This window comes from Anabrus simplex, chromosome X (genome assembly GCF_040414725.1).
Source record: "Anabrus simplex isolate iqAnaSimp1 chromosome X, ASM4041472v1, whole genome shotgun sequence".
Classification (NCBI taxonomy): Eukaryota; Metazoa; Arthropoda; class Insecta; order Orthoptera; family Tettigoniidae; genus Anabrus; species Anabrus simplex.
The window spans coordinates 111,471,336-111,615,514 of record NC_090279.1 but is presented as its reverse complement, the minus strand read 5'-3'; the positions used below and the strand labels follow the sequence as shown (position 1 = coordinate 111,615,514).

The following is a 144,179-nucleotide window of genomic DNA, read 5'->3' as shown; positions in this document are numbered from 1 at the left end:
TGTTACTACTCATTGGTAACGCATACCCGCGGTGTTCCTCACATAGTGTTACTACTCATAGGTAACGCAAACCCGCGGTGTTCCTCTCGTAGTGTTACAACTCATAGGTAACGCAAACCCGCGGTGTTCCTCTCGTAGTGTTACTACTCATAGGTAACGCAGACCCGCGGTGTTCCTCTCGTAGTGTTACTACTCATAGGTAACGCATACCCGTGGTGTTCCTCTCGTAGTGTTACTACTCATAGGTAACGCAAACCCGCGGTGTTCCTCTCGTAGTGTTACTACTCATAGGTAACGCAGACCCGTGGTGTTCCTCACATAGTGTTACTACTCATAGGTAACGCAAACCCGCGGTGTTCCTCTCGTAGTGTTACTACTCATTGGTAACGCATACCCGTGGTGTTCCTCTCGTAGTGTTACAACTCATAGGTAACGCAAACCCGCGGTGTTCCTCTCGTAGTGTTACAACTCATAGGTAACGCAAACCCGCGGTGTTCCTCTCGTAGTGTTACAACTCATAGGTAACGCAAACCCGCGGTGTTCCTCACATAGTGTTACTACTCATAGGTAACGCATACCCGTGGTGTTCCTCACATAGTGTTACTACTCATAGGTAACGCATACCCGTGGTGTTCCTCTCTTAGTGTTACTACTCATAGGTAACGCATACCCGCGGTGTTCCTCACATAGTGTTACTACTCATAGGTAACGCATACCCGTGGTGTTCCTCACATAGTGTTACTACTCATTGGTAACGCAAACCCGTGGTGTTCCTCACATAGTGTTACTACTCATAGGTAACGCAAACCCGTGGTGTTCCTCACATAGTGTTACTACTCATAGGTAACGCAAACCCGCGGTGTTCCTCTCTTAGTGTTACTACTCATTGGTAACGCAAACCCGCGGTGTTCCTCACATAGTGTTACTACTCATAGGTAACGCAAACCCGCGGTGTTCCTCACATAGTGTTACTACTCATAGGTAACGCAAACCCGCGGTGTTCCTCACATAGTGTTACTACTCATTGGTAACGCAAACCCGCGGTGTTCCTCACATAGTGTTACTACTCATAGGTAACGCAAACCCGCGGTGTTCCTCACATAGTGTTACTACTCATAGGTAACGCAAACCCGCGGTGTTCCTCACATAGTGTTACTACTCATTGGTAACGCAAACCCGCGGTGTTCCTCACATAGTGTTACTACTCATAGGTAACGCAAACCCGCGGTGTTCCTCACATAGTGTTACTACTCATAGGTAACGCAAACCCGCGGTGTTCCTCACATAGTGTTACTACTCATTGGTAACGCAAACCCGCGGTGTTCCTCACATAGTGTTACTACTCATTGGTAACGCAGACCCGTGATGTTCCTCACATTGTGGCACTAATAGGTGTGCCGCACCAAGCTTGCCTTGGTTGCATACTTCTTGGAAAATACCGTACTCTTTGACTGCTATCGACATCTATGTCGATCTAATTCCTGGACATGACGTTTGACTTGTTTTCTCCTTGGCTGAGAGCACTTCCGGCCATCAGGCGAAGTGTCTGTTGTCATTCTTGTGCTTGCCTTCTTTGAAGTAAGATCGTTTGACTGTGAAGCCAACAGGGCGCGTCGTGAAACTATGAGCCTATTGAGATGCGAAATATTTTACTTGTGTCGTTTGCTGTTCCTGCCGTGGATGTATCCACTCATTTGCTTGACTCTCTCCTTGAGTCGCTGTTTGGTGAATAACTAAAGTCTCTGCACTCTACCCGGCTAATACATGTAATTATCATTTCTTGGTTTTCTATAGTGCGTGGGCATATTAATTATATTTTATACTGCTACTTTACGTTTCATTTTACTGTAGATTTCCGTTCATCTTATTGTGTGCTTTATTTTTCTTGTCATATAAACCTGTGAGAATGGAGGATGATATTGGTCTGCTGTGTGATTGGTTTTGTGTGCAAGTGATTTGCTCCTTTGAGAACTACCACTTTTGGCCATTCGTCGATTTCTTTCATGGCCGAGCTCCAGATGTGTGACGCTGCGTTTTTGACGCTATGACTGGCATTCATGTTCTTCCACGGCGAGGTGATATGACTACATTGTGGGCGTGCTGGTTATGATGATTGTTGCTACGAGTTATGTTGGGATATGCCTTGCCTCGATTCGGCAATCCTGTATTATTCTTACACATCTTGTAATGAGCTCACGAAAACGCTCCGTCATGCTATACGGATTATATTCGTAATGTGCCTTGACATACTGGTTTATTTTGATCACATACGTTTCTTTCTTGGTCTATATGTTATGTACGTTTGTGTGGTTGTGCTGTCTGTCTACCTGATTAATAATATTCCCCGCATCTCACAGTGTTCTTTTCATTTTTATTTGTACTTTCTTTATTTTCATTCTCTGGTCTATTTGCTGGCCTGTAACGTTTGTTGTGTTCCTTTGAATGTGTTAGTTTTGTTTACTCTGCCTCGTAACTATGGCAACCATCTTTATCTACTTGTGTTCCTGGGGGTGCTGTGTATTCATTATGGGGGATTGTTGTGCAGAGCCGCGCCTCTGGTTATGCTCCTACTGATACGCGGATCATGTTGAGTTGCGAACGGGTTGTACTAAATGTTTTGATGTGTGTGTATTTCTTTCAAAGTTTGTCCACTTTTATTATTTTATTACGAGGATTAATGCATCACACGTCACGCGTATGAAACTATGTGAGGCCAATCAACCGTGCGTTATGAGATTTGGAATTGTGAGAAGCGAGTGCGGCCATGCTTGGTTTGTGTTCGATGAGCCTCTCAATATCATTGGATGTAAAGTCTATGTGGTAGATATCCGATGCATATTCTTGTAAGTTATTTCAAACTATTTTTATTTGTCTTACCTTGCTTTATGTTTGTTAATAAACCCCCATATTTTTTTCGACCCCGTTGTGTGATTTGCTGGGAAGTGCTCTGGGTTCATGCCATTCCTGTTTTCCCCCTTTGCTCTAATTAGGCACGAGTTTAGCTCCCAGGCTGTTTTAGTCTGTTCCAATCCGTCCACTGCCTATTAAAGTGGTAAGTGGGTAAGTATCCACGGATCTGTCGGTATATGTACGTGAGAGTGTGTGGGCATATGCATGTGTGTGCTTACCTGCGTGTGTGTCTTCGGTAGGTGAGTGTGTGTGTGTGTGTGTCTGTGCCTGTCGGACGTTTCATAGGTAACGTACACCCGTGGTGTTCCTCGCATAGTGGTACTAACCCCCCAATGGCACTACAGCCCTTGAAGGGCCTTGGATTTCCAAGCGACCGCTGCTCAACCGAAGGCCTGCAGATTGCGAGGTGTCGCGTGGTCTGCACAACGAATCCTCTCGGCCGTTATTCCTGGTTTTCGAGACCGGGGCCGGTATCTTACCTAGAGATAGCTCCTCAATTCTAATCACGTAGGCTGACTGGACTTAGAGCCAGCCCTCAGGTCCAGGTAAAAATCCCTGACCTGGGCGGGAATCAAAGTCGTGGCCACCAGGTGAGATGCAGGCACGCTACCCCTAAAACACGGGGTCGGCCCATGGTGGTACTATTCATAAGTAACGCAGACCCATGGTGTTCCTCACATAGTGGTACTACTCACGGGCAGCACAGACCCATGGTGTTCCTCACATAGTGGTACTACTCACGGGCAACACAGACCCATGGTGTTCCTCACATAGTCATACTACTCACGGGCAACCCAGAACCGTGGTGTTCCTCACATAGTGGTACTACTCACGGGAAGCACAGACCCATGGTGTTCCTCACATAGTCGTACTTCTCACGGGCAACACAGACCCATGGTGTTCCTCACATAGTGGTACTACTCACGGGCAACACAGACCCATGGTGTTCCTCACATAGTCGTACTACTCACGGGCAACCCAGAACCGTGGTGTTCCTCACATAGAGGTACTACTCACGGGCAACACAGACCCATGGTGTTCCTCACATAGTCATACTACTCACGGGCAACCCAGAACCGTGGTGTTCCTCACATAGTGGTACTACTCACGGGAAGCACAGACCCATGGTGTTCCTCACATAGAGGTACTACTCACGGGCAACACAGACCCATGGTGTTCCTCACATAGTCGTACTTCTCACGGGCAACACAGAACCGTGGTGTTCCTCACATAGTCGTACTACTCACGGGCAGCACAGACCCATGGTGTTCCTCACATAGTCGTACTTCTCACGGGCAACACAGAACCGTGGTGTTTCTCACATAGTCGTACTACTCGCGGGCAACACAGACCCATGGTGTTCCTCACATAGTCGTACTACTCACGGGCAACACAGACTCATGGTGTTTCTCACATAGTCGTACTTCTCACGGGCAGCACAGACCCATGGTGTTCCTCACATAGTCGTACTACTCACGGGCAACACAGACCCATGGTGTTCCTCACATAGTCGTACTACTCACGGGCAACACAGAACCGTGGTGTTCCTCACATAGTCGTACTACTCACGGGCAACACAGACCCATGGTGTTCCTCACATAGTCGTACTACTCACGGGCAACACAGACTCATGGTGTTTCTCACATAGTGATACTAATCTCAAGTATTCCCATGGTTCTATGTCCATCATCACTTGGTCGCCCCTTTTAGTTGCCTCCTGCGACTGGCATGGGATATCGTGGGTGTATTCGTCTGTGTCCCCCTCCCGCATAACATTGACGATGAAGTACCTCATTTGAACGAACAACTTTACACGAGAGACATTTCCCGTTACGTACTGCTCGAGCAAAGCGACCGTCTAATCCTTGGCTGTAATCAAATGAAAGACAGAAATGCAGCCTATAATTATTATGTGAAACACCCAGTGGCGGGTTGTGATGTTTCGTATATAATGGTCACCCTATGGTTTAATTACAGACGTGGATAATATCAGTCTAAAACACACACACACACATTGAGCCTACACCTGACCGAAAGTGCTGGCTGTGCGGTTAGGGGTACGCAGCTCTGAGCTTTAATTATGGAGATAGTGGGTTCTAACCCCACTCTCGACACTCCTAAGTATGTTTTCCGTGGTTTACCATTTTCAAAACAAGCAAAGGCTGTACCTATACCTCTCCTGTCCCATCGTCGCTATAAGGCCTGTCTGTGTCACTGCGACGTAAAGCCTATTGTAAAGAAGACTTACGGTCCAGAAGACCCCGTATTCGGTTTGCGGCCTCTTGGGGATATCAACTGACTAGGTGTTTGCGTTCATTTCTATACACTTCTCTTCATTTAAACACCAGACTACGAACAGCTATAATCGTGTTGTTGGGAGATTGTCGTTGGGAAAGGCATCCGGCGCAAAAATGAGGAAAATACACATCAAGTTATGATCTTAGTAAATTTGAGAATAAAAATCCTGAAAAAGGAACACTTCAGTCATGAGCTACAAACATCATTATTCCTCACAATTCGTTTTAAAAGCCTGGTATTTGTTCTCCCGTTCAAGAATGATAATCAAGGGTATTTAGTTCTGGTGAGTTCGATGGCCAAACATTTGGTGTGATATGGCCGTGAAAATTGGCTCCGATCCAATCTCTATGTGCAGGATCGATTACTACGGGAACATACGCTGTCCTTCCAGGGATTCTCCAGCACCTCCAATATTGACATCGACGTCAACAGGAAGGTGACCGGGGTCACGACGTGGCCATCAGAGTTGCGGGAAACATCACAACGATCCAGACAGAAACACCTCAAATTTGTCCGGCTCATATTTGATCCTGGAAGAAATCAACTTCACTGGGGGACGACCTCAACAGGTGAAGGTCTTTAGCAGTGCGGGTGCACCAACAAGAGCACTGTGGATCGTGGAGATATCTAACAACAGTCTAGGGTTTTCACCTGCTGTGCGTGCTGAAACACAGACCATGACCGCCTAGGCTTTCACAACTGTCTCCAGCACCTCAAATGAGGAGTGTTTGTTCCAGAGGTGTTATTTCCAGTTTTAAAAAATAAATCGTTCCAGCAGTTGAATATTAGCGATTGCCATGAACTGTCCAGTTAGAAAGATACGAAAACTGAACGCATTAGCTAACATTTTCTCGGAAGCGTTGTCACCACTGACGAAAGCAGTTTAGTTTATTGCCATTCGTATATGGCGGAACTCAGGCTATGAAATCTGCTTTATACAATATACAGAATAATGCACATACAATGATTTTTACATATATTTTTAAAAATCACTAAAATTAATTTACTTAACCTGCCTAATTTTGTATCCTTATTGATAATTAAGAGCTAATTATTAAGTTTTTACGTTAGTGAGATCGACTTTTTACATATTTCAGTATCCAGGAGGTTAGAAAGCAGCAAGTACATAAACACTGCAACAGTGTAGAGCTTTGTTTGGAGTGTACTTCTGTGCTGCACAGCGGAGAAACAAGGAAGCACGGGGCAATGTGGACACAGATCTCCAAGAAATAGGTTAACGTTTCTTATGACCAGACAGTCCCCAGCGGGGAGAAGTCTGGTGGCATGACGTGGCAACCTCTGTCAATGATTTTGCGCATGGCTTCATGTCTTATATCACTGATAGAGGTTTCGAAATCCTTCAAGAACTTGCATAGAATGGCCTGGCGTGTGTCAGGTCTTGTGTGAGCCAATCCTCGGGAGAGATAAACAGGCCATTACCGCTGGGCAATTACATGCACTCGTATACATTTCGAAACCGGAACACTAGTTGAATACCTGTAACTACTAAATATGGTACTTTCCTGCTAATATGTTCACCTCGAATAACCCATAAATCAAAAATTAAGTTCCCGAAAGGAAACCATAATTTCATCGACTGCAATTGTTAAGGACAGTAAACCTCCAGCGTTTCGCCCCGGTATAGTAGTGGCGTCATCAGTTGGATTGCTACACATTTCAATCGCTAAATATCCAGCGTTTCGCCCCGGTATAGTAGTGCCGTCATCAGTTGTATTGCTACACATTTCAATCGCTAAATATCCAGCGTTTCGCCCCGGTATAGTAGTGGCGTCATCAGTTGGATTGCTACACATTTCAATCGCTAAATATCCAGCGTTTCGCCCCGGTATAGTAGTGCCGTCATCAGTTGTATTGCTACACATTTCAATCGCTAAATATCCAGCGTTTCGCCCCGGTATAGTAGTGCCGTCATCAGTTGTATTGCTACACATTTCAATCGCTAAATATCCAGCGTTTCGCCCCGGTATAGTAGTGCCGTCATCAGTTGTATTGCTACACATTTCAATCGCTAAATATCCAGCGTTTCGCCCCGGTATAGTAGTGCCGTCATCAGTTGTATTGCTACACATTTCAATCGCTAAATATCCAGCGTTTCGCCCCGGTATAGTAGTGCCGTCATCAGTTGTATTGCTACACATTTCAATCGCTAAATATCCAGCGTTTCGCCCCGGTATAGTAGTGCCGTCATCAGTTGGATTGCTACACATGTTTGTTGTGCAGTTGAGCCACTACTACTAAAATGTTTTCATTCCTCCCCTGAAGGGAGAAATGGCCCTCTTAGGCGGTGACGCAGTCCCTCTTGCCGGGAGGTTGGCTACTCTGAAGGAGGTGCTCGGAGAAGGTGAGGGGGTTGGCGGTCGTGGCCCATACTAGGAACTGTCCCTGCATTCGCCTTAGGGAAAAAGAATGGGAAACCACGGGAAACCATTCTCGCGACAGTGGGCGACCAGCCCTTCTTCGTCTCCCGAATACAGAGCCTGAGAGACATGGTAGAGCGGTTGCCCCGTGGGATGGCAGAGTGTTCGGACCACGGCCAGCGTTGGTCACTTGTGGACCTAAACCCACCCTGCATTCGCTCACGCTCACCACTACAAGCCTCCTATGGCGGTGCACTCGGGGAAGCATGTGCCTCACTTGTACAAATACCTGACTTTCGTCTTTATATCAAAAATTGCGTTCCAAGAAGGAATTTAATTTCATCGGTTGTAAATGTTAAAAACATTAAAGCCCTTTTGGCCTTCACAATCGTGAATTTTCCATAATTGTAAAATAACTGAATACAGTTTCGACAGTTGAATATATTTGAGGGACCTGAGAATAAAGAATTACTCTGCTGAGGTCGAGCTAACACAAGGTGATGAGCTCACTGGGGCGAAACGCTGCTAATTTCACGATTCAAGAGACCTAAAGAGCTGCAAGTTTCAAGATATGGAAAATCTGTTTTCTCTTTTATTTATTAACAAAAAGATCATAGTCGAAACGTTCACCTTCATTAATCTATTTCCTGGAGAAGCTAGGTGTTACTTTTGATCTGTTCATTCTCCTGCCTTCCTTGTTTCTCCGATGTGCAGCACAGAAGTACAATCCAAACAAAGCTCTACATAAATGTCTGCCTTGTTGCAGTGTTTATGTACTTGCTTCTTTGTAGTTATTTCCTTACTTTTGTAGGCTTTCGTAGACATCCCTGTTCTTTCTCTCGCCTCTTGGGTACTCCTTTCGTCACTGGTGACACTGCTTCAGTTTTCGCGACACCGGATTTTGTTTGAGTCCCATGCTTTTGGGTTACCTTCCTTCAAACAATTACCATAGTGTTTACTCTGAGGTTCCATATAGAGAGGATTTCACCAATACTCTATTTATTACCTTTGCGCCGTGTCATTTTCTTATCTTAGGCAATTCACGTGTTTCGCGTTCATTTTTACACTGCTATTCCCTCTTCTGTGTACAGTCGCTGTATGTTCACATGTCTGTGAGGTAGAGTAGTGGATAATCACTATTTTTGCCATGATATTTTGGACAGAAACACTGATTCGAGGCGGACAAATATTATCACATGCAACGAATGCACATTATTATTAGCTCATCAGTTACTGGTTATACTACACGGTTATTTTTGTCGGCAGTTTTAACCTTCCCAAGTTTAAGGCTGTAAGTTTTCGGAACGGTAAACTCGGAAACATCTCATGTGACATGATCGATACTTTGAAACCTAGCCTGGGGTCGAACCTGAGGTTTGTAAAGTTAATCCTGGACATTTAGTGAGGTTAAGGGTGATGTCTAAGCCAACCATCTTACTTTTCAAATCGCCCGCCAAGTAAGGTCATGGGAGGTTCAGCAAGCAGTCTTAGTAAGCACATTCCATGAGGTGGAGGCCTCGTCTAGGGGGTCACAGGTGGAGGTGGCTGCAGAACTGTCCAAAATTAACTACTGATGACGTAGTCACCCTAGATCCCACACCGAGCATTTACTCGGCACTGCGCTTGAAATGGGCCCTGTCTTATACTATTGAGATTCTCCGTGCTCCTATAGTGCACACTGTGCCCATTCCAGACACTATTGCTGTAAAATCGTGATTGGTCTGAAAACAGGACTCTTGATAAAAAGGCTGCAGTATTGGCCACACAGCGTAATGTCCACTGACAAAATATTACTCTAAGCATCGATATCACGCCCATGGAGCTGCTGGTGTAACTACAGATGCTATGTGTGAAATTTATTGTTATGCATTATACGCATGACTGAAGTTGGCATGATGTTGGTCTGTTGTGCGAGTGTCCGGGTACTAATATGAGGTGTATTACGGGCAGCGTGAACAACAGACTCTTCGTTTGGACCAATCGTTATAGGTACCCTTTCAAATGTCCCAGTTGATGGGGTCGTATTGGCAGTCGGTAGTCTTCTGTCAAGAAAACGATTGTGATAGAGACGTTGCGACTGGACTACGTTCTGCCTTGTTTCCCATATATGAGCAGCATATCAGCGTACTCGTCACTGGAATACATCGTGAGTGAATGAATAGGTGCTGTGATATGACCTGTTTAGTGTGCATAAACAAATGGGACACGATCTCAAGGTAAAAAACATGCATAAATTTGGAATCCAACCACTACATTACCGGTATTCAGACACCTCGTGTTGCCGGCCCTTAACGCTCGTTACAGGATTAATATTTAAGTATGGCCGTTTCACATCGGAAGTTAATACTCTTCCTTTCTTCTTTCTTTCTTAATCTGTTTTCCCTCCATGGTTAGTTTTCCCTCGGATTCACAAGGGTATTGTCCTAAAGCGTGAGAATTTTGGTCAGGGGATGTAACTGAGGAGGAGGACCAGTTTCTATGCCCGGTGGACTCACTCGCTATGTTGAACAGGGATCTTGTGGGTGATGGGAAATTGGAAGGTTAAGCAAGGAAGGGGAAGGAAGCGGCCGTGACCTTAAGTTGGTAGAAGTGGGAAATTCCGGAAAATCACTTTGAGGATGGCTGAGGTTGGAATCGAACCCCATCTTATCAGTTGACCTCCCAAGGCTGAGTGGAATCCGTTCAAGCCGTTATGCCACTTATGAAATTTTGTGCCAGAGCCTGTAATCGAACTCGGGCCTCCGGAAGTGGCAGCTAATCACGCTAACCACTTCACCACAGAGGTGGACCGAAAGTTAGTATCCGCGTCAAAGTCTTCCAAAATGCTTTACAACGTTCATTTAACTTGTTACCATTGCGGAGCACGTGGTATACATATTAATTCGACCGTACTTTATCTATAAATTAGCAACAATTGAACGTACTCTTCATAGGAATAGATGGTGAGGAAGTGAATAAGTGGTGTGATGTGACTTGGTAGACGTTTGTATGCATTGGAGGTTGTGGATTCTAATCCCATGTGGTCCGCCCTCAAAATGGTTTTCTTTGCGTACCCATTTTTACCACTAGGCAAATGCCTGAACACTACCTTAATAAAAAAAGGAAGGCCGATTTCCTTTCCAATCTGTCCCCCACGCATCCTTCGGGGAAAGACGCCAAATCGAAGAGTACCCCTTAATACCAATAGCAAAACAATATTGATTATTACTGTATCCCCGCACTTCTGTCGTTCAGAAAGAATTGTCTGATGCTGGATTCGAACCACTACACACCTCGTGCTCCAGCCCGTAACCGATTGAGCCACGATGTCAACATCCATGATGCTTGCTTGAGGTTTAGGGCTTTAGTATGGCCGTTCCACCTGGAAAGTTAATATCCCGAGTCAGAGTCATTTAACTTCTCTACATTAGAGTACGCGATCGTATAAAGGTGCCGGTGTTACGTGAAGGCGAAAATCTTCACCAAATGATCCTTAGTATTTGGCGCGGAAGTGTTCAAGGTAATTTTTCCATCGCTACGTTCATGGATCAATTTACAGTGATGGCACGCAGGCAGGAGAGAGCCTTATCTACAATATATCACAAAAACCTAACATGTTACAGACATGAAAATTGGTATTTGGAATCTTCTTTAAAAATAAAAAAACCACACATTTTTGTTTTCAGAAAATCCACTTAAGGGGTGAGGGCAGGGGGGGGGGGTTAAAAGAAGTGAGGAAGGAGTTGAATTCTTTATATGAGGATACATATATCTCAGAAATTGAAGATGTTACAGACATTAAAACTGATACTTAGAATCTCTTTTAAAAATAAATGAACACACTTTATTTGGAAAATCCACTTAAGGGGGGTGAAATAATAAAAAAGTGGGTGAGTTTTTAAAATGAGTTTCTTCTTCTTCTATGGCTTTTCCCCCACCTGCAGGTTCGCGGGTGCGAACTGTGTCACACATATGTGGATTTGACCCTGTTTTATGGCTGGATGCCCTTCCTGACTCCAACCCCGTGTGTAGGGATGTAATTACTATTGCATCTTCCTGTTGTGGTTGGTAATGTGGTGTGTTGAGTTAATATGAAGAGGAGAGTGTTGGAACAAACAGAAATAAGCTGTTCCCGAGCCAGATGAATTAATCACACGTGATTACAATCCCCGACCCAGCCTCGAGTTGAACCGGGCACCCTGTGAACCGAAGGTCTTAACGTTGACCACTCAGCCAAGGTGTGGGGCAGTTTTTAAATGAGTACATCTCATAAACTTAACATGTTACAGGCGTAAAAATTGGTGTTTGTAATCCCATTTAAAAATAAAGAAACACGTACTTTTGGTTTTCAGAAAATCAGCTTAAGCTGGAGATTGAAAATAGGTGAAGGAGGAGTTGATAATAATAATAATAATAATGTTATTTGTTTTACGTCCCACTAACTACTTTTTAAGGTCTTCGGAGACGCCGAGGTGCCGGAATGTAGTGCCGCAGGAGTTCTTTAACGTGCCAGTAAATCTACCGACACGGAGCTGTCGTATTTCAGCACCTTCAAATACCACCGGACTGAGCCAGGATCGAACCTGCCAAGTTGGGGTTAGAAGGCCAGCGCCTTAACCGTCTGAGCCACTCAGCCCGGCAAGGAGGAGTTGAATTCTCTTTATGAGGATACTTATATCTCAAAAACTAAGATGTTACAAACGTGAAACTCGGTATTTGGAATCTCCTTTAGAAAAAAAAAAAAACTTTTTTCGACTTAAAAGAGGACTGTTTCTCACATGTAGAGTTCCATGTCGCATGTTCCAGATTTAGCTCTGCCAGTAGCTTGGTCATCTTAGCCCCAAAAGGCCGTGGGTAACAGCTAGTCTATCATAAGGGGAAAGTTACTTGGTGCTCATAAAACTACATCATAAAAATCTTCAGGTTATCTGCCTAATTTGGGTTGCCTATCTCCGAAAAGTAAGGGGTTGGTGAACCCCCCCGGTATGTCAACTCATCGCCGGCTGCTTTTTTCAAAGTTTTCGGGTACAAGTGACATGGGGCGTTAAAATGTCTTAATTACTTTTAGGGTAACAAATATTTAAAATGTGTTATATCCCGAACTGTTCTTTAGCATAAAATGTTTCTTTTTAAATACGTTACATCTTCGTTTAACGTATCTACTACTTTCCTGTATATTTGCAAAAATAACTGATAGTGGTGGACAGAAAATATCCAGTTCTCTAGTTATTCTTCCTCTATACGTTATATTATGCATTCTCTCAGAATAGTAACTCTAGGTCAATATCGATCCTTGTATTAGTTAATTCTATTACTAGAAGGGACTACTACTTCACTCTTCAGCTGAAGTAGTGTATATATAAAGCTAAAGAAGGGAACAGGACAGCTCTGAATGCACCGTAGCTTAGACCGTGGAGTCAGTTGTGCTAGCGTTTCAGCCAACAGGTGCCTACGTATTTTGATGACTAGAATACGTAATTTCCAATTTTGCCTCTTCGAGCCGATAAATATAAACACTAATGACTTCTAGTAACCTAAAGTAATGATCAGGTTCTAATTAGCAGACGATAATGAAAAGGAGCCAACGAGCAGTCAGTAATGAGTATAATCGCTAATGAACAGGGGCTAATGAGAAGAGCATAATAAGCAGTTACTAATGAGCACGGACGAATGAACACTGGCCTATGAGCAATCGCTAATAAGCTGGGAATAAAGAGCAGTCGTAAATGAGCAAGAACTAATCAGCCGTTGGTAATGAGCAAGGGCTAATGAGCAGTCGGTAATGTGCAGAGGCTAATAAGCAACAGTCTAATAAGCACTCCACATCCACTTCACTCTACGCCTCCACCACAATCTTTACCTCGTCCTCCGTCTACACTTCCACCTCAATCTCAACCTCCGCCTCCATCTCAATATCAATCTCAACCTCCACCTCAACCTTGAGGTGGTCATATACACTAGAAACATATTTTTTAAAGAATAATCTCTAGCACTGTTAAATTCTTCTGTTGTTTTATCCTGAACAAACTAAGAGATTCTAAAGTTTGTTTTACACTAATTTTATCTTACTTGTTTATAAAAAATTATGTGTTGCTACTTACACTGGAGTAATTAAAGTCGTCTATCTCTCACATTTTAAAACCAAAATCCGTGAACTTTGAACATAAGCAATTTACATTACATGGGGATGGTCCCTACCACTTTTGTTGGAATCAGTCACAAGTAAGGGCTCTAAAGTTATATTACAATTTAAGTTTCTTAACATTTTGTTTAACGAAATTGTTTAAAGCGTTGTTAAAGTTACATTTTAAAGGATATCATTTTCTCAGTGCTAAGGAACATAGATGCATGTATTAGCTTTAATTTATAATAAAAATCATGCAGATACCATTTCTGTGACAAAAGTTAAAGCACTTTGAATTACTCCAAATGCCAGGAAATGAATTAATGAGTAAATCGCATTTGAAGTTTACTTAGTATGTCTTCACTCACATGCTGTTTTTATCACATCAGAAAACTCCTGGGACTTACAAAGGTCCTTCCATGCTCTTCCTTTATCTTTGTCTGGACTACGACGTTCCTCCTCCTTGTCTTCCCTTCTGGCACGTGTTGAGATACAAAGTTGGTCTGAATGTTTCACTGGGTTTACCATGTACTTTCCAGGAATTATGTTCATTCTCTTCATTACCTGAAGCTCTATCCGTCTTCCATAATTAATGTGACATACAGCATCCATTACTGATAGTTTTAATGTGATGAGACCAGCATAGGAGGTTTTCGGAAACCACAGCCAAGTGGTGCCATTGAACGACTCGTCATTATTTTGTGTCTTGCCAAGCAGACACTTTGCAACCCTATCAGGAGCAGACAGGTGTTGCATTCTGGTAGGATGCACATGCAGTAATATGAAACAAGTGATGAACGATATGCTACTTGACGGAAATCACTAGGAATTTAAAGAGAAAGTCAATTTAGGATCGAAAAGAATTTTATAGATCTGCTGATACGCCAGACATGACAGCTGTCAGTCAGAACAAGTTCGGAGGCCCTATTCACATCATCAGTACATATGCAACTGAAATGCACTAGCCTCCCATGCACTAGCTCTCCGATGTCCCAGATTTGTGGTTGTTTATCGAAACATTTACTCCTGAAAAAATGTCCCCGCAAGGATCCTATACAACAATGTGCGCTCGAGAACTTATTGAGCCACTATACGCATTGAATAAGTAAGGCTTTCTTGTCTGTCCTGTACCTTTCCTTGCTTTGATACTGACCACTCAAGTTTTAGATTTCAGCGGTTTGAACGGATTCAGTATTAATCGACTGCCCTTGCAGTCAAGATCCGCCTTCTTCTTGGTTTGAATGAGAAGGTATTAATACATTAATATATTGCAGTCGCTGTAGTACTTAATCGTGTGATGAAATAGACAATTTCTCCTATTGCACAGTTTATCAACCATAGTTTAGCAATCACTTGTACTAACTATCACATTTTTCGGAAGAACGACAGCTGGTCAATTTATTTATTTATTTATTTATTTATTTATTTATTTATTTATTTATTTATTTATTTATTTATTTATTTATTTATTTATTTATATTTTTTTCGTCAGGGCCATCTATGGACCACGGTGCTTGTGTTTTAGCTGTTTCTTGATGTCATCGTCATTGTTTGCTACAATTGGTGTTCTTAGCGGTTGGTTTGGCAGCTGTTTTCTTGTTGGTACCTCGAGCTTTCCTGATGGCCCAGTAGTCCTTCATTTCCAGCTAAATTCAATCTCACGTTCCTTAGACCATTTCCTGGTCTCGTCTTTTGGTCTGTGGGTAACTTCTCCAATCAGATATTTCGTTTTGATTTATATGGAGTTCCGAAAGGTCCTTCTCAACTTGCTTCATCCACACGAATCCAGTAGCTTTGCCCTTGTTAGCAGCTTTGAAGGTCCTATGGGATAACCTATTTGAGTCCATGGGATAACCTATTTGAGTCCATTCTGGATAGGTGTCCGTAAAAAGCCAGTCGCCTTTTTCTGATGGCATCTATGAGATTTTCTTGGTGTTTATATAGCCCACGATTTGGTTGATACCATCGACTTACATCTGGTAAAATTCTTGGTCCCACTATCCGTGTCAGGAACTTTCTTCCTTGTACCTCGAGGGCTCTTAGTTGGGTCTTCTTAGTTAAATATAGACACTCGACTGGATAGAGGACTGAAGGTCTGATTACTGCATTGTAGTGTCTTAGTTTGACATTCGACAGATTTTTCAAAGCATATAGCTTTCTACAGGCAAGGTAAGCCTTATCTAGTTTGAGTCAAGAGGCCATTGTTTCACTGAGGTCCTCTGAGAAGGTACTTTACACTTTTGACTCTCTTGATGTTGATATTATCACTGACTCTCATCTTTCCAGAGGCATCTTTGATGTTTGTAACAAACTCGGTCTTTCCTATGCTGATGAAAAGACCTATTTTAGCCGCTACTGAGTGCAGTGTTTGGAGCTGAGTAGTAGCCTCCTGTATGTCATTTGCCAATAAAGTCAGATCGTCTGCAAAGGCTAGGCATGTATCCTTAGGTTGTTGGCTTTAATCCCCATCCGTAATCCAGTGTTTTCTGGAAGGAATCTCATCCACTCCCTAATGATATTTTTTGCAGAACGCAATTAAATAATATGCATGAGATGCCATCTCCTTGTCTGACAACTGCTTTAATGGCGAAACTCTCCGAGAGTTGTCCTCTAAACTTTACTCTGGCTGTGGTATTGTGCAAGGTGGCTTGCACCAGCCTGTTGATCTTGTCGTTAAGTCCTAGTTCTCTTAATGTCTTATAAAGAGTACCTAATTCTGTCTACTGAGTCGTATGCTTTCTGGAAGTCGACAAATATAGCTACCCATTGTCGGGCTATTGACTTGCTGTATTGAAGAATGGTCTTCAGATTTTGTATCCCCGGTACAGGACCTCGAGGCTCTGAACCCTGCTTGATATTCTCCTAACTCTTTATCCAACTGTCTTGTTACAAGGCGTTCCAGAATCTTGGAAAATATCTTATAGGTAACAGCAAGGAGTGATATTCCTCTATAGTTACTGGGATCTGTTTTGCTTCCCTGCTTGTGGATTGGATGGATAATGGCTGACGTCCAATCATCTGGGAGCCTCTCACTAGTCCATATGTCCAGAATTACTTTACGTATGCTCCTGAAGGTGTGTTCTCCGGCATGTTTTAGCATGTCTGCTACTATCCCATCTTCCCCGGTAGCTTTATTATTCTCGAGTAGTTTAATTATATCTCTGACTTCTTCATAGGTTGGAGGAGGGATAAACTCAGTACTAAGGTTAGTTGGTTCTGTAACTTGGAGACGTTCAATAGGTTCTTCTGCATTTAAGAGTCCTTTGAAGTAGTTAGCCAGGGTCTTGGTACAATCGCTGTCATTAAGACACAGGAATCCATCTGGTCTCTGGAGATGTAAGGCAGGGGAAGCGAATTGGGTTGTTCGTTGCTTGAGGCCCTTGTATATATCTCTAGAGTTGTTCATTACAAAATCCTCCTCTGCTTGCTTAATCAGTTCCTGGTTCAAACACCTTCCCAGAAAGGCAATGACATGGCGATGCCCAAATAGCATGATGGGTGAATTCCAAATCGACCAGCAATAGACAAGCTGCACCACAGGGATATTATGAATGTCAAGGTGATACGAGGAGCCAACATCGACTCTGATCACCACCTGTCTCTGGTTAAAACGAACCTGAAACCACTAATAAAGACCATGGGCATGTTAGCAAAAAACACGAAGATTCCTAGGTTTATTTATTTATTTACTTATTATATATATAATTCGTTGGGTCCATCAAGGACCACGTTAAGTCTTGTTGTATTTGACACTGAACTTGGCCTTCTTTAGAGCCCAATTTTCCCTCATTCTTTGTGAGTGGGCCTGCTTACGCTCCTCTGTCCAAGGGGCACAGTGTCTTCTCTTCGGTTGCTCGTATCGGTTTAGCCCGTTCGTCAATATTTTCTTGCGGAAGAAATCTCTGTTAAGGGCGTCTTCAGCTGAGATATGTAGCATTTTCAGGTCTTCTTTGGTATTTCTAAACCATGGAATTGTGGTTTTGGGGTTTGAATCAAAAAAGTGAAATATTTCTTTAGTTAACTTTCTTCCGTCCATTCTTTTCAGATGACCGTAAAATCGTGCCCGTCTTTTTCTGATTGTGTCGGTAATTTTATCTATTTTGCTGTAGACTTCCTTGTTGGATCTCTTTTGATGGATTCCATTTCTGTACTTTGATCCCAAGATTCCTCTCACAATTTTGCGTTCTCTTTCCTCCAGTTCTTCAAGGAGTCCTTTGTTGGCATTTAGAGACAGGGTTTCGGCTGCATATAGAACTACTGGCTTCAGAACTGTTTCATAGTGACGTATCTTGGTTTTTCGGGAAAGGCATTTTTTTGTTGTAGATTGTGCGGGATGTTTCGTAGGCTATTTCCAGTTTGCGTACTCGCTCCTGAAGTGCTTCTTTGTCCAGTCCATTTTTCATGATGATCTCACCCAGGTATTTGAATTTGTCTACTCGGTTGATGTCCCCGTATTTTGTATGGAGTTTTGGTGGAGCCTCTTTGATGTTAGTCATTACTTCTGTTTTCTCAAACGATATCTGCAAACCAGTTTGTTCGGCAATTTCCTTTAAAATTTCAACTTGAGCTCTAGCAGTTTCTATATCGTTTGAGAGAACAGCAATATCATCGGCAAATGCTAAGCAGTCTGTTGCGATCCCCTTGGATTTGGTTCCTATTCTCAATGGACTGTAGTTGGATTGCTGTAATCTCACCCGCCAGGTTCTGATGATCTTTTCAAGAACACAGTTGAAGAGTATCGGGGATAGCCCATCACCTTGTCGGACTCCTGTTTTGATGTCAAAGGAATGCGAGAGACATCCGTGGAACTTCACCTTGGATTCTGTATCGGTCAGGGTGGCTCTAATTAATGCCAGCAGTTTCAAATCAACTCCAGATTCATTTAAGATGTTTAGCAGGACTTCACGGTCAATGGAGTCGTACGCTTTCTTAAAGTCCACATATTTATTTATTTATTTTTATTTATTTATTTATTTATTTATTTATTTATTTATTTATTTATTTATTTATTTATTTATTTATTTATTTATTTATTTATTTATTTATTTATTTATTTATTTATTTATTTATTTATTTATTTTATTTATACATTCATTGTTGTTCTTCTGTCCCTTTTTTCTCTTTGGGGTAATATGGTCCACGAAAAACCTGAACGGATTCTAGTATACTCTCAGGATATTGTCGATATAGTAAGCCCCTAGACAGGTTTCCTATACCAATCAACATCACGATTTACTTTCAATGTTCGCAGCATTTAAGTACTGGGAAACGAACTGCTCGTATCTTCATGAAGAATAAACAATAATTTTTTAAAAATCAAAAAATTAGCTTGTAATTCCACTAGTCTACTTTTTACCCAATACCAGTGTGTACGTGGTAACGCGAGTGCTCGGAACATGCACTGTACCATTAATGTCACCCAGTTCCCTCTTCTGCCAGAGTGGCGCTTGAATGAAATGGCACGAGGTATCGGTACCACTCAAGTTTGATTACATTTTACTGCCTCTTTTTTGCATAATATGACAATGCTTATACCGTACGTATATATAAATATAATGAGCAGGTTACTTTACATTAATCAGCATATCGACCTTAAACTGAAAGGATTACTTTAGCCTAATTCCCATTATAGGCGAGACAGTTATTTGTTTAGCGCATGGCTAGAGATACAGTGTCCGACGTAGATAGATCTACATTTCTACGTACGTATATCTACATTTGGGATGTAGTCTATAGTTTCCGGGGTCACGAGAGCAAAGTCGCTAGTACTGCCATCATACTCGGTGATGATGTGCTGGATCCTCCGTTGTGTAGCACCGCGGTCATACTCAGGCACTCAAATTCTGTTCCACTTGTAGTGGAAAGCTGCACAGTTCCCGTCGTTGGTTCGAATCCTGGCCAGTGGGGATCACAGTCTTCGTGGGAGATTGAAACCAGGTGGTGGCGTTTTCTTAACATGAGGCACACTGTTTGTCTGAATGTCTCACACGCTATAATTACAGTAATGATTTATTCAGGCGATCTTTTCCTGCTTGTGTTTAATGCTCGGAGACATTATCCAGAAGCAGTTTCTTCACACTCACACTCTCTATGCTTCCTTCATGATAACTATTTATAGGAGCATTAGCTTGCACTGTTGTCGGAGTGGTACAGGGCATTTGCACCCACAGAGCACTCTACTAATTTTCTAGAGCCATTTATGGTGATGACAAATCCCATTATATAAAACTATGTACATTCATTTACTTCCGCCAACAGTGTAATTAAGTGGAAAATGACTTTACCTTATAAATTATCTGTTGGTGACAAGATTGTATGAGCTCTAGAAACTTTTGTGAAGCTCTGGAAAGTAATGTACGTTTCTCAGGTTCATGTTGCATGTAGACTTGCCTACATTGGGGTTCGAAACAACTATTTGCCGAATACAAGGTAACAGTTTCGAACCTCGATCAACGTAGCTAACACGCTGCGTTCTGTGACGTTTATCCTGATTTTACTGAGTTTACTTTTCAGAATATGAGAGTTTTGGTACCCAGTCACCTGATATTACTAAAACATCGTGTCTAAATAATCTCCGTTAAATTTCACAGACACCACATCAATACCGCATCATCCTATGAAAATAATCTGGAATGTCTACCGTTGACATTAAGGTTGCCGCAGAAACTATCATTGTAATTTTTTCCACGCTAGTGCCGTCATCTTAATTCTTCTTAAATTGCTTCAAAAATGTGTCTAATTTTCGTTATTGCTTTTGCGCTGAAAATTCTCTTCAAACAGTAGAATAATTTGTAATTATCTGAAAACATTACGCTGGTCTCAGAATTCTCAAATACTTTGGCCCGTCGTATTGAATAAAATATAACCCATTCATAACAGGGACTGGCTGCATAAGGAACGGTATTACTAGAATCGCTCATACCTCAGCCACTTTCTTACTGACAAAGCCAAGTATAAGACTGAGACAGGTCAATGAAAGTAACAACTATATTCTAGCCCATACCAGAAGACACAGTGCACTGTAAAAACTACATCCCGCCAGCAAAGGCATCGTCGTATTGAATAAAATATAAACCAATGGCTGATGATTTAATGAATGAGTGTGATTATATGTTACACAGCTTTGTGCGTCTGGAGATTTAGGATTCACATGTGTTTGAATCCTTTTAATACATACTCTCGGATGAGCTGCGTGTACTATGTCAACAGCAAACAGCGCCTTCGATTGTGACAGCATTTCATAATATTTCCCTCCGTAATAAACTGTGTAAACAGTTTCCTATACACTTGTTTTGAAAGCATATGAACATAGGTCCTAGGTTCGATGTCGTAATTTTAACAGAAATTTGGTCACCGTGTAATGTAAGTATAAGTAACCATGCCATGTACAAATTTTAATGCAATGAGGGTTCAATTAACAAACGTGGGAGTGCTGTATTAATGCCAAAAAATGTTTTATTATGAAATGGAAATTTTGAGTGCGATAACTTTATAATTCACAGAGTAGTAACTGACGACAAGAAGATAGAAGCTATTGCAGGAGTATATCGGACACAAGAAAACCACAAACAGCAGTGTCTCAGTGCGTTGTTATCTCCAGGAGGGATGCTATGGTCAAACCGACCTGATAATAGGCAACAATTTAATAGACATTTTAAATTCGCTCGACTGTGATGTATATCTCACAATTTTGCAAGTAACTAATTTTCAGCCCGAAATAAACAATCCTACCAAAGTAACTGGTACAAGTAAATCGAGGCTGATCCGGTCATTTTAATCCTGTATTGATCCTCCGCTGATTAAAAGTAGCATGAGAAGCGGCAGCATTCTCTCGATCATATCTCAAAAAATTCTATCATTAACCTATAGCTGTGAGTCTCTCGTAATCACGCAATTTTCGACGTAACTCTTTTATAATATATCGTATTGACTTTAGAAACCGCGATCGGAGCAAAAAATACTCTTTGTAAAATATTGTTCCTATCAAGAGCATCTACACCCTTTCCTATGTAAATCAACCAAGCTATTAACAATATTATAAACTTTGTACCTCATTTTCAGATTTCTAAATCCTTGTTGTTGCTAGAGCTTACGAGATCATTAATATTGTTGTTACTCATTCAAATTTTCTATTTGTCAATTTTTAAATTAGAAAAAAGGCATGGAAATAAAATTTCAAAATGCTTCTTATCCCACGGCAAACCAGGGTATAGCCTTAATAATAATAGTACCGGGAGGTACACCTCAAAGCCGCGGATTCCAAATTAGCGCCTAAATGAACTCAAACAGTGAAACTAATAACAAAATAAGTTGGAATCTTAATCAGAAGATGTCACCACTGAAATATTAAGTAATTCATCAAGAAGTTTGGACATTTTTCTCAGATGACACTATCATAAAAACTATGTTCATGCACCCTGGTGCAAGGAGAAAGAACTTACAATTTAAAGTTCTGTATTTCCAGGTTTTCCATAACTGAGCTATGTTAATTTATTTTTGGGTTGGCAACCCTCCTCTTTCCTTTCCACCAGTTTTGAATCTGGCCAATCAAAAATTTCTGTCATTAATTTTCAACCTTTCACAGGCTTCTTGTTCGATTCTGAGTGTAACTTTGAGATCAACCAATTAAATCGAGAGGGTGTGGCTGGTTTAGTCTTAATGATCTCGAACCTTCCCTGAGGGTTTATAAACTGCGGCTTTTCGCGTTTCCTTGTAAATTGATCGTCGTCTTTCTGAGGCGGTGTGTTTAAACAGGAGGCGGGCGGCCTCTTTCGTCGGGAGCAGAACATCTATAAGGTAATGGCCACATAAATTATATCTTTCTTTCCCGATGGGAAAGGTCCGAATCTTTAACGATGTAACCGATTTTTCTAAAATGTAAATTTTCTTCTGGCTAAAGTAAAACTTCATAAAGCTTCATAAAGCTTTAATTGTAAATCGGGGATAGAGAGTGAGCTACCCTCTCGAGCTCCCCTTCATCTTGATTTGAGGTGACTTTGTTTCCTTAACTGTTCTCTTCCTGCGATGTGTTAAAGTAATTTCCATGCGAGCCACCTCAGTAGTTTGAGAATAGCCCCTGCTTCATGGGCCGAAAGCCCCATAGGTTTTAATATTTCATTATCTGGAGCGCAGTGTTCGCCTCCATTCAGTTCGAGTTTCGGGCCGTTTACTTGACCTGTTATTATTATTTCACAGAGGCCCTATAGGTTGGGTACTAGATACCCCTGTTTCAAATTGTAGGCTGGCCATGGAAGGCCAGAGTGTAAAATTTTGATGTTGCCTCGAGTAGGTTGGAAGAAACGGAGAGCCTGTTAGCTCTTTTCAAGTTTTGTAATTGTGAAGGGTGCCTCTGTGAGGCGTGACATCGTAATTGAGGGGGAAGTGCTCTTGAATTAAGGGGATTTCTGCCCTTGGATAAATGATTCCTTGTGTTTAATTTTTGTAAACTGGATCCGGTATATCTGACATTGTAAACTAGGGGCTTGAAGCCCCAAAAATTGTTAAAGTTCTGAATCTTGGATTATCCTAGCCTTGTTTCAAAATTGCTTTTGTGCCCGATATGTTGTTATTTGTTGTTGTTGTTGTTGTTTTTTGAAGAAATATAACCGTCAGTTAAAATTTTAAATTAAGTTTGATATTGTAGTTAGACCCATTCAAGCCCGCACCTTCTTTCACTATCTCTGCGTTCCACACAATCCCCGAAACAAGTGGTAACGGAGCGTGGTTGAATGGGTCTCAATTAAGCCCTTTTGACGGCTAAACATAGAATCCGCATCGAACTCTTAAGAATTTTCTCAGTCGTTGGATTTTTTTCTAAATTTGTAAATTTTCTATCATCATGTCTGGCCCTCGTGAAGTCCTACTTGAGCAAGGAGGAATTAATTTTTGAATTACTTATTAGAAATGTTCCATCTGGAGGCAGGGTTGCGGCAGATACTGCCAAACTTAAAGAATTGCCAATTAGTATCCCAATTTTGGGAGAAAAAGAAATTGATGAGGCTCTATCCATTATCACTGACAATACCACTGAACTAGCATCGGTAGTAAGTTTTTTAAAGTAAGCGATCCATCTCCTAATCAGCTTAAGAGAGTGCAGGCTAGACTATTCCATTTTTGTAACAGGGTTAGCGATCTATTGTCTCTAAAGTTAAAAGATCGTGCTAAGGAAGCTAACAATCTTGTTGAACACCTCTCAAAAATGTCTAATAGAGTTAATCAATTGTTGACTGGGGCAGCTGCTCCCAAAAATCACCAAGCCCCTGTGATAAACATTGCGAGTGAGGAAGATTCTTCCAAGATGGTAGAAAGTAGAAAATTTGTAGCAACGCAACAAACATCAGCCCCATTGGAAATAGAGTCTGGTCATCCCAAACAAATTCCACCTTTCTTTTTGAATAACGCTTTATCAGAAGCTTCTCAACCCCCTAGGCCGTCACCAATTATATCAGGCTGTTTTAGTAGTTTTCCCCATCCACTGGCTATGTAACTTAGGGGAATTTCTAAATTTTCCGTAAATTCCACTAATGATGTCATTTCATTTGTAAGGTTCTTAGTTGAATTTCAGGATCACGTAATAGTGTTTTCCGTCTCTCACTCTCAATTCTTCAAATGATGTATCCATATTCGGTAGGCGCCCTGTCGGACAAGATCGTCAAGCCTATAGCTGATAAATCATCTATAGAAGATTTTCACGCCCACCTGTTGGCAAATTTCATTCCGACTAGGGCTATGTCTTCTTTAATACAGAAGAACTATTTCAGAGTGCACCGACTTGACGAAAATTTTGCAGACTTCATTCAAGCTATCAGTTTTAAACCCGAATGTTCGCTCTGCATTTTTCCGAGGACCAGATTGTGCAAACCATTGTTGAAGGCATCTCTCCACCTTATAGATCCTATTTATGTTTTTAGTCTCGTCCCCAAACCTTGGCAGAGTTAGAGGCTATGGAAGTCTCAGCCCAAGGAGTGCGGTATATCGACACTTTAAGGAATCCCCTCCGCCTTCATCCCGCCGAACTTTCACCACCCATAGGTGCTACGCTTGTGGGTCTTCGGAACATCTGCGTAACAAGTGCCCAGTGATAAAATCGAGTGGGACAAAGTCTGGAGCAGAGTCATCACAAGGATGTTTCAAATGCGGCTCTTTTTCTCATCTAGCCAAGAATTGCTCTAATGTCAATAGCACCCCCTCCTGCTCAACTTCTGGTGCAACCTCCGCGAACTCCAATAATATAAAGTGACTAGTGTCATCGGCTGAGTCGGAAAGTTCATCTTCCCAAGGCTCAGCCCCCGTTAAACCCACCGAAAGCTCCGGTACGGGTAAAAATTCTTCTAACCTATCACTTGAAGGTCCTAAATAATGCCTCAGGATTGCAGCGGAGACCCCCGCAATGGTACCTATTCTTAAAATGGAATGGAATAGTGAACACGTTACCGCTCTGTTAGACTCTGGGAGTGTTTGTTCTATTATTTCGGCTAAATGGTATTCCAAATTAAAGTGTGTCTGTAAGTTTCCTGATTATTGTTCGTCTTCCTTCCAATGCATTTCGGCTAATTCATCTCCATTGGAAATGTTATGTTTCATCTTTGCCAAAATCCGTATTTCTAAATTCACTTGGAAAATGACATTGTTTGTTGTTAAACACTTGTCTTGCCCCGTAATATTGGGAGCAGATTTCATATCTTTCACTGGTCTGGTGCTCGACATTCAGAGCAAAGCGTGTACCTATAAATTTGCTAATAATTGTAAAATTCCTTTGCGAAAATCTGTGTCATGTTCATCTGTTTCGCCTACCCAGGATGAGATGTTGTTAGACATTAGACATCTACCTGAGGAGCAGGCTGAAAGTATTCGTAAGTTGTGTCAGTCGTTTTCGGATGTATTTTCCGATACTCTTGGTGTTACTGACCTTATCGAGTGCAAGATTGGGGTTACGGATGCGATCCCAGTTAGATTTCCCCCTTATAGGCTGTCTCCACCTAAAATGAAGGCTCTTAAAGAGATCATCAATCAGATGTTAAAGGACGGTATTGTTCGACCCTCCAAGTCGGCTTATTCATCGCCAATTTTTCTCGTGCCGAAACCCCAAGGGGGCTTCAGGCCTGTGATTGACTATAGGGCTCTAAATCGGAAGGTTGGTGTCACAATCTGTGCCTCTTCCCGACCTTCACTCTTGTTTTTCACGGTTTCGGAAAGCTAACTTATTTACCATCCTTGACCTCAATCAAGCGTGCAATCAGATCCCTCTAGCTGAAGAATCGAAATATCTAACAGCTTTTGTCACGGATTGGAACTTGTATGAATACAACCGCGCGCCTTTCAGGCTCCCCACGGGGGCAGCTGTGCCCACTAGACTGCTAGATAGGGTCTTTTCCGACACCAAGTTTGAATACTTGTATCACTATCTTGATGACGTCGTCGTATTTTCTGAGACCTTTGAAGAACATCTACGTAGATCATCTAAAGGAAATACTCAATCGCCTTCGTAAGGCCGGGTTGACTGTAAAGTTATCTAAGGTAGCTTTTGCTAAACATTCCATGTCATTCCCAGGGCATATTGTGTCGCCCGATGGGCTTTCTAATGATCATTCTAGAACACAGGTCATCCGTGATTTAAAACCCCCTAAGGATATCAAAGGTATATCCAGATTCATCGGCATGGTGAATTTCTTCAGAAAATTTATTCCTAACTTCGCTAACAGAGCGGCGCCCTTGAACTTACTCCGTAGGAAAAGCGTCAAATTTGAATGGGGGCCGTCTCAAGAAACCGCTTTAGAAGATCTGAAATTAGCTCCTTGCACCGCCCCTGTGCATGCTATGCCTAATTTTTCGAAGAAATTCATCGTTCAAACCGATGCCCAATCATCGGCAGTGGCTGCTGTGCATCTTCAGGAAACTGAACTCGGAAGGCGACATCATTGGCCCAAGAGGCCAAATATTTCATCTATGAACTTGAGGGTTTGGCAGTTTTATTTGCACTAGAGAAGTTCCGACTCTATCTGGAACTTGTCAAGTTCGACCTAGAAACTGATAATCAAGCTTTAAGTTGGGTATTAGCTAGGCCGCGTCGTATTGGTCGTATAGCCCGTTGGGCCATCAGGATTTCTGCCTTCCAGTTTGATGTTAGGCATATCAGAGGATCTGGAAATGTTGTTGCGGTTAGACTAAGCCGCATGTTTTCTCACGACGTGGAGACCACCAAAGAGGAAGATTTTTATTCTCTTCCCTCGCACATGCCTTCGGTTATTAATACCATTCTAAGTCATACCCCCATGTTGTTTAATGACATTGAAACATATAAACGTTAAGATCCTGTGCTGGCCCCTATTATTGAAACACTTTCTTCTGGGGAACATGTCGTCCCTTATGTGTTGAGGAACGGGATTTGTGTTGCCCGTCGGGGCATGATCAAAAGATTAAAGTAGTGGTTCGAGCTGTTCTTGAGCCTATGATCTTCAAGTACTATCATGAGACTCCAGGGCCATTTAGGCATCTTCAAAACTCGGGAAGGGATCCGCGGGATGTTCATTTGGAAAGGTATGGACGGCGAAATTCAAGAATTGTTAAAAGATTGTAAATCTTGCTGTCTTAGTTAACCCACCTAGTCCACTAAGCTAGGTCTATTATCATCTCACCAAGCGTCGCGTCCCATGGAACGCCTCTATATAGACTACGTCGGACCCTTCCCCCAATCAAAGGGGAACGCCAACAAATTCATTTTAGTGTGTAGAGATGGTTTCACGAGATTTTCTTGGTTATTTCCGACAAAGCTGGCAACCGCTCAGTCCACCCTTCTTTGTTTAATACCATATTTGCTTCTTTTGGTCCCTGACAATATATAGTTTCTGACAGTGCTAAAGACTTCATATCCAACCTCCTCCGTAAATTCTGTTTTGATCTGTCTATATCACCTGTAACTACTTCGGCATATAATCCTCAACCATCTCTGGCTGAACGGGTCAATCGCAACCTCTCACAGGCTTCTTGTTCGATTCTGAGTGTAACTTTGAGATTAACTAATTAAATTGAGAGGGTGTGGTTGGTTTAGTCTTAATGATCTCGAACCTTCCCTGAGGGTTTATAAACTGCGGTTTTTCACGTTTCCTTGCAAGTTGATCGTCGCTTTTCTGAGTGTGTGTGTTTAAGCAGGAGGCGGGCGGCCTCTTTCGTCGGGAGCAGAACATCTATAAGGTAATGGCCACATAAATTATATCTTTCTTGTTGTAGCTACCTCCGAAGCTCAACTCGACGGGGAAGATCCGAATCTTTAACGATGTAACCGATTTTTCTAAAATGAAAATTTACTTCTGGCTAATGTAAAACTTCATAAAGCTTTAACTGTGAATCTGGGATAGAGAGTGAGCTACCCTCTCGAGTTCCCCTTCATCTAGGTTCGAGGTGACTTTGTTTCCGTAACTGTTCTCTTCCTGCGATGTGTTAAAGTCATTTCCATGCGAGCCACCTCAGTAGTTTGAGAATAACCCCTGCTTCATGGGCCGAGAGCCCTATCGGTTTTAATATTTCATTATCTGGAGCGCAGTGTTCGCCTCCATTCAGTTCGTGTTTCGGGCCGTTTACTTAACCTGTTATTCTTACTTCACAGAGGCCCTATAGGTTGGGTACTAGTTACCCCTGTTTCAAATTGTAGGCTGGCCATGGAAGGCCAGAGTGTAAAATTTTGATGTTGCCTCGAGTAGGTTGGAAGAAACGGAGAGCCTGTTAGCTCTTTTCAAGTTTTGTAATTGTGAAGGGTGCCTCTGTGAGGCGTGACATCGTAATTGAGGGGGCGAGTGCTCTTGAATTAAGGGGATTTCTGCCCTTGGATAAATGATTCCTTGTGTTTAATTTTTGTAAACTGGATCCGGTATATCTGACATTGTAAACTAGGGGCTTGAAGCCCCAAAAATTGTTAAAGTTCTGAATCTTGGATTATCCTAGCCTTGTTTCAAAATTGCTTTTGTGCCCGATATGTTGTTATTTGTTGACTTGTTGTTTTTTGAAGAAATATAACCGTCAGTTAAAATTTTAAATTAAGTTTGATATTGAAGTTAGACCCATTCAAGCCCGCACCTTCTTTCACCATCCCTGCGTTCCACATAATCCCCGGAATAATAATAATAATAATAATAATAATAATAATAATAATAATAATAATAATAATAATAATAATAATTATAATTATTATAATAATTATAATAATAATAATAATAATATAATAATAATTATAATTATTATAATAATAATTATTATTATTATTATTATTATTATTATTATTATTATTATTATTATTATTATTATTATTATAACACTAATAATAATACCGCTGTAAAATACTCTATGTAAGAGCTAGTTACAAGATCAAATTCTTTCATGTATTAATAATATTAGAGGAGTTAGGTATATAATAAACGGAGTCCTGTAAATATGCTGACAACGTAATGTGTAAATAGTGACTACTAACTACTTCTAAAGGTTAGATACAGGAGGAAAAATACATAATTTCTATTATCATCTGATGAATTTGCAATGGAATTATTTAACATTTCTTCTTCCCTGTTATGCCAAGTTAATTCCAAACAGTCCGGTTTGTTGATGCACCATCAGTAATTACCCCATCGACACGTACTGCGGTCATCATTATTATTATGTTTACTATTGCAAAGATTAAAATCAGAGCAGATAACACATCAAGAATCCACATATTGTGTACTGGGATAAGTAATCGCACTGTAGGCCAACACAATGCATTGCTACCTCACACTGAATTATGTGACATTATGAGAAAATGGCCGGTACTGTCAAGTATCTTTTTACTAACTTTTTTAGTTCGGAAAGAAGGCATCTACGTCATACTATGAAATGAAGTATTGAACTACACCTTCCTGTAATATGACTTACATTCCTTTGTCTCCGATAATCGTAAAATGAGACAGCAGGACGTGAATCCAATACAATATTATCATGTACTTTCCTTTATCTTTCAGCCTAGTAACTACATTGTCGTGTTTTTCCTAGAGAACGACACGTCGACATTCACACGTAAAATTGTAAGGACTCGATAACATCTCATGTTGCAACACACCTTAAGGTATATATTCAACAAGGCAAGCACTGACCATTGTCAGAATACGCCCTACGACAATATGAAGATCATCTGTGTCCTACTGCTCCTGCTGGTGAGTCTTTGCTTTCAAATACTTGTATTTTTTTCATAACTTTCTTCTGCATTCATGCGCCCTAACATAGTACAAGCAATTCGACCTAGTCGATAATTCTCATTGTTGCACGAATATCTCTAACGGCTAGTTAACAAGTAGTCTCATGCCGGAAAAAATTGTGTGTCCAAACGCAAGTACTACTGAAATGCCACCTGTCGATGTTCAGAAAATTATGTAACTCCTACAATCGTGTATTTTGTTTATATCCTACTTATGGTAAGTAAACTTTTATTATTCTCCAGATCTTACAGTTACACAACCTAATCGATCTTAACGGAGAAAAATAGCCATTCTCAATTGGAAAAAAAGAAAAAAAACATGCAAAACTACGACAGTTACAGCAAAAACAAAGAACAAGTAAACCAGATGTCATAGACAATACGTTGTAATGATACAATGATACCCCACACTGGTGGGCATGACAGCACAAAATAAAGAGAACAAGGGGAAGTCAGTCCACTGGCCTGTCGGTCAGCTGAATTAAAAGTACGATTTAAAGGGCAAAGAACGGCAACCCCAGGTTTAAACCACCTCACTTCCTGATGGCACTTGTCATCCGCCTGGACTAGCATCTATTGCATATGCCAGTAAGTCTCTCTGTGGTTACTTCCTACTTATGGCTCTGACAGTAAGAAAGTTTTTGAGGTAGGGCTGGTCTTGAACACGACTGCACACTGGTGTTGTTATTAGGTGAGGAAAGCAATGGCAAAATCTCCTCCGCTGGTTTTGTGCAATTCCTATACCCGCATATCATTCGATGGTGCTGCCAGGCTAATAATCTCCCAGAAACAGAACCAGAAACATTCTCAAGAAATGAAAGTAAATCTCTCTTCTGAAGGTAATATGCTACTTCAGTGACAGAGAGCGAAGATAACTAAAACCGCATCCAGCAGCAAGTTGCGTTTAGTTATCCCCAAAGAGCCAGGGAATGTAGAGAGAAACCACACTCCTCTTATAATGAACGACAATGCAATTAGAAAAAATTCGCTTATCGAAACTCAAATTACAGTCACATAATGGTAACAATAAGAGTAATAATAATAATGAAATTGTATCTGTGTAGAAGGTGCCTGCTGTATCAAAGGGCCTCGGTCACAAGTAAACTGTGACCGAGAAGGATAGCAGACTGATCTCTAAACACACTTGAGTGTCTAGTACGTCCCAATGTGCTATCGCTGGATCCAAACTAATGTCTACCGCGGAAGGAGAAAATTGCTTCACTCCATAAAATAGATAAAGAAATTGCTGAGGGAGGCAATGACGGCTGAGAGGCGAGAATGCGCTGGCTGTGATCGAGAGGCAAAATTCAGAACGGGAAGCAAAAGAGACGCGCGCTACGCGAACAGTTCGAACTAGAAACGCAGCTGTTATCTTTATGTATAATTATCCACACCTTGATTCGTAATTACTCTCAGTTTGGTTTGAATTCATTGCTATTACTGTTCCTTTATACCTCTTTGATATATTCATTCCTTGTACTTATCAGTGTCCTATATCATGGCGGAGATACTTTTTATTCCCTTTATAAACATTGATATTCCTTGTTTTAATGTCGGCACATTTCAAAAAACAAAATGGTGGCACTCATTCCCCGAACGCGTTTCTCCGTTATAATAATTAGTGGATCGCTCTGATGAGTTGTGAGTCCAGGATCTTTGGTCCTTTCCTTATGATGTTATGGGAGCCGGTCGACTTTATACTTAGTATAACTCTTGCCCTTACATTGAGTCGTTTCTGTTTGTTTGTTTGTTTGTTTGTTTGTTTTCTTCCTGTCTTGTTTAATTCCACTTTCATTGAGTAATTGATGCACAATCTATCTCGTTATGTTCTTGATATATGCCCTTCAGCCTCAGTTATTGACAGAAAGAAGAGATACCGAACAACGCCTCCCAGCTTTGACGTATGGTCAAAATACGTTTCTTTCTGACAATAACTGAGGTTGAATTGTTTCTAGATACGGTACGGTACGGAAGTGGCAATAGTCAACAGCATCACTAAAAACTTTCCGGAAGCAGTGAACAGTGAATCGGTATCTGGCTAAATGGCTCCGTGGCTAATTGGTTAGCGTGCTGGCCTTCGGTAACAGGAGTCCCGGGTTCGATTCCCGATAGGGTCGGGAATTTCAACTAGCATTGGTTAATTTCGCTGGCACGGGGCTGGGTGTATGTGTCGACTTCAACACCATTTCATCCTTTTCACGACGCGTGCGTCCCCTACGGGCGTCAAGTCAAAAGACCTGCACTTGGCGAGCCGAGCATATCCTCGGATACTCCCGGCACTAAAAGCCATATGCAATTTCCATTTCAGTGAGTCGGTTTGGAAAGTACGCAACTAAAGTCATAACGAGGTAAACCATCTACTGCACATTATCAACAAGCTACCTGGAGAACAACATAGACTGTGCTGTCGGTGGTAGAAAGGAAACAGTTTACTAACGCAAAATGTGTTCGAAACAACCCGGCTTCAACACAAACAACTGGTTCGAAAAATACCAGAAAAAGAAAAACTACAGGTTTAATGTATTTCGTGTTCGAACTGCAAATATACAGTACTTAATGTAAGGGGACTCGGACCCTAGAAATGATGAAATTTTCGATTTTCAGTTTATTGTGGACAAAAATACTACAGCTTTTCCTCTTTAAAATGACATATCAATATTCCCAGTAGCTCAATTCAAAGTATTAAAACAATATTTTTTAATAATATGTTGTAGTGGGCGTGTCACCACACATAATTTCCATGGATACGTATTCAGTGAAAAGATTCTTATTCATACCTCTGTCTTTCCAAAGTGATTGTATTATGTATGTAGGATATGTTTCTTGTGTTGGCTACATGATTTGATAGGCAATTGTTTTATACCATTGCTTTATTCCTTGGATATTCTTGTTTACATTGAGTAATTTGGTGGTTATTGCAAGTATTGTGCTACTTTTCTGTTGTGTAACTGGAACTTATCAAACATGCCTCGATTTAGTAATAGAGTTTATAAGAAAAAGAAGCCTCCTGGGAGGTACACTAGTGGAACTGTGACAATTTCTCATACCGTAGGTAATAATTCTGAAAATAGTGAGGTTATGCATGAAGTGTTATCGACTCCGGTGCCTAGCACAAGCAAGAAGTTATATGGATCAACTGAAAAATATTCCATTTTATTGGAACAGTGCAGTGAGGATAATGTGAATGAAATAATCAACATTTCATTACTCTCAAAGGCGATAGAGAATTCAGTACTATGTAAGGAATGTTTCAAAATGAGTATGTCACTGACTGTCAAGCGTCACAAAGGACTTGCTGCAGAAATCTGTCTCCATTGTACTGACTGTCATCACAGTGTTCCATTTTGGAGTTCAGAACATGTACAAATAGGCCAAGATGAACCTGGTAGTGAGAAAAGCACGTACTATGATGTAAATATTAGATGTGTTTATGCTCTGAGGTCAATCGGTAAGGGCTCAACTGCAGGTCAAATGTTTTGCGGTGTAATGAATCTACCACCACCACCAAGGAAATTCTCAAAATATAACTTTGTTGTTGGATCCTGTGTTGAAGATATTGCCCAAGAATCCATGAAAGAAGCAGTGGAAGAGGCTGTGGAACTAAATAAAGAAAACCCTGACGCTCAGAATCCTCGGGACCTGACTGTCGCACTAGACGGTACTTGGCAGAAACGCGGTCACACTTCACAAAATGGGGTGATTACGGCGACAAGTGTTGATAGTGGAAAGGTTATAGATGTTATAATTAAATCTAAGCACTGTAGGTGTCCTAAAAGACTAAAGGATGAGCATGAAGACATGTGTCGAAAGAATTACAGTGGATCTAGTGGAGGCATGGAAGTTGCTGGTGTGAAAGATATTTTCAGTCGCTCTCTCCAGTGGTACAATGTCAGATACGTACAGTTCCTGGGTGATGGTGATTCCAAGTCATTTGCTGCTGTATCTGCGCTGAAACCTTATGGAAATGATGTCACCATTACTAAACAGGAGTGCATAGGGCACGTTCAGAAACGTATGGGAGCAAGATTGCGTCGACTGAAGACCACAATGAAGGGCCAGATACTAAGTGATGGAAAACCTTTGGGTGGAGCTAAAAGATTGAGAGATGAGACAATCAACAGACTGCAGAGAGTATGGACTGGCGATAAGGCAAAATACCCACTGTGTTGAGGCAATGAAGAAAGCTGTAATGGCATTGTTCTACCACACCCTATCGACTGACCAGAAACCACTACATGGACTATGCCCAAAGGGACCCAATTCCTGGTGCAAGTACAACAAATATCAGGGATCTGAACGTGTATACACGCATCATCATAGTCTACCAGAAGCTGTCATGAAGACTATAAAGCCAATTTTCCGCGATCTTTCCACAACTGAACTCTTGAAGAAATGTCTCCATGGACGTACGCAAAATCAAAATGAAAGTGTGAATAATGTCATTTGGACCAGAATCCCCAAAAATGTGTTTGTGGAAATATTTATTCTTCATTTTGGTGCATATGATGCCATTGCTACATATAACAAAGGTAACATTGTAAAGTGTGATGTACTGCAGAAGTTGGAAGTGACGCCCGGGAAGTACATGGTCCGTGCTATGATGTCGATGGACAATGAAAGGAAACGGAATGCTGAAAGGAAAGAAAAGGAGTGTGAGAGGCAAGCCAGACAAACAATGAAAGCTGTTAAAAGAAGGCTAGATGAAGAAATGTCTAGTGACAGTGAAAACCCCTCTTATGGTGCTGGACTCCACTAGAAAGCTAATTGAAACTTTGAACCTCGTTTCCCACAAGTTTACTTATTTGCCACATAAGGAACATTTTCTCCTAAACTATTGGAGATACAAACCTCAAATTTTCAGGGATTATAAACAATAACAATATACACCTTTTACCATAGCCTTATTGTTCTACTTAATTGATTATGAATTTTATGTCAAAGAAACTATGTCAAAAATGTGCCGATTATTTTCAGTAACAAAATAATTAGTATCTTTCCAGAAAATAGAAATAAATTAAAATCCCTATGATACATGATGTTAAATAAGTGTATTGTGCTGCTGTAAAAGTTTCATCATTCTGGTGTTAATAGTTTAGAAGGAAATGTTCCTTACATTTAACATTGGCGGTATAGGAAGGTCCGGGTCCCCTTTAAATGTAACATAATTATACAGCGTGAATCTGCCGCGCATTCCAATGTAGTTTTATGCGACCCACAATATTCATCCCGTCCTGAAAACATCTGCCCTGTCGGTATGCTCAGACAACACAACCGGACATCTTGGTATTTACCGCCTCACCATGGTAGGACGCCGTAATGTTATACTCGTATTAAACACTGGAAGACATGCGTGTGCCTTCTAGATCATTTGAACCTGACACGTCGGCGAAACACTAGGTTGCCTAATAGCCACCGAGCTTTGAAAATGGAGCTCTTGGTGTAGCTCCAGATGGTTTGGTTGACATTTATGTTAATGCAGTATTCGCCAGACGGACGGACGTGCAATTGCCCTTGTACTGATGTGTGGATTATTACGAGCTGCCTCCAGAACTGCCTCTTCTGTTTCACCCCATTTAACTGGGCTATCGCGGACTAGTGGCTGGTTGGAAATCACGCAAGCTGTCCTTAGGTGTCTTTCAATAGGACGGAAAGTCATAGCGACCGGGTGTCGCCTGTTGGGATACCTTCCCTGGTACAGACGTAGTGCCTCGCACGCGTTTTGTCTTGCTGTCCCATAAATGAGGAGTACGCCAACGTATTACACTGTGGAAAACATGCCTAATGGCAGCAGATATTACTGTACATTCAAGCTCTAATCAGGGGAGTATGCCAACGTATTACTCTGTGGAAAACATGCCTAATGGCAGCAGATACTACAGTACATTCAAGCTCTAACCAGGGGAGTATGCCAACGTATTACTCTGTGGAAAACATGCCTAATGGCAGCAGATACTACAGTACATTCAAGCTCTAACCAGGGGAGTGTGCCAACGTAGTACTCTGTGGAAAACGTGCCTAATGGCGGTAGATATTACAGTACATTCAAGCTCTAACCAGGGGAGTGTGCCAATGTATTACTCTGTGGAAAACTTGCCTAATGGCAGCAGATACTACAGTACATTCAAGCTCTAACCAGGGGAGTATGCGCACGGCACAAGATGAATAACAGCGTCATTCTATTGTTTTTTCGCAAACGTGGGTCTGTGTTTATGTATTCAAATAACAAACCGAAGCAAAAATACGGTAACGATGCAGGATTCGAACCGCCGCGCCGCTGGTACATTCCGTCGATTGCTAGGCGAATGCCGAATCACATCCGCTACGCTACACTGCTGGAAACATGTTAGTACGATGAGAGCAGAGTACGTACGCCGTCCGGTTCGGTGTTTAATAAACTAATTACTGCCATGTTACCTAGTTTTATGTAGTGACTAGCAAATGTACCCGTGCTTCGCTGCCGTATTCTACAGTATTATATTATACTAGTCCTGGTTACAACGGAGTTGGAGAAGGATCCCTTCCTGCTGAGAGTCACTGTCGATGTAAAATATTAATTATAATGGCAAACACACAATTTTCACGTCGCTACAAATCGACTTTAACGAATATACAGTATACCATGTGGCTCAAGAACGCCGTACTTTCTACTTACAAATGTCCCGCATGCACAAATGATGAATGGGATATCTACCAACTGATTTTCACAGGCGCACTACTGCCAGCGGGTAGGTTACGTCAGAATATGAAGATATAAGAACCAGCCTCTCGCTCGCAGCATGTTACTCAGCGCTACAGGTCTAATGCACCCCTTGCATTAGTAAACATCGTTTTCACCGCATATTTCTAGGCTGGTGTGTGGTACAGCTGTCTGCATATCGGCAATGGCTAGTGTGTTCAGCAGCGACAAATACACAGACTTTATTTTAATCTGGACAACCTGGCCAATGCCCCCTACACACGTATTTCACCGAACAGTATTAGTTTATGTTTCATACAAGCAACTCTATTATCGAGTGGAATGTCTACACGTGTATAAATTAATATGTTATTAAATTTCCTTTTCTGCATCTTTGGCGTGTTTACAAACAGTAGCGGTGATTAGGGGGTGGGGCGAGGAGAGACAGTCGCACCCTCCCCCAACTTTTTGGAATAAACATTACATTTTTTTCCACTTTAGCCAGCTGGAACTGGGAATTATTTATAAAAAGCTGTTTGTACAAGCTTTTTTGTCTTATCTGCTCATTATTTCTTTAATTATTAACTTAATTATTGTCGGAAATACGCACAAAATGCCGTTCATCGCGGCTAATCGATTTTTATAGCGCTGCGGCAAGTAGTGGAGACTTTGCATGTGCTGTGAGGAAGGGTAGTAGGGGTACACATTTTTTGACAAGGTCGTGGACACTGAGTTATAATTCACCCGCTTGCCGCGCGAGTAATATAATGGGAGAGTTCTGGCGCCTCCTCCGCCGCACGCCTCCGCCCGCCTCCGCCGCCGCCGCCGCCCGCGGGAAATTTGAATTTTGGCGGGAAATTTGAATTTTGGCGCGAGATTTGAATTTGTAAACAAAGCCACGTGCTTTTTGACAGCTGTCATCGACAACAACGCAACGCTAACCTCACTGCTGCCATCTTGACGGGCCTAAACCTCACTAGTGCCAACTTAACCTAACTAGCGTGAGGTAAACAAAGCCACGTGTTTTTTGACAGCCACGTGCTTTTTGACAGACAACAACGCATCGCTAACCTCAGTACTGCCATCTTGACGGGCCTAAACCTCAGTAGTGCCAACTTAACCTCACTAGCGCGAGGTAAACAAAGCCACGTGCTTTTTGACAGCCACGTGCTTTTTGACAGATTTGTAAACAAAGCCACGTGCTTTTTGACAGCTCGCATCAACAACAACGCATCGCAAACCTCAGTACTACCATCTTGACGGGCCTAAACCTCAGTAGTGCCAACTTAACCTAACTAGCATGAGGTAAACAAAGCCACGTGTTTTTTGACAGCCACATGCTTTTTGACAGATTTGTAAACAAAGCCACGTGCTTTTTGACAGACAACAACGCATCGCTAACCTCAGTACTGCCATCTTGACGGACCTAAACCTTAGTGGTACCAAATTAACCTAACTAGCGCGAGGTAAACAAAGCCACGTGCTTTTTGACAGCCACGTGCTTTTTTGACAGCTGTCATCCGCCATCTTTAAACTACAAAGCACTGTGCTACCCTCTATATCGCAGTAGCTGTAAAATTAGTCACCTGTCATCGGCAGTGCTGCTATCTTGACGGGTCTAAACCTTAGTGCTACCAACTTAACCTAACTAGCGCGAGGTAAACAAAGCCACGTGTTTTTTGACAGCTGTCATCCGCCATCTTTAATCTATAGAGCACAGTGCTGCCCTCTTTGTGGTGGTGGATAATTTGAAAAATGCTTTTTTGACAGCAGCCATCTTGCATCGCAAACCTCAGTGCTGCCCTCTTTAGCTAGATACCTGTGGTGGCAGGCAATTCCACGTGACAGCAGCCATCTTTAATCAAGAGAGCACCGTGCTGCCCTCTATGTGGTGGCGGCAAATTCCACGTGCTCTTGTTTGGAAACAAACTCACGTGCTTTTCTGACAGCTACTACCCACCATCTTTAATCAACAGAGTATAGTGCTGCCCTCTATGTGGTGGCGGTAAATTCCACGTGCTCTTGTTTGGTAAACATAGCCACGTGCTTTTTTGACAGCTGTCATCCGCCATCTTTAATCAACAGAGCACCGTGCTGCGGGCAATTTCATCACCTATCACCCGCCTTTTTGACAGCCGTCATCCACCATCTTTAATCAACAGAGCACAGTGCTGCACTCTATGTGGTGGCGGCAATTTGAAAAATCTATGTGCTCTTGTTGGGAAACAAAGCCACGTGCTTTTTTGACAGCTGTCATTCGCCATCTTTGAGCACTGTGCTGCGGGCAATTTCGTCAGCTGTCATCCGCCATCTTTGAGAACAGTGCTGCACTCTATGTGGTGGTGGCAAATTCCACGTGCTTTACAAACCTATGCGCTTTTCTGACAGCTGTCATCCGCCATCTTTGAGAACAGTGCTGCCTTCTATGTAGCGGTGGCAAATTCCAAGTGCTTTACAAACCTATGCGCTTTTCTGACAGCCGTCATCCGCCATCTTTGAGAACAGTGCTGCCCTCTATGTGGTGGTGGTAAATTCCACGTGCTTTACAAACCTATGCGCTTTTCTGACAGCTGTCATCCGCCATCTTTGAGAACAGTGCTGCCCTCTATGTAGCGGTGGCAAATTCCAAGTGCTTTACAAACCTATGTGCTTTTCTGACAGCTGTCATCCGCCATCTTTAATCACCGTGCTGCCGGGTGACGGCAAATTCCACGTGCTCTTGTTTGGAAACGAAGCTATATGCAGCTGTCATCCGCCATCTTTAATCAACAGAGCACCATGCTGCTATCATGCGGGTAATTTCGTCATCTTTAATCCGCAGAACACCGTGCTGCCCTCTTTATGGCTACTACCTTAAGCACGTAGTAGCGGGCAATTTGAAAAGTTCTGTTAGCTATCATCCGCCATCTTTGAGCACCGTGCTACCCTCTTTAGCTAGATACCTTTGAAATGTGGTGGTGAAAAATTTTACGCGCTCTTGTTTGGAAACAAACTCACGTGCTTTTTTGACAGCCATCATCCGCCATCTTTAAGCAACAGAGTACAGTGCTGCCCTCTTTGTTGTGGCGGTAAATTCCACGTGCTCTTGTTTGGAAGCAAAGCCATGTGCTTTTTGACAGGTGTCATCTGCCATCTTTAACCAACAGAGCACTATGCTGCTATCATGCAGGCAATTTCGTTAGCTGTCATCTGCCATCTTTTAATGAACAGAGCACCGTGCTGCCCTATGCGGGGCAATTTCGTCGGCTGTTATCCGCTCGCATACCCGCAGTGACACATGTTTAGACTTGAACACACACATACTACTGTTCAAAACTTATTACAACTTGAACTGCATACTAGTGTTCGATGTTGCAGAACACAGCATTGCGAGACTAGAATCAAGCACTGTTTAGAAAAACAAAAAATTCTCTTCTCAACATACTTACTGAGCTGCTCTTCCTGCTCAGTGAAGGTACATCTCTATCGAACGTGCATTGCAAAAGCAAGATTGTAAAACATAACAAGACTAGAATCGAACACTGCACTTGATGTTAACTTCAACATGTGATTAGAACATTAAATCAGGTTCAAACATAGCAGGACTAGAATCGAACTCTTCCTACTCTTTCAAGGTACACCTCTATCGAACATGCATTGCAAAAAACAAGATTGTAAAACATAACAAGACTAGAATCAAACACTGCACTCGATGTTGTTGACTTCAACATGTGATTAGAACATGAAATGAGATTAAAACATAGCAAGACTAGAATCGAACATTGCACTCGATGTTGTTAACCTTAACATGTAATCAGAACATTAATTGAATTGCTCAAAACACTAGATAAGTGATCAAGACTAGAATCCAACACTGCACTCGATGTCATTAACCTTAACATGTGATCAGAACATTAATTGATGTGTATAACTTCCTTTACCTTTACTTACTCTGTCAAGGTACATCTTTATCGAACATGCATCGCAAAGCGAGAGTGTGCAAGTTTAGACTTGAATACATACCACTGTTCAAAAAACATATATACACATACAATAGTGCGATGTTGTAGTACACTATATTACAAGACTAGAATCAAGCGGAGTTTAGGAAAAAATCTCTTCTCAACATACTTACTGTGCTAGACGATAACATACTTACGAATTTAATCAACATCTTCTTTCTTGCTCTTATTCTTCTTCGAGAGGAAGGAGTAGGAGGAGAAGGTAATACCTAATCTAAAATAAAAGAATATGCCAATTCTACAGTATTTATTCACATCTTGTATGTACTAGTTTTATCATGAATGATTTTACTTGTAGTGATGTTTGCATACTTTTGCTTTCTCGATGTAATTCTTGTATGTACATGCTTTTACGCATCAGTAAAACTAATAACACAAGATTTGTTCTCTATGCCGTGATATATAATGAAAATAGAACGTTGATTTAGTTCTTCTATTTCTAAATCAGTTAGCACGCTAAATCTATTAGGTAAAAAAACTTGAAAGTCTTCGCAGACACATAAAATCCTTTCTCCAAATTTCGTTTTTAATCTTCGTAGTGAAATTACTTTAAATTGCTCATTTAGCGGTAGACTTGTTAACGGCTTGGTAGTTGGAGTTGAAATATGACCTAGCTGGTTAATCTTCTCCATGGTTTTTCTAAAAAGAATAAATATATAAATGTAGCGTTAGCACTTGCATCACACATAGTAATAATAGGATATAAAAGGGTAAGTGTGCTAGCCTAGAGTTACGATGTTCGGAAGAAAGTAAGTTTCAACCTATAGAGGTCAGACATGGCTGTGAGTTTGACATTATAAGATTAACCTCTTGTACAGCATGAAAGATTGAAGAGAATAACTATTTATCTATAGACTAAAGTTGCTATGTTCGGAAGAAAGCAAGTTTCAACCTATAGAGGTCAGACATGGCTGTGAGTTTGAAATTATAAGATTAACCTCTTCTACAGCATGAAAGATTGAAGAGAATAACTATTTATCTATAGACTAAAGTTGCTATGTTCGGAAGAAACCAAGTTTGAACCTGTACAGGTCAGACATTGCTGTGAGTTTGAAATTATAAGATTAACCTCATCTACAGCATGAAAGATTGAAAGAGAACAACTATTTATCAATAGACTAAAGTTGCTATGTTCGGAAGAAACCAAGTTTGAACCTGTACAGGTTAGACATTGCTGTGAGTTTGAAACTATAAGATTAACCTCTTCTACAGCATGAAAGATTGAAGAGAACAACTATTTATCATTAGACTAATGTTACGACGTTCAGGAGAAACCAAGTTTCAACCTATAGAGATTAGACATTGCTGTAAGATTGAAATTATAAGATTAACCTCTTCTATGGCATGCAGATTAAAGAAAATAACTATTTATCAATAGACTAAAGTTACGGTGTTCGAAAGAAACCAAGTTCCAACCTATAGAGGTTAGACATTGCTGTAAGTTTGAAATTATAAGATTAACCTCTTCTATGGCGTGAGGATTGAAGAGAATAACTATTTACCAATAGACTAAAGTTACGATGTTCAGAAGAAACCAAGTTTGAACCTGTACAGGTCAGACATTGCTGTGAGTTTGAAATTATAAGATTAACCTCATCTACAGCATGAAAGATTGAAAGAGAACAATTATTTATCAATAGACTAAAGTTGCTATGTTCGGAAGAAACCAAGTTTGAACCTGTACAGGTTAGACATTGCTGCGAGTTTGAAACTATAAGATTAACCTCTTCTACAGCATGAAAGATTGAAGAGAACAACTATTTATCATTAGACTAATGTTACGACGTTCAGGAGAAACCAAGTTTCAACCTATAGAGATTAGACATTGCTGTAAGATTGAAATTATAAGATTAACCTCTTCTATGGCATGAGGATTGAAGAGAATAACTATTTACCAATAGACTAAAGTTACGATGTTCGGAAGAAACCAAGTTTCAACCTGTACAGGTCAGACATTGCTGTAAGTTTGAAATTATAAGATTAACCTCTTCTATGGCATGAGGATTGAAGAGAATAACTATTTACCAATAGACTAAAGTTACGATGTTCAGAAGAAACCAAGTTTGAACCTGTACAGGTCAGACATTGCTGTGAGTTTGAAATTATAAGATTATCCTCTTCTATGGCATGCAGATTAAAGAAAATAACTATTTATCAATAGACTAAAGTTACGGTGTTCGGAAGAAACCAAGTTCCAACCTATAGAGGTTAGACATTGCTGTAAGTTTGAAATTATAAGATTAACCTCTTCTATGGCATGAGGATTGAAGAGAATAACTATTTACCAATAGACTAAAGTTACGATGTTCAGAAGAAACCAAGTTTGAACCTGAACAGGTTAGACATTGCTGTGAGTTTGAAATTATAAGATTATCCCCTTCTATGGCATGCAGATTAAAGAAAATAACTATTCTATCAATAGACTAAAGTTACGGTGTTCGGAAGAAACCAAGTTCTAACCTATAGAGGTTAGACATTGCTGTGAGTTTGAAATTATAAGATTATCCTCTTCTATGGCATGCAGATTAAAGAAAATAACTATTTATCAATAGACTAAAGTTACGATGTTCGGAAGAAACCAAGTTTTAAAGTTACGATGTTTTAGAAGAAACCAAGTTTCAGCCTGTTGAGGACAGACATAGCTATGTGCGCGTGTTTGAAATTATACCCCGTCTATAGCGTGAAGATTGAAGAGAACAACTATTTATCAATAGACTAAAGTTACGATGTTCGGAAGAAACCAAGTTTCAGCCCGTTGAGGATAGACATAGCTATGTGTACGTGTTTGAAATTATACCACGTCTATAGTATGAGGATTGAGGAGAACAACTATTTATCAATACTCTAAAGTTACGGAAGAAACCAAGTTTCATCCCGTTGAGGGCAGACATAGCTATACCTCGTCTATAGTATGCAAGAACAACTATTTATCAATACTCTAAAGTTACGGAAGAAACCAAGTTTCAGCCCGTTGAGGGCAGACATAGCTATACCTCGTCTATAGTATGCAAGAACAACTATTTATCAATAGACTAAAGTTACGATGTTCGGAAGAAACCAAGTTTCAGCCCGTTGAGGGTAGACATAGCTATGTACACGTGTTTGAAATTATACCACGTCTATAGCGTGAGGATTAAAGAGAACAACTATTTATCAATACTCTAAAGTTACGGAAGAAACCAAGTTTCAGCCTGTTGAGGGCAGACATAGCTATGTGTGCGCGTGTTTGAAATTATACCACGTCTATAGCACGAGGATTAAAGAGAACAACTATTTATCAATAGACTAAAGTTAAGATGTTTTAGAAGAAACCAAGTATCAACCCGTTGAGGTCAGACATAGCTATGTGTACGTGTTTGATATTATACCACGTCTATAGCATGATGATTGAAGAGAACAACTATTTATCAATAGACTAAAGTTACGATGTTCGGAAGAAACCAGCTTTCAACCCGTTGAGGTCAGACATAGCTATACCTCGTCTATAGTATGCAAGAACAACTATTTATCAATAGACTAAAGTTACAATGTTTTAGAAGAAACCAATTTTCAGCCTGTTGAGGGCAGACATAGCTATGTGCGCGTGTTTGAAATTATACCACGTCTACAGTATGCGGGTTAAAGAGAACAACTATTTATCAATACTCTAAAGTTACAGAAGAAACCAAGTTTCAGCCTGTTGAGGGCAGACATAGCTATGTGTGCGCGTGTTTGAAATTATACCACGTCTATAGCACGAGGATTAAAGAGAACAACTATTTATCAATAGACTAAAGTTATGATGTTTTAGAAGAAACCAAGTATCAACCCGTTGAGGGCTGACATAGCTATGTGCATGTGTTTGAAATTATACCACGTCTATAGCGCGAGGATTAAAGAGAACAAATATTTATCAATAGACTAAAGTTATGATGTTTTAGAAGAAACCAAGTTTCAACCCGTTGAGGTCAGACATAGCTATGTGTACGTGTTTGAAATTATACCACGTCTATAGTATGCGGTTTGAAGAGAACAACTCAATTGCTTAAAGTTATGATGTTTTAGAAGAAACCAAGTTTCAACCTGTTGAGGGCAGACATAGCTATGTACGTACCCCGCGTGAGGATTAAAGAGAACAACTATTTATCAATAGACTAAAGTTACGATGTTTTAGAAGAAACCAAGTTTCAACGAATAGAGGTCAGACATACCTTAAAATCTTCGCGCTGCAAACTGTTACTCGGATGTATAAAATGCGTGCGTTCGAGCCTGAAACTCGAATGATAATATTCTGGTCGTACCTAAAAAAAAAAAGAAGAAACATATATGAATGTAGTGTAGGGTGCATCATCTAACCTAATTATCTTTGCAACTCAAAGTTCGAAAACATACCTTTAAAAAAATGCACGTGCTGCAGGCTGTTACTGGGATGAATAAAATTGCGTACTTTCGAACGGTACCTAAAAAAAAGAATAAACATATATGAATGTAGATGTCCAGCGTAGAAGTTGCTTTGCAAATAAAAAAGTAACTAACAGTTCTACCTTACCTTAAGATAAAGGCTGAAGAATAATATTCACAGCAGACGGGAGATGTGTGTGTGTGTACGTAATAAACGCATACAGAGAACTGTGAGCACTTCGCGCAGACTGCAGCGGCTAAATATTCTGCTTGTTACCAAGCGGATGTGGAAAAATCGCTGAGCTGACAACTGCGGTACAGTCGGAACGAATGCAACAAGAGCTCCCACCTGCAGGCTGACATATTCGAACCTCCTGTTGATGCCGAGGTGTCAGAATTTAAGAGTTCGATCCTTGGAAAGTTAGCGTGTGATCCTCGACTTCTCGAGGGTACATACGCGGTATTCCTTACCTGTAGGTATCGAGCTAAAGCTAGATCATGTAATGACGATCGCGCAGGCCCCTCGCCTAGCATTTACGGCTTCTAGTTCGAACCCGCTATCTACCGAAGTAGCGAGAATGATTGAAGAATGTTGAGGGTGATTCATTTGTCGGATGGAGGCGTTAAGCTATGTGCAGACTTCTTCTAGTCGGGGTACGCGATTCAAATCCTGGTAACTTATGCCGTCGGGAAGGGCATCCGGCTAGATCATGCAATGACGATCGCACAGGTCCCTCGCCTAGCATTTACGGCTTCCAGTTCGAACCCGCTATCATCCGAAGTAGCGAGAATGATTGAAGAGTGTTTGAGTGTGATTCATTTGTTGGATGGAGGCGTTAAGCTGGCTTCTTCGGTAGGAGTAGGCTATGTCGGGATATCGATTTAAAATCCTAGTCAGGAGGGGCAACCGGTCGTATAAAACTATGGTGTGAGGACGTTAAACCTTGTGCAGACTCCTTCGAAAATGATTTTTTGAGTACAAGACTTGACGGTGATTCATTTGTCGGATGGAGGCAATAAGCCTTGTGCAGGCTTCTTTGGTAGGAGTAGGCTATGTGTCGGTACCGGGATATCTAGTTATAAAACCCGCTACAACAAATTTATCGCGTATACTGCGATTTAAAATCCTAGTCAGGAAGGGCAGCCGGTCGTAAAACTATGGTGTGAGGCGGGGTGTGCAAGAAAGCCAGCATTAAGTAAGGGCTGTTGATGGGGGCGCGTTAAACTTTGTGCAGGCTCCTTCGAAAAATGATTTTTGAGTACAAGAGTGTTGGTGGTGATTCATCTGTCGGATGGAGGTAATAAGCCTTATGCAGACTTCTTCGGTAGGAGTAGGCTAGAATCGAACTCGGACCTCCGGGGGTAGCAGCTAACTACTACACCACAGAGGAGTACTATTTCAGAATATTTTACAACCTTAATTAGTACTGTGTTTTAAGAGCTTACATGCTACTCAGCTAAGAAGACGTTCGCGAGTTACAAGCACGCCGTGTCCTCGTTCAAGGTTGAGCCGGAAGATACGTGTACAATTTCAGCTAACACATGCATTCCACACAACTCGCTCAGAATGACTGTGCCGATACTTCGAGGACTGTAGAACAAATCTATAGCCTACAGTATGCATGCCTCTCACCCGGTAGTCTCGGGTTCGATTCTCTTGGGAATAAAAATGTGTTTAAATCACATGAATTTGTTGAGTTGTCCTTCCTGATGCATAACTAGCAGTATCTAACCTCATACACTATAGTTTTCAACCGGTTGCCCTTCCCGACAACTCGGATTAAGAATCTGTTTTACAACGTCTAACACGGGAATCGGGGATTTACAGCTAGATGCACTTCTTAGATTTTAAATCACGAACTATTGTTTTACGTCCGAATGCCCTTCCTGACTAAGATTTTTAAATCGCAAGAATTTGTTGAGTTGCCCTTCCTGACGCAAAACTAGCAGTATCTAGCCTCTTACATCATACACTATAGTTTTCAACCGGTTGCCCTTCCTGACGTCAAAGAACTCGGATTAAGAATCTGTCGAGAATCAGGGGTTTTACAGCCGAATGCCCTTCCCGACTAAGATTTTAAATCGCATGAATTTGTTGAGTTGTCCTTCCTGACGCAAAACTAGCAGTATCTAGCCTCTTACACTATTGTTTTCGACCGGTTGCCCTTCCTGACAACTCGGATTAAGAATCTGTCGAGAATCGGGGATTTACAGCTTAAAGATGGCGGATGACAGCTGTCTGAAAAGCATATAGGTTTGTAAAGCACATAGAATTTACCGCAACCACATAGAGGGCAGCACGGTGATTAAAGATGGCGGATGACAGCTGCACATAGCTTCGTTTCCAAACAAGAGCACGTGGAATTTGCCGTCACCCGGCAGCACGGTGATTAAAGATGGCGGATGACAGCTGTCAGAAAAGCACATAGGTTTGTAAAGCACTTGGAATTTGCCACCGCTACATAGAGGGCAGCACTGTTCTCAAAGATGGCGGATGACAGCTGTCAGAAAAGCGCATAGGTTTGTAAAGCACGTGGAATTTACCACCACCACATAGAGGGCAGCACTGTTCTCAAAGATGGCGGATGACGGCTGTCAGAAAAGCGCATAGGTTTGTAAAGCACTTGGAATTTGCCACCGCTACATAGAGGGCAGCACTGTTCTCAAAGATGGCGGATGACGACTGTCAGAAAAGCGCATAGGTTTGTAAAGCACGTGGAATTTACCACCACCACATAGAGTGCAGCACTGTTCTCAAAGATGGCGGATGACAGCTGACGAAATTGCCCGCAGCACGGTGCTCAAAGATGGCGGATGACAGCTGTCAAAAAAGCACGTGGCTACGTTTCCAAACAAGAGCACGTGGAATTTACCGCCACCACATAGAGGGCAGCACTATACTCTGTCGATTAAAGATGGCGGGTGGTAGCTGTCAAAAAAGCACGTGGCTATGTTTACCAAACAAGAGCACGTGGAATTTGCCGCCACCACATAGAGGGCAGCACTATACTCTGTTGATTAAAGATGGCTGCTGTCACGTGGAATTATCTGCCACCACAGGTATCTAGCTAAAGAGGGCAGCACTGAGGTTTGCGATGCAAGATGGCTGCTGTCAAAAAAGCATTTTTCAAATTATCCGCCACCACATTTCAAAGGTAAGTAGCTAAAGAGGGCAGCACTGTGCTCAAAGATGGCGGATGACAGCTGCACGTGGCTTTGTTTACCTCGCACTAGTTAGGTTAAGTTCTTAGCATTAAGGTTTAGACCCGTCAAGATGGCAGCACTGCCGATGACAGGTGACGAATTTTGCAGCTACTGCGATATAGAGGGCAGCACAGTGCTCAAAAATGGCGGATGACAGCTGTCAAAAAAGCACGTGGCTGTCAAAAAACACGTGGCTTTGTTTACCACGCGCTAGTTAGGTTAAGTTGGTACCACTAAGGTTTAGGCCCGTCAAGATGGCAGTACTGAGGTTAGCGATGCGTTGTTGTCTGTCAAAAAGCACGTGGCTTTGTTTACAAATCTGTCAAAAAGCACGTGGCTGTCAAAAAGCACGTGGCTTTGTTTACCTAGCGCTAGTTAGGTTAAGTTGGCACTACTGAGGTTTAGGCCCGTCAAGATGGCAGTACTGAGGTTAGCGATGCGTTGTTGTCTGTCAAAAAGCACGTGGCTGTCAAAAAACACGTGGCTTTGTTTACCTCACGCTAGTTAGGTTAAGTTGGCACTAGTGAGGTTTAGGCCCGTCAAGATGGCAGTACTGAGGTTAGCGATGCGTTGTTGTCTGTCAAAAAGCACGTGGCTGTCAAAAAACACGTGGCTTTGTTTACCTCACGCTAGTTAGGTTAAGTTGGCACTAGTGAGGTTTAGGCCCGTCAAGATGGCAGCAGTGAGGTTAGCGATGCGTTGTTGTCGATGACAGCTGTCAAAAAGCACGTGGCTTTGTTTACAAATTCAAATCTCGCGCCAAAATTCAAATTTCCCGCCAAAATTCAAATTTCCCGCGGGCGGCGGCGGCGGAGGAGGAGGCGGGCGGAGGCGTGCGGCGGCGGAGGTGCCGCTGAACTCTCCCATTATACTACTCGCGCGCATCCAAAATCTGGCAGTCTCGTTTAGTGTATGTTAGTTTCTTAGTTTGTATTCAAATACTAAATGATTTTAATTGCATAATCATGCCGTACTTCTATTTAATTGTACCGGGCGAGCTGGCAGTGCGGTTAGGGGTGCGCTGTATCGCTGAATAACTTGCTGCGAGCGAGAGACTGGTTCTTATCTCTTCATATTCTGACGTAACCTACCCGCTGGCAGTAGTGCGCCTGTGAAAAATCAGTTGGTGGACATCCCATTGGAATAAACATTACATTTTTTCCACTTTAGCCAGCTGGAACTGGGAATAACTTGCTGCGAGCGAGAGACTGGTTCTTATCTCTTCATATTCTGACGTAACCTACCCGCTGGCAGTAGTGCGCCTGTGAAAAATCAGTTGGTGGACATCCCATTCATCATTTGTGCATGCGGGACATTTGTAAGTAGAAAGTATAGGTCGACATACGAAGTATATCATGTTTTCAATATTGCAAACCTTCATTTACAGATTAACTGCTGCTAAATGTTACATCATATCGACAAACTGATTGTACCATAATAGGCCAAATTTAGCGGTCTAAATGCCTGGTGTTAAGACACTTTCTCCTGTCTCATCTATTTATGGGTAAAATTGAGTTAGTAACGTTGAATTGGGTGAAATTTGGGTAAGGTTTACTCACAGTACACTACATTTTGGTACTAATATGACTTCTACAAGCATAGAATTCGGCTCACGTATGGATATTGGGTGGGTCAATGTTCTTGCAGAATTAGATGATTCTACCTTTCGTAAATGTGATTCGAGGTACGAATTATACGTGTACAAAGAGCAAAATGTAGGTATAATCGAGAAATTGAGACAAATCTAAAATATAAGGAAGAGAGATACGACCAAACGTCATAGCCCTGAAGATAGTGTAGATCAACCCGAAACAAAGGGGCAGCAACATAAGCTGGCACAAACAGGAAGTGAAACCTGAAAGAGAGTCACCAAGAACCCGTAGAAGGAAATTCATACCTGGTACCAATTAATTAAAGCAAGAAAAACCCATGTTTAGAGAATTTAAATCAAAAGAATTTATTTAGTAAATTAAACCTTTTAAAATGTTAGGAAGAAAAACTATCAACGCAGGAAAAATTAAGAAAGTAAAGATTAACTTGAATTAACATACCAAGTAAAACATAATTTAAAATCTATCGTGGTCGACCACCGGAAAATAAAAGAAATGATTTCATAAACAAGTTAGGCCTCAACATACCAGTGAAAATGATGAGATTAAAACTAATATCAGTTCACAATGAACCTATTTAAAACCCCTTCTGAACCACAGAGTTCTCACCGAGGGATAAAATAAATGGCAGTGGAGATAAAATAAACACAACGACACTTTATACCCGGTAGAAAAGGAAAAATAACCGGATATTTAAAATAAAATTTCTCCCAACGTGAGAACGAGGTCACAAAAGGTAAGGAAAATCAAACAGAATTAAATATCATCACATCAAGACGGTAGCAACTGGCAAATCAACCAACAGCGTCCACGATCAGGGAAAAGGTCTCTCAATATTCGTGTCAACAATCCTCGAAAACCAAACGTTGGCATAGTAACACACTAACGCCATGTATCAAGCATGGCAAAAGGTAACCACGGAAACCGAAAACCGTACAAACAAGGGAAAAGAAAAATAATACCAAGGAACCCAGAAAAACAAGCGAAATATTTTAAAACCAGACCCAGAAAGATAAAATGAATTACTGCCCACTTAGTTAGAACTCAAATGGTTTAAAACTGACTCACTTGGGGTGTTTTGGTAGGGTAGCAAATTTAGATATTACAAGGTGTATCAAAGATTTTTCACAAAAGCATAAGGTATTCAAACTTCACCCCGATACATCTTAATTCTTTTAACAACACGAAAAGTTACAATATAAGATGATGATAATAATAAGGTTTTAATTTTTTTTTAAGAGACGAGATCTTGCTTTGTCAGAAATTTAGAGTCCTCAATCAGCACCAAACAGATAGGCTACTTAAATTGATCAAAGCTGAAGAGAAGAAGATTCTTAGAAATGCCGAAAATCTTCATTGAATGGGGATGAAGCCAACACGCCATTTTTAAACACTTTCTTTCTGGATGAAGAAGCCAAGCAAAATTAAGCATACAAACCAGAGCGTTGGTAGAAAGTTTGAAAACATAGTGAGGGCAAAGGGAGAAGCCCTCTCACAATATTCTTGCGAAACTCGTTCGCAGCAGAGAGACGACAAACGTAGGTTCATCTCCGCCCACTTTCTTCTCAATAATAATGCTCGCGCCTACCACAAGAATCGGCAATGAACTTTCTTCCTAAAGGTGAGCTCTAATTGGTCAAGGGGCGGAGCATCGTAGTTCGAGCTCACAGCGCAGATGTCAGGACGTACAGGGAGCTTTCAACGTTCAGACTAGGGCGCTAACACACAGTAGTAGTGAAGAATCAAAACTCGAAGTACGAAGAAACAGAATAGAAGAAAATATCACGAAAGTAGAGTTAATTTGACACAATTTCCACGCCGTTTAGACCACATCGAAAACGTTGAGAGGAGGAGAAGTAAGAAAACGACATCTCCATGTCAGATAGTTTACCGTGGTTTGCCATTTTCACACCAGGCAAATGCTTGGGCTGTACCTTAATTAAGGCCGCGGCCGCTTCCTTCAAACTCGTAGGCTTTTCCTATCCCATCGTCGCCATAAGACCTATCTGTGTCGGTGCGACGTAAAGCAATTAGCAAAAACTCAGATTGTCCCATCCGTTTTGTGATAAGACTTACCGTTTAGCCGCCAAATACCTCGAAAAAAAGGTCTGCACCGATATTAAAATGGCCTCAATATTCTGAATTTCTCGGGGGTAAAAAGTGAAATATTTAAAGATCTTCGAAGCTTTCCGTCCATTACAGGATATGACATGTAATTATTCCAAAATGGAATTTTCTTGCTCGTCTGGAAGACTGTGCCTCAATCTCGCTTTGGGGGATAGGTTAAAATGAGGACCTTCAGGAAACTAAAGCTAAGACATATGCAGATGGTCATTATTACACCTGAAACGGATAACTGCACGAAAAATTCGCCAAAATAGTCAATGTACAGACACACGATCGGTACGATTTTATTTGTATAGATTCCCCTCCTTCGTTACACCCGGTCACAAGGCACTACACTTTAACATAGTTACGGAACGTTGCTACATGCTTTCAAGGCGTCATGTTTTGCAAACGGATGATATAACATCGCTATGGTTCAGAATCGTGTACAAAATGTGGTCACTGAACTACAGTACCATACAGTTCGCCTGCAGGCCAACAGCACCACTAAAACTGTGTGCACGTTAGTTGGGCTGCAGCAAACGATATTGGAAGGCGCTGCTGAATCACACTGTACCCTTTTGCGTTAGATTGTTTTGCAGTGTTCACTTGCTACAGCTGTTTGTAGTGCAGAAATTAATTAGGACTGGAGCAGAAAGCACACGCTTAAAGGAAATCAAAAGTTTAAATAGGGCCTAGTAATCCACGGTGGCCGATGTATCCCGTTTTTCATGCTTGTATTCTGGTCATCCTGTCTTAGGATTGTTATCGCCTCCTCCTCCTGTGTGATTCGTAAACTAGAAGATGTTGATTATAAAACAATCGTGTGGTAAATTTGACCAGATTATCGTATTTTATCCTTTCCTAAAACGAGAATCCCCTCGGTATGTCCCAACATTAACTTCCCCATTAGAAAATTCATTTTCGGTGTCGGTTTTATGATCATATGCAAAATATCACCTTCTCCCGCCTCATCTCCACTACCGAGCTCGATAGCTGCAGTCGCTTAAGTGCGGCCAGTATCCAGTAATCGGGAGATAGTGGGTTCGAACCCCACTGTCGACAGCCCTGAAGATGGTTTTCCGTGGTTTCCCATTTTCACACCAGGCAAATGCTGGGGCTGTACATTAAGGCCACGGCCGCTTCCTTCCCATTCCTAGGCCTATCCTATCCCATCGTCGCCATAAGACCTATCTGTGTCGGTGCGACGTAAAACAAATAGCAAAGCATTTCCACTAATTTCGTCTTTATCATTGGTCTCTGGTTATCTTACTATATATATTTCATTGTGTGTGTGTGTGTGTGTGTGTGTGTGTGTATTACATCTCCTCCTAAACCACTGCAGCAATTTCAACCAAACTTGGTACACTTATGATTTAGTGTCAGGAGACAAACCGCACGGGGTAAGACACCCCGAGTACCCTTAGGAGCGGGGAACCAGGGGTTGACATATAAAAATATTCGAAAATAGCGTCGAATCTCTCATTTTTGGGATCTCTGAGATCATTAGTGACAATCCGGATTTTTCAAAATTATAATTAAAATTATAATTATAAATTATAAGGTCTGCCCCCTGTGGGCGAGAGGGGAGTGATATATGAAAATTACCATAAACAGTGTCGAATCCATACTTTTCGGGGTCGCTGAGATGAAAAGTGTCACTCCGAATTTTTTGAAGTCCAGGTTCAGCCCCTTTTCGAGTGGGGGGTGAGGGGGCAGTGATATATCAAAATAATCGAAACTAGTGTTAAATCCATACTTTTCGGTGTCACTGAGATTAACAGTGACACTTCGAAATTTTTTAAATCAAAGTTTAGCCCCTTTTGTGGTGGGTGGCGAGGGGGGAGTGAGTTACAAAAATAATCGAAAATAGTGTTAATCCATGCTTTTCGGGGTTGCTGAAAAGAACATTATCAATCCGCATATTTGAAGTGACTAATTTAAGCCACCTTTGGGATGGGGGCGAGGGGGGAATGAGATAGAAAGTTAATCGGAAATGAGGTCGAATCCATACTTTTCGAGGATACTGAGATGAATAATGACTATCCGGAATGTTTTAAGTCCAAGTTCAGCCGCCACCTTTGGGGTTGTGGGCAACTTAGGTATGAGATATAAAAATAATCGAAAATGGGATTGAAGCCATACTTTTCGGGGTCGCTGAGATGAGTAATGATAATCCGGTTTTTTGAAGTCGTTCATCCTCCTTTGGGGTAGGGGGCGCCGGGGTGAGTGAGATATAAAAATGGTCGAAAATGGTTTCGAATCCATACTTTTCGGGGTCGCTGAAATGAACTGTGATAACCTGGATACTGTTCAAGATAAAGTTCAGCCCCTTATCGGCAGGGGGTTAGAACGTGTGAAGAAAAGGAAATGTCCGAAACAACCGAAATTAGAGATGTATGTGTGTTTCTTCCAGCACAACCCCCGTACAAAATTCTTACACATTTAACACACTAGCTGAAAAGCGTACTTTTGTGCTAAAACACCCCCAGTCCTCCTGGAGGTGCGGCTGAATAAATTGTTTTGCGAGGTCGCTGAGTTGAACTGTGACACTCTGGATGATTAAGCCATACTTCAGCCGCAATTAGTATAGGTGAGAAGGGGTAAAAATGAATGTAAAAATATCCCAGATTGTGGATATATGTGGGTATGTTCCAGAATGCTCCCAATGAAACGTGGTACGCACGTGACTTACCATCTGAAAAAGAATACTATGGAAATAAAACATACCGCTGGAAGCGGGAATGGGAGAAGGTAACTTAACCTAACTCCATGACACTAGAGCTCTGCAGGGCCTTGGCCTACCAAGCGACCACTGCTCTTCCCAAAGGCCTGCATTTACGAGATTTCGTGTGGTCAGCACGACGAATCCTCTCGGTCTTTGTTCTTGGGTTTCTAGACTGGGACCGCTATCTCAGCGTCAGATAGCTCCTCAGTTCTAATGACGAAGGCTTAGTGGACCTCAAAACAGTCTTCAGATCCAAGTAAAAATCCCTGACCTGGCCGGGGATCGAACCCGGACCTCCGGGTATCAGGCACGCTACCCTACACCGCGGGGCCGACAGTGGAGAGGATGACATGTAAGAATAATGGAAAGTAACATATATGAATGTGTAATCCATTGTTTATGTGTCGGAGAGACTAATTGCCATGCTCTGGAAACCGTTTAAGTGTAAGTTCAGCCTCCATTGTGACAGGAGGCTGAGAGGGGCTTAAAAGTGAATAGTCTAAAACGACTGGGATTACAGTTGAATCCACTGCTTTTGGGGTTGCAAAGCTCAAAGACAGTTGAAATCGTGTCAACATCATATGTTCGAGTAAGTACACATAGTTATCATTTGTATGAAAGGGTCAAATACTTCCCAGTCAATGTGAGCTAACACAAGTACAAAGTTCTATTAAATAATCTAAAACTTCAAATCAAACACATCTAAATAATTCTAAAACTCCATGAAATTCTATAAACCTTCACTTCATACTTAACGAACAGGTAAACGAAAACTATCCGGGTGACGCCGAGTACTACAGCTTGTATGTCTATAAATGTCATTGTTTGTTTGTATGTATGTATGTATGTATGTATGTATGTATGTATGTATGTATGTATGTATGTATGTATGTATGTATGTATGTATGTATGTATGTATGTATGTATGTATGTATGTATGTATGTATGTATGTATGTATGTATGTATGTATGTATGTATGTATGTATGTATGTATGTATGTATGTATGTATGTATGTATGTATGTATGTATGTATGTATGTATGTATGTATGTATGTATGTATGTATGTATGTATGTATGTATGTATGTATGTATGTATGTATGTATGTATGTATGTATGTATGTATGTATGTATGTATGTATGTATGTATGTATGTATGTATGTATGTATGTATGTATGTATGTATGTATGTATGTATGTATGTATGTATGTATGTATGTATGTATGTATGTATGTATGTATTGCATCTCCTCCTAAAACACTAGAGTAATTTCAATCAAATTTTGAACACTTATTATTTCCTATCTGGCGACGAGCTCTGTAGGGGAAGCCACTTCTAGCCCCCTTAGGGGAATCTTCTTATAAACAAAGTTGTTCGTGTCTGTTTGTCTGTTTGTTTGTTCCACCATCACGTCGAAACGGCTGGATAGATCTCAACTAAACTTCATATTTAGAGTATACTCACCCCGGGGAAGGTTTCGATATGCATATCATTTTAAAATCTTTGAAAAGACGGGAGTTTTATAGGAAACCCACAACAGTTTTATACTGTTATTGGCAAAATATCGAATTTGTCGTACAAGGACGAGACAAAGCTCAATTTAATCCTCTTGACGCAAAGAACAAAACTCGGTAAGCCCTACGGGTCAGAAAACCATGTTTTAAGGCCCTAAAACCAACCGTTACGGAGATATTGGCACCACACTACCCCTGCTCTAGGAATCGGATAAAGAAATGAACTGCCGTAACCATGGCGACGTCAGCTCCAGGATTCTAGAGCAGCGAGATTATGTATGTACGTTTGGGCATAGCTGCCAACCAAAATTGGTACAAATAAGACCAAATATCTGGAAAAAATATACTGTTGTGTAACGCACTCAGAGGACTCCTTTGGGCGGGGATGGAAAGGAGGTGAAGTACGAGTATACAAATCCTACTATATATAGAAATGGAAGTGTGTGTGTAAATGACACATCTCCTCCTAAACCACTGGAGCAATTTCAACCAAACTTGGTACACGTATTACTTACTATCGGGAGACGAGTACTGTGGGGGGTAAGCCATTCCCTAGCGCCCTTAAGGGGGAGGGTCAGGGGAGGTAGTTACAATAATAATCGAGAATAGTGTCGAATTCATAGTTTTCGGGGTCGCTGAGTTGAAAAGTAATACTCTAGAATTTTTTAAAGTCCAGCCCCCTTTTAGGTGGGGAGCAAAGGGGGGGTATGAGATATAGAAATAATTAAAAACAGTTTCGAATCCACAGATTTCAGGGTCTCTGAGATGAATAGTATTACTCCGGATTTTTTGCAAGTCCAAGTGGGGAGCGAAAGGGGTGAGATATAAAATTAATCGATAAACTACATATAAAAATATGTTCATCTTCTTCTTACTATATGTAAAAATTGATGTATGTGTGTGCGTGGATGTGTGGGTGTGGCTGTGTAAATGACACATCTCCTCCTAAACCACTGGAGCAATTTCACGAAACTTGGCACACTTATCAGTTAGTATCAGGTGACAAACCGCGTGAGGGTAAGACACCCCTAGCACCCTTATAGGCAGGCGGCGAGGGGGTGGTATAAAAATAATCTAGAATATTATCGAATCCATAGTTTTCGTGGTAGCTGAAATAATTAGTGACACTCCGATTTTTTTTAATTCATGTTCAGCCCCCTTTGGGGTGTGGGTGAGGGGGAGTGAGATATAAAAATAATCGAAAACAGTGTCGAATCTACAGTTTTCTGGGTCACTGAGATGAATGATGACAATCCAGATTTTATATCTCTTAGTGGTGGAGGGCGGGAGGGGGCAGTCTCATTGACAGTTGAAATCCTGTACATCGTATCTATAGTGCGACGGCTAAATACATATAGTTATCACTTATTAATGTTTGACAGGATCAAATACTTCCCAGTCGATTCGAGCTTCCATAAGGAAGAAGTTTTGCTCGAAAATTAAATAATCTAAAACTTGAAATCAAACACATCTAAATAATTTTAAAACTACATAATAGATCATAACATATCAATTTGCAAGTCAGAAAGGAATTCTATGAAAATTCACATCACACATACCTAACTGGTAATGCAAATCTTAAAGGTAAATATTCAGAAACTATCCGGGCAACGCAGGGTACTACATCTAGTCAGGTATAAAAGTATTCGAAAATAGTGTCGAATCCATAGCTTTCTGGGTCGCGAAAAAAATGAAATGACGTATGGCTTTTAGTGCCGGGTGTTGGGCTCGCCAGATGCAGGTCTTTCGATTTGACGCCCGTAGGAGACGTGCGCGTCGTGATGAGGATGAAATGATGATGAAGACAACACATACACCCAGCCCCGAGCCAGCGGAATTAACCAATTATGGTTAAAATTCCCGACCCTTCCGGGAATCGAACCCAGGACCCCTGTGGACAAAGGGCAGCACGCTAACCATTTAGCCATGGAGCCGGACTGGGTCGCTGAGATGAATAGTAACACTCCAGATTTTTAAAGTCAAAGTTCAGCCCTCTTTGAGGTGGGGAGGTTATTGGGGAGTGAGATATAAAAATAATAATAAATAATATCGAACTCGTAGTTTTTGGGGTTGCTGAGATGAATAGTGACAGTGTAGAAATTTTAAAGTTAATCCGCCTTTTGGATGGGAGGCGAAGGGCGAGTGAGATATAAAAGTAGTCGAAAATGATGTCGAACCCATAGTTTTTAGGGTCGCTGAGAAGAACACTACCACTCCAGACTTTCCTGAAGTCCAAGTTCAGCCTGATTTTCTTGGGGGAGGCAAGGGGGGAATGAGATATTAAAGTTCAGGCCCCTTTGGCATACGGGGAGAGAAAGAGTGACAAATAAAGTGAGCCAAATGTCGGAGACTATGGATGTATGTGTGTATTTTCCAGCATTGCTGTCAACTAAAATTTAGTACAAATATTTCTTTCCACCTGTCGGGGCAAGACACCCTGGGAGCCTCCAAGGGAGGAGGTGAAATATAAATAGAGCTAAAAGCGACCGATATTAATATCGAATCCATAGTTTTGAAGACTACTGGACGAATTTAAAGCAATCTTGCCACACACGTGGGGGTAAGACACCACTGTCATCATTATTGGTTGGGGTGAGGGGTGAGAAAATAGTATCTCGCTCGCTGAGATGAATTGTGACACTTTGGATGCCGTTTAAGGTAAAGTTCAGTCCCAATCGGCAGAGGGGGTGAAAACGAGTGAAAAAAGAAAGTGGCAAAATGTCTGAGTTTACGGACGTATGCGTAAATGTACTAGCATACCTCTCAACCAAACTTGGTACCTATATAAATTACCAGGAAGAAATTACTAGAGGGGTACGATTCAGCTAGCAACGCTAGGGGCGGAGATGAATTGTAGTAAATACGGAAAGAGGGGTGAAATATTAAAATAATAAACAACGGCAAATATTAATGTGCTGTCCATAGTTTTCGGGGTCCCTAAGTTGAATAATGACAATCCGGATGTCTCTGAAGTGCATGTTCGTCCAACATTGGCATGAAGATGAGAAGGGAGAAGGAAAATATCCAAACTTATGGAAATTGTGCATGTATGTATGATTCTTCCAGTAGAGCCCTCATACAATCCTGGTACACATATGGCTTTCTATCTGAAATAAATTCTGTTGGAGGAAAACACCCCTAGCACTCCTAGGGGAGAAGTTGAAATATAGAAATAAACGAAAACGACTGATATCAAAGTTGAATCCATAGTTTACGAGGTCGCTGGATGCTGGTTAAGTCCTACATCAGCCGCAGTCAGATTGGAGGTTGAGAATGGATGAAAATGAATGTAAAAGTGACCGACATTATGGATGTATGTGTGTATGTTCCAGAATATCTCTCAACGAAATTTGGTACACATATAAGAAGAAAAAACCTGTGCAGATGGACCATGTAAAAATAATGGGAAATAACATATACTAATATCGTCCTACTCCTTGGATGAATGATCGACCTAGCGGCCTTCGGTTCATTAGGTCCTGGATTTGACCCCCGGCCGTATCGCTTGTCATTAACTATCCTGGCTCGGGGGCTGGGAGTTCATGTGGCAACCAACCACGACAGGAACACGCAATAGTAATTATATTCCTTCATATAGGATTTGTGTCTGGAAGGGTATCCGGTCGTAAAATTGGCCCAAATCCACAAGTGATAGAAGAACCTGTATTAATGTCGAATCCATTGAGACGGGGTCTGAGTCGATAGTCTAGAATGACAGTTTATATCGTGTACATCGTATCAATAGTGGGACGGGTAAATACATATAGTTATCACTTATTATAATTTTGACGGGGTCAAATACCTTCTAGGGAATCTGAATGAGGAATAACAATCTAAGCTCATCAGCTCTAACAACAACAATTACTTTAAGTCCAAACATCCGGTAGAAAACTTGAGAAAATTATAAATGCTATTTTACAGAGAAGAGAGCTGAGTTACAAGACCGCTATTCACGCAACATGCGAGAGCCTCACAGAGGCATCACTTCCAACCTATCGGTTTCTCTTAATTAAGGAATTTACACAAGGTAGCACCTACGAGGTCTTGTCTATTGCTCATCAGTTTACCTCCCAAAGGAGGTCACATCAGACTCAATTCCACACTCCACGATAGAGTTACAGGAGCATGAGAGCCCATGCCAACTTGCCTGAATATAAACGTTGGTTGTAACCGGCCATAACAAAATGCAATAGTGTGAAACTCCTGCACCCCTTCTACCTAAGTGGGCTTATGGCCGTGTGATACAGAGGCTACGTCTATTCTACAGCGAGGACTAAGCGAGAACATTAAATATCAAAAGAGTGTTAAGAATTTTAGTGGATTAGAAACTTTAGTCACCCCATGCCAAATTGAAACGGAACACACAGTGGGTAACCATTCCTTGTTCCCTTACATTACATATTTCCCAGTAGGGAACAGGGAAGAGGGTCACCACTCCTTGTTCCCTTACATTACATATTTCCCAGTAGGGAACAGGGCAGAGGGTCACCACTCGTGGTTCCCTTACAGTACATGTTTCCCAGTAGGGAACAGGGCAGAGGGTTACCACTCGTGGTTCCCTTACAGTACACATTTTCCAGTAGGGAACACACAGTGGGTAACCATTCCTTGTTACCTTACATTACATATTTCCCAGTAGGGAACAGGACATAGGGTCACAACTCGTTGTTCCCTTACAGTACATATTTCCCAGTAGGGAATAGGACAGAGTCCTCAGATTGGCTGAAAATTCTACATTTAAACCACCAAATACGTGAAAAAAACGTAAACATTCCTCCCAAGCTATCTGCAGGATCTAACGCATGTTCGTGAAAATTCTTCCATTACCTTGCTGCTGGGCCTTTCGAACGCCGCACGCCTCCTCCGCGTCCGTTAGGATACGCGGCACTCCATTGAATGGAGCTATGAAGAAGACAAAACGGCCCTGATGCGAACAGCTTTTACAGTACTTTTGAGGGGAAGCTTCCATAACTGTTTAATTATAGACTGAATTCTTGTGCACTCCCCCGACTTTAACTGGCTGGAGAAAATATTTACAAAATTCTGATTGATTGATTGATTGATTGATTGATTGATTGATTGATTGATTGATTGATTGATTGATTGATTGATTGATTGATTGATTGATTGATTGATTGATTGATTGATTGATTGATTGATTGATTGATTGATTGATTGATTGATTGATTGATTGATTGATTGATTGATTGATTGATTGATTGATTGATTGATTGATTGATTGATTGATTGATTGATTGATTGATTGATTGATTGATTGATTGATTGATTGATTGATTGATTGATTGATTGATTGATTGATTGATTGATTGATTGATTGATTGATTGATTGATTGATTGATTGATTGATTGATTGATTGATTGATTGATTGATTGATTGATTGATTGATTGATTGATTGATTGATTGATTGATTGATTGATTGATTGATTGATTGATTGATTGATTGATTGATTGATTGATTGATTGATTGATTGATTGATTGATTGATTGATTGATTGATTGATTGATTGATTGATTGATTGATTGATTGATTGATTGATTGATTGATTGATTGATTGATTGATTGATTGATTGATTGATTGATTGATTGATTGATTGATTGATTGATTGATTGATTGATTGATTGATTGATTGATTGATTGATTGATTGATTGATTGATTGATTGATTGATTGATTGATTGATTGATTGATTGATTGATTGATTGATTGATTGATTGATTGATTGATTGATTGATTGATTGATTGATTGATTGATTGATTGATTGATTGATTGATTGATTGATTGATTGATTGATTGATTGATTGATTGATTGATTGATTGATTGATTGATTGATTGATTGATTGATTGATTGATTGATTGATTGATTGATTGATTGATTGATTGATTGATTGATTGATTGATTGATTGATTGATTGATTGATTGATTGATTGATTGATTGATTGATTGATTGATTGATTGATTGATTGATTGATTGATTGATTGATTGATTGATTGATTGATTGATTGATTGATTGATTGATTGATTGATTGATTGATTGATTGATTGATTGATTGATTGATTGATTGATTGATTGATTGATTGATTGATTGATTGATTGATTGATTGATTGATTGATTGATTGATTGATTGATTGATTGATTGATTGATTGATTGATTGATTGATTGATTGATTGATTGATTGATTGATTGATTGATTGATTGATTGATTGATTGATTGATTGATTGATTGATTGATTGATTGATTGATTGATTGATTGATTGATTGATTGATTGATTGATTGATTGATTGATTGATTGATTGATTGATTGATTGATTGATTGATTGATTGATTGATTGATTGATTGATTGATTGATTGATTGATTGATTGATTGATTGATTGATTGATTGATTGATTGATTGATAATGGAGAAGGAACCAACAGAACTATTGATAATTTTGATACGTGAACAAAACAGTCTTCAAGAAGTAAGGTTAGCCAATGGTAAAAATCTATTTTCCGTTAAGAATTAATTATCGTCGATCCCGCCAAGGGGGAGGGGCAATTAAACCGTTGATAGTGACATCTAACGGTAGATAATCAAACTATCTTGTACTACATAAGTTCAAGTTAGAATGCAGAGAGAGAGCATTTTAACTGGCCGGAGAAAGTGTGCCCTGGTACAGTAATAATGGCGAATTCCCTCCGAACAGGCCTGGTGTAGGTCTTGTAGGTGACATATTAGGAAGACATCACAGACACCCAGCACCCGATTAACCATTTAAAGTTAAAATCCCGACACGGCAGGGAACCGAACTCGGTAACCGTTTCAGCAAACCATACTAACCATTTCGTCATGGAGATGGACGGTTTAGAGTCATGGAATTTTAATATAATTTGAGAGGGATATTTTTTGATTGACGAATGTTCAAACAAGGGAACGTGATGCACTGTCAGTGGTGGAGATAAGTGGGAGGAGAGCATTGCAGCAATAGCGGGACAAGAGAACATTGTATGATCAATACCACGTTTACCTTTGGATGCTAAGTCTACCGCAATAATTAGCATCACACTGCCGTATCCGTCAGTGGACTTCGGCGATCTTAGTTTTGCGGTTGGCTGAACCACAGTCACAGGTCTCCCAGACCCCCTCTTCCCTCGATCCTGCGTTGTATATTTATTTGGATGAGGGCGCCTCATGATATGAGAGCTTCATGACCTTAGCAGCCCAGCACATTTCTACACATCTTGGTCAATACAATAGACCCATATTTCAAATGATGCTACTCCATACAACAAAATGGAGAGCACACAGCTCCGCGCTATCTGCACTTTGGTCCCAGCGCTCGCTGACGACGATATTCTCGACCCTTTGTATGGGAGCTCCCTTGATTCACAGGGACCTTGCTCACAATAATGCATTTGGTATTTTTTTAAGTTCAGGTTTAGACCAAGGTTTTCACATGTCTCCACCACTTTCGACGAGATCTGTCGCATGTCGTCAAGCTATTTCTACAGCATTCTTTCCTCAAAGAATATGCGTATAATGTGTGCTAAGAGGCCACAGAACCAGGACTATGATGCCGCTTAGGTAATGCAGGCAGAACTCAGAGTGAGATGTGGTGAAATGTTACTGGTCAAAATCATGTTTAAGGTGTTCATCTCTCAGCTGCTCGTCTCCTTACTGCAAAGTCTTCCCAGCCCAAAGCTTCCAATATTTTCATAAAACTACTCTTAGTCGAACGCCGTCCAGAGCAAATTGCGCTGCCCGACTCTGGATACTTCCATCCTGTTCTTGAGTCAAGTAATCATGGCGAGTCTCTCATAAGCTGCATGGGTCTTACCAGTGACTTATACGCCTCTGTTTTACATCCTTACTGCGACTCTCAAATACTCCCATAACCATGTGAATAGATCTGTAAAGCTCACCTACGCACTTGCAGTGATCCACATGTGCTGTTTTCACAGCATCGACACAGTAATTGATATACAAGAAAACAGTATCATAGCCTTGTGCGATCCACTCTTAATCATCATATGACCAGACAATCCTCCACCTACTGTAATGCTTTCTAAAAATGGTGCAACCTATTCAGTCACACATTGTCTAGTCCAATAGCCCTCACTTCCTTGTTCTGTCCTGTTAGTAGGCCTTGCATAGGTCAGTAGGGATGCAGTCCATTTGCTATATCTTGCTTTAACCATGCTAGCTGATCCTCACTGGAATGTGTTTTCCTAAACACAGATTTTCTTCTATCAGATCAGTTTGAAGTTTTGAAAATGTATCCAATAACAAGAAAGAATGCTTTCCTCGGTTTCCGCGCATCACATGTCAAGTTGACTGGCCCATAACTATCCTGTTTATTACATTATGATAAATATTTGGGGATATTAGGTCGTGTAATAATAAATAAATACCAGCTGACGCGTTTCAATCCTACGACCAGGATCGTCTTCAGAGCAACAACAAAGCAAAATGGCTACTGTCACTCCATAGTAACCAGACTCAAGATAGAGAGACCCTGTTAGGAATATAGTTCATTCCAGGGCCTCCATAGTCACGGAGAAAGATGTTGACGAGTTAACTATGGAAGGTAGCCATGATCTACTCAGTATATAACCGTCACCTTTGTTAAAATTATTCGGGCGTTTAGCAATTTCTATCGCCTCACGAATGATTCTGGGAATAAAATGACAGAAGTTGCGTCAAAAATTATTTGATGGTCATTATGTATGGTATGTTCTGCTACAGCAGACTTCTCTGGCTGGCAAAGACGTAAGTGCCTGCGATGTTCTTTAACCCTTGTTGCTACTTTCCTACATGTTTGGCCGACATAAAGCGATCCACAGGAGCAAGGAATCATATATATTCCAGCGCAGTTTAAACCAATAGTATCTTTGACAGATCGCAAACAATTGCCTATGGTGATATTAGGCTTAAAAATGGTCTTGATATTGTGCTTTCTGAGAACATTGCTAATCCTATCCGTGACAGATTGCACGTATGGAAAGAAGGCCAGACCTGGGTAACCGATTGGCAATATTTCTTTCCTTTTAATCATTCAGAAGTTATCAAAACCGTGATCAAATTAATCAGCCTGTCAGCTTGTCTTGTTAATAAATTTGAAATTTTGTTAATCACTTTGAAAGTGTATCATTTGGTTTTCTTATTTATCCAATCAAAATGTAGGAAACTAGATCCTTCTAGAGACACCGGCTGAATTTATGACGTAAGGTGTCTACCGATTGATTTGTGTGTGACGGCAGATTAAGGGAAAGGAGCAGCCTGAACATGAGCTAATTAACAAGGTATGGCAGAAAATTAATTACGTGACATTTGTGCGTATGAAACTCGGGAAGATTTCGATGATTTTAGTAAGCATGTAACTATTAGTGTGTCCGCATTTCTCTAAAATTCATGTAGTGTTTATCCGGTGGTGTTTGCTTCCCTAATGCACGGAGGGTAACCAGGTGAGGGTCTCTGATGTCAGACAGTTGTGAATAAGGAACTCTACTGTCCCGACATCGGGCGTATTGTAGACTCGTTTTGAACTGGAATCGAGGGTTCGATGCTCATATAATGTAAAACTAGAAGTTACGGGTCCTTTAGATTCCGTGGATCTTTTGTGAACCCGAATATAAGGTGAACTCCTCTGTTCGAGACCCGATCTAGATAATGTGCTCTAGAAGTTACGGCTCCTTCTGATGAAGTATGTGTTTTCCATTTGTAAAGACTATCCTAATCATTTCCCAAGACCTACAGGCCATCATACTGTGATAGACGGGAGTCCTCTCCCCCAAATATGTGGTAAAGTATCATAGCTTTCGAGCTCCTCGTACTACAGTTTTCGAGCGTTAAAATTCCACTCGTTGGTTCAGGTTCAAAGGGTTAGAAAAGAAAGAAAACACAATTCTGAATAGATTATTTAGGTAAATGTTGCTTGTGCAGCCATTACCCCTCACGCTTTCTGTTCCACGGAAATAACTGCGATCAGTGTTCAGTGAGAAACTCTTGTTCTCTGTACAAGGCACTCGTACATGGTTCCTTGGACTAGACAGGGCTGTAGTCTTACTTAAGGCTCCGTTATAGAAATGTAGGCTACGACAGGGATAAAATGTAGCAAGGGACGTTAAATGTTCAGATAATGTAGGATATACTTAGAACGAAGTTCATGAAGTTTTCATCACGATAATTAAAAAAAAATACTTAGGACCAAGTTCATGAATGCTGTCAGGGAAGCAGACGATTACACAGGAAAATATTGCTGGTTGTTTTGTTAACTGACCATCAAAGTTTTCAAGCGGGGCTGACGATCTAAGGTAATGTGTTTGTTTGTCTGAGGATGGATAGCGAATGAAGCTGAAATCAGTGTTCTGCATTGAAGTATCAACTTTTCTGTCATAACCTCCTTTAGGCTATCATTTTATTCATAGTTAACTGTTGAACTCTGTACTTGTTCTAGGATCTCTTGTCCCTGATCCTAGCAGTTTCATTGGCGAGCACACATCACTGTGTATTGTCTGTGGTCTCGAAGTTGGACGTGTCTGTCCATGGCAACAAGAACGCCTGTAGACAATAGACCATAACGGTTCTGTATATTCTCATCTGCAGGATTGTGCTTCCGTATTGGATGGATAGTATTGTATGTGATCAATACACGTAACTTAGTGCTCTGCATTTAAAGTATTTGCATGCACCCTCGAATTTAACCCAGTTTTCAAACCACAAGTAATACAGCAGTTTGAGGAATTGATCTAAGAGGTACCTACTTAACATGTGCTAACCACTGACGGATTTAGTAGCTCATTGCAGAAGTAGTTATTTACGTTTGTAGTGTTATTGCTGGGATCTAACCACGCGTTTAAACATATATCTGCTTGTCGAAAGACAAGAGGCCTGCTAGTTCGCGAGCTCGATACGTCGCGCTCTAGAACTTGTTAGTATGACTCTGTGACATTTCACACAGGTTGGCTTTGTGAGAAACACTTACAGCCGCATTGAATGTGAGGCTATCACGCGCTGAGGAGTCTTCCTCAGACATTCCTTGTGAGTATGTGAGTTGCTATGACAATCCTCGAGCCATGAATTCTTCCACAGTGGTGGCAAACATCCACTTCTTGAGGGCTATTCATCGCGAGGAACATTCATAGGTAAGATGAAGCCACCAGTTAGTAGTGTTAATGTCTGACTTTAGTACGTCTCTGTTGTCCACCGTGGTGTCGGCGGCCACCCTTCAGTTGACAATACTTAATACATACGAACAGCATGACCTTTCCAAAGAAGTCGATGTCTCACGATCATGCTTCATCCAAGATACTGATAGATAGATAAGAAATTGGTGAGCCTTGTCTTCGCAGAGCTCCACACGTAGGTCTATGAAGACCCTTTGTGCCCCTTAAACAGGTTTGCCTAGTCCAGCCCTAGTGCTCCTATAAAGGATACTAGTGTCCGGATATTGGCATTCGTGATGTCTTCCAGGCTCACAAAATGTGAGCCAAGATATCGATGTCTGGTACTTGCAAGAGCTTCGCACTGACATAACACATGCGCGGAGGTCTCCTCCTCCTTACCGCATCTTCTACACATCGGATCCTGGGTGATTTTCATGATGTGTAGGTGTCTCCATAAGGTACTGTGGTCTGTCAACAGTCCAACTACCATTCTCATTCTGGTCCTATTCAAATTCATTAGGACCTTTTTATAACTTTGGCTAGGCCCTTTGATAAGTTCACGTGCCTGGCTCCAAGATACTGATGTTAGTCCTGTGATCTTGCCATTCAACCCTAAGGACTGATGATATTCCTACCGGCACATGATGAACCTCCTGTAAATGGTCCAGATTTCACACCCATGAAGGTGTACACATGGTACACATGAACGTTTTCATGTCACGGTTATCAATTATCCTTTGTCGAAGACGACCAAATTCCACACTAGCACATTTCAGACTAGCATTTGCTGCAAGACGACCACCAAGGTGAGCTAAGTTTGGATGTTCAATATCGATAATACACAGGCTGTGGAGGTAGAGAAAACAGATTTGGGAGAAACTAGTCCTTCCCTTTAAGAAATCAATCAAGGAACATCTCTCTGGCTGGAAATATCTCGTAATGATCGCTCCCTGTTTTACGGGCAAGTTTCAAAAGTGTGTTTGGCGCTGATAGAGGACCTGAGGAGAAAGAACTCGGTAGAATTGGGGACTGTCACCCTCTTGGGTTTAATGAAGAAGTCCAGCCAGTCAATTTATAATGCTACACTGCCTGGAGCCATAAGAAGTAGTCCAGCCAGACACTATCTACCTCAACACTGTCTGGAGCAGTAAGAAGTTGTACTTCCAGGCGATATCTACCGCTACAATGCCTGGAGCTGTAATAAGTTGTCCTGCAAGGTCATATCTACTGCTACATTGCCTGGGGCATTAACAAGTAGGCCAGTCAGGTGATATCGACTGGTACAGTGTCTGGAGCAGTACGAAAATATCCAGCGAGGTCATATCTACTGCTATACTGCCTGCAGCAGTAAAAAATACTCCAGCTAGGCGATATCTACTGCTACAGTGTCTGGAGCAGTACGAAATATTCCAGCCAGGCGATATCAACTGCTACAGTGTCTTGAACAGTAAGAAATAATCCAACCAGGTGATATCTACTGCTGCACTGCCTGGATCAGTAAGAATTAGAGCAGGAAAGGTGATATCTACTGCTGCACTGCCTGGATCAGTAATGAGTAGTCCAGCCAGGTGATATCTACTGCTGCACTGCTTGGATCAGTAAGAATTAGAGCAGGCAAGGTGATATCTACTGCTGTGCTGCCTGGATCAGTAAGAATTAGAGCAGGCAAGGTGATATCTACTGCTGCACTGCCTGGATCAGTAAGAATTAGAGCAGGCAAGGTGATATCTACTGCTACAGTGTCTGGAGCAGTAAAAATACTCCAGCTAGGCGATATCTACTGCTACAGTGTCTGGAGCAGTACGAAATATTCCACCCGGGTGATATCAACTGCTACAGTGTCTGGAGCAGTAAGAAATAACCCAGCCAGGTGATATCTACTGCTACAGTGTCTGGAGCAGTAAGAAATAACCCAGCCAGGTGATATCTACTGCTACAGTGTCTGGAGCAGTAAGAAATAACCCAGCCAGGTGATATCTACTGCTACAGTGTCTGGAGCAGTAAGAAATAACCCAGCCATTTGATATCTAGTGCTACAGTGTCTGGAGCAGTAAGAAATAACCCAGCCAGGTGATATCTGCTGCTACAGTGTCTGGAGCAGTAAGAAATAACCCAGCCAGGTGATATCAACTGCTACAGTGTCTGGAGCAGTACGAAATATTCCACCCGGGTGATATCAACTGCTACAGTGTCTGGAGCAGTAAGAAATAACCCAGCCAGGTGATATCTACTGCTACAGTGTCTGGAGCGGTAAGAAATAACCCAGCCAGGTGATATCTACTGCTACAGTGTCTGGAGCAGTAAGAAATAACCCAGCCAGGTGATATCTACTGCTACAGTGTCTGGAGCAGTAAGAAATAACCCAGCCATTTGATATCTAGTGCTACAGTGTCTGGAGCAGTAAGAAATAACCCAGCCAGGTGATATCTGCTGCTACAGTGTCTGGAGCAGTAAGAAATAACCCAGCCAGGTGATATCAACTGCTACAGTGTCTGGAGCAGTACGAAATATTCCACCCGGGTGATATCAACTGCTACAGTGTCTGGAGCAGTAAGAAATAACCCAGCCAGGTGATATCTACTGCTACAGTGTCTGGAGCGGTAAGAAATAACCCAGCCAGGTGATATCTACTGCTACAGTGTCTGGAGCAGTAAGAAATAACACAGCCAGGTGATATCTACTGCTACAGTGTCTGGAGCAGTAAGAAATAACCCAGCCATTTGATATCTAGTGCTACAGTGTCTGGAGCAGTAAGAAATAACCCAGCCAGGTGATATCTGCTGCTACAGTGTCTGGAGCAGTAAGAAATAACCCAGCCAGGTGATATCAACTGCTACAGTGTCTGGAGCAGTAAGAAATAACCCAGCCAGGTGATATCTACTGCTACAGTGTCTGGATCAGTAAGAAATAACCCAGCCAGGTGATATCTACTGCTACAGTGTCTGGAGCAGTAAGAAATAACCCAGCCAGGTGATATCTACTGCTACAGTGTCTGGAGCAGTAAGAAATAACCCAGCCAGGTGATATCTACTGCTACAGTGTCTGGAGCAGTAAGAAATAACCCAGCCAGGTGATATCTACTGCTACAGTGTCTGGAGCAGTAAGAAATAACCCAGCCAGGTGATATCTACTGCTACAGTGTCTGGAGCAGTAAGAAATTACCCAGCCAGGTGATATCTACTGCTACAGTGTCTGGAGCAGTAAGAAATAACCCAGCCAGGTGATATCTACTGCTACAGTGTCTGGAGCAGTAAGAAATAACCCAGCCAGGTGATATCTACTGCTACAGTGTCTGGAGCAGTAAGAAATAACCCAGCCAGGTGATATCAACTGCTACAGTGTCTGGAGCAGTAAGAAATTACCCAGCCAGGTGATATCTACTGCTACAGTGTCTGGAGCAGTAAGAAATAACCCAGCCAGGTGATATCTACTGCTACAGTGTCTGGAGGAGTAAGAAATTACCCAGCCAGGTGATATCTACTGCTACAGTGTCTGGAGCAGTAAGAAATAACCCAGCCAGGTGATATCAACTGCTTCAGTGTCTGGAGCAGTAAGAAATTACCCAGCCAGGTGATATCTACTGCTACAGTGTCTGGAGCAGTAAGAAATAACCCAGCCAGGTGATATCTACTGCTACAGTGTCTGGAGCAGTAAGAAATAACCCAGCCAGGTGATATCAACTGCTACAGTGTCTGGAGCAGTAAGAAATAACCCAGCCAGGTGATATCTACTGCTACAGTGTCTGGAGCAGTAAGAAATAACCCAGCCAGGTGATATCTACTGCTACAGTGTCTGGAGCAGTAAGAAATAACCCAGCCAGGTGATATCAACTGCTACAGTGTCTGGAGCAGTATGAAATAACCCAGCCAGGTGATATCAACTGCTACAGTGTCTGGAGCAGTAAGAAATAACCCAGCCAGGTGATATCTACTGCTACAGTGTCTGGAGCAGTAAGAAATTACCCAGCCAGGTGATATCTACTGCTACAGTGTCTGGAGCAGTAAGAAATAACCCAGCCAGGTGATATCTACTGCTACAGTGTCTGGAGCAGTAAGAAATTACCCAGCCAGGTGATATCTACTGCTACAGTGTCTGGAGCAGTATGAAATAACCCAGCCAGGTGATATCTACTGCTACAGTGTCTGGAGCAGTAAGAAATAACCCAGCCAGGTGATATCAACTGCTACAGTGTCTGGAGCAGTAAGAAATTACTCAGCCAGGTGATATCTACTGCTACAGTGTCTGGAGCAGTAAGAAATTACCCAGCCAGGTGATATCTACTGCTACAGTGTCTGGAGCAGTAAGAAATAACCCAGCCAGGTGATATCTACTGCTACAGTGTCTGGAGGAGTAAGAAATTACCCAGCCAGGTGATATCTACTGCTACAGTGTCTGGAGCAGTAAGAAATAACCCAGCCAGGTGATATCAACTGCTTCAGTGTCTGGAGCAGTAAGAAATTACCCAGCCAGGTGATATCTACTGCTACAGTGTCTGGAGCAGTAAGAAATAACCCAGCCAGGTGATATCTACTGCTACAGTGTCTGGAGCAGTAAGAAATAACCCAGCCAGGTGATATCAACTGCTACAGTGTCTGGAGCAGTAAGAAATAACCCAGCCAGGTGATATCTACTGCTACAGTGTCTGGAGCAGTAAGAAATAACCCAGCCAGGTGATATCTACTGCTACAGTGTCTGGAGCAGTAAGAAATAACCCAGCCAGGTGATATCAACTGCTACAGTGTCTGGAGCAGTATGAAATAACCCAGCCAGGTGATATCAACTGCTACAGTGTCTGGAGCAGTAAGAAATAACCCAGCCAGGTGATATCTACTGCTACAGTGTCTGGAGCAGTAAGAAATTACCCAGCCAGGTGATATCTACTGCTACAGTGTCTGGAGCAGTAAGAAATAACCCAGCCAGGTGATATCTACTGCTACAGTGTCTGGAGCAGTAAGAAATTACCCAGCCAGGTGATATCTACTGCTACAGTGTCTGGAGCAGTATGAAATAACCCAGCCAGGTGATATCTACTGCTACAGTGTCTGGAGCAGTAAGAAATAACCCAGCCAGGTGATATCAACTGCTACAGTGTCTGGAGCAGTAAGAAATTACTCAGCCAGGTGATATCTACTGCTACAGTGTCTGGAGCAGTAAGAAATTACCCAGCCAGGTGATATCTACTGCTACAGTGTCTGGAGCAGTAAGAAATAACCCAGCCAGGTGATATCTACTGCTACAGTGTCTGGAGCAGTAAGAAATAACCCAGCCAGGTGATATCTACTGCTACACTGCCTACTCAAGTACTCAAGTCAGGTCATATTTACTACTACACTGCCTGGAGCTGTATGAAGTAGTCCAGCCAGGTGATATCTATTGCTACACTGCCTGGAGCCGTGGTAGTCCAGGACGTACGCACGAGTGTGAAGGTGAAGGATTGTTCAAGTGGGTGGGTGTCCTTGCTCAACTTGGTATTACACTGGATTGTGAACTAAATATATGCTTTAATTTTCTATGTCATAAGTTTCCGTTATTCGTTACAGGTTGACACGCGACGATTCGCGTCAGCGGAGAACCAAAGGGATGTGAATGATAACAGTGAAAGGGAACAGCTTGATTCGGAGACTTCTGTAGATCCACCATCGCACGGTAAGACCAAGTGTTGTAGGTGCTGATCGATTCACATTCACACTCGGTATCCCCTTAATTCAAAGAAGTAAAACCCTAGTGTATATGGGCGGTATATCGTCTGTATCCAGGGGCTATCTGCTAGGGAACGTGCTTGTGTCACACTCCTCCATATTCAATACTGTACACTGGACTACGCTTTCTGAATTCCTGAGGGGATTGGAATTAATTACAGCGATCCGAGAATAAGACAAATTGTAGCGGTCAGAATAACGGAAGCGACAATCCACCAGCGAGCGAGACAGGTGTGTAGTCTGTCTCTCCTACAATTCAAAGTGTGTATACAGCAGGCAATATGGGATATGGAGAAGTAATCATTGTTCTGGAGGAAATCAAACAAATCCTAGGAGTGTAGTAGATGAAGTCAGGTGAAGTAAGTGATATAAACTAGTAAATGTACTCACCATGGAAGTGGAGGTTTTTGGAGATCTAGAAAATAACATAACAAATAACAGACGAAACTATCTGGTTTCTATCGAAGAACAGCATTTGGTAAATGACGCCTTCTTTTAATGACAATAAATATACAATTCAGGGTGTCGTTCGCGAAAGTATTTACCTGGAACGTGAGACTCCATGAGATAGAAACATGCTTATCAGAGAAAGAGAGTAGAGCCTTTGAAATGTGGTGTTACAGAAGAATTCTTGAGGTGAGTAACAAAAACTCGTGTACTTGCCTCGAGGTTTTGCGGTTCTTTCCAGCAGCACTCCCAATGCGGGTGAGCATATTGAACTACATACCTGCAGCCCTGCCAACATTACATTTCTCGAACTAGTGGGGAAAAATCGTGTTCCCTCTAGCATTGCAAGTAATTGCGCGAACCGTTACACTGTGAAGCTTAAGGTGAGATGCACGATCATAGAACAAACGAGGAGCAGTTGACTGGAGGGAGATATGGGATAAGTATGGAAAAGTGTTTAGGCTTATGACGGAGAACAGGAACAATGTACATAGTGCGGTGGGAGGGAAAGTTCCGAAAGACAGGTATGCTAATATTTAAAAAGGGTAGAGAAGTGAGGGCAAAGGGATCAAGGCAAGGGGAGTTTTGACGAGTGTACCCGTGAGTCATCGCTGGTAGAACACAGAGGGAAATAGGAGAAATATGAGAGGGTTACAGGAAGGTGACAGGTAAGGGGAAAGAGAAACGTAGAGCTGATAATAGGAAGAAGGTCTGGAACAGGGTCGCGAGAAGGAGAAATGGAAGAGGAATTAGAAACTGCAAACATCAGAGTAGACTAGCAGGGGACGCGATCTGATGAAGTAGATGGGGTCGAGGATCTGGTCATCGAGGACTATATATTTCAGCTCGTGGAGAATGTGTGTGGAGGAAAGGAAACCAAGATAGAGGAATTAGGTTAAGACAGAAGTTCAGGAAGGAGGACGGTAAGAATTGTGTGACAGTTTTCCATGTGTACGAACAACGTACGGCAAGCAGGAATAACTACACACATAGTGTGGGATCTTATTATGAATTTGACGCCGAGGTGTCGTCATTTATTCTACTTGTTCTCCTCCCAACGTTTTAGATGTGGCCTAACCGGCATTGAAATTCGTGTCATACAACCTCTATTTTTCCTTGAAATATATTCCATTCTGTTACTACTTCAAGTTTTATTTAGTTCACAGCTGCTTCTTTGTGGATAGCCCTCCTACTCTTCGAGCGAACTTATGGAAAGAAATGAACGTTCTATGTGCTGACCTCTACTCGGAGTGCTCGTACTACGATGCTCCGCCCCCTAACCAATTAGAGCTCCGTAGTTCCGGAGAGAGCCATTAAGCGAAGAAGAAGCATCGTGACTGTACTTGGTGTCTCGTGAAAGAGCTCTTGCCAGCCTGTGAGATGGATAACGGATAAATAACATACGTGAGAGGGCTTCTCCTTCTGGCCCTCAGGATTTGTTTGTGTCAATTTCATCATGGGAACGTCCACTGACTCTATGGATTATTTATTTATGTCAGTTTATCTGCATTGATACGTGAGTACAAAATGGCGCTGCGGCGTCGCATCAAGCTTACTTTCTACTTTCGGCATCGGTGAACCAAAAAATATCTATTTGGCAAGGTGTGGTGTGTCTAAATCCTTATTGCGTTTGTCGGATTATTCTCGGCTAAATCTTAATGATCTGTTCTTCTAAATAAAAAAATTTCCGGTTAGTTGTTATTGAGGTGCACAAGGTTTGATCACGTGGTGTAAGTATCTTGAAAAACCTTGTGATTTTGTTCTGGGGTGAAAGTAAATTATGATCTAAGTTGATAGATAGAGTACTATTTTCAGTTCACCCCAACTTAGTTCTAACCAAGGAGACGGTTTTCTTATTTAACTTTTCCCGGTCTTATTTTAATATTTTTCTTTTTTTATTTCTTGGTTCTTTCGCCCACGTTAATTATGCTTTTCTCCTTCCTTGTTCGGGCTTGTGCTTCCCTGGTTACCTTTGGTTTCGCGTTGTTCTTGGCGTTCGTGCGTTACCATGTCAACGGTGATTATTGAGATTGTTGATCTGGTTACCATTTTCATCATTTTTTTATTTAATAAATCCTATTTATTCTTTTCAAGAAAAGATTGTTCTTCGTTTAAATAGATACCTTGTACCTGCATTTCTTTCCACTGGTTTTTATGAGACACTCTGATTTGTTTTGATGATGTTTGAGGGTGTCTGATTACGCTTCCTGTTTATTACTTTCTTAATGAACTAGCTCACTTGTGTACTTGCTAGTGTGTTTTGACTTTATTTTACTGCCGTTATCGTAGTGGTTCTGGGTTTGTCTACCTAAAGGGGCCCATAGACGTGCAATATAATTGATAGTGTGCACTTCGCATTGAACGGTTGTGCAATATATTGTACGAAATCAAAGAAGTTTGAAATATATTGCACAAACTACAAAATACTGTGCCGTGTGTTGGCAATATTGTGCAATGTCCTGTCCTCCCGCCAGTTGTTATCAACAGGTGGGGGAGAACGTATCGCGATGGCAGACAAACAAGAGGAGAAAAAGTTTCTTTTGGAGTTTGTCGAAGTGTACCATGACCTTCCGGCTCTATGGGACGTTAAGAGCAAAGATTACAGTAATCGCGTTAAAAAAAAAAGTGAACAGTACGACGTGCTTATTGATAAATATCGTGAAAAATACCCGAATGCCGATAAACAAGAAGTTATTAAAAATCAATTCTCTGCGTAATAGTATTCTTTTTCTCAATTTGAGGCGTAACCAAAGCGATAAGTTCATCAAACAATTCACCATTCATGCGCAGAAAGTTTCGAAAATCATTTGGCTCGCATTTTCTCAGTTCAGTGAGTAAATTTTCAGGAGTGTACCTTTCTCTGTCCAGAAACCACTGTTTGGCCCATGTCCTCCTTTTCCGTTTCTGCTTCTTTGTGGCACTTACGCCCACGGCGAGCAAAACGCAGCAAAGATCAGCGTCACTCAACATGTTCACCAAACAAAATAACGGCATGTACTGACTATATATTGCAACGCATATTGTACGTCTGTGACCGCTTTGCACAATATATTGTACAACCCTTCAATATTAAGTACACACTATCAGTTATATTGCACAAACCCCGATAATGCGCAAAAATATATCATGTCTATGGGCAGCTAACAATATATTGCACAATCCATTTTGCGCAATAATATTGCACGTCTATGGGCCCCTTAACGGGACAAATATAAGGGAGAGGAGATTGTTATCAGTGGGATACTTCCTAGGAGGGATACTGAGTGGACGGGCACTTTACATGAAACTAATATGTGAGACTTTGAGTGAGATTTTTATTGTGTGTGTATGCATTAGTCAGGGGTTTGTTTAGGAGAGATATAGGGAGGACTAGGCAGGGGAGGTGTGAGTACAGAGACACAGTGCTTGTAAGGGACGGGATAGAATTAAGTAATTCATGTCTGAAAAGTGTTACCAACAGGAGGGATACTCGGATTAAAGTAGAATTTGTTAGCTATTAAAAAGTTAAAGATGAGGAACGAAAATTCAAGAGATGATAGTTTTGGGGGTAGATTGATGCATACGCGGAAATATTTCATCAGGTAAAAAGTAATGTAACGACACAGAAAATAATGTGATTGTATTGATTGATCAAATGTTACCAACTGTTAACTCGGAAGGTAATGCGAATGACAGAAATTTAAATTAACCTGTTAGGAAGTGGTAGATGAGAAATTGACGGGATCGAATAGATGAAGGAATATTATTGATCTGATGGTGGCAAAACCAGATTAGTATTTTGAGAAAATGCGTTGAATGACGGTATAGGTGACCAGAACGGTGACCAATTCTTTTTTCAGAATGTGAATAGCGCTATTACTTAAATACTTTTGTTCATAACTAAAACTCAATATGCTGAAAACGTAGACGGGAGTGTAAGTATAGTAGCGGCTACACATTTCTTCATATGATAATGGGGAGTTTAGAGGAAATACTACAGAAATACAGTCATTTTTTGCAGCAATCAGAAGGATGGTAAAGGATCGACACTTCGATAAATGAAGGTATCGGCAAAAGAAAGCGGAGTGGGTCGAATTACCTGAAGATGGAAGACTCCCTAGGCCTCGAAACCTTACGTCGGTGTCGGAAAAGAACAAATGTTGACCAAGGGAGGTCAAAGAAGATAGCCCTGATAACTCAGCAGCCACTTAAACAGGCAAAGGATACCATGTGTGTCTTCTACTACATCAACTCACACACGGGGATATCAGCGGTCACTGATTTGATTCGATTTGAAATTAGGATTGACGTAGAATGTGAATAGTGCTAGTCGTGGTGAGGTAATGTGTGTGATGACCTCGGTGAGCACGGAGAGCTGGAGGGTCTGTAATCTGAAGGTTAGTATCTATATTAACTGGAAGAGTAATTGTCAGAGTCCTTCCTTTTCATGTCCGTCGTGGCTGTCAAAAGCACGTGGATTTTAAATTCCGCGCTCCACATAGTTAAGTTAGTGTCATCTTAACAGTTCTTTAAATTCCGCGCCCATGTAGTTATAATAGTAGCAGTGAGGTTACAGTCTGTTAATATGTGCTTTACCGGGCGAGTTGGCCGTGCGCGTAGAGGCGCGCGGCTGTGAGCTTGCATCCGGGAGATAGTAGGTTCGAATCCCACTATCGGCAGCCCTGAAGATGGTTTTGCGTGGTTTCCCATTTTCACACCAGGCAAATGCTGGGGTTGTACCTTAATTAAGGCCACGGCCGCTTCCTTCCAACTCCTAGGCCTTTCCTATCCCATCGTCGCCATAAGACCTATCTGTGTCGGTGTGACGTGAAGCCCCTAGCAAAAAAAATGTGCTTTTCATGGCTGACACGATGACAGCAGCTACCTTGTTACAACCTAACCTCAATTTTTGAACAAGAGAACGTCGCTAACTTCACTGCCGGCATTTTGACAGGGCTTAACCTCACTGTTGCCACCTTAACGATATACAGTGTGAGGAATCTAAGCAGCTATCAAATTGACAGCTGCCATCTTGTCAGCACATTGCTCATTTTAACCATGCCTCGGCAACTTCTTTCCTTCTTCCTTTACTATCCCTTCTAATCTCCATACCTGCATTGCATAAGGAGTGTAAGAGGTTATACGCGTTTATATTTGTTTACAGTTGATCGATAAGCTGTTCACATCGTGGAAGTAGAAAGTAGTTAGTGTCTAGTAGATTTAACTTGTATCTTTGAAAGAAGAATCTGTTAGCAGAAGATAAAGTCCGTCATGGAACAATCCATTACTATCTATATTTGCAAAGAGTAGGGAAAAACATTTTCCCGGGGCTATTACAAGGGACATCATGAGATAACTTGTAGGACAATTTTTTTATGAAAACAGAGTAGAAGAGAGTTCAAGGACGCTTAAAACGCTCAACGTCACGAAGCCGGGTGTAATACAGCTTCATCGAGAAAAAAATAAAATAAGCTGAACCGTAGTCAAGTAAACACCCTTTTTTAAGTACATTTCTGAAGGAGATTTTCAATTGTCTCTTGTTGTCTAGGCCTGCTGCAAGTTCTGTTACTAAGCACAGATTTCGAGATAAAGGGAGGCAAGGTGATGATGATGATAAGGATCAGGATGCTGATAATAATAGTGATAATAATAAAGGAAAATGAGAAGAAGAAAAATAAAGAAGAGCTCACTGTTTCTTTGCCATTAGATCTTGATGATTTTCATTTTCTAAGCATACTACACGTTCTTTCGCAGCGCAAACATCTCAAGGAGAGAAGCAAGATGAAGTAGAAGAAGATTTCAACGCTCCTTTGTTATTGAAACAAGTGAAGTTTGTACCTAGAAATGCTACTGCAGAAGCACATATTACATCAAAACAAGTCCCTACACATGAACTGTCTTCATATAGGCTCAAAGATCACAACAAGCCTCTGTTACCCCATGTAGACGTAAGATACTGTAAAGACCCCAACGTACATGTAAAACGTTTGCAGCTGCTAAGAGTCTATCACGATGCTGGTTACACGGAGTATAAAGCAGATATTTTTGGAATAGAGCAAGTATTACGCCGTGTGAGTATTACTGAGTAATAGCTCCTCGAAGTGAAGACTTTACCTGTAAGCTCTCTCTCGACAGTACAACAGCGTAGACACCTTCCTACATTCTCAGCCCTCACCCTTACCTAAGACATCCTTCTGTAGTATATAGTGGATCGAGTAGCTATATTGGTAGAGATTATTTTCCATCATTATCCATTCCTAGGTTGTTAATTCCACCCCTAGGTGTAAAGCCGGTCTCAAACTCGGACAAAGAGAGGAGAGGCACCGTAAATACTACAAAAATGTAAGATCTTTTGCCCTTTAGACCTTTTACCCTTTAGCCATTACCCCTTTAGCCAATTAGATATTTAGCCCGTTATCCTTTAACCCATTAGCCCTTTAGCTCTTTAGCCCATTAGCCCTTTAGTCCATTAGCCCTTTATCCCTAGGAGGAGGGCTCGGTGAGGAGCAGGAAGAGTCCTTTCGTCCTTTTGCCCTTCTAATAAGACGTGACCCCTAGGTTCCATTCCCTTTCAAGTGTGTATCACGAACATTTTCGGTTCAGCATTTTCCAATCCTACACTGCATGAACTTTATCACTTCTAACAGATTACAGATTTAGGTTATAACAACATTCTATGTTGATCTACATATCATCATTCTGATTATGATTTAGCTTTCGGGAACTATCCTTCCTCGAGAGCCCTCATGCAGCTCTCCCCCAATATTAGTTCCATAAGAGCCTATGTATACGCAAGAGCCCCTGCGCTAGACTGATGTTAGGAAGGGTATCCAGTTGGGAAGAGGAAGCCCCCGCGTTAGCCCAATATCGAAACGCTCTAGCACAGCTCTCCCCAAGTTAGTGTCGTAAAGCTCATGTAACAACACTAGCTCCTGTGCTAGACTGAGCAGCTGGTGACAAGGACGGGCGATAGCACACCTCCTTGAAGTTCGTCTAATATAACCTATGTACTGTGCCATATCACCAGAGATAGTATTGTGTAATACTGTGGACTCATTACAAGGACGAAGCTTTCGTGTAATAAGAAAGTTGCGTAATGCAAGATCTCGGCAGCGCGTGGCATCAAAATGAACTTGTTATCTTCCATGGCAACAGCAAGCAGTTCGTATATTTCAAATGAGTCAATCGAAGAATTCATGGGATTGTTTTAGAACGGCAGATTCGAAAGAGACCAATCACGAGCTTGGAAGCAAAATAGCGGAATGAAGGGATATACAGAACAAACGAATTCAGGCCTACCAACTTCGACTTTTACAGTGCTACACCATCATTGATTTAATTAGGCAATCTGTTTTAAAACCATACTCCACGTTTTTGATATGAAATAGAAGTATCACAGGTATGTAAACTACCTGTAGACAGAAACAGTACGGTACTTAATTTTGATCTAACAAAGTAATAAATATATTTTCATTGAGACAGCACTTTTTACCAAGTAGGCGGCTGAGCAATTGCATCATCATATCAGTGGAGATCCCCGATGTATTACTAATACAGGAAGTCTTGTGAACGCGTGCGGCTTGAGGAAATTGGACAGGCATTCTGCTCTGAAGTCGTGGACCGCGCAGGTCGGAATTTCTTACGCTAAGACCATGTTGAATGGTGGTAACATTAACAGTGACGATTTTCTCCAATCAAGTAGACAGATTTATGCGGTGAAATGTGAGACGCTATTTAACGAGTTATATGCATTATCAAGGTGCAAGTGATATTTTTATTATTCACGGCAGTGAACAGTAAAATTTACAAAGCAATTACTTTTGCTATATATAAAATCATGTATTACGTTGCAGTATGCCAGAGTGCGGTTTTGGCACGGGATTATTAATAACTAAGACGGTATTTACTATCGATATCTCCAAACCCATGTATGCAGTTTGCATTCGGGTAGTGCAAAAACTGTAATCGGTATCCGTGATCGCGAAGACCTTGTGCTTATCGTCATCTATCGTTCGGTATAAATGAATGGTGTGTGCGGAGCACCATATTTCAAAGACGGCGATGGAAGAAGCAAAGGCCAGCATTGTATTTTTTAACGCTATAAAGTGTGTTGCAATGATGCCGTAATTTACGCAGACGCAGCGGCTTACCATGAAGAAACCTGAGACGACACCAGTTAAGTTTATCTTAAATTATAGGCATGCTTAGATAGATGAATTAGTTCGATCCTCACGTAGTTTAATTGTAAATATCTTTGTGGTTGAGCTATGTTTTGTTATTGTAAAGTAATGTTAGGTTTCAGGGGAAATGCATGGTCGAAGCCTGAAGTTTTCTTCTTATTATTTTTCTTTTTATTTGATGGGAAAGAGGGAAATTATTAGGTGTAGTTAAGGATATATATATGTCATGAGGTTATGTGTATTCCAATTTATGTTACGAGATGTAGACTCTTTTATTAAGGAGGCTGCACAGACTAAAGTTTGTTTGCGAATAAATTTTAACAGGGAACAGTTTGTTAAAGCATGAAGCATGTTTACAGGTGTTTGCATGGTAGATGTAGCGAGCTCGAAAATGCACCGTTGAATTAGCATCTTTTAGATAGGCAAAGAGGACCAGCTAATTGAATTGTATTGTGATACTACGAGAGAAAAGCAAGATTAGCCTGATACACTGAGATTTATATAAATGTGTCTTAAGACAGGACGGAGGTGCCTGCTAATTAATAAAGGGGAAAATATAACAGTTTTAGCTGCGTTGTGAGAGAAAGGCTTGATTTGCCTAGAGTATCGAACTTTTGCACTACGAGGTGTTAGGCCAGATGTGTCGTGTGTTATATAAAGTAGCCCTGTTAAATTGAAATGTAGTAATGTAGGCCGTAGTAATGCGTATTGAGAGCACTGAGCTGAGTTCGAGGCCTTTTGTTTGTATAATGAACCGAGCAGTGATTGCGGCGTTAACATGTGTTCCCGATATATTAGAGTCTCTCAGGCGGGAATTGAGAAACCAATTAGCTGATGTCATCTCTTGCCAGACAGGATGTCTCATAGCTGTAGAATTAGTAGTGTCAAGAAATTTATGATGGGACGTGCAGAATTATATACCCTCAACATGTGTAACTGAGTCAGGATTTCCTTGGTTTATAATAAGAAGGAGTTTAGCATCTCATAAATTGTATTACAGATATGTGTATACACAGTGATATTTTGTTTATTTTATTTGCATGATATTTACAGGTTTCCTTGATGTGTGTCATTTATATTGGTTTGTGTCATATGTTATTAATGTTTATGTCATTGTCATCGTTGTTAAAGGCTTGTTTCTTATATATGAGCCCGTAGCTCACTCTACTGGAAAGTCGGCTTTCTAGACGTCCAATTTGTAACAGAATGGTCTGTTTGTAAAATCAGTGTAGACTTAAGTTAGGGACCACTGGAACATTGATTAGTCCTTAAAGTTAGTCTCATATAGCCTCGGGGGCCCTATCACTAGGAAGTTGTAAGCAGCCGCCATTTTGCACAATCGCCCCTAGGCCGTCTTCTTAAATCCTATGTCTCCCCTGAGCCAGCTTTCTCCATAAGGTTCCATGTATAGCCGCCATATTGTGCAGTAGCCTCTGGGCTAGCTTTCTTCATAAGAGACTGTGTATGGTCGCCATTTTGCGCAATCGCCCCTAGGTCGTCTCCTTAAGTCCTGTGTCTCCCCTGAGCCAGCTTTCTCCATAAGAATCCATGTATAGCCGCTCTTGCGCAGTAGCCTCTGGTCTAGCTTCCTCCATAAGAGCCTGTGTATAGCCGCCATCTTGCGCAATTGCCCCTAGGCCGTCTCCTTAAATCCTATGTCTCCTCTGAGCCAGCTTTCTCCACAACATTCCGTATATTGCCGCCATCTGGCGCAGTAGCCTCTGGGCTATCTTTCTCCATGAGAGGCTGTGTATAGCCGCCATCTTGCACAGTAGCCTCTGGGCCAGCTTTCGCGGTAAGATTCCATGTATAAGCTCCAATTTTGCAATTGTCGTCGGGAAGTACAGCCTGCTAAGAAGGAGGGGAGGTTAGGCCGCTCAGAGATAGCGACTCTCCACGTCGGAAAGGGCACCTACCCGTAAAACTGACGATAGGCCCCTCCAAGATAGCAGATGTGAGGTTAGGCTTGCTCTCTTATGCAAAATCTACGTGGGAGGGCCAACTGGCCGTAAAACTAATGTTAGGCCCCTCGAAGGTGGCGTCTTTGAGGTTAAACTCGCTCTTATGCAAATCCGCAAATCAGCATTGCACTACTACCACACTAGGGTTGAATGACCTCGGGTCAGAACCCGCCTAGCTACTCTACTAGAGGTGGCAGTGGCACAGATAAAAATTGGTCCAGTACCCCCATTGCTCCTCTACTGACTGCATCTAAAAGTCATGTCCGCTATTATCCGTTATAAAGTCAATTTGTACATGAAGCAATCGAACAAAACTTGGAATTCCTACAACTTGTGTTACGTCACATTTTTCAGTGAACCAAACCTTAACTCAGATAACTCCTTCGATCTCCTGAAAGAAGTCACGTGCACCATGTAACAGAATCCTGAATGCTTACACACCAGTGACGTATGTCCCGCTGTGTTCCAGTGTTAAGATGATATGAGCTGGCCTTCGTTTCCTTTAGCAATATTATCATAATTTGGCTTGAGAAAGGCGGTTCATCCAAGACTGGGATATTGTTGATATGCGCTGATATTCTCTTTTTCGCTGACTGTCATGTGTGCTCCTGTTTTGTTAAGTCCTCGTTTATTCTACACTAATGTATAACATGGGCCTCGCAGGCCAACACTGTGTTAACTTGTTCACAAACTGCATTTTATTACTAAATAATGAAAAGTGAAGAAGAAGAACTCATAAATACATTTTTGCCAACCACTTAGATTATTCATTTAATATCTTCCAAACGTCTGGTTTAATTCAACCAAAATATGTACAGATGATGAAGTTAATAACATGTGGTTCTCTCTTCAGAAAGACTACTCCTATGTGGGCCAGTCTTTGTACACACAACCTACTCTCCATTTACATACTTTGAAGTGGTCCTAGTGCTGCTAACTGTAGGAAATATATAGCAGAAGCTTTGCAGTTACTCTTGTGGGCTCATCCGACTTTGACTATACACTGTACGCTAGAGAAAAGCACCTCTAACATGTGATGTATGTACATTTAGGTGGTTCCAGAATTATTAATATTAAGCAAATGGAGTTGCCAACGAAACAGGGGAAACGCAACTAAATTCAAAAAGTAGTCATAATTACACGTTTCTGTTAATTATATTGCACATCCTTTACTGAAGATACAAAGTTAAGCCACTCAGAGCCCAAACAGTCAGCGTGTACTCACAAAGGTCACTATATTGAACTTGTTACGCAATTCAGTTTTCATCCCACACCCTGAAGGAGTGGGGCGGGCCTCTCTTGGGCCAGGGAGGTTTATGGTGTGGAGAAGGTGAGGGGCCTACGCGAGGAACTGTACCGCATTCGCCTTAGCGCAAGAAAATGGTAAACTGTTCGTTAGAGAATAGTGCGACTTGTGTTGTCTTACTGCGCTTGAAGACAGTGCCGCAACATGTCCACACGTTTCGTACATTAACCAGCCATCTTCAGGTAGCCATTTTTGATACACTAAAGAGAGCAGTGGGAGAAGGCTGTCCGGGGAAATGACAAAAATCTGACTCATATTTTTTTCATGTATGATATAATTCTTGCCATTACTTCTTAGTGAAAGTAAAGACATTTACGGTAATAGGTTACAGACCTCCCTACGAAGGTTAACACACGTAACTCTCCCGTGAAGAGGCAATCCATGCGAACAGATGTCTCTATTAAAAGCCCGGATCAAAACATAAATCAACAAGGATATAAATTTATATTCGATTCAATGCTAAAGAAATGTCAACTGAAAGTTAAGAAAGGAAGGAGTTGTCTTGGATTCTCTTCTTTTTAAAATATGTTCGCCCAGAGGTTGACAGCATTGTTTAATCATCACAACTTACTGCCAGTTTGCCTTCTGAAGCTTATTTGAGAAAACTGGTGAAAGGCCTTAAATGATCATCTGCCATAGCACAATGTTTTTGTGGGAAGAAGAAGCATGAACCCCGAATAATCCTATTCTTTCATCAGCTAAAGCTTACGGAAGGAACTCGGTTCAACAGTCATTCATTACAAGTAAAGTTTCTTTAATTGACAGCATTAACTTCTGAGGAAAACAAGGATCTGTTGGCAAATCATGCTCTAGTTTTAATGTTTGTTCCCTTTCTGTACAACTGGATACAATACAAAACAATACATGCTAGACGGAACGTCACCCCTGGTGATATAATTGCAAACATTCTAATTGATGTCATTATGTAAATAGAGCAAGCGGGTGGAGGAATCATTGGATTCACGTCACATGATAGCAAGTCGAATAAAAAGTTATGGACATCCTTAGGAATATCCGGCAACATGAAGAATCTAATATGTTCAGTTTCAAATCCAACTGACTCTAGCAGAAAACTGTGGGCATTTTCAGACGCGCCACATGTCCGTGACAAAGTAGAGGTTAAACACGACGGAGATATTGATGATTATTTATTTCACACATCTCCGGAATACGAAGAGAGCTAAATCATCTCGAAAACATTCTAAATGCTCCACCTCCTGAAATGAGTTGTACACATCAGTTTATCACGAAGTAGAAGAACTGGTAGTACTGTACGCCTGCTGGGAAAGTTCGTGAAGGTGTCGAATCTACATGGTCTGGAAACGCGGTTGGCCGGTTCGAGTCCCGTTGGTCGAAACAATTTTCACCATCAGAATGTTGACCGGCAGGTTAGGAGAGGTGCTGGTGTACAGTTAGATTGCGTGCCAAGAGCGTGCGTTGATTCCAAACTTCATCGCAGTGCTCATTTGGAGCGAGGGCACATGGCACTGTTGATGGTGATTCGTTCGTCGTATCGCGATGTTAAGCCATGAGGAAACACCTTGGTGCTATTTGACAGAAGTAGGCTGAGTGCCGGCACCACGTTCCACCCTCTCCTTTTCTGCTATCATACATTACGTCCTTCACTTCACCTTATTAACTCCTCATCTGTACGCTACTGTGTCCCATGACCATGTGATACATCAAAGAATACGACAAATAACAAAGGAACATTATTTCCACTCGTAGGACAATCTAAAATATAAAAGTGTGAACTAATCGTTTAATATGTTCTAACTGCCCACAGGATACCAACTGTTCGCAGATTTCAACTGGTATAAGTGGTACGGTAGAAGAGAGAGCTGGAGTGATGCCAGGGAGCAGTGCAAGAGAGACGGAGGCGATCTCATGGTGGCGGAGAGTGAAGAAGAGAGGAAGAAGGTGTTCCTTGAAATATACCAGAGTTTGGAGTATTTGTACAGCCTTTGGATGGGAGTAAACATGTCCGGAGGTGAAGATTCCTGGGTGTCTGTGAAAGGTGAGTTCTACTCATGAAATACCGGATGTTGGACGGAAGACATTGAACAATGGTAGCCGACATTTAGCGATGTCACTGGCTGATGAACGCACGAGGAGTAGATAACCACCCCCTATTAACTATAATCAGGGGAGGAATGAGGAAGTCCTACCCTCAGTAGCTCAGGCGGTAGAGTGCGGGTCTTCTGAGCCCAACGTGGCAGGTTCGGTTCTCGCTCAGTCCCGTATTACGTCAGTCTCGTATCGGTAGATTTACTGGCACATGAAATAAATCTCGAACAAAATTCCCGCAGGTCGGCGTCTCCCAAAACTATACGAATGCAGTTAGTGGAACATAAAACGAATAGCATTAAATATGCCCAAAAGAAGGGGAAGGGCCATGAAGGACATGAACATTCGAGAACCTAAAACCGTGTGGGTGCGACGTTAGGCCTTGACAGAGTAGGCTATTTACCACGCCCTGATGTGGCACCAGGACACGCTCGGGTCATGGTAGGGACATCATCATTATAGACTGTTGGACCCTCGTTTTTTCCCAAGCGTCTTGTCTTTAAATCATTAGAAACTGAGTCTTGGTCTCCCTCTACTGCTCTTACCCTCTAACTCTCCTAGGTAACCCATCATCCCCCATTCATCTCATGCGACCCTAACACCGAAGTACCATTTCATCCACTGAGTTTATTACTAACTTAACCTTTACCTTCTCATTCTGAGTACGTTACTGTTCCCACCTGATGTTTCGAGACATCATTCTCGCTCTGCTACAACTAACTTATGAACAACATACCCAGAGTCCACCCAGCTTTCGCTCCCATACAGCGAAGTTGGTGTGAAAACAGACAGTTTCGTCCCAGAACTGACTTCTTACAGAGCTCACTGCATCAGCTTCGCTGCTCCTTGCTTCCTACACCACTATCCTGGGAGAAGTGATCTATCTGTTTCAGTTTTGTATCTCCGACCTGACATTCAGTTGTTCCCTACCGACATTAGGCCTTTCGGTATTCTTAGTAATGCTAATATTAATGTCGTACTCACTGCACCTGCAGTCGAACGTCGATATCTCAAACGTCCTTTACTGAATTTTCAGTATCTCGAAGTAACTGAAATTTCCCGGCCGTTTGTTCTATTCTTCACGTGTATTTATTTCTTTATTACAAGAAATTTGGTTACACGAATTTCTCGAAGGAAACTTTTCCTCTCTTGAAAAAAAATTACTCTGTAACTCGAATATTGTACAACATTAACTGTGCAATACAGCATTAACAAGTAAAGGGTGGGTTACATTGTTGCTGCTGGAAGTTACTCTGACGTGAACCGGAAACCTAAATCTTCTAGTGGTCGGAAAATCGGCTGATTCTCGGGAGTGAATTAATTACCAGTCACTTACGGAAGCAACCCCGGGAGTCGTGGATGAAAAGCACTATTTATGAATCTTAGTCGTGTTGTATTGACGAGGAATTTCAACGTGAAGGGAGGAAAATCCTCATTTTCGTGTACAGCTCATCCAAGGTACTCGTGGTCTTCTGCCCACATCCAGACTACAACCCATTTACCAAGAGGTGACTAAAAACACGAAGAGACTAACTCATTTTCCAAAAGTGTTAAAGGAGGTATGATTCTTGTTTCACTACTGTATGTACAGTAGATCCTAATGGGTGGGTAGGAGATAGGGATCTGCGCTCGGATGGCCTTCATTTAAACAGCAGTGGTACGTATAAGTTAGGAAATTTGTTTGGAAGGGTAATAGGGAGGTACATTCAGGGAAACGGGATGGCTTAGGGATCGGTGATAAGGGAACAGGGAACTGGAAATCAAGTAGGGATGACATAAAATTGTTAGTGTTGAACTGTAGAAGTATTGTAAATAAAGGAATAGAATTAAGTAATTTAATAGATATATATTTACCAGATATTGTAATAGGAGTTGAATCATGGCTGAGAAATGATATAATGGATGCAGAAATTTTCTCACGGCACTGGAGTGTGTATCGTAGAGATAGGATAGGAATGGTGGGAGGGGGAATTGTCATTCTGGTGAAAGAAGAATTTGTAAGCTACGAAAAAGTTAAAGATGAGACACATGAAATTCTAGGTGTAAGGCTCATTTCTAAAGATAATAGGCAACTTGATATATTTGGAGTGTACAGATCGGGAAAGGGTAGCACTGATGCGGATTCGGAATTATTTGATAGGATAGTCAGCTATGTGGGAAACAACATGGAAAGAAATGTGATTGTAGCGGGAAATCTGAATTTGCCAGATGTAAATTGGGAAGGAAATGCGAACGACAGGAAGCATGACCAACAAATGGCAAATAAGTTAATATGGGAAGGACAACTGATTCAGAAAATGATGGAACCAACCAGAGGGAAAAATATCCTGGATGTCGTGCTGATAAAACCAGATGAGCCCTATAGGGAAACTGAAGTAATAGATGGCATTAGTGATCATGAAGCTGTTTTTGTGGTAGTTAAAAATAAATGTGATAGAAAGGAAGGTCTTAAAAGTAGGTCTGTTAGGCAGTACCATATGGCTGATAAAGCAGGCATGAGGCAGTTTCTAAAAAGTAGGTGGAAAACGGTAAATAAAAATGTAAACAGACTCTGGGATGGGTTTAAAGAAATTGTTGAGGAATGCGAAAACAGGTTTGTACCTTTAAGGGTGGTAAGGAATGGTAAAGGCCCACCTTATTATGATAGAGAAATAAAGAGACTAAGAAGGAGGTGCAGACTGGAAGGAAATAGAGTTAGAAATGGCTGTGGAAGTAAGGAGAAATTGAAGGAACTTACTAGAAAATTGAATCTAGCTAAGAAGGCAGCTAAGGATAACATGATGGCAAGCACAATTGGCAGTCATACAAATTTTAGTGAAAAATGGAAGGGTATGTATAGGTATTTTAAGGCAGAAACAGGTTCCAAGAAGGACATTCCAGGAATAATTAATGAACAAGGGGAGTGTGTATGTGAGGCAGAAGTATTCAGTCAGCAGTATGTAAAGATTGTTGGTTACAAGGATAATGTCGAGATAGAGGAAGAGACTAAGGCCAAAGAAGTAATAAAATTTACATATGATAACAATGACATTTACAATAAGATACAAAAGTTGAAAACTAGAAAAGCGGCTGGAATTGATCAGCTTTCTGGGGATATACTAAAGACAATGGGTTGGGATATAGTACCATATCTGAAGTACTTATTTGATTATTGTTTGGCCGAAGGAGCTATACCAGATGAATGGAGAGTTGCTATAGTAGCCCCTGTGTATAAAGGAAAGGGTGATAGACATAAAGCTGAAAATTACAGGCCAGTAAGTTTGACATGCATTGTATGTAAGCTTTGGGAAGGCATTCTTTCTGATTATATTAGACATGTTTGTGAAATTTATAACTGGTTCGATAGAAGGCAATTCGGTTTTAGGAAAGGTTATTCCACTGAAGCTCAACTTGTAGGATTCCAGCAAGATATAGCAGATATCTTGGATTCTGGAGGTCAAATGGACTGTATCGCGATTGACATGTCTGAAGCATTTGATAGGGTGGATCATGGGAGACTACTGGCAAAAATGAGTGCAATTGGACTAGATAAAAGAGTGACTGAATAGGTTGCAATATTTCTAGAAAATAGATCTCAGAGAGTTAGAGTAGGTGAAGCTTTGTCTGACCCTGTAATAGTTGAGAGGAGAGTTCCTCAGGGCAGTGTTATCGGACCTTTATGTTTTCTTATATATATAAATGATATGAGTAAAGGAGTGGAATCGGAGGTAAGGCTTTTTACGGATTATGTTATTCTCTATAGAGTAATAAATAAGTTACAAGATTGTCAGCAACTGCAACGTGACCTCGGTAATGTTGAGAGGTGGACAGCAGGCAATGGTATGTTGATAAACGGGGCTAAAAGTCAGGTTGTGAGTTTCACAAATAGGAAAAGTCCTCTCAGTTTTAATTACTGCGTTGATGGGGTGAAAGTTCCTTATGGGGATCACTGTAAGTACCTAGGTGTTAATATAAGGAAAGATCTTCATTGGGGTAATCACATACATGGGGTTGTAAATAAAGGGTACAGCTCTGCACATGGTTATAAGGGTGTTTAGGGGTTGTAGTAAGGATGTAAAGGAGAGGGCATATAAGCCTCTGGTAAGACCCCAACTAGAGTATGGTTCCAGTGTATGGGACCCTCACCAGGATTACCTGATTCAAGAACTGGAAAAAATCCAAAGAAAAGCAGCTTGATTTATTCTGGGTGATTTCCGACAAAAGAGTAGCGTTACAAAAATGTTGCAATGTTTGGGTTGGGAAGAATTGAGAGAAAGAAGAAGAGCTGCTCGACTAAGAGGTATGTTCCGAGCTGTCAGCGGAGAGATGGCGTGGAATGACATTAGTAGACGAAGAGGTTTGAATGGCGTTTATAAAAGTAGGAAAGATCACAATATGAAGATAAAGTTGGAATTCAAGAGGACAAACTGGGGCAAATATTCATTTATAGGAAGGGGAGTTAGGGATTGGAATATCTTACCAAGGGAGATGTTCAATAAATTTCCAGTTTCTTTGAAATCATTTCGGAAAAGGCTAGGAAAGCAACAGATAGGGAATCTGCCACCTGGGCGACTGCCCTAAATGCAGATCAGTATTGATTGAAAAAAAATCTGTTTTCTATAACTTTACTATAATAACGGTTATAATTGAAGTGATGCCGTAAAATAGAGTTGCTTTGTATTGTACCCGGAATGATTACATGCACGCGTCCATTCAGATGTTTCCAAAGCTCATGCGTGCTATCTTCGCTACATGTTCTTTCGACCACCCAATGGTAATCGGAAGTAATACGTTTTTCCATCCAACATCTTTGATCAACATGGAGGGAATAAATACGTCCATCAAGAAGAACTTGGTTTATTGCCCCATCGTCTTTATAACAAGTAGAGTTTGTACATTGTCAGAACGTCAGGAATAACTTCGTTCATCTTTCCATTCTATGCGGAATATCGTTGTTACAAGACGAAGAGTTTGTACGGCTAAGTATTTGTGAATTGTTAATCATTCGAAGTTTCGAGAAGGTTACGTTATGGAGTAACGTCTTTACAATATGAAGTGTCTATTCAATGTTACCGAGCTCGATAGCTGCAGTCGCTTAAATGCGGCCAGTATCCAGTATTCGGGAGATAGTAGGTTCGAATGCCACTGTCGGCAGCCCTGAAAAAGGTTTTCCGTGGTTTCCCATTTTCACACCAGGCAAATGCTGGGGCTGTACCTTAATTAAGGCCACGGCCGCTTCCTTCCTACTCCTAGCCCTTCCCTGTCCAATCGTCGCCATAAGACCTATCTGTGTCGGTGCGACGTAAAGCAACTTGCAAAAAAAAAAAAAAAAAAAAAATCAATGTTAGATGTTCAAAACCTCCAAGGTCGTCAAGGAGTCGAATAAATTTAAACACGTATTCGCGAGTTCTATTTTTATTTGAGATAGCACATCGAATTGGACACTTGGCTGAATGGACTGCCAAATGCAGAGAAGTACGTACTAATTTGTGCAAAAATTCAGACGTTTTGTTAAAAAGGCGTATTCTTTTTGTTTTTCATGAACCATGATCTGAGTGTGCTGATTCTTGATGTTTTATAGTCAAGATACATTTTTCCCCTGTGCGAAGTGAGGCATGTGCACGTCAATTGCTGACAGATCGTCAAGTTAAGTTCATCATGTGGAACATGAATGCGCTTAAGTATGCAAAGTGGAAAACCGATACAATTAATTATTTAGATTAAGAAGTTATCTTGTGTTAAAGCTGTTATAACTTTACACCTTAGACATCGATTTTGTTCGAAGTGAGTGTTGTGTAAATGAGGTGATGCGCAAGTGTTTTGATTTTATCACGGCACGAGTTCATCTGGGATGAGGCTTCATCTTATGATACTCAAGATTTACGTCGTCCTCATTTTTCCTTCACTTTGGATTCGACATGAGTAGGAGTCCAAGGATGATCAACCAACCAGCAGCCTTTTCCAACACCACTATGAAAGCTTCAATCATGGAGGATAACTCAGGTCGTGAAGAACTTCCAAAACGCCTAACCACGAGGTATGAATCATGGAGACCGCCATGACCACACGGTGGGTGCAGAAGACCAAATGTGAGTTTGTATCATTCTATTTCTTACTCATTCCTATAGTGAAATCATATCGGATTATGTTGCCACAAATTCCAGCATAACTGTTGATTAGCCTACATGATGATGATGATGATGATGATTGTGGTATGAATTAAAATTTAACTTGTATTTTCCAAGAGAGTTCTCAGTGGGTGTACTTTAGTGACAGTACAATGTAAATTTATTTTTAATAGGTTAAATAACATATAAGTATATTTCTGAAGAAGTGATATCAGTGATTTAACCATCTTTGATCTGTTTTCTTAAGGTAAATATGAGGTAACAAATCATACAGTTCAAAGCTATTTAATTCAAACTAGAGTGACCCAAAATATTAAACTATACACCTAAGTGACAGTGTGTGATAACGAAGTGAGGAACTTACTGGATATATCATAAAAAGGAAGTGAAGCCACATTTAAATATGGAACCTATGCTGATGGTGAGGTAAATTCATTAATTTCATTCCACTTAATTTACAACGCTTATGCCATAGCGTAGATGTCTGTTATGTTTAAGGCAATGCTGGATTTGTGAGGCAATGTCATGTTCTTTTGTTATTGTTCTTATTTGCTTTTCATAAAATATATTTGTATTCTTGAATGCTGTTCTTTTCCTTCGAATTTAAGCTATAGGCTAACCCTTTTGTGTATCTAGCCATCCTAAGCACTCGTTATCCTATTTTAACCCATATCGACCCTTGATTTCATGCTCACCCATTTTCCCAAATCATTTTAGGGCACAGTATATTTATAAATACTGTTAAAATCAATGTATTCAGTATAATCCCGTGGATACATAGGATGTGCTATACATGCCCAAAAGCGATATTCTCTACATTTCTAAATTTCGATAATACGAAATAAATTTTAGCTTCCGAGGTGTTTCGAGATCTCGAGATTCCACTGCATTTCAAGTTCCAAGAAATTAGATTGCAGGTTTTCATCTCTGTCTGCCATTAACACCAAGTAATGTGCGCAGGCCAAAATGCTTACGATGTGTTGAACCGAATCCATCCCTGGCACTATGCACCTTTCAGTAGATGATCCTTACAAACTATGAACAACAAGAGTGAAGATTGCAGCCATGTCCCACAACTGTAAGTACCTTGAAGCAAGAACACATTCTACCATCAACATAAATGAGTTTGATTGATTGCGCCGAAAGCCTACAGTTGGAACTTGAAAATAGGTGCAATGAGTATGGTATGAAAATTAGCCTCTCGAGGACTAAATTGATGTCAGTAGGTAAGAAATTCAACAGAATTGAATGTCGGATTGGTGATACAAAGCTAGAACAGGTCGATAATGTCAAGTATTCAGGTTGTATGTTCTCCCAGGATGGTAATATAGTAAGTGAGATTGAATCAAGGTGTCGTAAAGCTAATGCAGTGAGCTCGCAGTTGCGATCAGCAGTATTCTGTAAGAAGGAAGTCAGCTCCCAGACGAAACTATCTTTACATCGGTCTGTTTCCAGACCAACTTTGCTTTACGGGAGCGAAAGCTGGGTGAACTCAGGATATCTTATTCACAAGTTAGAAGTAACAGGCATGAAAGTAGCGAGAATGATTGCTGGTACAAGCAGGTGGGAACGATGGCAGGAGGGTACTCGGAATGAGGAGATAAAGGCTAATATAGGAATGAAGTCGATGGATGAAGCTTTACGCATAAACCGGCTTCGGTGGTGGGTTCATGTGAGGCGAATGGAGGAGGATAGTTTACCTAGAAGAATAATGGACTCTGTTATGGAGGGTATGAGAAGTAGAGGTAGACCAAGACGACGATGGTTAGACTCAGTTTCTAACGATTTAAAGATAAGAGGTATAGAACTAAATGAGGCCATAACAATAGTTGCAAATCGAGGATTGTGGCGACGTTTAGTAAATTCACAGAGGCTTGCAGACTGAACGCTGAAAGGCATAACAGTCTATAATGATAATGTATGTATGTATGTATGATATTAATAATCTACCCTTAATCCCATATTCTCTCGGTATGGCTAACATTCTTTCCCTAAGTACTCTGCCACATGCCTTCAACGAAAATTAAAGAAAACTTGTTATTCATATGACAGCACTTTTGAGTTATCTGATGCATACTGAAGATCTGACCATGACAACCAATCTGAGGTCTGAAACTATAGCGATTTTCATCAAACATACTCTCATAACAAGATCGGTTTATCCCTCCCAAAAATAACAGTGAACACATTGCCCGGTCTGCGGACGAATCGCCATCAGCTGTGTCGTTGAAATACCTCGATGGTTCCAGCAGTCCTTCCTTTGCTTACAGATAGGTGCAATTACTGCTGTCGTCAAGTCAGAAGGTATCCAGGCTGATCTTAATACTCTGCGAGCTCGGTTGTTCGCGACCTCGAGATATATTCCTTCCATCTGTACTTTAATTTGCTCGGAACTATTAAGAGTTCACCGGATTAAACCAAAACATAATTTATTGCCCTTTTCCCTCCGTACCCCACACAATGCCCATCCGTTTTCAACACTTCTTATCTCCCACTACCGGAAAATCATTAATTCCTGACTCACCCTAACTCGCCCAGTTGTACTTAATTTATACACTCATGCTCAGAAATTAAGGATAATGCTGATACATGGTGAAACAACGCCATGGTGGGCGGTTTGCGGTTTTAAATCACCTCGGGGTATGACCATGTGGTGCATCTGACCTGCGGTCGTCGCACGGTGGCGCTGGCAGCAGTCCAAATACGCAGAGGTGTGTTGGTGCATGTCAGAGTACGGTGTAGCGAGTAAGTGCACATGTTTTCAGAAGTGCTAATGGTGACTGTGTGGTGAAAATGGCTCAAGGAACACTTATTGATGACGTAATGAGGGGTAGAATAATAGGGCGACTGGAGGCTGGTCAAACACAGCAGGTCGTAGCACGGGCATTCCACAAAGTGTAATCTCAAGATTATGGCAACGATTCCAGCAAACAGGAAACGTGTCCAGGCACTACAGTATGGGACGTCCGTAGTGTATAACACCACAAGAAGACCGACATCTCACCATTAGTGCCCGCAGACGGCCACGGAGTACTGCAGGTAGCCTTGCTCGGGACCTTGCCACAGCCACTGGAACACTTGTCTCCAGACACACAGTCCACAGACGGCTGAACAGACATGGTTTACTCGCCCGGAGACCTGCAAGGTGCATTCCACTGACCCCTGTTCACAGGAGAGCCCGTAAAATCTGGTGTCAAGAACACAGTACGTGGTCATTGGAACAGTGGTCCCAAGTTATGTTCACGGACGAGTCCAGGTATAGTCTGAACAGTGATTCTCGCCGGGTTCTCATCTGGGGTGAACCAGGAACCAGATACCAACCCCGTAATGTTCTTGAAAGGGACCTGTATGGAGGTAGTGGTTTGATGGTGTGGTGTGGGATTATGATTGGTGCACGTACACCCCTGCATATCTTTGACAGAGGAACTGTAACAGGTCAGGTGTATCGGGACGTCATTTTGCACCAGTATGTCCGCCTTTTCAGGGGTGCAGTGGGTTCCACCTTCCTCCTGATGGATGATAACGCACGGCCCCACCAAGCTGCCATCTTGGAGGAGTACCGTGGAACAGAAGATATCCGGCGAATGGAGTGGCCTGCCTGTTCTCCAGACCTAAACTCCATCGAGCACGTCTGGGATGCTCTCGGTCGACGTATCGCTGCACGTCTTCAAACACCTAGGACACTTCAGGAGCTCCGACAGGCACTGGTGCAAGAATGGGAGGCTGTACCCCAGCAGCTGCTCGACCACCTGATCCAGAGTAAGCCAACTCGTTGTGCGGCCTGTGTGCGTGTGCATGGTGATCATATCCCATACTGATGTCGGGGTACATGCGCAGGAAACAGTGGCGTTTTGTAGCACATGTGTTTTGGGACGGTTCTCGCAACTTATCACCAATACCGTGGACTTACAGATATGTTCCGATTGTGTTCACCATGTGCCTATGCTATTGGCGCCAGTTTTGTGTAGTGCCACGTTGTGCGGCACCACAATATGCAATTATCCTTAATTTATGAGCATGAGTGTAGTATAAGCCCCATTAATATGGAGAGATGCATATCGAATTACATTTCGTTCCCAAAGAGTCCTGGACAGTAAAAAGGAAGTGGAAAAACTTTACTCCCATAGGCTTTCTTAAAATATCTTCAGCTCCATAAATTCTGTGAAGCAGGTTGCTACAATACTTACACATACTCCAATTGAGAATCTCTCCTCTAACATATTAGCAACGTACGGTTGATTGTACAGTCCTAGCCTGTTGAGAACAAAGAACGACATGACTCAGAATATGTCCGAGGTGCACGACACTCTTCCATAGCGAACGGTGTCCCGACTCTCAGTACCACTTACTCGGCCCCTCAGCCGTTGCCCATGGTTCACTAACTAGGACGTCACACGACAACAGTATATCGGAGTCATGGTTGGGCACGAAAGCGTTTAATCAATGATGCAGCCGTCAAAAACTCCTTCGAAATGTTTCTCACATCTAGGAAACGGCTGTGAATGCTCCTGCATCGCGTAGGGGAAGTGAATTGCATCTAATGATGCACATTCTATTTTTTAAAAAATATCCTCGTCATGTGAGAAATGTTACTACCAACTAGCAGCGTACTGAGTGTTTCTTGATCACCAACACACTCATTGCGAGAAGAGGACTCACGTGTGCGACAATAAGTGTTCTCGTAGACAAACAGCATGAGTGAATAAAAATGTGTCGCTTCCTGTTTAAATGTGCTACCTGTCGTCATATTTTACTATAATCATTCTTTCCATAATCACCACCAGTCACCATCAGATTCAGTTACTCCGATCGCTATTCATAGCTGACGTCACGGTTAAGGCCCGCTCCCACCTAGTGGAATGGAATCGAATCGAACCGAACAGAATTTTTTTTTAACATGTGTTTAAATGGGAGATAGAGATGGCGATCGCCACGAGTCGAATCGAATCGAACCGAACGGAACAGGATTCTCTGCCAAGAATATTTTTCGACTAGCGGAGCGGAATCGAACAGAATTATCAACATTCGTGTAACTTCGTAAACGATCGGCATCTTTCGTTCGGGGATTTGGCGGCAAATGTGTATCAGGTGGAAGTCAGCTGTTTCCTACAGATTGAAGAGACGTTTTAATTTGCGATAGTTAATTTGCTTTATTTATAATAATGGACACAGAAAAGCTGATCAGTTTAGTTCAGAAATACAGTTTTCTTTATGACAAGTCCCACAAGCACTACTGTAACAACAACGTAAGAGACAATGCCTGGGAGGAAATAAGCAAGGAAATACAAAATCAAACAGGTTAGAAAGATTATATACAAGTTATTTCATAATTGTTGTTGACCTTACTATAAAATTGTATCATGTTGAAGTACACATATAGTATACTAGTACGATAATTGACATCACTTAGGCCTATATTTATTATATTTACAGTATTTACAATAAAAAATATATATTTACATTGAACAATTTCATAAGTGCTACACTTTGCTGCGGACAACAAACACTTCACAGATTTTAATTTGTGTTCAGTCTACCTCTATTAATGATGTCGTTTTGCCATGGTACGCAACCTACTGCATTAAAATAAGTTTTAAATTCATCACGTACTCCCATTGCAACAGAAGTAGCATTTCCTCCTGTAAAATGCAACCGCTGCAGAGCTGCTGAAGTTGAATTTAACGATTCCTCTTCAACGAACGAAATTACATCGTCTCTCAAGAAATTGTGCAGTACACAAGTTGTGAAAACTATGTTCTTTACATGTTGAGGAGTTTGCTGCAAACGTCTTTGATACAGTCTAAACTTTTGAGCCATTATTCCGAATGTGTTCTCTACTACATTTCGCGCTCTACTGAGTCTGTAATTAAATATTTTCTTTTCTTTGTTGCCATTTAATTGAGCTTTGGAGTAAGGTCGCATCAAATAAGTCTTTAAGGGGAATGCTTCATCCCCTACAATAACATGGGGTAAATGGATATCCGTACCAGGTAGATTTTTCTTTTCCGGAATATTCAAGTTTTTTGTTTCCAGCGCTTTTCCTAAATTTGAATTTTGAAAAATTCCTCCATCACTATTAGAACCAAATGCTCCAATATCCACGGCTATGAATTTATAGTTCGAGTCCACCAATGCCAAAAGAACAATAGAAAATGTGCCCTTGTAATTATAAAACAAAGAACCACTTTTATTTGGTGCTTGTATGATGACATGTTTCCCATCAATGGAACCTATACAGTTTGGGAAGTGCCATCGTTCTTGAAATCCCTTCTCAACACTTTTCCATTTTTCTTCAGTCGGTTTTGGCATGTATATAGGATGAAGAATGTTCGATAAAATTTCACATGTTTCATTAACAATTTTGACGACTGTGGAATGTCCTAACCTGTAGCTGAACGAAATTGTTCGCAAGCTATCCCCTGTAGCAAGGAACCTGAAACAAAATAGAGAACAGTTCACTATATTTTGCCTTATATAGTATTTATGTTACAAATTTAAATTATGGTACTTATGGGCCTGTTTTCTTTTCCAGCAACTGAATGTAAAGAATCCTGGAAGCGTTTGAGAGAATGCTACAGGAAATCTCTGATCAAGAAAGAAAAAAGTGGAAGTCAGGGAGGGGTAAAAAAAGACTGGAGATTTCAGAATGAGCTGTCATTCTTGAAGCCATACCTTGCACCAATTTCCCCACAGTTATCCAATATTTCCACAGAAAACACATCCCAGAATTTAATAATAGAACCAACTCAATATTTTCTTTTGAATGACAATGACACCATTATATCAACCGAACCTGTAACACCTGAGTCTGTAGTGTATATTGAGCCAGAAACCACTGAAGGAACTTGTGCTGCAGATCCTAACCAGTTCACACAAGAAAAACCATCTACTTCACAGGCAACAATATCACCATCAACAAAAACAGTGCATTCTGGTTTTAAAAGGAAACGATCCCAGACACCTCCATCCACATCTGTAGCTACAGTTTTGTCTAATTACCTGGAAAAGGTGAACCCTCTTGAAACAAACAAAACTGATGCAATAACACACTTCTTTTTAAGTATGGCAGAGACTGTAAAATCTTTGCCTCTGGACCTTGAAATTGCTACAAAGAGAAGGGTACTAGAAGCTGTGACAGATGCTGAGATGGAAGCAGTCAACCGACAGGGTTATCAATGAAGAGTACAAAAAGTACATTATTTTGTTGTTGTTCTGTTCACTGCTGTAAGTTGTAATAAAATAGATTATTTTAAGATTCAATTACTGTTTTTATTAAATTTAAAATTATTGCAGCTTACCTCAAGTAATTATTCTCAGAAACTTCAAAACTGGGTAAACTTTTTCTTAAAATATACATTAGTCCCTCATATTATGGTGTATTCCAAGAAACCTTCCTGTATATCACATGTGTTATCAATGAATGCTACTTTTAATCTCTCTGTAGTGGTATCTACCTTCGACCTGTTACGAGTTATTCAAAATTAATATCAACTGCTTCCTATAACTCATATGATCTGGTCCCAATGAATCAAGAAATTAGAAAATATCTTACTGACAGGTTGTAAAAAGTTTGCTAAGAGACCTGCCTGTATATTTATTACAAGGTCTCCCATTAATAATGTTTTAACATAGGTACTGGAGACAAATCTACTTTCATCAACCATGTTAGTACTACTGGTACAAATATCATTCAAATTAGGTTAACAATTAGTGGGCCAACTTATTGGGAACAACCTCAAACAAGAACTAAAAACAAAATAAAATTTGTTTTAGTTCCAATAAGAACTTGGGGCACCTTCATTATCAGGTACAACCAGAGTGCAATTAAAAATTAGTAGCCCTAGTTATTCAGTGAAAATTTAAATTTAAGTAATTCAAGCTTTGAGTTTTATGCCTAAATTCTAATTAGGCCTACAGCCTATATTATAATAAAATCTTGATCATGACCTTTTAAAGCATTATAAAACCTTTCATTTGTTATTCTGGCTACTGACACCCTACAGCTATACTGTTTGACTTTTGATTTTCCACAGGACAGCAAATTTAAATTTAATAATGTTTAATAAAGCTGCTGTCAAGCCTAATGCTATAAACTTAGAGGATTTAAATTATTATTCTAATGAGGATTCTATGCAGGACTATTCCTATCTGTCTACCAATAGGCCTAGTATGAAATGAACAGTTTTCTCTCATTCAACTTTTTCTGATATTCTGGGGGTAATTCAGTTGTTGGTGTTGAAAGTATTTTACGTTCCTTATTCTTTTTTTAAGTTTGAACATATTTCCTTTGATATTTTTATGTGAGTTCAAGTTCCACTCTTACAATCTATAGTCCTAATTTTACAGAACATAATAGCCCACTAATACTTGGAAAGCACCACACTAATTTAAATTTGCTGTCTTGTAGGAATTCAAAAAAGTAGAACAGAATAGCTATAGGTTGTCAGTAGCCGGAATAACAAATGCAAAGTTTTATAATGCTCTAAAAGGTCATGATCAAGATTTTATTTCGATATAGGCTGTTATTAGAATTTAGGCCTAAAACTCAAAGTTTGAATGCAGCAGAAAAACCTATTTATAGCCATTAATAACGAATATATGAATAAGGATAAGTCATTTATCTTATAAGTTCACACCGAGTAGCTTTCGAACTTCACAAAACTCTTATTCGACAGGGAATAGAACAAATAAGTAAAATTAGAAGATCACGGCGGGATTACGCCAACTTGCTCTTTCCAGTAAATTTCTACAAGGTAGGTACCGGTAGAGATGCATGCGATGATTATTTCACGGTGAAGTGATGGAGCTAGTTTGCATTTCTACTGCAGTAATTATATAACAATTATTGCTTTTATTTACTTCTATTGCTATCAAATTTCCCAGTCAGCTGACGACTGGTTAGGCTTCACGTTCGAGTTGACGTTAAAATAATATCGGTACTGCTATGGAGAAATTAACATTCTCCGTAACAGCTCGCTAGAATTTCGTCAATAATTTGTAATAAAACTTGCCCACAATAAGCTTACTTGCCGGAAACACTCAACAGGATTGATAACGAAGTGTCTAAACATAGGCCTACCCACATAATTGTCATTATCATATATTATGATATATATTCGGTTTTGGCTTAAAAATTTTACAACTTACCTCAAGCAGACGATCATTCTCAGAAGAGGAGGTACTGGTGCACGAAATCTTGTAAACTGTTTCGTTAAATGTGGTTCTGCCATCTGAAATAGTTGTTGAAATTTCAACACACTCATTCTGAAGTACTGCCGAAACTTAGCTTCATCGCGCAATAAATATTCAAATAAAGTTGCATACTCTCCTTTCGGCTCTCTTGTTAAATTAATTTCATGTACCCAGAATCTTCTCCGATCTCTTTTCCTCTCATTATCTTCATTTTCCGCCTCTTCACACAAAAGTGCTAGCGCTATTAAACTGTCCATTGCGTGCCTTATATTTCCCGCGTAGAATCCCGTTCGATTCTATTCCGCTGCTGGCTGCTAGATGTGAGCGGCCGAGCGGAAATTTCGACTGTTCGGTTCGATTCGATTCCACTAGGTGGGAGCGGACCTTTACTAGACTAGACGGTAGGGGTCACGCGCTTTCGCTGGTGACGTCATCTGATCCCCACTGCCGGGCTTGCAGTAAACACGACCCATTGTAATTGTGCGTTTCTATTAATGATTTGCTTGTTTTCATTTAACCACTTGCTAAATATTTTTCACTTATGTTAAATATAATTGCCAGTTGTTATGTGTAGGTAATTATGTTGTAATTTATTTCAGTATTTTTCAGAACATAACACTGTGCTTAACATGAACAATTCCAGTAGCTTTCTCACTAATAAATTATCTTTCGCCTCGCAAATAAAGTATTTACGGTTCGGTTTTCGTATTTTCTATCCATACAGTGATTTTAGAACGATTTTATACGTAGTTTTATTTCTAAAACTTTTTTTTGCTAGTTGCTTTACGTCGCACCGACACAGATAGGTCTTATGGCGATTATGGGGCAGGGAAGGGCTAGGCATGGGAAGGAAGCAGCCGTGGCCTTAATTAAGGTGGAGCCCCAGCATTTGCTGGTGTGAAAATGGGAAACCACCGAAAACCATTTTCAGGGCTGCCGACAGTGGGGTTCGAACCTACTATCTCCCGAAAATGGATACTGGCCGCACTTAAGCGACTGCAGCTATCGAGCTCGGTATTTCTAAAACTAGTTACAAAAATTAAAGAAACATGACCGATCACGCGAGATGCTTTTTACCGTTGTTTTGGTGGATAGTTGGTCTTGAGTAGTATTAAAAACATCTAATATTATATTTATGTATAAGTTATTATTTATAAATGTGTATTGGCCGGTGGAATGTTGTTAAAAATCCTCTGAAGAAACGTCAACCTCTTCCACCATATTAGGAGTCACAATTTTTTGGTGGGGAAACATGATTCCACAGGCTTAGGCCATATAGAAATGCGGTTCGGAGAAAACCCTCAGTCAGAAAGTGCGATCAAATGTTCAATATTTTAAAATACCTAATGAATACTCCTAATTATTATTATAGTAGTAAAACTGTATACATTATATAGGTTCCGCACAAAATATTTACACCAGATTTTCACTTGGTTGTTTTACATTACTCCAAAATCAGGAGTTCGTTTACACCTCTTGCCTATGTTTGTTTATGTTTTTCATCCTTATGAACGTTCTGGTTCTAACGAAATATAAAACAACGAAATCTTCAAGATCAGGATGTTTTTCTTTTCTTTTTTTTCCTTTAAAAACCTAAAATCTCCTAGACATTTCTTAATGTAGTTTCCATGGAAGGCACTAAATTCATTTTCCATTTTCTTCTTACTCTGTTTACCCTCCAGGGTTGGTTTTCCCCTCGGGCTCAGTGAGGGATCCCACTTCTACCACCTCAAGGGCAGTGTCCTGGAACGTGAGATATTGGGTCGGGGGATACAACTGGGCAGAATGACCAGTACCTCGTCCAGGCGGCCTCACTTGCTATACTGAACAGGGGCCTTGTGGGGGAGATGGGAAGATTGAAAGGGATAGACAAGGAAGAGGGAAGGAACTGGCCGTGGCCTTAAGTTTGGTACCATGCCGGCATTTGCCTGGAGGAGAAGCGGGAAACCACGGAAAACCACTTGTAGGATGACTCAGGTGGGAATAGAAGACACCTCTACTCATTTGACGTACGGAGGCTGAGTGGACCCCGTTCCATCCCTCGTACCACTTTTCAAATATCGTGGCAGAGCCGGGAATCGAACCCGGGCCTCCGGGGGTGGCAGCTAATCACACTAACCACTACACCACAGAGGCGGACTGATGTTTACTTTTGTTATCTAATTCCTTCCTCAAGATTGCATTATTAACATTTTCTGCTTCAATTGGCGCCTGCGATTGTAAAATTTGCCATATCTCCTTACGATGGCTTCGCTTTTGTGCCCTTATTTCACAATCTTTACTGAACTGACTCGCTAAATCATTACTACTCGGTGGCAAATTTAAATGTCAGGTCGTAAATCACGTCAAATTTTAAAGTTTCACTGTTCTTTGGAGCAATTTAATGTCTAAGTCCTTGTGATGTCTATCGTGGTTAGAGCAACCAGCGACAGCACAACACAGCAGTACACTGTTGAGAAGGTAACCACCATCCCTAGACTAATGGTGTTCTGCTTCGTTTAGCGAACGTGGGGAACGCGTGACGTCAGGAGGCGTGGCTTGCTACTGCGCACCCAACTGATGACCCCTACCGTCTAGTCTAGTAACCGTGGCTGACGTCGTGTTTTGCCGATTTCTTACTAAACATAACCTTATTTTCTGCGGATCACTTGAAGTAATTCGTGAGGCAGGGCCCAGAAACCTGCTTAGAATAACCACATTTCGCTTTGCAGGACTACAATATACTTTTAGGTTCTCGCTCAGATGGTCTCGAAAATAATTTTATGTATAACGAATAGTGTGGAGTTATGACGACCGTACGGAAATTCTGTCTCAGTTTCATAATATATCCACGAACCTGCTACGCAGGCGTAGCAGGGGAAGAGGTGATACTCCCACGTGGCGCGTCCCAGGTGGCGGATAGGGGGATCCTAACCGGCTTGCCGGCGGACTTAAGGGAAATAAAATACCTCTCGCGGACCAAACACACTTCCCCCTGCGGGTGGGGGACGCACATGTAGAATACACCCGCGGTATCCCCTGCCTGTCGTAAGAGGCGACTAAAAGGGGTGACCAAGGGCTGACTGAATTAGAACCATGAAACTAATTTTGAATCGTACCATCACGCGGGGAACACCATAGGTTGCCTGTACTTGCGAGTAGTACCACTAAATTCGGTACGAAATAGGTTTGTGATTAGTAGCAGTAAAAGCCTGGCCTAGTGGATTCCAGTACCCGTGCGTTGTACCCATGTGTGCAACACCGCGGGTCTGGGCGTAGCCTGTGATTTGCACCATTATATGAGCAGCACTGTGGGTCTGCGTTGCCTGTGCTTTGTACCCACTATGTGAGGAACACCACGGGAATACCGGCGCCCGTGTTTAGTACACCTAGGTGGGGAACCTTCTCGGTTTGCGTTGACTCTTGAGTTGGGCCATTGTGTGAGACACACCATAGGTCTGCGTTACTTGTACGTATTGCAATACTTGTGAGTAGTACCATCTTTTGTGGAACACCGTGAGTCTTCGCTACTTCTGATTAATACCCCAACATGACACATACCATGGTTCTATTTTACTCGCGACATGTACCATTCTGTGGGGCCTTAGACGTGGATTTTGCACCCCCTTTAGACACCAAGCATCATTGTGCTTTATAAGTGGTTCCTTGGTCGGTAATAATGTTATTTTCGATCTGTATTGAGTCCGATCCACTGGTTTTTGTTTGTTTTGTGTTTTGTTGCGTTCCTGTCCATCCATTCATCCTTCATGCCATATTTTATTTTTATTTTTTTCAGTGGATGCCTTTGCAATTTTTGTTCTTTCATTTCGTACCATTAGGGGCCGATGACCTTTGATGTTAGGCCCCTTAAAACAACAAGCATCATCATCATCATCATCATCATCATCATCATAATATATCACCGTGAATTTGGTAGAAGGATATGTATATCACCGTGATTGATAAAATTCAGCGGCCTTTGCAGACTTTAATATTTCTCACAGGTAGCAAGCTACAACTTCTGAATTTCCAGATTACAGGTCACACTTATATCATAGTCAGACCATTATATTCCTCTAAGATACTGATTTATATCAGACGCAAGTGCAAAACGCAGTACAGTGTATTGTAGCAGGCTTTCTCACTTCTGATTGGTAGAATATGTGGTCCAGTCCTTGACCTTAACGTTTGCACTCAATGACGAGGAACAATTCCAGTGCAGATAGAAAAGCACTTGTCTGGTCATTAACTCCTTCTGAGACAAACTGGAGGTCATCTCCACTCTCTGGTGTGGTGACATATTTTAACAATAGGATGACCTTCCTGACGTACGGGGAGGTGTTCTCGATTCTGTGACTTGAGAACTTTCTTGTGAGGACAAAACGGAAACCAGATTTTGAAGAGTACCGAATGTATCTCCCGGTGGATAAGTCATTGCTGAAAAATTCCTCGATTTAGTTTGTGTGTGATTTTTTGAATTTAACTAAGTAAATCATTGCAATCATATCTTCTAACCATCGCAGTTTGGACTCCTCGATCTCTAAAAGTGCTACATTGTCGTGAAAATAAATATGATGCGTAGTGTTCCTCACGTTGTGAATCCTGAACCATTCGTCGTGACCTTCAAGAAGTCAATCGTTGTCTCCCTGTACTCGAATTCTGCTAATCCAAGATAGAGCAGCGTGTTCTTTAAGACTGTGAATGGATCCAGTAATCTACGCATAGAAAATTTATACCTCTCTTTGAACGTCAATTTTCTCAAAATTGTTACGTGAAAGATGCTTTTTTGTCAATAATGAACAGCTCTCAAAGGTACTTCGGGATAATGGAAAGTGCGACATCTCAGAAGGTTTTTCCTGGCGAATTACAAGGAACACTTGTAGAATGGTTGTTTGTCGCTGTTCTAATGACAGGAGTGTGTTAACTCAGTCCCTGTCGATTGTCGGTGAAGAAGTAGTAACAGTAATTCCCAAAATGAGATGCTAACACTTCGAAGACATTGAATGAAAGTTGTGTGGCAGTATCATCAATATCCTGTGTACTCACTACAGAATCTCCTAAACCTCAAACCAAATAGTGACGTTGTCGATACTAAGACAACCAAAACCAACTTCACTGTTCTGATAGTCTGTGAGGTATGTTTTCTTCTGACCAGAGGACGTGTAGCCATGAAACGCGGTGTCTGGCGTCTATTTCACTGGACCTCAGATTCGCTCATCAAAGTACATGTAATTGCTCCTTTTACCTTCACAAAATTGTCTTCGGAAGCAGTTTTCGTTTTCTATTGCGCTTGAATTTTTATATTTTTTGTGATTTTCGTTTATTTTCAGTTACGAAAGAAGGATATGCTTGAATTTGTCGTTAATCTCACTGTGTTGCCTTTCCAGTTTCGTTATTGTAGCTACTACGATTTCTGATTCTATTTGGGTCTGCTATTTGCACGTTGTGTATTCCCTGCAGTTTCCAACGAGTAGAGTCAGGTCACAGCTCGCTGTTGCAGATACTACAGTACATTGATCTTTATCACACCTCTGCTGGTGATATTTGCAAACGCCTTTGTGTAGTTTGCTCTTATGAGACGGCGTAAAGGTGCTTACATAAGATGGCTGCTGCTCTTATAAGACGCCCTAAAGATGCTTGCGCAAGATGGCGGAAACAAGATGGTGGCTACACACGGCTCCTTATTCTACGCGGTTTTGATAGCTGTCAGCCGCCATCTTTAAACAACAACGCATCGTGCAGCTATCTTTACGGCAGTAAACCTCATCGTGGTGAAGGGTAATTTAAAATATTCTACGTGCTTTTTTGACAGCTCCCATCTTTAATCAACAGAGCATCGTACCACTATCTTTACAGAACTAAACCTCATACCTCCGAAATGTGGTGGTGGGTAATTTATTCAATTCCGTTACCTATTATCTTTAAACAGTAATACTTTATTGAATTCGCGAACCTAACCTCTTATCAACCATCCTGAATGAGGTGATCCTTAGTTTACGACAAGATGCCCTTCCCGACGCTAATTAGCACTTAGAGGTTACTACACAAGATGGTGGCTGCTGTTATGACCTTCTTCTCTGTTAAGGTACAAGTATAAACATGCATCGCGAAGGCTAGAGTGAACACGTGCTGTAGTGATGACGTCATTGTGCATGTTTAGACTTGATCGTTTTCTCAAGAGTAAGGAGGCAAAGGAATGCACCATAAACGCAAGAGTACTGCAGCGATGACGTCATCATAGTTGTGCACGTTTAGATTTGCAGATTACGAAAGAAGTGAATGAAACATAACAAAACTAGAATCGAACAGTGTACTCGATGTCGTTAACTTCAACATACGTTTAGAACATGTGTTCAGATCACTAAATAAGTAATAACAAGACTAGAATCGAACACTGTACTCGACACAACATGTGTTTAGAACATGTCAGGGATACCTTTGTTCTAAGCAGATCAGATTACCGCACATTACTTGTAGGGCTAATGGGCAAAAGGGCTAAGGGGCTAATGGACTAGGGTGCCTCTCCTCTCTTTATCCGGGCTTGAGACAGGCTCTACATCTAGAGGCGGAGTTAACACCCTAACGAAGGGAGAATGTTGGAAAACAATCTATACGAATATAACTACTCGATTGACTATATATACTACAGAAGGATGACTTAGGTGAGGGTACGCGCTGGGATTGTAGGAAGGTGTTTAAGCTGCTGTACTGTCGAGAGAGAGCTATTACTTAATAATACCTACACGACGTAATTCATGCTCTATTTCAAAAATATCTGCTTTGTACTCTGTGTAACCAGCATCATGATAGGCTCTTAGCAGTTGCAAACGTTTTACGAGTACGTTGGGGTCTTTACAGTATCTTATGTCTACATAGGGTAAGATAGGCTTGTTGTGAACTTTGAGTCTATATGCAGACAGTTGATGTGTAGGGACTTGTTTTGATGTAATACGTGCTTTAGCAGTAGCGTTTCTAGGTACAAACTTGACTTGTTTCGGTAGCAATGAAGCGTTGACATTGTCTTCTTCATTACATTGCATCTCTTCTTGAGATGTTTGCACTGCGACAGAACGTGTAGTAGGCTTAGGAAATGAAGTAAAATCATCAAGCTGTAATGGCAATGAAACATTAAGATTTTCTTCTTCTTCTACTTTCCCTTTACTACTGTTTTGATCAACATCATTATCCTTATTATCATAATCATGATCTTGCCTCTCTTTATCTTGAAGTTTATGCTTAGTAACAGAAATTGTAGCAGACCTAGACAACAAGGGAGAATTAAAAATCTCTCGCAGAGGTGTACTTTTTAAAAATAAATCAGTGTTCGCTGGAATGTGGTTGAGCTCTTTTTATTTTGTTCCCGATGAAGCTACATTACACGCGGCTTCATGACGTTGAGCGTTCTATGCGTTCTTGAACTCTCTTCTACAACGTTTGCATTGAAAAATTGTTCTACATATCTCATGACGTCTCTTGTGATAGACTCGGGAAGATGCTTTCTCCACACTCTTTGCAAATATACCTAGAAATAGGATTTTCCATGACGGACTCTTACCTTCTGCGAACAGATTCTTCTTTAAATCTGCTAGACACTTGTTACTCGCTATTTCGATGATGCGAACAACTTAGCGATTAACAGTAAACTAACGCAAAAGCGTATAACCAAGGTAGCAACAGCGGGGTTTAACCCCGTCAAGATGGCAGCAGTGAGGTTAGCGATGTTCTGTTGTTGGATTTTAAATTCCGCGCTACGACATGCATAAGGTGGCAACCTTGAGGTTTAGCGCCGTGAAGATGCAGCAGTGAGGTGAGCGATGCTCTGTTGTCCTTAAAAGTGAGGTTAAGGTCCGTGAAGATGACACCTCTAAGTGCTAATTAGCGTCGGAAAGGGCATCTTGTCGTAAACTAAGGATAGCCTCCTTCAAGATGGTAGATGAGAGGTTAGGTTCGCGAATCCACTAAAGTTTTACTCTTTAAAGATAATAGGTAACGGAATTTTTTAAATTACCCACTACCACATTTCGGAGGTATGAGGTTTAGTGCTGTAAAGATAGCTGCACGATGCGTTGTTGTTTAAAGATGGCAGCTGACAGCTATCAAAACCAGGTAGAATTTTTCAAATTGCCGCCACTACATTTCAAAGGTAGTAGCTAAAGATGGCAGCACGGTGCTCTTTTAATTAAAGATGGTGAATGACGGATGTCACGTGGGCATTGCCGCCACCACATTTCAAAGGTAGTAGCTAAAGATGGCAGCACGATGCTCTGTTGATTAAAGATGGCCGCTGTCGAAAAAATGTAGCTTTGAAGAGCACGTGGAATTTCAAATTACCCTCCACCGCATGCATAAGAGCAGCCACCATCTTGCCAGGAGCCTCTAAGCTAGCTTTCTTCATAAGAGTCTGTGTATAACCGCCATCTTGTGTGAGCACCACTAGGCCGTCTTATAAGGAGCTGTGTATAACCGCCATTTTATCGCTACCATCTTGCGCAAGCATCCCTAGGGCGTCTCATGAGAGAAGCAGTCATCTTGTGAAAGCACCCTTAAGCAACCACATAAGAAGCTATGTATAGCCACCATCTTGTAGCCGTCATCTTGAGCAAGCGTCCCTAGGGCGTCTCATAAAAACAGCAGCCATCTTGTGCAAGCACCCTTAAGCCGTCTCATAAGAAGCTATGTATAGCCGCCACCTTGTAGAATTAGATAGCCGCTAATGCCAAAGGGCCTAAATAGCAACCGAACTGCTGATCTCATCATTAGACTACTCTTTTCTTATGCTATCATGTTCCTAATACTGCGAACCGAAGTATTAGGCAGAAAAATTTTGTCCGGTTTGCTCTACAACGCATCGTTTTGGAGATATTTAACATTTTGCATTTAAACCCTAATTTAATAAATCGAACCAGCACGGCAAGTTATACTCTCTACCATAGCAACACCTAATCAAGTTACGAAAACTTGCTTCAATACAAGCTAAAACAGACCAAACGCCAAAGGGCCTAAGTAGGAACCGAACCGTTGATCTCATCATCAGACTACTTTTTTCTTATGCTATCATGTTCCTGATACCTCAAACCGACGTATTTGGCAGAATTTTTTTCCGTTTTGCTCTACGACGCACCGTTTTCGAGATATTTAACATTTTGCATTTGAGCCCCAAATTTAATAAATCGAACCAGCACGGCACGTTAGCCTCCAAGCAGCAGCCATCTTGTGCAAGCACCCTTAAGGCGTCCCAAAAGGAGCCGTGTATAGCCATCATCTTGTGTCCGCCATCTTGCGCAAGCATCCTTAGGGCGTCTTATAAGAGTAACAGCCATCTTATGTAGGCACCCTTAAGCCGTCTCATAAGAGCAGCCGCCATCTTGCGCAAGCACCCTTAAGGTGTCTCATCAGGAGCCATGTGTAGTCACCATCTTTTGTAATTAGCGTCGGGAAAGGCACCCTGCCGTAAAACTGAGGTTAGACCCTTCCATAAGGTTAGGCTTGCTGTCTTGTGCGTTAGAAGTTAGGTTAAGCCCCTCTAAGATAGCGGATGTGAGGTTAGGCAGCGTCTCATAAGGAGCCATCTATAGCCGCCATGTTGTGCAATTGGCGTCGGGAAGGGCATCCGGCCGTAAAACTGAGGATGGGCCCTTCCATGTGGTTATGCTTGCTGTCTTGTGCGTTAAAAGTTAGGTTAAGCCCCTCTAAGATGGCGGATGTGATGTTAGGCTCGCGCTCTTGGGCGTCAGGAAGGGCATCCAGCTGTAAAACTGATGTTAGGCCCTTCCATGAGGTTAGGCTAGCTCTCTTACGCATAAAAAGTTAGGTTAAGCCCCTCCAAGATGGCGGATGTAAGGTTAGGGTCGCGCTCTTAGCCAGCGTGAGGAGGAGGCCTTTCCCGAGAGCGTAAGGAGGAGGCCTCTGCGGAGGGCCTGTGGAGGCGGAGGCGCTAGAACTGTCCACTTATACTACTTTCACTGGTTTCTATTGGTTTTAGATATGTTTTTGTCTTTTATAACATGTTCACTACGATTGACAGATCTGGATAGACATAGATTCATCAGTGGATGTGCTCAATGAAAGAAGAAAACCTACACACGGGAAGTAGCTCCTTAGAAGACCATCGCATGGAGGACTCTTGTTTCTCGGTTGTTACACAGAGGAACACAGCATGGCATGTTTCGATACGGTGCTACAAGCAGGCCGAGTACTAGAAATCGGTAGCTTTGAGGAGAGTTTGGCCAGATCCCTTAAGCAAAATCCCTATTTTACTTGTTATTCGCAGCGTTATTGAGAAAACGAGAATATTTCAACTTCAGCAAAGTGATTGCCTCGTGTGGTGATCTGCATAGCTACACGGTAACTTCTGTTGCCTTCTACAGAGGTATTGAGCAAACGGGAATCATAGGTACCAGTTATGGATTACAAAAACTTGAACTGTTAAAGTATTAAATACCATCTATCAGTGAATGGATCATTTTAACAATTCTGATGTATTCAATCACGTTACCTCCACAGTATTTTTAAGTGTACAATTTGCTTAACGTCTAACCGATACTTATGGCGACAATAGGGTAGGAAAGCCGTGGGAGTGGGAAGCGGCCCAGGTTTAAATTAAAGATTGTAACAAGATTTATTTAGTTCCTCTTTTCATGCCAGTGGGATTTCGTGTTTTTAACAACGAGCGATCTTGTGCTCAAGGAACGAACAATTTAATATCTGAATTGTTCGGTACATGATCAAATAATGTACAATAGCATTGATTCCTTAGAGTGTGGTGATGGCAGTTCAGTTAATAAAACTCACTTCTGCAAGGAAACAAGATTGACTGTAGTTAAGTTAGAAAAAAGCATTCTACATACAGGGATAAAAATCTCCACCCCGCTGTGTAGTCATGTATGCACACGATATGGTTCGTGATACTTGTTCTGATACCATTCAAGTGCCGGATATTTTTGAAAGTGCATCTTATATTCGTAAGACTATTAACAGCCTATTTAAATTTTCAAAATACTTCTTAGTAATTACGACTATCAGGCTTGTGTTTCTCAAGATACATTAACATGTTCGTTTCTTATTTCCAATTACTTTTCATCTAGTATTTTCCGCTATATACTAGTCGTTTATAATATTGTAGGTTTATGACTGCACGGTGCGCTTTTTACTTGTGACGGACGAATGTTTGCCAGTGACTAAGATAACATTTTAGGTGAACAGACGTATCACAAGACATAGCCACAAGCTTTCCAGGTGACAGTTCTCCAGCTAGACTAGTTATGATCTTGGTTTGAGGAGCATCAGGATGAACTTCAAATTCTTCCCTGGACTATTCAACGACTAGAACTACTGTGGCGCATTTTAGCGTCAAGGTTCCATCGTCTCTGAGGCAGCTGGGTCAACATTCTATGACGGTATTTGTTATTTATTGGTATTTTCAATTATTGCGTGCTGGTATGGCGGTATTTTTATTTTGGGAGGAACTGTAACTGGGCAGCCATCCAGCAATGGAACAAATGAATGAAAAGGCTTTACACTTTGAGAGATGAAGGTATCGGCTAAAGAAAGGGAAGGGTGGAAATGAAAGACTCCCAGGCATCGAAAATGTAATATCGTCGTGGTCGGACAAGAGCGGGTGTTAACCAAATATAGATGAAAGTAAGGAGACTCGCAAAACTATGCCAGGACTCAGCTAGGGTCTCCATGGTCACTAACTCATGCTCCAAAATTATTAGCCTATGGGACTAATTTTGTTATCCTCTTACTATTGGCAGTGAATACCGTGGTTATTTCCTATGGTCCCTACCCATGGTGGTGTATTAATCCACCAAATAAAACAACTTTCTCACTGGGGTAATATGAAGAAAGGTAAAGTTTCATGATCTACTACATCCTGTGTTTCCAGGTGAGCCTGCTCTCAGCACATGGTGGAAGCCTGGTTACCCAATTAAACGTACTGATCTTAAGTGCGCCGCTGCTGACTCCTCAGGTGAGCTGTTTAACAAGAAGTGTACAGGAAGACTGCCCTTCATCTGCGAGATCCCACAGTGAAGAGAGCTCATGTACAATGTTGAAATTTAAGGGGGGATGTCAACAATAATTCAGTGTTTGTTTAAAAAAATCACTGTGGGCTTGTTTTTCAACATAGAATTTTCATATTTTGCACATGTAATAAAATGGTATTAGTAAGTCTAAATGCTTTATTACAGTTAGAAATATTACACAGTGTGGTCAAAAAGTTGATATCATTTTTAGAAAATCCATTGTAAAAAAAGTGCACCTTTCTCCCAAGACCAATGGACATATCACTATGAAATTTGTTGTGCATAATTTACAAACATATGTTAGTTTTGGGAACTAGATTTTTGTATTTGAGTGAAATGATTGGGTAGAAATTAAATTTTTAATTTCCAAAAAATTTTCAACCCCATTTTTCAGTTCATAATAACCCCATAATTTGGTTTCTAATAACTGTAATCTCTTTATTCTAGCTCCTAAGGGATTTTGTGTCTCTATAAGCAAGTACTGAAAATTACATTACTCTGGCTCTAATAGCTGCTGAGGAAAGGTACAAAATAATTTGAAAAATGTGATTGTGAGAAATGAAGGTTTAACATTTTTTCTTTGCATTCAGTATGAAAATACTCGTTTTTTAAAGCCAGAGAATTAATGTCCTCCATAAGAATAGTGTTCTTCTTCATCCTCTTGGCTTCTCTTCTCTGATCTTCTGTGTTGTCTTGCAGTCTGCTGTAATTTTGGTAGACTGGCTTCAGCTTTTGCAATCCTCTTCTGATCTATTTCATTCAATATCCGGATGGTATGTACTCCTGGTTCCATTCCTACCTGCCTTAGAACTTCAATTCTGCCTTTATCTCCCTCATTAAACCATAACAGAACATCATAAACAGCAATAGATAACACTTTCAGTCCACAGAATGTAGTTTTTGGACACCAACCCCACACTAGGTTGTCAAAACTTCCATTATTACTTTGTGTCTTTTTTAGTAATTCTGGGTCAGGCAGAACTCTGAATATTGTCTTTATTTCATTCATAACGCCTCCGGGAGTGAATGTTTGTTTGTGAGTAGTTCTATAAATATTGTACTTACACCAGTCATCCTTGAGGCATCCAAAAGCAACAGAGTAGGTTGAAACTTGGTGCAATACATTCGCGCACCCACATAAACATTAATTTTTTCAGCCACTTCTAGAAATATTACAATGAAAATTTCACAAGTTGAAAGCAACATCCCAAATATTCAAAAAACACCATTTTCAAAAAATTGAAATTTTCAACCATTCTCATTGACATCCCCCCTTAATAAAGATTCTTGTAAGTAAGTCGTGACGTTCTTTCTCCTGTTTGCACACTAACTACAGGGAAACTTTACAAAATAACAAGGTCATAAAAACATAATGTTCTACCTTCCTTTAAAAACTTCAAGGTCATCAGGCATGTAACGTTCCACCTTCCTTTTAAAACAGCAAGATCGTCAGATATATAATGTAGGGTTTTTATAAAAAAACAAGGTCATCAGACACGTAATGACCTGACCTCCTTTAAAAACAACGTCATTAGACATTCAACGTTCTACATTCCTCTAAAATAACAAGATCATCAGACATGTAATGATCTATTTTACTTTAAAAATGAGAAGTTCATAAGACAAGTAATGATATACCTAAAAACAACAAAGACATCAGACACGTAATGTTCTATCTTCCTTTCAAAGCAACAAGGTCATCAGACATGTAATGTTCTACATTACTTTGAAAACAACAAGGTCACCAGACATGTAATGTTCTACATTACTTTAAAAATGAGAAGTTCATAAGACAAGTAATGATATACCTAAAAACAACAAAGACATCAGACACGTAATGTTCTACCTTCCTTTAAAAACTTCAAGGTCATCAGGCATGTAACGTTCCACCTTCCTTTTAAAACAGCAAGATCGTCAGATATATAATGTAGGGTTTTTATAAAAAAACAAGGTCATCAGACACGTAATGACCTGACCTCCTTTAGAAACAACGTCATTAGACATTCAACGTTCTACATTCCTCTAAAATAACAAGATCATCAGACATGTAATGATCTATTTTACTTTAAAAATGAGAAGTTCATAAGACAAGTAATGATATACCTAAAAACAACAAAGACATCAGACACGTAATGTTCTACCTTCCTTTAAAAACATCGAGGTCATCAAACATGTAATGTTCTACATTACTTTGAAAACAACAAGGTCATCAGACATGTAATGTTCTACATTACTTTGAAAACAACAACGTCATCAGATATGTAATGTTCTACATTACTTTGAAAACAACAACGTCATCAGATATGTAATGTTCTGCCTTCCTTTGAAAACAACAAGGTCATAAGACATTAATGTTCTACATCAATTAAAAAGCAACAAAGTCATCAGATATGTAATGTTCTACCTTCCTTTAAAAGTACAACGTCAAGAGATATGTAATATTCTACCTAAATTTAAAAGACAAGTTCATCAGACATATAATGTTCTACTTTCCTTTAAAAACGACAATATAATCAGACAGTAATATTCTACGTTCCTTTAGGGGCAACAAGGGCATCGGACATGTAAAATTCCACCTTCATATAATAACAAAGTCATCTATATAAATAAAATCGTATCGACCGTGTGTCCGTACATTGAATATTTTGCCAACATTTCTGTACAGTTATCCGTTTCAGGTGTAATAATGGCCATTCTAGTTTTGGTGTCTGTTTGTTTGTATGTTTGTCTGTAACTTGAAAACCACTGGATGTATTTTTACCAGACTTCATACAGACTTGTGTTTGGAAACCATCTGTCCTTGGATAGTTTTTAGGGACAATGTTGTTTCTAAATCACCGAATTTGCTGGGGGTTTATACGAAACCAAAATGTGATTTTGCACTCCCAGAAAGTATACACAACCAAACTTAATGGAAATCTACCTGCCTTGATGGAAATCAATTTCTAAAACTTCGTTCTAATTTGCCTCATTTCGATACAAGGATTAATAAGGGATGTAAGATTAACGGACCGATTTTTGGTACAAATCCAACCGGACTTAACTCAAGAGTAGGTGCGTGTAAAGTCTATTTCTTATAAGTTGAAAACTACTGCTGATATGTCAACCAAACTTCACATTTAGCATCCACCTGTCGAGGTACATAACATTTCAAATTCCCGGAATGGACTGGAGGTTTATTGGGAAACGAACTAGTGATTTTTCTCTACCTCATTATATACAGGACCAACCTGACTGGAAATCGATCAACCTTGATGCATATTAATTTTAAAAACTTTTTTCTGATGTGCATTATATCGATAGCAGGACCAGTAATGGAGATATCATGAATAGTTGGTATTGCAGGCTATGTACAGCGGACATTACCCAAAGGGTGTTGTACGCAGAACAGATTTTTTTATATATCTATATAAATAAAATTGTAGGGGGTCCGCTGTCTGTAATTTCTTTTGTTTTGCCAATTCTTCAGATATTTATCCGCTTTAGGTCAACTCTAGACCGAAACGGTGGTTATCACTTTTTGTGTCTGTTTCTTTGTCTCTTTGTCTGTTTGTTTGTTCCACCATCACGTCGAAACGGCTGAATAGATCTCAACCAAACTTCATATTTATAGTATACTCACCCCGGGGAAGGTATCGATATGCATACCATTTTAAAATCTTTGAATAGACGGGGGATTTATAGGAAAGCCGGAACGGTTTTCCTCCATTTTTCTTATACTATTGATTTTCTGTGAACTCCGTGGACCGTAGGTGAAACGTGTCTTCATTATAAACAACTTTTGTTATGTTCATAATTTACCTTACTCTTCAAATGACGGAGAAATTTACAATTTTCTGCGGGTATCATGCTCTACATTGAGTGACCGACAGACCGACAGGGAACTTACGTCTCCTCATCATGCTTTTAAATTCGTGGTTGTTCCTTGGGTAGAAGGCAAGAGAGGCGTCAATCGGCCTATCAGCGGGATATTGGCGGAATATCGTTGGAGGTTATAACCGCCCTCGAATAGATTAAGTAATAACACCATAAGTCATCTTCTTATCTGTTTACCTAAGAATCACTGCGCCTAAATTTCTACCCTGTTACCGCTTTATTATATCGATAACTCACACTAGCATAATTCATTGAGGGGCATTTGATTTTCCAATACATTCACTTGGCATTTACATATTTGTCGTTATCCGACTGCCCTTAGTTATAATCCATTTTCTATTAATTTGTACTTTCTTAACTGTATTATTTTCTTCCTTAATTACTCCGTATGTACGCGAGTGCTAGAATCTACTGGATATATTTCCACCAAACTTCATATATAGAATCCACCAGTCCTTGGGTAGGTTTTAGGGCAAATATTGTTTCTAAATCCCTGAACTGACTGGGGGTTTATCCGAAAGCGAAACCGTGATTTTGCACTCCCACAAAATATGCACAACAAAACTTAATTTAAATCTACCTGCCTTAATGTAAATTAATTTCTAAACCTTTTTTTCTCATGTGCATCATTTCGATACGAGGATTAATAAGGGAGATACCATTAAAGGACCGTTTTTCGGTACAAGTCCTATCGGACTTTACTCAAGAGCGGGTGCGTGTAAAGTCTATTCCTTATAATTTGAAAACTACTGAAGACATTCGAACCAAACTTTATATTTAGCATCCACCTGTCCAAAGGTAGGTTTTAAAGGTCAACAACATTTCATGTTCCCGGAATGGACTGGCGGTTTATAGGGAAACGAAATGGTGATTTTACTCTTACACAATATATATAGTACAAGACACACCTGACTGGAAATCGAACAAACATGATGGAATTCCATTTCTAAAACTTTTTTCATGTGCATTTTTTCGTCAGGAGGATTAATAAGGGAGATATCATGAATGGTCAGTTTTGCAGGTTAAGTCCAGCGGACATAGCCCAAAAGGAGTTGTACGTGGAGCAGATTTCTTATCTATCTATATAAATAAAATCGTAACGACTGTATGCCTCTACATTGACTATTTTGGCGAAATTTTCGCACAGCTACCCGTTTAAGGGGTAATAATGACCATCTGCATAATTTTTTTTGGTTTCCTGAAAATCCTAATTTTTGCCCTCCTCGCCCAAAATGCAGATTGCGGCATAATCTGCCAGACGAAAAAGAAAATAGAAATTTGACAAAATTATACGTTTTAGCTTGTAACGGATATAACTTCCAAATTATTTAAATTTTTTACTTTTTATCCCAGAAGAATATCGAAATATGGAGGCAATTTTAATGATGGTATAGACCTTCGGGAAGTCCTATCACATAACGGATTGCACAATGTCCGTTCAATTTGGAATGATCTACAACCTTGGTCATATGACTTCTTGTCGTATCTGTATCCCTTTTACGTTTGATTTTTCTCTATTAATCGTTGGTAAGTAAATTTGGACTTTTCACATGCATAATTCATACTTTCAATCACTATCACTATCAGCCATATTCAATCGTTTTTACGATGTGGCCTCTTTAAGTCCGAAGCAAGGTAGGTTTTCATGAGGTCTCTCCATCTGGGACGGTCTTGAGCGATGTTCTGCCAATTGATCCCAGTAATCTTCCGGATGTCTTTATCCCATCTGTCCGGTGGTCTTCCCCTTGGTCTGAGATGATCTTTCGGACACCACTCCAGCACAAGCTTTGTCCACCTACCATCAGTTCTCCGAGCAACATGGCCTGCCCACTGCCATTTTAGGGTAAACACTCTTTCTAAAATGTCACTGACCTTATATCTTATAAGAAATATAGAATCATCGAACTCTTCACGAAAATTGGCCCACCCAGTAGCCATATGTAAGCCAAATGCTATCTATGTATGTAGCTGTCACATAATTATCCGAAAAGTGATGCAATGTGAGATAATCTTACAAAAACTCTACCATATTCAACGTTTCTAACTAAGTCTGACCCAAGAATAGATGAGATATCATAGGACCAGCTATTTAGGCCACTAAATCCGGCGTCTTATGGTACAATCCTTTGTCAATATGACGTACGTTTAGCAGCAGTTAATCTGTAAATGAAGGCCTGCAATATTGTAAACACGCATATACTTTCGTATGTCGATCTATATGTATATTCACTGATGTCGATTTGTAGCGATCGAGAAAGGGTGTGTTTGCGATTGTAATCAGTACTCCCCACACCGACTCTGACTGGCAGTAGGAATGGGATCCTTCTCCAAATCCTGTGTAACTAACAATAGTAAGGAAGCCCTACCATTCTAATTAATAATTCACTTCTCGATTTCACTTGCAGAAGGCAAGGGAGCATGCAGTTTTGTTAAAACTCCCCTGCCCAATTGTGTTTGGCAGTAGGCAAGGGTGCCCGCAAATATAAACAAATGTCCTCATCTAAAATGTGACTGGCATTAGGCATGGCGGCCTGATATTTTGATGGAAACGCACCAACTTGGTGTGACTGGCAGTAAGCTGGCTGGCAGTAGGAAAAGGGGCCTGACATTATAATGATAACTGCACAACTCAATTTCGACTGATAGTAGGGTAGCTGCCTGCCATTATAATAGAAACTCCTCAACTGTTATATGTCTGGAAGTAGTAAAGGGGGACTGCCATTGTAACGAAAACTCCCCAAATCGATTGTGACCACGCAGTAGGCAATGGGGCCTGCAATTATAATGTAAACTTCCCAAGTCGATTGTGAATGGCAGTAGGCAAGTGAGCCTACAGTTATATCACAAATCCATAACAAACACTTTACATTTGAAACAGCATATGGGGACCTCCCCAAGCTGTTTCTCGGATAACGGTAAGAGACATGCAATTTTAAATCAGTCTTATTTACTGCATGTACAGTATTTACTTCGATATTCGAATACAATAAAAGTACCGTAGCGAAGCACGGGTACATTTGCTAGTATATTAATAAAATCACAACGACCGTGTGTCTGTACATTGACTATTTTGGTGAAAGTTTCGTACAGTTACCAGTTTAAAGTGTTATAATGACCACCTGCATATTTATTAGCTTTAGTTTCCTGAAAGTCCTCATTTTTAACCCCTCTATCAAATCAATATTGAGGCCACAGTCTGCCATACGAGCTAGAAAATTGAAAATTATATGTCATAGCCTGTAATCGATGGAAAGCTTCAAAGATCCTTAAATATTTCATTTTTCCCCCCTCCCGAAAAATTCCTTTATATTGTGGCAATTTAATGTCCGTGCACACCTTTGTTTCGAGCTATTTCGCGGCTAAACGGTAAGTCGTATAACAAAACGGATGGCACAATCTCTGGTCTGCTTTATTTGGAGTGATCTACAACTTTGGTCCTATGATATTTTTCGTATCTCTCTCCCTTATACGTTAGATTTGGCTGTATTTTTGGAGTTTTCGGAAATTTGGTGATTTTCACACGTCTATTTCATTGTTTGATACACTTATGGGAAAGATACAGTTATCAAGTTTGGCTGTCACATTGACACAATCGGAGGCCATACGTGGACCAAATAACATGATTCTAACTTTACATAAGTATGCAAAAATTAATATAAAGCTTAAAAATGTACGCAAATTTCATCCTAATCAAACATTCGAACTCAATTTAACCCATAAATATGGGAGATACGAGAAAATGTTTTAGATTTAAACATGTAGATGGAAAAATGTCGCGTCTGATGGTGCAAACCGTTTGTTGATACCATGTACCGTTTAGGGGTAGTTTATCACGAAGTGGAGGTCTGCACTCTTAAACGTGCTCAATCTTACCTGCCATCTATATATATAAAAGCAAGTCGGTCTGGATCGATCAATAAAAAGGTATAACATTTTAAATTGGCGTGAATTAATGAGATACTTCCAGAAATCTCAGAAATTTGGAACTTGGTACCGGAGAAGATGATTGCAAAATCCATAAAAAATCGAAAATTATCAAAAGGGCTGGGGGCTTCAAATTTTGGGATCAGCTTAAGAACCCAGTCGTATAATTTATCCTAAGCGCCAACCTATAGGTTTCGTGGGCTTAAACACTTTTCAGGAATTCCCTTAATCAAGACGGCGGCACAGCCTACCAGACGAACCTGTAACCGACTGAAATATTCCAATATGTTCAAATTTTTCACTTTTATCCGCGAAAAATGTCGAAATATGGACGCAATTTTAATGACTCTGCAAACCTTCTTCTTCAAGTATGTGTTGGCTACAAAACAGATGGCACAATCTAGGTTCAATTTGGAGTTATCTACAACTTTGGTCCTATGACGTATCTCTATTCCTTACATGTTAGATTCGTCTCTTTTTCTCGATTATACCTACATCTTGCTCTTCATGTACGTATAATTCGTAGTTCGAATCACTTCTGCGAAATATAGGATCATCTAATTCGGCACGAACATCGACCCACCAGTGAGCTGTCATATTACCACCCGAGAGTAATGCACTGTGAGAAAACCTTGCCCAAATTTCACCCTATTCAACGTTTGTAACTCAATTTTACCTATAAATAGATGAGACAGCAGAAAATATGTTAAGACCAGCCATTTATAACGCTAAATGAGGCGCCTTATGGTACAATCCGTTTGTTGATATGATGTATCGTTTAGCAGCAGTTAATCTGTAAATGAAGGTTTGCAATATTGTAAACATGCATATACTGCGTATGTCGATCTATATACTGTATATCCATTGAAGTCCATTTGTAGCGATGCGGAAATTGTGTGTTTGCCATTATGATTAATATTTTACATCGATAGTGACTCTCAGCAGTAGGGCATCTGCAGTTGTGATCATTACTCTCCACATCGACTTTGACTGTCAGTAGAAATGCGATCTTTCACCACCCGTTTGTTACTAGTGTTAGTAAGGGGGGATTGCCATTGTAATTAACAACTGCCTTCTCGAGTTGACTTGGCAAAAGTCAAGGGAGCGTGCAATTTTGTTCAAAACTCCCCTAAGCGATTGTGTTTGGGAGTAGGCAAGTGTGCCCGCATTTATAAACAAATTTACCAATCTAAAATGTGACTGGCATTAGGCATAGTGGCCTTGCTATTACAATGCAAACTCACCAACTCGGTGTGTCTGTCCTTAAGAAAAGGGGACTGTCGTTATAATGATAACAGCACAACTCAGTTTTGGCTGGCAGCAGGGAAGGTGCCTGCTATTATAATAAAAACTCATCAACTTTAATCTGTCTGGAAGTAGGAAAGGGCGCCTGCCATTGTAGCGAAAACTCCCTAAAATCGACTGTGGCCGCGCATTAAGTAATGGGGCCTCCCATTATAATAAAAAATTACGTACTCGATTGTGAATGGTAGTAGGCAAGTGAGCCTGCCGTTATCATCACAGTTTACTCGCAGTTAACATTCGAAACAACGTGTGGGAACCTCTACCTGCCGTTTCTGGATAATGCTAAGACACATGCAATTTAAAAAAATGATCATTCACTGCTTGTACAGTAATTTACTTGATATCCGTATACAATGTAGAATACCGCAGCGAAGCACGGGTACAATTGCTAGTCAGATATATAATGCCGTACCTTCCTTTAAAAATAACGAAGTCATCAGACATGTAATGTTGTACCTTCCTTTATAAACAACAAGGTCATCAGACACGTAATATTCTACCTTCCTTTAAAAACAAAAATGGCATCGCACTTGTAATATTCTAACTTTGAAAACAACAAGATCATCAGGTATGTAATGTTCCTCCTTCCTTTAAAAACAAGAAGGTCATTAGACATAATATTCCGGCTTCTTTAAAACAACAGGGTCATCAGTTAAGTAATGCTCTGCCTTCTCTTAAATGAAAAAGGATATTAGATATATAATATTCGTGTTTCTTTTTAAAATAAAAGATCATCAGACATGTAATCTTCCATCTTACTTTAAAACAACTAAGTCGTCGGACATGTAATATTCTACATTCCTTTCAACAGAACAAGGTCATCAGACATTCTGGCTTCTTTTAGAAAAGCAAGGTCATCAGACATGTAACGTTCTACCTTACTTTAAAACAACAAAGTCATCAGACATGTAATACTATATCTTAAATTAAAATAACAAGGTCATCAGGCATGTAATTTTCTACCTTCCTTTAATATTCCACATACCTTTAATAACAACAAGGTCTTCGGACATGTAAAGTTGTATCTTACTTTAAAAACAAAAAGGTCATCAGATATGGTATGTTCTACCTTCCTTTACAAACAGTAAGGTCATCAGACATATACTATTCTAGCTCCTCTGAAAAACAACAGGGTCATCAAACATGTAATGTTCTATCTTACTTCAAAAACAAAAAGGCCATCAGATATGGTATGTTCTACCTTCCTTTTAAAAAAGTCATGTGACACAAAGCCAGTGTTGACAGAAATGTGTAAATGAGGTTTCCTCCGCTAGCAATAGAGAAGTACATGTACTCGGTCAACAGCTTACTCAGCGACCGTCATCATTCTGGAGCTATCCACTGCAAAGAGAACACCGCCCTGCGTGTCGCAATCTCTTCCTGAATGTTGAGTAGCAGCCTTCCATGCACTCTTATCGCCCTTAGCACCGTTTTGCTCTTTATTGCCCTCTCCAATTTTGGTTTCATAAGTGCTAAGGAGAGAGTTTTTAGGAATGATATCCTCGTTATCTTCTCACAATTATTGTTTTCGGAATACGCGTTCAGTGTATTTATGGCAGCGGTGTTCCTAACAAAATCTCACTGCAGTCCCCATGGTCTTCTAATAACAACGTTCAGTCACAATCGTTAGAGAATACTAATATGACCGTCACAGAACAGCCCGTCTCATCATAGCGACTCACGCGACTGCCGCTTAACAAGCAGTTCTGTAAATAGTCGCGTCGACTACATTTGTAGTCCGAGTTAAGACCTTGGTTTGCCAGTGGCAGGTTATGGTCAGTGCTGTACACATTTCGCGGGGGGAGTTCCTCTATGAAAGGTACTGAACGTCATGCACAATGAGCAAGTGTATTATGTTCGCAGATATAAAACAAACAAGACTGGATTACAATAGAGGTAATCCACGCGACCACTGGAGAGTTGCTACACATCCGTATGGAATAAAAGTGTATGAATACCACACATTTTGTTATGTATTTGAGCCAAGCCGTGTATAAACTGTTAAATTGTTATACTTCTTTGCTGCTCTGGGGGCATAATTTAGTGCCTTGCCTCTCCTGGAATCCTTGTTTTCAGCTACGAAGAGATAAACAAGAAACTCACCAAGTGAAGCGACATCCTTACGAGTGCCGCTAGTGATATCATTGGCTCTGGCTTGCTATTTATTTCACTGGGTTGAGTGTTATGAAAGTCCCACATGCTGAATGCAGCCAGCTCATTGGACGACCTGCGGGACACTTCAGCGTCATATTCCTATAACAGAGAGAAGATAAAACATGTGGCAATTTACAGACTCATTTGCTGTAACAAAAAGCTGTGAATAAAGACCAGATTTGAACAAAACGTTTGTTATTTGTGACCAAAACTTTTTAATTTATTCTAAAATACGGTAAAAGTTAGTTTAAATTTAGGGTGAATCAATCAATAGTTAGAACAACCACGTCTTTGTGAACTGTCTAGGCCATTCCTGAACAGAAAAATATCTGAAGAAGAAGAGCTTAATGTCCACATTGTTCCGTAAATTTAATATTTTTTAAATATTTTGTGACTCTCTTGATGACTTTTAGAGTACGGATCACGAAACAAAGTTATTGGTATCCTGAACAGTGAGTGTCCGCGCAGTATTCGTGTCTGTAAAATAAGTTTTAGATACTTTGTAAGGAAGTGAGGTAGTTTATGGAACACTGACTGAAAGAGACACAAGTACAATCAAAAGTGGTTTGTTATTTGTTCTATGTGCACGTTATGGCAAACAGGTTGTAGGAGAAATTTTTCACCCCTCCAAAAGTGTAATATTCTGGGCAGGTTGTTCTTTTATTCCTGGGTCATATATCATGAACTTCAAACCGCTTCAAGGACGAACTGCAGGTGCATTTTGATGGCGTTCTCGAAAAGTTAACTTTTAGTTTAAAACCCTAACAAAGCAGGGGTGTCCAATATGACGGTATTTTAGAACTGATGACGGCCGTGTGTCCTCGTTGTGCAGTTGCTGCTTTACGTCTCTATTTCAAATAATGGAAAAATGTTGTGCCACTGGTTTTCAGACTTCTTCTGGTGCCTTTCCAACTTCACGTTTCTTGTATCACAGTTGTTATATGTCGGAGGTTGCACTTCGAGGTTTGGCAGTGACCTTCTATGTTTGTGCTGTGGTTCAGTTTTTACTTTAAACAGTCTGTTTACTATTTCATGTTTAACTATAAGCCTTAATTTAAGTACATTCTTCAGATGAGCCAAGCACACCTATTCTGCTTGGGAAGACTCTCAACATCTTCACGGCCAACCTTCCGGAGCCCGTGAAATATTGAGCCCCAATTTGTGTGTTGTATTATTATTATTATTATTAGTGGGGTGGAAACGTAGACTATCCTCCCCGGTGTGGCTTTGCTGCAGATATATAGTCTCTAGATGGAAATGCAAAGTGCTCTATAGTGAGCCTTTTAGGCTTGTAGTTAATTATAACACTTAATTTTCACTAAAATAGTATTTACCTTCAGTCCACCCTAACGTGAACTCATCTATCAGTCCTCCCAATTCTTGACACTGCAACAACATCAAACGGCCAACCATCAAAGAATGTAGAACATGAAGCAGGATGCTGCCCTACTTGCACAGTAGTATTGCAGAAGTATTCAGTCAGAAATATGTAAAGATTGTGGGTTACAAGTATGTCCAGATAGAGGAGGTGAGTGGTCTGTTGTTATCTTACCTTGCTCATAATTTTAATATACATTTATTTTGTAATAAACAAACGAAACTGACACGCAGGCAACATCGATTCGTCAAGGCATCGAACTTGACATGCAGTTGACCTCGAGACGATGATGTCTTCCTAATACGAACTTACAACTGTATATCCACTATCACTGACAGTATAAAACAAAATAATCGACATTGGCATGCAGACAACCTCGATTTTGAAGAGACACAATCACATAGTCACCGAGCGTGAATATGAAAGTCTCTATTACAGGCATGAGTTCGAACTCTGAAGAGGAAAAGAACGGAAAACTACCTCACTCCTTATTTCTGCGTGGTGGCCACACATGTACATGTACTGCCCGCAGTAAAAATCACTTAGTCATATTATACACATGCACTGATACTACCAACCTCAAGGCACAAACACATAGTCACCGGGAAGTATAAAAATCCCTATTACAGACATGGAATCGAACCCTGAACTTTCTGGTGTCAAGAGTAAAACAACGGGAATCTACCTCACTCCTTATTTCCACGAGCTGATCCACACTTGTGCATACATATCATCACTGCTCGTAGTAAAACAACGGAAAACTTTGTCACAGCATACACATGCATTGGAATATATATATCACCAACACAAGGAATATTTGTGCACATGCCACGGAGAACGTACCACACTGCGGCATGACATGACTTTCTGTTTATTACCAAAAATTAAGAACGAGAAAGATAATATCTACAAAACGCAAGTGCATTACATTGGTTGAGGAAAGCAATGGGAAAGTACTCCACCCTCCCATTTTCTCTAGTACGCTTCATTAGTCTTAAAATTTAATTTCCACTCCCTACCGAGATAAAAATGGAAAGGAAATGCTGCGAAATGGCTGCACACGTACATATTTCAACACTGCGCGCAGTAATAAACTTAGCATACTGATGTATATAACACTATACAACGGTGTATTTTTAGAAGAATTCACTACACACTTCATTCAGATTTTAATAATTTATTTGCTTACCTCAGTTTACCAACATATATATATATTAAAAATAAGGGGAATTAGACATGATTAAGATTTTATACGTGGGACTGCTAACAGTGGAGCTTAAGAAATGAACGAGAGAGCAGCGGAACATCTTGTCTGCCCCTTTCGTCTCCCAGCGGAAACGGATGATTGAGTCAGCTCATGCGTAACGGCACATTTATGTACAGACCTCTGTTGTTCGATGTGTAACATACATTACACGTAGGAAGATAATTATAAAATATTAATTAAACAGGAACGATTTAAAAAATGTTTCACCGGCCGTGTGGTGTAGGGCTCTTGGCTCTTAACTAGCCGATTCCCGGCTAGGTTAAAGATTTTACATGCATCTAAGGGGTTAGTTCGTAGCCGGGGTTCGATTCTCGGCCATTTTAGGGATTTTTCTGAGTAGTAGTAGTGGTAGGTTCGATTTCTATCTCAGCTATCTGCGAAGTGGATTCCGCTTCTTTTCCAGGCAAATGCTGGGACGGTACGTAACTTAAGGCCACGGCTTGATACTACTCATAAAACTGCACCCAAGATGGCGATTGTGTAGTTAAGCCCTGTGATTGGACGATTTGGCCGTGCGGTTAGGGGAGCGCGCAGCTGTTGGTAAAACTGGGCCCAAGGTGGTGATTGTGTAGTTAGGCAAATCGAATCTAATGCAAAGCAGAAACCAACGTGAGCACACAGTACTTACCTCGAAACGTCATTGAATGTGATTTAAGTATTGTAAGAAGAATGAAGCAAGGGAGAATGTACGACAGGCAGGGGATACCGTGAAAATTTTTTGTTTTGTCCGGGAGGGCCTGGTTCAATTGTCATTGACATGTGCCTCTATGGCTCAGGCTGCACTGTTTTAGTCACCTCTTACGACAGGTTTTTGATGATTAGAACACTGAATTCTTGATTCTAAAATTTCGAGCAAATAGATTTGATTTCTAAAGACTCTTAACTCTCTACTGTAATGTTCACATCACACAGACATTAAAACTATGTGTTCAGAACCGACAAACCTCTAATAGAGTGGAGTCGAAATGAGGCAATACTTGTGTTTCGGTATTACCGATTTTGAAGAGCATATCAATTAATGGTGGGCTGATTTGCTTCAATTTATATCAGAAAGTCAGAAGAATGTGGTGATGAGAAAGTTGAATATAATCTCTTCAAACTCAGTATCTCTAGTTTGTTATGAAAGAGGTTATGTACAATTCCAGAGTCAGAAGCGGCATTCGGTTGATATATCCCTGTCAGGTGTGATATTGTAGGCCTACGGGTCGAGCGAGTCATATTTTCCTCTATCCTGAATTTCCACCAATGTGATTCGTGATATGATTCGAAAATATCGTAAAATTCTTGAGAATATTCTGGACGTGGTGCTGGTAAAACCAGATGAGCTCTATAGAGACACCGAAGCAATAGACGGTATTAGTGATCATGAAACTGTTTCTTCGTAGTTAAAAATAAATGTGATGGAGTGGAAGGTCTTATAAATAGGACTATTATGCAATACCATGTGGCTAAAACAGGCATTAAAACGTACCAGTAAATATGATGGATGGAAAACAGTAAATGCGGTGGGTTTAAAGCAATTGCCGAAGATTGTGAAAACACCTTTAAAAGTGATAAGGAACCGAAAAGACCAACTATATTATAACAAAGAAAGAAAGAGACTACGAAGGAGTTGCAGCTTGGAAAGAAATGGACTTAGAAATGGCTGTGGAAATAAGGAGGCATTGAAGGAATTTACTAGGAAATTGAATCTAGCTAAGAAGTCAGTTAAGGGTAAAATGATGGCTAGCACAATTGGCGGTCACACAAATAATAGTGAAAAACGGAAGGGTATGTACAGTTACATTCAGGCAGAAACAGGTTCTATGAATGACATTCCAGGAATCATTAATGAACAAAGAGAGTTTAAATGCGAGGATCTTCAAAAGGCAGAAGTACATACATACATACATTATCATTATAGACTGTTATGCCTTTCAGCGTTCAGTCTGCAAGCCTCTGTGAATTTACTAAACGTCGCCACAATCCTCGATTTGCAACTAGTGTTGTGGCCTCATTTAGTTCTATACCTCTTATCTTTAAATCGTTAGAAACCGAGTCTAACCATCGTCGTCTTGGTCTACCTCTACTTCTCTTACCCTCCATAGCAGAGTCCATTATTCTCCTAGGTAACCTATCCTCCTCCATTCGCCTCACATGACCCCACCACCGAAGCCGGTTTATGCGTACAGCTTCATCCATCGAGTTCATTCCTAAATTAGCCTTTATTTCTTCATTCCGAGTGCCCTCCTGCCATTGTTCCCACCTGTTTGTACCAGCAATCATTCTTGCTACTTTCATGTCTGTTACTTCTAACTTATGAATTTATATTTATCCTGAGTCCACCCAGCTTTCGCTCCCGTAAAGCAAAGTTGGTCTGAAAACAGACCGATGTAAAGATAGTTTCGTCTGGGAGCTGACTTTCTTCTTACAGAACACAGTCGATCGCAGCTGCGAGCTCACTGCATTAGCTTTATGGCACCTTGATTCAATCTCACTTACTATATTACCATCCTGGAGAACACACAACCTAAATACTTGAAATTATCGACCTGTTCTAGCTTTGTATCACCAATCTGACATTCAATTCTGTTGAATTTCTTACCTACTGACATCAATTTAGTCTTCGAGAGGCTAATTTTCATACCATACTCATTGCACCTATTTTCAAGTTCCACGATATTAGACTGTAGGCTTTCGGCACAATCTGCCATTAAGACCAAGTCGTCAGCATAGGCCAGACTGCTTACTACATTTCCACCTAATTGAATCCCTCCCTGCCATTTTATACCTTTCAGCAGATGATCCATGTAAACTACAAACAGCAAAGGTGAAAGATTACAGCCTTGTCTAACCCCTGTAAGTACCCTGAACCAAGAACTCATTCTGCCATCAATTCTCACTGAAGCCCAATTGTCACAATAAATGCCTTTGATTGATTTTAATAATCTACCTTTAATTCCATAGTCCCCCAATATAGCGAACATCTTTTCCCTCGGTACCCTGTCATATGCTTTCTCTAGATCTACGAAACATAAACACAACTGCCTATTCCTCTCGTAGCATTTTTCAATTACCTGGCGCATACTGAAAATCTGATCCTGACAGCCTCTCTGTGGTCTGAAACCACACTGGTTTTCATCCAACTTCCTTTCAACGACTGATCGCACCTTCCCTTCCAAGATGCCAGTGAATACTTTGCCTGGTATACTAATCAGTGAGATACCTCGATAGTTGTTGCAATCCTTCCTGTTCCCTTGCTTATAGATAGGGGCAATTACTGCTTTTGTCCAATCTGAAGGTACCTTAGCAACACTCCACGCTAATTTTACTACTCTATGAAGCCATTTTATCCCTGCCTTCCCACTATACTTCACCATTTCAGGTCTAATTTCATCTATTCCTGCTGCTTTATGACAATGGAGTTTATTTACCACCCTTTCCACTTCCTCAAGCATAATTTCACCAACATCATATTCCTCCTCCCCTTGAGCTTCGCTGTTCACAACACCACCAGGATGATTTCCTTTTACATTGAGAAGATGTTCAAAATATTCCCTCCACCTCTCCAGTGATTCCCTGGGATCTATTATGAGTTCACCTGAATTGCTCAAACACTGTTCATTTCCTTTTTCCCTCCCTTCCTAAGATTCTTTATTACTGTCCAGAAAGGTTTCCCTGCTGCTTGACCTAGCCTTTCCAGGTTATTACCAAAATCATCCCATGACTTCTTTTTGGATTCAACAATTGTTTGTTTCGCTTTGTTTCTTTCATCTACATACAACTCCCTATCTGCCTCGGCCCTTGTTTGGAGCCATTTCTTATAAGCGTTCTTTTTACGTTTACAAGCTGCTCTCACTTCATCATTCCACCAAGATGTTCGCCTTTTCCCGTCTTTACACACAGTTGTTCCAAGGCATTCCCTGGCTGTTTCTACTACAGCATCCCTATATGCCACCCATTCACTTTCTATATCCTGAACCTGCTTAATGTCTACTGTTCGAAACTTCTCACTAATCATATCCATGTACTTCCGTCTAATTTCCTCGTCCTGGAGATTTTCTACCCTTATTCGTTTGCAGACAGATTTCACTTTCTCTACCTTAGGCTAGAGATACTTAGTTGACTACAGATCAGATAGTGGTCTGTATCTTCGAAAAATCCCCGGAAAACTCGTACATTTCTAACAGATTTCCTGAATTCGAAGTCTGTTAAGATATAGTCTATTATGGATCTGGTACCCCTAGCCTCCCACGTGTAGCGGTGAATAGCCTTATCTTGAAGAATGTATTTGTAACAGCTAAACCCATACTAGCACAGAAGTCCAGTAAACGCTTCCCATTCCCATTAGCTTCCATATCTTCCCCACATTTACCAATCACCCTTTCGTATCCTTCAGTTCTATTCCCAACTCTCGCATTGAAATCGCCCATTAGCACTATTCTATCCTTGCTGTTTTCCCTGACTACGATGTCACTCAATGCTTCATAAAACTTGTCAACTTCATCCTCATCTGCACCCTCACATGGTGAATACACGGACACAATTCTAGTCCTAATTCCTCCAACTGACAAATCTACCCACATCATTCGCTCATTTACGTGCCTAACAGAAACTATGTTCCGTGCAATGGTATTCCTGATAAAGAGCCCTACCCCAGACTCTGCCTTTCTCTTTCTAACACCCGTCAAGTACACTTTATAATCTCCTACCTCTTCCTCGTTATCTCCCCTTACCCGAATATCACTTACTCCTAGCACATCCAGATGCATCCACTTTGCTGACTCAGCCAGTTCTACTTTCTTTCTTCCATAAGCCCCATTAATATTGATACCTCCCCATCGAATTCCATTTCGTTCGCCAAGTTGTTTCCAAGGAGTCCCTCGCCTGTCAAATGGGAGTGGGACTCCATTACTCCCAAAGGTCCGAGGCTTGCTTAAAGTGTTCTGAGCTCGGTTAATTCATGAAGCAGGATGCTGCCCTACTTGCACAGTAGTATTGCAGAAGTATTCAGTCAGAAATATGTAAAGATTGTGGGTTACAAGTATGTCCAGATAGAGGAGGTGACTAATACCAAAGAAGTATTAACATTTACCTATGACAAAAGCGACATTTACAATAATATACAAAACTTGAAATCTAGAAAAGCAGCTGGAATTGATAATATTTCAGAGGATGTCCTAAAGACAATAGGTTGGATTTAGTACCATATCTGAAGTACTTATTTTATTATTGTTTGCACGAAGGAGCTATACCAAATGAATGGGGAGTTGCTATAGGAGCCCACGTATATAAAAGAAAGTGTGATAGACATAAAGCTGAAAATTACAGGCCAGTCAGTTTGAGATGAATTGCATGAAAGCTTTGGGAAAGCATTTTTCTGATAATATTAGACATGTATGAGGAATTAGTAACTGGTTCGATAGAAAGCTGTTCGAATTTAGGAAGGGTTATTCCACTGAAACTCAACTTGTAGGGGTCCGGCAAGGTTTAGAAGATATCTTGGGTTCAAAATGTCAATTGGACTGTATCGCGATTGACCTGTCTAAGGCATTTGATGAGATAGATCCCCGTAGACAACTAGCAAAAATGAGTGCAATAGGACTAGACAAAAGAGTGACTGAATGGGTGACTATATTTCTGGAAAATATATCTCAGATGATTAGATTAGGTGAAGCTTTATCTGACCCCGTAATAATTAAGAATGGAATTCCTAAAGGCAGTATTATCGGATCTTTATGTTTTCTTGCGTATATATATGTAAATGATATGGGTAAAGACGTGGAATCAGGGATAAGTCTTTTTGCGGATGATGTTATTCTGTATAGAGTAATACATGAGTTACAAGATTGTGAGAAATTGCAAAATGATCTCGATAATGATGTGAGATGGACAGTAGGCAATGGTATGATGATAAATGCGGTTGAAGGACAGGTTGTGAGTTCAACAAACAGGAGAAGTCCTCTCAGTTTTAATTACTGCGTTGACGGAGTGAAAGTTCCTTTTAAGGATCATTGTGATTACCCAGGTGTTAATATAAGGAAATATATTCATTGGGGTAATCAAATAAATGAGGTTGTAAATAAAGTGTACAGATCTCTGCACGTGGTTGTACGGGTATTTATGGGTGTAAAGGATAGGGCATGTTGGTCTCTGGAAAGACCCCCAACTAGAGTATGGTTCGAATGTAAGGGAAACTCGTCAGGATTACTTGATTCAAGAACTGGAAAAATCAAAAGAAAAGCAACTCTATTTGTTCTGAGTAATTCCGACAAGAGAGTGGCGTTGCAAAAATGTTGTAAAGCTTGGGCTGCAAAGACTTGGGAGAAAAGAAACGAGGAGCTGTCAATGGTGAGATGGCGTGGAATGACATCAGTAGACGAATAAGTTTGAATGGCACCTTTAAAAGCAGGAAATTAACAATATGAAGATAAAGTTGAAATTCAAGAGGCAAATTAGGTAATATTCGTTTATAAGAAAGGACGTTAGTGATTGGAGTAACTTAGCAAGGGAGATGTTCATTAAATTTCCAGTTTCTTTGCAATCATTTAAGATAAGGCTAGGAAAATTACCGATAGGGGATCTGGCACCTGGGCGACTACCCTAAATGCAGATCAGTAGTGACTGAATTGAAGGTAATATTTTTCAATACACTGTAAACATTACTGATATTATTAAACTAGGAATGCCTGTTCTAAAATATTTAGGTATTCAGAACAGGAAACTGGATGCAAATTCATGAGATAGCCTCTAAAGTGGTCCTGTAGTGTATCTAATAGTGCATCCTAAAGATAATCTTTCATCCTAAACAGTCGGTACACCCTGTTCCTATTGTGGAAATGGTCAAATCACATGAGTTTTTCGAGCATTATGTACATTTTACCTGCTAAGCCATGATTATAAATTTTAAAGAAAAGTGAGGTATTTTACCATTTGCATAGCTGCAATCTGCTTCAAGAGGATACCTGTGTAAAGTAAATTTTACACATACTTTACATCCATATATACGCCTTAATTATACATTTTGAAGCTTTTCAGCATTCAATCTGCAAGTCTCTGTCAATTTACTAAACACCTCCGTAATCCGTACTTGCATCTAGCTCAGAGGCCTCATTAGTTGTATACCTGTTATCATTAAATCTAACCATCATCCACTTTGTCCCCACCCTCCACGACAGAGTCCATTATTCTCGTAGGTAAGCTATCCTCCTACATTCGCCTCACATGACCCCACCACTGAAGCTGGTACGAGCGTAGAGCTTCATCCATAGAGTTCATTTTTAACTTAGCCTTTACCTCCTCATGCCGGCCCCGTGGTGTAGGGGTAGCGTGCTTGCCTCTTACAAGGAGGCCCCGGGTTCGATTACCGGCCAGGTCAGGGATTTTTACCTGTACCTGAGTGCTGGTTCGAGGTTCCCTCAGCCTACTTGATTACAATTGAGGAACTATCCGACCGTGAGATAGCGGCCCCGGGCTAGAAAGCCAAGAATAACGGCCGAGAGGAATCGTCGTGCTGACCATACGACACCTCGTAATCTGCAGGCCTTCGGACTGAGTACCGGTCGCTTGGTAGGCCAAGGCCCTTCAAGGGCTGTAGTGCCATGGGGTTTGGTTTTTTATCTCCTCATTCCGAGTAGAGTCCTGCCATTGTTCCCATGTATTTGTACAAGCGATCATTCTCTCTGCTTTCATGTCTGTTACTTCTAACTTATCAGTAATCTGTTCGATCACCCACCTTTCACTCACGTACAATGAAGTTGGTCTAAAAGCAGACAGGTAAAAAGAGAGTTTTGTACGGAAGCGGACTTCTTCCTTACATAATACTGTTGATCGCAACTGTGAGCTCGCTGCACCTTGAGTCAGTCTCACTTACCAAATCGGAGGAATACACAGCATGTCCGGCTCACACCACTCTGCTCAGTTGACCTCCCCATTCCAGTCCTCATACCACTTTTCAAATTTCGTGGCAGAGCCTCCGGGGGTGGCAGCTAATCATACTAACCACTACAGCACAGAGGCGAGCTTCTCTATATCTACAAAACATACTATGGAAGTCTGGTCCTGACAGTCCCTTTGTGTTCTGAAACTCCAATGGATTTCATCCACTTCACACTCGATTGCACATTCCCTTGCCAGGTATACTGATTAGTGGAACACCTTGTTAGTTGTTGTAATCCTTCCTGTTCTCTTGCTTAGGGATAGGTACAATTAGTGCTTCCATCCAATCAGAAGGTACCTACTAATATTCCATGCTAATCACACTACTCTGTGAACCCATTTCATCCTTGTAATTCCACCATGTTTCACAATTTATGGTCCAAATTAAACTATTCCTGCTGCTTAATGACGAAGAGTTTATTTACCATCATTTCCACTTCAACAAGCATGTAACATCATTGTCATCCTCCTCATGGGCTCTTTGTACGTCAACGGATGGTTTTGCTTTAATGTCAAGAAATAATGCTTCCACATGTCTAGCGATTCCACTGATCTGCTATGAGTTCACCTGAGTTATTCAACAGTATTTTATTCCTTTCTCTCTCCGTTTCTAAACTTTTTATAGGTGTCCAGAAATGTTTCCCTGCTGTTTGACCAAGCCTATCCAGGTTCTTACCAAGATCTTCCCCACGGTTTCTTCTTGGGTTGAACAATAGTTTGTTTTGCTTTGTTTCTTTCATCTGCGTCCAATTCTCTCTCTGCATCAGCCCTTGTTTGGAGCCATTCCTGATACACCTTTTTCATTTACAAGCATCCCTCACTTCATCATTCCAACAACATGTTTGCTTTTTCCTATCTACACACAGTTGTTCTTAAGCATTCCTTTGCCGTTTCTACTACAGTATCGCTGCATTTCACCCATACTCTTTTTGTATCCCAAATTCTGTTGGCTATATTATCATTTGGAACTTTTCACTCATCATTTGCATGAACTTCTGTCTAATGTCTACATCCTGGATATCCTCTACCCTTATTCGTCTGCAGACGTATTTCACTTTCTCTGTCGTAGAACAAGATATAGTTCGCAAGAGCTCAGATAGTGATTTGTATCATAAAAACGTTCCTGGAATATCCACACATTTCTTGAATTCAAAGTCGGTTCACACAGACTTTTCCCGTCGTAATTCCCCTGAATGCTAAACATACCCATGTCATCTCCTTATTTACGAGTCTAAAAGAAACTATGTTGTGTGCTATAATAGTACTGATGAGCATTCCTGTTTTAACACCTGTTACGAACAATTTATAATCTCCTTTCTCTTCCTCATTGTCACCAATGACTCGAATATCATTAACTACTAAAACATCCAGATGTACACTCTTTGCTGACTCAGCCAGTTCTATTTTCTTCTTGCGTAAGTCCCGTTAATATTAATAGCTCCCTATCGAATTCCATTTTTTGCCAAGTTGTTTCCTAGGAGTCCCTCACCTGTCAAATATAAGTGGGACTGAGTTAGTCTCATAGGTCCAAGGCTTGTTTAAAATGTTCTGAGTTTGGTAAATTTTGTGAAGCGGTATGCTACCTTACTTACACAAAGTCACTGTGAGAATCTCTCCTGTTATCTGGTACGGACCATCGGCGGACTGCATAGTTCTAGTCGTTTGAGCAATAGGAGGGAAAATGTCTGTTAGAGCAAATTAATTCCACATTAAGGGACACACCGCATAAACTCATGACTTATGAGTTATGACGGAGCCAGCGTAATTAGTGGAAGGACAGGAGATGTGCAAGTGAAATTGAAAGTACACTAACCTAATGCACATTTCATTCATTGCTATGGACACCAACGAAATATGACAATGTAAAAGGCTTGTTCCTACAACCACTAAGTGAAATTATTTTCCAGTAACCTGCGCGCAATCCCGAATGTTTTTCCAACTCGTCTCATAGAAGTGACCTCCTACAACAAGCGTACGGTGAATATATTTTACGAGAATATATAGTAACTGATTGAGTGCTTTCGTAGAATAGAAGAAGAAGGTAAAACATCTATTAGCGTAAATGAAGCCAGTGAACTGCGCCGTGCTTTTGAGGATGCCAGTGCTGTCGGACCACTGACCACTGACTGCAACCACTGACACAGATTTCTGCCTTTGATATACAGTAGGTACAAATGGCACTGTATTTGAAGTGAGTTTCCACTGCCTTTGACTGGCATTTTGACTAGGTCACAGCAAATGTCGCGGAAGGTAGCAGCTTATTGTTCATAACACTGTACATAAATTTGCGAACAATTCCTTGGACGTAGATCTTAATAGGTTGAGCTATCTTGTGACGGGGCATGGGATTGTTTTGTGCTGTATCAGCTGCCATATTATTGTACGTAGATCCTGATCCTACATATTTCTTTCAATTTATTGGAACTTCTCCCCTGTGGATGGACTGAAAGGAATCATTATTTGTACTTCCTGCATGTTGTAAGAGGGAAACAATCACAGAATCTGTAATCGCCTTCTTGTCTTTTAAGCCCATAAACATATTCATGATTCTATCCTTTTCCGTGTAGAAAAGAAATTTTGATATATCTTACTGTCACATGAAATAGAACATTTTTAAGTAAATACAAGGAATGCATACAATTTTGTAGCTTGACATTGTTTATTATCTAAATGCAGATGACTGATTGAATGATATGCTGTGTTTTGATGCAATATGTAGGAACGGAGTACGTGCTATAATGTCTTTGTTTCTTCAAACACTACTCTGCCGGAGACTTGCCATCCTCTAGCAGATACAAAAGAAGTACAAATATCAATATTCCTCAGTGTGTGCCCTACATGCCTCATTTGACAGACTGAAAGATGTATCATAATTATAGTAAGCTTCTTGAGATAATACAAATCAATCAATCAATCAATCAATCAATCAATCAATCAATCAATCAATCAATCTGTACTGATCTGCATTTAGGGCAGTTGCCTAAATGATTTCAAGGAAATTGGAAATTTATTGAACATCTCCATTGGTAAGTTATTCCAATCCCTAACTCCCCTTCCTATAAATGAATATTTGCCCTAGTTTGTCCTCTTGAATTCCAACTTTATCTTCATATTGTGATCTTTCCTACTTTTATAAACGCCACTCAAACTTATTCGTCTACAAATGTCATTCCACGCCATCTCTCCGCCGACAGCTCCGAACATACCACTTAGTTGACCAGCTCTTCTTCTTTCTCTCAATTCTTCCCAACCCAAACTTTGCAACATTTTTGTAACGCTACTCTTTTGTCGGAAATCACCAAAACAAATCGAGCTGCTTTTCTATGGATTTTTTCCAGTTCTTGAATCAGGTAATCCTGGTGAGGGTCCCATACACTGGAACCATACTCTAGTTGGGGACTTACCAGAGACTTATATGCCCTCTCCTTTACATCCTTATTACAACCCCTAAACACCCTCATAACCATGTGCAGAGATCTGTACCCTTTATTTACAATCCCATTTATGTGATTACCCCAATGAAGATCTTTCCTTATATTAACACCTAGATACTTACAACGATCCCCAAAAGGAAATTTCACCCCATCAACGCAGTAATGAAAACTGAGAGGACCTTTCCTATTTGTGAAACTCACAACCTGACTTTTAACCCCGTTTATCAACATACCATTGCCTGCTGTCCATTTCACAACATTTTCGAGGTCACGCTGCAGTTGCTCATGCAACTTATTTATCACTCTATAGAGAATAACGTCATCCGCGAAAAGCCTTACCTCCGATTCCACTCCCTTACTCATATCATTTATATATATAAGAGAACATAAAGGTCCGATAATACTGCCTTGAGGAATTCCACTCTTAATTATTACAGGGTCAGATAAAACTTCACCTACTCTAATTCTCCGAGATCTATTTTCTAGAAATATAGCAACCTATTTAGTCACTCCTTTGTCTAGTCCAATTGCACTCATTCTTGCCAGTAGTCTCCCGTGATCCACCCTATCAAATGCTTTAGACAGGTCACTCGCGATACAGTCCATTTGACCTCCAGAATCCAAGATATCTGCTATAACTTGCTAGAATCCTACAAGTTGAGCTTCAGTGGAATAACCTTTCCTAAAACCGAACTGCCTTCTATCGAACCAGTTATTAATTTCACAAACATGTCTAATATAATCAGAAAGAATGCCTTCCCAAAGCTTACATACAATGCATGTCAAACTTACTGGCCTGTAATTTTCAGCTTTATCTCTATATCACCCTTTCCTTTATACACCGGGGCTACTATAGCAACTCTCCATTCATCTGGCATAGCTCCTCCGACCAAACAATAATCAAATAAGTACTTCAGATATGGTACTATATCCCAACCCATTGTATTTAGTATATCCCCATAAATCTGATCAATTCCAGCCGCTTTTCTAGTTTTCAAATATTGTATCTTACTGTAAATATCATTTTTATCATATGTAAATTTTAATACTTCTTTGACCTTAGTCTCCTCCTCTATCTCGACATTATCCTTGTAACCAACAATCTTTACATACTGCTGACTGAATACTCCTGCCTTTTGAAGATCCTCACATACACACTCCCCTTGTTCATTAATTATTCCTGGAATGTCCTTCTTGGAACCTGTTTCTGCCTTAAAGTACCTATACATACCCTTCCATTTTTCACTAAAATTTGTATGACTGCCAATTATGCTTGCTATCATGTTATCCTTAGCTGCCTTCTTTGCTAGATTCAATTTTCTAGTAAGTTCCTTCAATTTATCATTACTTCCACAGCCATTTCTAACTCCATTTCTTTCCAGTCTCCACCTCCTTTTTAGTCTCTTTATTTCTCTGTTATAATGAGGTGGGTCTTTACCATTTCTTACCACCCTTAAAGGTACAAACCTGTTTTCGCATTCCTCAACAATTTCTTTAAACCCATCCCAGAGTCTGTTTACATTTTTATTCACCGTTTTCCACCGATCAAAGTTACTTTTTAGAAACTGCCTCATGCCTGCTTTATCAGCCATATGGTACTGCCTAACAGTCCTACTTTTAAGACCTTCCTTTCTATCACACGTCCTTCCGGGCGAACCGAGCACGCCTTTATCGCCTCGGCCAGGCAGCCCCTCTCCTTAGCATACGGGTTTCCTTTAATCATTTTGGTTCCTGTGTATGGATTTCTTTCTTACATTGTATTTATCTTTCATTTCCTGCATAAGTGGCATATCTTGATACTATTGACCAATGAGGTTGGCTCAGATTGTGTTAAAGGGGATCGAGGTACGGGGTGATGTTAGTGTCTATTTCTGTCGTAGTTCATAATCAGAGATAAGGATTGCCAATTCCACTCACCTTCTGGTCACTTCCTTCCTTCCTTCCTTCCTTCCTTCCTTCCTTCCTTCCTTCCTTCCTTCCTCCCTTTGCAAGTTAGCTTCTTTTTTCCTCAGCAGAGAAAAGCAGCACAGGCTGGTAAGCTTCTTTTCTCCAGCAAGAAAAAAAAGAATTATTAATAATAATAATACTAATAATAATAATAATAATAATAATAATAATAATAATAATAATAATAATAATAATAATAATAATAATAATAGGGCCGATGACCTTCGATGTTAGGCCCCTTAAAACAACAAGCAATAATAATAATAATAATAATAATAATAATAATAATAATAATAATAATAATAATGATGATTTTCCTTTAATCATTTTGGTTCCTATGTATGGCTTTCTTCCTTACATTCCACCAGATGAGGAAGAAGTAAGGGAAGTAATAAACTCCCTAAATAACAACAAAATATCTGGTGAAGATGGAGTAATAGCAGAACTGTGGAAGATAGCCAATGACGCCTCTATCACTGAAGTGACAGAACTGTTCCGGAATATTTGGAGAGATGAGAAAATACCAGAAGACTGGCTAGTGGCATTAATACACCCGCTACATAAAAAGGGACCGAAAACAGACAACAACTACCCTGAAATATCATTTTTATCTGTCACGTATAAGATTTTTTCTAAACTCCTATTGAACAGACTGTTGGAAGAGTATCAGGGTGGCTTCAGGAGAGGGTGCTCATGTCAGGATCATATCTTGAGTCTGAAAATGAAGATCAAATATTACAATACGCGACCAAAGAACATCTTCATCTCTTTCGTTGACTTTCAAAAAGCATACGATTGAATAGATAGAGACACATTGATGGAAATGTTGAGAGAATATGGCATCGATCAAAAAACACTCAACAGACGGTACTTAGGTTAACACTAACAAACACCATATCCAAAGTGAAATTTCGAGGAGAGATCAGCAAACCCTTCCAGATAAAAGCAGGTCTGAGACAGGGTGACAGCTTATCCCCAATACTCTTCAACGTGGTTCTAGATGAGGCCATGAAAACACTGTGGAAACATAATGACTCAGGTCTTATAATAGGTAGTAAAAATAAACATGTCAAACCCAAGTGTTTGGCCTTTGGTGATGATTTGGCACTCTTCGCTGAGACAGAACAGGAAGCAATAACACAGATAAATGAACTACAGGAGATAGCTGAGAAAACAGGTTTAAAAATCTCCTTCACAGAAACAGAGATGATGAGCACGGACAGGAATTATGTGAAGAGAACAATGAAGACGAAATATGGCGAAGTGAAGGTCACAAAGCAGTTTAAATACCTGGCAGAGATTATCAGCAGCAACGGGATGAATAAAGAGGCCATGGAAAATAGAAGACTTAAGTTGGAAAGACTAAATACTGCCACCAAAGCCATTTACAACAAAAATAATTTTTCCATCAATGCCAAACTAAGACATTATGACGCTGTGGTAAAACCAGTAATTCTATATGGGGTGAAACAGCAACACTAACGAACCTGGAAAAACTACTAAAGATTGAAAGGAGAATATTAAGGACGATTTACGGCCCAAGGGTGGTAGAGGGAAACTACAGATTACGATCAAATAAGGAGATATACAAAAGAATAGAAGACCTGGAAACAACAATAAGGAAGAGACGGCTGCGATTCTATGGACACATGGTCAGAATGGTTCCAGCAAGGTTAAATAAACAAGTTTTTAATAAAATATAATACTTGAAGAGCCAGGGGGGATATGCCAAGCAGATGAAGGAAGAACTCAAGAGGTTAGGAATTGCAGATGAAGAATGTCGTGAGAGAGACCAATTCAGGAAAAGACTTTCCAACATAAAAGTTGTGGTTGAAGAAAAGAAAGAGCGCAGAGGGGGAAGATGGACTGAAGAGAGAAGAGCACAACATTCTGAAAGAATGAAGGCACTGTGGAGAAAGAGGAAGGAAGAAGGGATGATTACAAGGAAGTGAAGTGGTATTGGCGTGGTCTTAAGTTTGGCTGGTTCGCAAGAAAAAAAAATAATAATAGTAAAGCACAGGCCAACCTTCGGGTGTATCATTGTTCAGAATGAAGTATTTCAAAAAAAGGTAAGAGAAAGAAAGGAAGGAAAAAAGATATGAAAGAAAAGAAATGAATATATTTAAGAGTGGAGGGAGGATGAAAACCTGGGTACCCGACGTGCTAAACGATGTAAATCACCCGTCTGGTAATTTTGGTTCACCCTACGACCACCAGAGGCGCTAACATGCATTGCGGCAGCCGCTGTGTATAGAAGTTAAAAATAACGTTGAGTGCCAACTCTTACACATTCTCTTTGGCCTGTAGATTATTACACCGCTGTCGACGTTTGTGGTTTTGTGTTTTCGTTATGTGTTCAGGGTAGTTACCCCAACAAGGAACATCTGTGCCGAATTTGAGCCACCTAGCTTCGTTGAAAGTGTAAGAATATATTTATATTGAACGATTTACTTTATTTTCTATAATACGGATCGTAATGTAGACATACAGTTGACTCCCACCGGGCACTATTCCTTTCGAATTCCTTGGATGCTTCTTGACGGCGTAATCGAAGGCTCAGGAGAAGGGTGTCATTTTTGTACTCCAGTCACTGTCTGTTCTGACTTGATAGTGGTTTCTGACAAGCTTTGAGTAACTTTCAGTAACTATGCCGTTAACATCTGGTAGTCGACGTAGGCTAGACCAAAGCCTACTAGATACTAGAAGGCCTGGACAGAAAGCCAATTTCTTGC

General features: G+C 40.8%; 2 protein-coding genes across 2 annotated transcripts; one reads left to right on the top strand and one right to left on the bottom strand.

Moving 5' to 3' along the window:
- The first annotated feature begins 29,809 nt into the window (after window positions 1-29,809).
- On the top strand, window positions 29,810-114,623 carry LOC136886015 (hemolymph lipopolysaccharide-binding protein). The gene is made up of 4 exons (XM_067158726.2): window positions 29,810-29,864; window positions 72,843-72,948; window positions 86,661-86,891; window positions 114,107-114,623. The coding sequence occupies exons 1-4, from the start codon at window positions 29,832-29,834 to the stop codon at window positions 114,250-114,252; spliced, it is 516 nt and encodes a 171-aa protein (XP_067014827.2). The 5' UTR covers window positions 29,810-29,831; the 3' UTR covers window positions 114,253-114,623.
- On the bottom strand, window positions 98,316-102,493 carry LOC137503079 (uncharacterized). Its single transcript, XM_068230519.1, has 2 exons — window positions 102,196-102,493; window positions 98,316-99,481 (listed from the first exon to the last, which is right to left on the bottom strand). The coding sequence occupies exons 1-2, from the start codon at window positions 102,309-102,311 to the stop codon at window positions 98,566-98,568; spliced, it is 1,032 nt and encodes a 343-aa protein (XP_068086620.1). The 5' UTR covers window positions 102,312-102,493; the 3' UTR covers window positions 98,316-98,565.
- Window positions 114,624-144,179: the final 29,556 nt, after the last annotated feature.

Coding starts and splice junctions, on each gene's coding strand:
- LOC137503079 (XM_068230519.1), bottom strand. CDS start 102,311: ATGAGTGTGTTGAAATTTCAACAACTATTTCAGATGGCAGAACCACAT. Junction 99,482..102,195: donor AGAATGATCGTCTGCTTGAG/GTAAGTTGTAAA, acceptor ATTTTGTTTCAG/GTTCCTTGCTACAGGGGATA.
- LOC136886015 (XM_067158726.2), top strand. CDS start 29,832: ATGAAGATCATCTGTGTCCTACTGCTCCTGCTG. Junction 29,865..72,842: donor GTGTCCTACTGCTCCTGCTG/GTGAGTCTTTGC, acceptor TATTCGTTACAG/GTTGACACGCGACGATTCGC. Junction 86,892..114,106: donor TTCCTGGGTGTCTGTGAAAG/GTGAGTTCTACT, acceptor CTGTGTTTCCAG/GTGAGCCTGCTCTCAGCACA.